This window comes from Orcinus orca, chromosome 7 (genome assembly GCF_937001465.1).
Source record: "Orcinus orca chromosome 7, mOrcOrc1.1, whole genome shotgun sequence".
NCBI lineage: Eukaryota > Metazoa > Chordata > Mammalia > Artiodactyla > Delphinidae > Orcinus > Orcinus orca.
Window position 1 is genome coordinate 87210505 of NC_064565.1, and position 122476 is coordinate 87332980.

Sequence of the window (122476 nt, forward strand, 5' to 3'; positions counted from 1 at the left end):
GTAGGCTGCCCATGCAGGTGACTACAATTCCTAGACCACACTCTCACACTGCCCTTTAAAGGGAGATGAGGACCCTGGCACCATCCCACAGGCTACTTCCCCAACGTGGCATCCATTTACCCCAAAGCACTTTGGAGCAAGGGACAAATTCCTGGATGCTCTGGGGACACGGCCATTGAATAACGTATCTCTTCTTTGTTTCATGTGGTTTCTATTTACTTACAGAGCACCACGGTTATTCGTGATGCTTTACAAACCGTAAAAACAAGGTCTCCACCCTACAGAATTTACAGAGTAATTTAAACAGACATGCTGCATGGGCTGACAGGTCAGGCATGCCAGGAGATGGTGTTGGTGTTATATAACATGGGTGTGGAGGGTTTCTTCTTGAGTTATAAATACTTTCCAGTTACAAGGGCCTTTCATCTGCGATCCCCTACCACTTTAGAATAGCAATAACTTCGATTGCTTTCTAAATGCACTTTCCATAAACTGCTGTGGGGATGGAGTAAATGCTTTTAAATGTCTATTAATTGATCTGTACATCTGTTCATTGTCCATATTAAACAGCATGGATGTAAACACGACAGTTTAGGAGAGGCCCACTTCGGGCTCTGGTCTGGCTGCTCCCAGGCTCCAACCCCAGAGGGGCCTAGCAGCCTTGCTGTACAGCATTGAGAGGGCCAGATGGGCACCTGGCTATTTTCCCAGGTGAGATGCTCATTCAACCTAGACTCAGAAAGATCACTTCCTGGGGACCTACTTCACCATTTATAGATGAGTTAACATTTCCAAGTCAGGTGAGCTCAGAGGAAGAATTTCCGATGGAAAAACTTGGAGTTATTCCTTGGATGACAACAATGGCTCTCATTCCTGTCCCAGTCACTCCGTCACTTTTCTCTTATGCTACCTTACTTCTCTTCCCTGAGCAATGGCATTTTCAAAATGGCAACATTTATATTTCATTGCAGTTGGTATGGAGTTTCCCCTTCTGTGTCTCTCTCAAAGGCCATTTAGCAAGTGACTATTCCTGGCCTATTTGACAAATTCATTCACACCCAAGGGAAGGTTGGCCTGGGATGCAAGGTCCTAAAAGTTCACTTTTATGAACTAAGCTAACATCCCTCATTCTATCCATCCTTTATACTGTTCTCAGAGTTATCTTTCTAAAATCCAGGTAGGATCACATCGCCCCCCATTTTAAAAACCCTACCTGAAGAATACAGTCCAAGGTGCCTTCACAGGGACATGTGGCCTTCATGGCCTTGGCCAGCTGGCCTGTCTCTCCAGCTCCATCTCTGTCCACGGTACCCGAGGCTGTGGCTACACCAAAGAAGTTGTCCCTTCCCCAGAGATCTTAGACTTTCCTTTCCATGCCTCCTGCAATATGCTCTCTCATCTTCCCTCCTCACCATCCACTATTGTCCATTAAAGCCCACCTCTAATATCCCTCATCTTCGTGACCTTCTACAAGGCCCACCACCATGCATCATCCCACCACCACTCCCTCTTCTTTCCTAGGGCACCTACTCATTTCCACCTCCATATCACCTTGTCACGTCATCTTTCAGATACTGGCTCACACGCACCTGTCTTCTCACCCTGCTGGGAGTTTCTTGAGGGCAGAGACCACATCTCACATATAGTAATCTCCCAGTAGAGCTTTGTTGAAGGGTCCTTTTGGCACTTTGAAGGGATGGAGAAGGGGATGGGAGAGAGCAGCTGTAGCTTAAGACCCGGGAAACTATTTGGAACCCTCTGTTTGTAGAATTTTGTCTCATCTGTTGTGAGGAATTCACCCTACAATTATGCTGACCAATTGGCTTTCACATTATAAAGTGCTAAATTCAGTTTTCTGTTTTCTTTGCTCTACATTTGTTTTAGATTTTAACTCAAAATCTAAAATATGCATAACATAAAATTTATCATTTTAATAATTTTAAAATGTCCCATTCATTGGCATTAAGTACTTTTACATTGTTGTACAATTATCACTATCACCTATCTCCAGAAATTTTTCATCTTGCAAAACTGAAACTCTGTACCCATTCAACACTAACTTTCCATTCCCTTTCACCACATCCCCTGGGAAACACCACTCTACTTTGTCTCTATGAATTCAACTACTCAAAGTACCTCATATAACTGGAATCATACAATATCAATATTTGTCCCTTTGTGACTGGCTAATTTCATTCAGCATAATGTCTTCAAGGTTCAACCATATTGTAGCATGTATCCAAATTCTTTCCATTTCAAGGCTGAATAATATTCCATTGTATATGTTTGTTACATTTTGTTTTTCCATTCATCTATCATCTGTCAAGTGGACACCTGGGCACTTCCCTGAAGGTCCAGTGGTTAAGACTCCATGCTTCCACTGTGGGGGGCTCGGGTTGGATCCCTGGTTGGGGAACTAAGAGCCCACATGCCATGCGGCATGGCAAAAAAAAAAAAAGTGGACACCTGAATTTTTTCCACATTTTGGCTATTGTGAATAATGGTGCTATAAACATGGGTGCTCAAATATCTGCTTGAGTCCTTGCTTTCACCTCTTTGGGGTCATATACCCAAAAGTGGAATCGCTGGATCGTACGGTAATTCTATGTTTAATTTTTTGCGGATCTGCCATACTGGTTTTTGTTGTTCTTGTTGTTGTTGTTCTAGGCTGGGCCACGCAGCTTATGGGATGTTAGTTCCCCTACCAGGGATTGAACCAGGGCCCTTGGCAATGAAAGCTCAGAGTCCTAACCACTGGACCACCAGCGAATTCCTACCATACTATTTTCCATAGCTGTTGCACCACTTGATATTCCCACTAACAGTGCACAAGGATCCCAATTTCTCCACGTCTTCAGCAACAATTGTTATTTTCTGGGCTTTTTGTGCTTGTTTTTATTTTTTTTAACAGTCAATTCTAATGGGTGTTGAAGTGGTATCCACTGTGGTTTTGACTAAATTCTGTTTCGAGCCTCTGCATTCACTGACTTGATTCCCCATGATAAGCCCAATCTAATTATACACGATGACCTCTATTTCTTCCTCATGAGACTTGAGCCTGCCTCCGAGAAAAGTGACAGCCACAGAGGGAGATCTAAAGGTAAGTGGACCTGGGGCCAGCTGCACTTCTTCATCCAGGTCAGCAGGGGGTGCTCCCATGGGACTGCCCTGAAGGCTCTGATGACAGATGACAAGGCAGGTCGCTTTTCCAGACCAAAGCAGAGTCCTAGATAAGCAAAAATGTCTCTTTGTTTTCTGACCCTCTTCCCCCAGTTCTGTCCTCCTGACAGTGTCAGTATCAAGGAGAACCAAGCAGCCTAGGCCACAGCAGTGGTTCTCAAAGAGGATGCCATTGACATTCGGAGTGAGACTATTCTTCATTATGCAGGACAGCGGACAGTCATTGTGACAACAAAAATGTCCCCACCCGCATCTCCCAAGTACCCCCTCCCTCTAGAGATGGGAGGTGCCCAAGTGAGATCCAGGTATGCAAAGGAATCTGGAGATTCCCAGTGTCCTGCACTCACTCCTGCAAAGCAGCGACCACCAGAAAGAGGACTCCTGTCCAGCTGAGGAGACCCTGGAACTCAGCCAAGGAAAACATCACAGGTCGCCTTAGGTGACCTAGACGATTCCTCTGAGTCTGTTAATGATCACTTGACAGTGAAAGGCTCGCGTATCAGGAGAAGGGGGAGACGCTCTCTAAAAGCAAGACCAATACTATAATATAACAGAAAAAATATCCCAACATACCCACCCTCCCAATCCCGAAATCAGGACTTGAAATCTGAGCCTGGTCTCTTCGATGTCCATTTGACCCTCCCTCCCCGCAGGGTGTGAACCCTGTCCTCCGAAGTCCCTGACTTGCCTAGTCCGGCTTAAGGGACTTCACTTCCCTGTGCTGCCATAGCAACCAGGAAACAACCTCCGCTCACAAGGAGAAGGATGGTGCTGTGGCCCAGATCTGCCGAGGTGCACAGCCGGTAACAGAGCAACAGGACCAGGGGACAACAAGGGCACAGGCGAAGGGGAGAGAGAGGTTGCCCAGAGAGTAGACAATCCAGGGCTTGAGGAGTCTGGGTTTGCGGTTTATTTTTTCTCCCGACAAAGACACACACTGTCTAAACTGTGTGACTGGTTGTTATTAAGAAGCTGCTGTATGAGGGGAAAATGTATTTAATAAAAGGCCCAGTGTTTGTGGTCTTCTTGGGCTCACTGCTGAGCTCAGGAAATCTTGAGGTGTGACCAGTTTTCAGCCTTCAAAACCAAGATGAACTGCCCTTGAGAAGGGTGGTCAGAGGGAAAATATGTTCACCCTCTCTCTCCTGAGCCGGGGACACGGGAAGTTGGTCCAGAACAAACAGAAGTTAGAAGTCTATTTTGAACCAGAGGTGAGTCTTACAGCTGAATAAAAGCATATTTTGGGGGTGGAGGAGGAATGTTCTATTTTTTCATTTGGGGCTGAGCCCTGTGTGTTTTGGTTTGTTTTGTTGGTCCAGTGGTGGGGGTCACTGGAAGATTGTCCCTCCTTTTCTTAAATTCGAGAAAATAAGATAGTTTGCTTGACACACAGAGATTGCCACTGGGGCCCTCGTCCTCCCCCTCACACACTGACTTACAGCCTCATTTGCTTTAGACTGCAGGAGATTCCAGATTGTCTAGAAATTGGGTGGTTTGGTACAAGACCAGAATTTCCACCTGTGTTCTAGGCAAGCTGATGGCTGTTTGGTTTTTAGACATCATGCTCTGTGGTTGAAATGCTGAAATATTCGTGCCAATTCAATGGCTTCCTTGAACCTTCTGGAATTCAACCCCCAGGACTCACATGTAATATAGGCAAAAAATTTTTTCAGTTTAGAACATTTTAAAGAGGTAGCAAAAGTCCCTTGTTGTACTGGAATTTTATTTCATTGAATCCTGCCAGGAATAAGAAATCCACTGGGGGTACTTTGAAAAATTTTGGATCACACAGAGATTTCCTCTGTTTTTGTAGTTTGTCATGATATTTCACTTTCACTGTATTAAAAGACATATAAATTTTCAAAGGACCTCTGTGGCCAATGGCATTTACTTACTTACAAGATATGTAACTACTTTATAGGCTCTTAAACAGCCAAATTAGGTAACGTTACACAGCATCTAGAATGTATGGAAATTCTCCCTGTGTACAGCTGAAGTGATGGGCTGGAATGGTTTTCTCCTATTTAAACTGCCAGCCGGTCCAGGTCTAATTTCAAAGTTATCTGCTGCCCTTGGTAATTCTGACGACTTACTTGCATACCAGGAAATTTTAACTGGCCTGGAAGCTACACTCTACCCTATTTAAGCCTCCAGGCATAAATGGCTCTCCTGAAAGTTATATAGGGTAAAATAGAATCGTGCCCTAGGTTCTGCTAACTCTGAGAGGCAGAGAACAAAAACAGTTGCTAAGAAGCGTGAATGTATTCTGTGACACCATGTGAGCAATTCAGAGAAAACCAGTCACTAAAAACATGCCAAACACCTACCCAAGCAGTATTTCCTATAAAAGGGCCTTCCACTGTGGACCAATCAAGGAGGTTTCTTTCCATTGCAGGATTACTTGAACTGGAAGTCCCCAGAAGATTATATCCTGGTTAGCAAACCGCAGGATGAGGGCAATGCTGACCAGCACATGTGGAGCCTCTTTCTTCCTAAAACATTCAGCACTAGAAAGGGCGCCCTGATCCTCTACTCGGAAGGCTTAGCCATATCAGCACTGACCCCCAAAGAGAGGAGTAAAGGCCCCTACTGCCCCAAAGGCCACAGGAAGAGGCTGGATCTTGAACTGCACACACTTCAGGACCTCAAAGAAGCCATCCTGGCGTACAGAAGGAGACAGGTAGGCAGAGCACTGTCCAGGGTTCAGGGAAGGCCCTGGTCTGTGTCTCTAGAAATCTAGTTGCAGCTTTGGATATAACTTCTTTGCAGACCCTAGGAAGGTATGAAACCCTCAGACTTCCATTTCTTCATCTCTAAAATGGGATTGTACTCACAGTACACAATTGTCATGAGGCTTAAATGAAATAATCTACGTGAAAGGGCTCTGAAAAGCATAAAGGGCTATATTATTATCATTTTGTGTTTTCCTTTCCATTAGAATGACACAAAGTCCTTTTCAGCATTCAGACAGATCTGGGCTAGCACACATTTCATCGGAATCCTTGAAGTTCTGTCTCATAGCCACAAGCATCATCATCACACCTCTGATGTTCTTGGCTTTGTGGAAATGAGGAGAACGTTTAAAATATTTACCTTGAGCCCTTCAGCATCTGCAGGATAAGTTAATGACTTTTTCCACTCTGAATTTAATATTAAGGGGAAACCCCTGTTCTCATTTCTCTGATTCATATGCTCTAATGTCTTATGAGATGTGTACATGGCCCCTGCTTTATATAATGACATGCATCAGCCCTATGGTTGAGGCCATGAGAGAGGCTGGGACAATGTGTCACTTCGTGAAATTCTAGCTTATAGATGGTGGGTGACTCCCTAGTTTAAAAGTCTCTGCTGGCTTCTCATTCCCCACAGGACAAAGTCGTTAACTTCTTGTACCAAGCGCCTCAAGCACTGGCTTTCTCTTCCATTTCTAGCCATATCTGCAACTTGTTCTAGCCACCGCCATGACTATGGACCCCTCAAGGCCCCATGTGAAGAGCTTACCGTTCCACTAACATCCCATGCCCTTTTGTGACTCTACACTTTTGCACATGCTTCTACATCTGGAAAACTCCTATTCATCCTTCAAAACACAACTCCAATGTCATCGCCCACTGAAGCTTCTCCCACTTCCCTAGACAGAGCTATCCCATCACTCCCTCCTCTGTGAGCATTCCCATACCATCATACATTGCAATTCATCTCTTTGTCAATGGTTACCATCTCCTTGAGGGCAGGAACCACATCTAAATCTTAGTTTCCAGAAAAAAGTGAGTACCCATAAATGTTTGTGAAATGAATGAATCGATCAGGCATGATACCGTCAATGTTTTTTAGATCATCCCCCAGTATCATTATTGAGCAATTTATCACCTACCCCACCAAGGCAGAGTTTCCAAAAGGAAAGTTCCTCTGCTCCTTTTCCTTCTTTCAAAATACAAAGAAGCTTAATGACCTTGACCAAATGCCCAATTGCTCTTTGTATTAAAAATCATAAATTCTTGGATGAAAGGAAACCAATTGTTGTTGAATGCTTAGCATTATATTACAGCTATTATTTCATTAAATCTTCACAATGACCTGTGAGATATAGTTTTTCTTGCCCCCTTTTGTAGATGAGGAAAATGAGGCTCGGAGGAGTTAAGTGGTTTGGCCAGGGTCTCAGAGCTAGTTAATGACAGAGCCAGGATTCAAACCCAAGACTGCCTACTCTCCAGGGCCAGCATGCTTTGCACTCCACCCTATTGTCCGTGGACTTGGAAGGCCTTGGCGTGTTTGCCCTCACATCCACTCCTCACCCTTACCTTACTCTACTCTGCATCACGGTGGGGTTGACCACAGGCTGCATGTAATTCCACAAACATCTGTGTCAACTGGCTTCTAATTGAATTTGCCATTGGAAGACACTGGAAGGAGATTGGAGAGGGAGAAGAAAAATGCCCGGGTATTTCTCCCCTCCCATTCTACCTGTAGTGGTGAGAAGCACCCGTATCACCTCTGTGGCCCAGCTCCCAACAGACAAGCAGGGCCGTTGTAGCTCTAGGTTCCTCCAGGTGACCCTGCCAGCTCCTCACTCTGCCCTTTCACCTAGGGGTCAGACTGGCTTCCTGATGTTACTAATCTCAGTGTTGCCTCAACATCTTTTTGGCTTCTGAGCTCTCTATTCACTTGTGTAACCGATTACCTGAATTAAATTCCTTCTATGCTTAAATATTTAGAGTGGTTTCTGTTTTCCGGTCTGGACGCTGATAATGTAGGCTGACTTACTGCCCAGAGCAAGAATACCCTCCACAGCTTTCAGATGCTTGTCTATAGGGCTTCAATATTCCAGGCAACAGTGATCTTATTACTTTATAAAGTAGATGAGTCTGTTTGGGGATGGCTTCAATTTTAGTTAGACTTGGGCTCCATGAAAAAAAAGTTCCTGTCTTCCTGAGGTATCTAGCTACCAGATTTACAACATGTAACTGTACAAACAGAACACTGTAGTCTCACTCCAAATGAGTAGAAGGGAAATGGTGTGAGGAAATCAGAAAGGAAAGAAAAAGTCTGGAATAGTAATAAGGCAGGACTTTAAGATTAGAGGATGTGGTACATTAAAATAGGAGGAAAAAAACTCAAGAGGGATTTGGAATTAAATACAATGAACACGGGCTTCCCTGGTGGCACAGTGGTTAAGAATCTGCCTACCAATGCAGGGGACATGGGTTCGAGCCCTGGTCTGGGAAGATCCCACATGCCGCGGAGCAGCTAAACCCGTGCGCCACAACTACTGAGCCTGCGCTCTAGAGCCTGCGAGCCACAACTACTGAGCCTGCGTGCCACAGCTACTGAAGCCCGCATGCCTAGAGCCCGTGCTCCACAACAAGAGAAGCCACCGCAGTGAGAAGCCCACGCACCACGACAGAGTAGACCCCACTCGCCACAACTAGAAAAAGCCCGCACGCAGCAACAAAGACCCAACACAGCCAAAAATAATAAATAAATAAATTTATAAAAAAAAGACAATGAACACCTCAGAAGAGGAGAGCTTTGGAAACTACAGAGCACCATCTGATTATGAAAACTATAGCCTGGCAAGAAACTTTTAAAATCATAATATCCAGTGCTGGGACGGCTATGGGGAAATGAGATGTCTCATACATTAGGAGTACAAATTCACATGACATTTCTGGAGGGCATTTTGGCAAAAACCTAAAAAGGGCTAATACTCTTTGATTTAGCATTCTACTTTTAGGAAGTTGCCTTAGGAAATAATCAGAGATGTGGCCAAAGATTTACACACAAGAATGTTTACTACAGGGTTATTTATTACCATACAAAACATTGAAAATAATAAATGTCCAACAATGGGACAGTGATTAAATAAAGTACAGTCATACAACGGATTTGGGGTCAGGCAATAAAATCATGTATTACTCATGAATTACATGAGAAAATATAGTGTATTTTTTTAAAGCAGGTTGTAAAATAGTATTCATATTAAAAATAGCAAAGTTCATTAACATTTTTTGAGTATTTACTATGTTCCTGCCACTGTTCTAAGTGCTTTCCATTGCATAACTCAATATGCTTTCTATCAATTGTAGGGGTAGGTACTATTATTATTCCATTTTAAAGGTAAGGAAATTAAAGCAGAGAGTTCAAGTAATTAAAGAGAGTTCAAGTAATTCACTCAAGATTTATACAGCAACATAGACAATTACACCAGCATTCGAAACTAGACAGTGTACAAAACATCACCTCTCGAATATAATCCCAAGTTTTAAAAATTAGTTATACAAGAAGGAGGATACACATCAAAATTTAACCATGGGTGATGGGACTATAAGTCATATTTTTATTCATACATATCTTTTCACCAAACATTATTTTTTTCAAGTCATGGAATTTTTAAAATAAAAAATTTGTCTAAGTGACATACCCACCAGCACCATGACAGTTCTGAGGCCGACCATCAAAGATCAAAGAGTGGGTGGTGGCCCCATTCCTAGAAATCTCCGCCCCTTCCCCAAAATATTGATAGTTGAAGAATCCTTCCCCTCATCAGCCTATGAAATTACCCAGCCCATAAAAACTAACCATGCCATATTTCCGTGCCTCTCGCCTTCTGAGATGGCCCACACTCTGTCTATGGAGTGTTTCTCTCTAAGTAAATCCACGTCTTACCTATCCAAAAAAACCAGAAAAACAAAACAGAACTATGACTTTGAAGGAGGTAGACAATGAAAGGGAAGGCCAGGTTAACCCTAGAGAGCCAGGTGGGAAACAGAATAGAGCTGTAAACTGAGCCCCGCAATAACCACACCATCTGTTCCTCGGGATCAGGATTTCTTCGTCCAAATAGTATAGTCCAAGAGTTAAAAACACCACACTCAAAGTAAAAGAGCCAAAGTGAGGAGGGGAATAAAAGGGAGGTTGGGTAACCAATAGAGTAGCGCTGCTCACAGAAGGATCTCTCCTGGCTAAACTATGAATCAGGAAACCTACACAACGCTGGCTCCACTCAGACCCGTGACAATCAAGGCTGTCGCAGGAAGGTGAATTAAATTTTTAAAACATCTCACACCATCTCCAGTTCTACATATGGATCTAATGACATGCATGTGGCAATCCATCTGGGTTTCATTTTATAGCTCAATACACACCTACTCTTTAACTTTCTTGATGGCCTAACTTCCTAATGAGCAAAGATAAATGCGCTAAATCGAGAGATTAGATGTCGGAGTTCTTACACTTCTAGATACACACAGATGTGTTGCTTGTTTGTTTTTTTTTAAAACAGAAGGAAATACGGTACAAACATTCCCAAAATTAAAACCATTCTTCTTGAGGCCTCTAATTCGTCCAGCTTCCCATCACATATTTAAAAATCAAATAGCTATGAAATCTAAATAACCATAATTTGGGGTAGTATCTAAATGATACTCATAATGATGCTTTTGAAGCATAGCAGAAACCTCAAGTACCTCTCAAATCATTGGAAATTTTAAACAATTCTCACATTGTTTTCGTATTCCTTATTCTTATATTTTTAAAATTTTGCAAATCCGGTGATATTTTTTACATGTCCAACATGGTACATTGATTAAGTAATGTATTCGAAATAATATGTTTTAAAAATTCAGTTCACAGAGCATCCCATTTCTTTATCCCATTGAAGCATGAACAGGATTCAGTTTACAATAGCTGGTTTCAACAGAGATTGTATTGCATCTGCCATCTCCCTTATAAGTGTGATTACATTTAAGAGTATTGCCAACCTTGTTCCACTGATTCCATACTGCCTAATCTCTCCCCACATCTCAGTACTCAAGGTGCTTAACTCTTTAGTTGGTGTTTTCAGTCAATATACAACCCATGAAGGCACTTTCAGACTACTATTTTATCAAGTAATATTGTGATAAGTTATGTTTTTAGAATAAAGTTTATTTTTCCACTCTAATCATAACATCAGCTCATTATACAAAATAGAAAGATATAGAAAAATAGGAAGAATAATAAATTATCCTTTCAGCCAAAGATCAGGAAGACAAAGTTCCCTTTGCAAGTCCTAATCAATTACCTGCTACTGGTTTGATGGTGTCCCTACGAAGTGCTCTGATGGCTGTCAGCAAGGTTCTAGGAGGTACCAAAGCAGCAAGGGGAGAAAGAGTGGCTTGACTGCACTCATTCTGCCAAGTGTGCTCCATTTGAGCAGCTCCTGAGCAGTTGTACTTAGAGCCTTTAATAAACCTAGAAGTAGGAAAGATCAGGAGAGAATCATGGTCATCCGTAATGATGAGGTCAAAGGTATTGTCAGTCATAGCTAACACTTGTGAGTGCTTGGTGTAGGCCAGGCATTTAATCTCTATAACCACACCCAATCTGCACAAGCTAATGAGCTGGGTGCCACCATTACTTCCATTTTGTAGTAGGAAAAATGGGGGTTTGAAGTTAATTAACTTCCCCCAAATTATACATCTAAGTGGTGGAGCTAGAATTGGAGCCTGGACAATTGAGTCCAAAGCCCCACTTTTAGTCCCTAGAGGGCCTAATTTTGAAGATTGCACATGCTCCAGGGAAAAGAAACATCTCTCCTGCTTTAACAGTATTTTTTTAAAGGGATCTTGGTCTTCCAACACATCCTTTAAAATCCTTTATTACACAAATCAGATTTTCATTAAAACCAATCTGGGTTGTTAGGTAACATGTTCAAGTAAGCCATATATATGATCCAGTAGGCTTGGCTTTATGTATTTCATCCATTGGTTCCCTTGTATAACCACTAGATACAGAATATTTATAATAACGGCTAACACTTAAGTAATAGTCTAACACTTAAGTAATAGTCTAACACTTAAGTAATACTATTGTACCCATCACCATTCTAAGCACTTTATACTTACTATCTCATTTAATCCTCACAACAACTTTATGTGTACTTTTTATTGTTGTAAAATATACATAAAATTTACCATTTTAATCAATTTTAAGTATACAGTTGAGTGGCAGTAAGTACATTCACATTGTTATACAACCATTACCACCATCCATCTCTAAAACTTTTTTATCTAGCAAAACTGAAACTCTCTACACATTAAACAGTAATTCCCTATTTTCCATCATTCTACTTTTTGTGTCTATGAATTTGACCACTGTAAGTACCTCATATGAGTGAAATAATAGTTATCCTTTCAGTATTTTGTAATCGGTTTATTTCATTTAGCATAATGTCTTCAAGGTTCGTTCATATTGTAGCATGTATCAGAATTTCCTTTCTTTTTAAAGCTGAATAATGATTCACTACGTATATATACCACATTTTGTTTATTCATTCATCAGTTGATGGACACAAATTGCTTCCACGTTTTGGCTATTGTGAATAATGCTGCTATAAACCTGGATGTACAAATACCTGTCAATGTCCCTGCTTTTAATTCTTTTGAGTATATACCCAAAGTAGAATTGCTGGATCATATGTAATTCTATTTTTTGTTTTTTGAGGAAGCGCCATACTGTTTTCCATAGTCGCTGCATCATTTTACATTCCCATTAGCAATGCCCAAGGGTTTCAATTTCTACAAATCTTCAACAACACTTGTATTTTCTGTGGTTTTTTTTTTAATAATAGCTATCTTAATGGGTGTGAAGCGGTATCTCATTGTGGTTTTGATTTGCATACCTTAGTAACAAGTAATATTTAGCATCTTTCCATGTGCTTATTGGCCATTTGTGTCTCTTCTTTGGAAAATTGTCTATCCGAGTCCTTTGCCCATTTTAAAATCAGGTTGTTTTTTTGTTTTTGAGTTGTAAGGGTTCTTTATACATTCTGCATATTAATCCCTTATCAGATATATATGATTTGCAAATAATTTCTCCCATTCTGTGGGTTGCCTTTTCACTCCTGCTAGCATCCTTTGATGCACAAAAGTTTTACATTTTCTTTCTTTCTTTTTTTTTTTTTTTTTGGCCACATGGCATGCAGGCAGGATCTTACTTCCCCCACCAGGGATTGAATCCGTGCCCCCTGCAGTGGAAGCACAGAGTCTTAACCACTGACTGCCAGGGAAGTCCCAAGCTTTACATTTTCATGAAGTCCAACTTATCTATTTTTTCTTCTGTTGCCTATTCTTTTGGTGTCATATCCAAGAAATCATCACCAAATCCAATGTTGTGAAGCTTTTCCCCTACGTTTTCTTCTAAGAGTTTTATAGTTTTAGCTCTTAAGTCTATTCTACTTTGAGTTAACTTTTGTCTATGATGCAAGGTAAGGATCCAACTTCATTTATTTTTGCAGGCAGGGTATGTACTTTTATCATCCTTATTTGACAGATAAAGAAACTGAGGCACATATGGGTCAAGTAATTTCCCCAAAGCCACACAGCTAGTAAGTAATGGAGCCAGGATTCAGACTGAAAAAGACTGAGCTCTTAAAGAAACTGAAGCTTAATTTTTTCTGTTTTCATTTCTAGTTGTTGTATCTTCTTTGCTTTTGTGACATATGGCTGGTCAAATCTTTGATGCTAAATGGTTTGGTTGAGAATCAAACCCTGTAACAACATTGCAACTATGGGAAAATTCAGACCACTTTATGATTCTCTTCTTAATGGCTTGATACTCAGGAACATATGGCCACCAAAGATATGTGGGAGAGATAGTATCATTTGTACAGACTCTCAGAAATTAAACCTGCAGAGAAAAGGGCTAGCTGAAAGCGGCAGTGTTTACACGAGGCTGATTAAAGTCAGGCTGGGGCTGAGAAGACTTTTCAGGCACAGCTGCAAGTGGACACACATCTCTCCCCTCCCACCTCACCCTCACCTCCACTCTGGTTGCACTCACCTGGCAGCCCCAAGTCTGGCTCCAGGCACACCTGCACAGGTGCAACAACAATGGTGGTTACCCTCTGTTCTAATAAGGCTTGGCCTTTGCCAGGGCACACTAACTCCGGCAAGCCTGACCAAGGGGCAAGAGACACCAGCTATGCTCCTCCGGAGAGAAGGACTTCTGACTGCAGTGGGCAGCTCAAGGTACAGGTGGTCAGCAGGAAAGTACAGACATTTGGGGGATTTCTATTCCATTAAGCTAACATCTTGAATAGTTATTAAATACTCAGTGCCTTGAACATTGCCTGACACATGGCAAATTCTCAACAGATGGTTGTTAGATGAACATATTAGTTGCCAGGGTGTGGCGGTGGGAGGTCATAACCTCTACCCAGTAGGGCTGGGTGTACAATGTGGTCAGGTAGGCAGATTTGTGCTCCTGTGATACCTGATACAAGGCAGCCCATGAGAGGAACTAGACTATAATTTATTAATATGCTGTCAAAGTATAAAGATGCTAGAGACTGAGATTGCTTCCTACTAGGAAAATCTAGAGTGGCATCGTGGAGGAGGTAGAATCTGAGCTGAGTCTTGTGGTAAAAAAATAAATGGAGCACAGCCCTCTAGGCATAGGTCAGTGAAAGCCCAGGGGGGAGAGTGGGCAAAGTCAGAGTAATTAGACAGGTGTGGCTCTTACCTGGAGAAGTGGGTGGGGTCAAACTACAGAGGGCTTTGCCTGCCAGCCCTGGGAGAGCTGGATTTCTCTCTTTACCTCTCTGTTGACTCCTGCACACAAAGGGTGCCCACCCTCTGTGGTACGATGACAGCTGGCGATCTGGGCATTTCTTGTCCTCCTGGGGACACTGGCATCCTGCCACCGCATATCTGCTGGGCAGGAGTACTGCACACATGGGCTCCTTCCACCTTCTGAAAACCCTTGCCTGCCAGGACCGAGGTGGGGTGGCCATGACAGCCAGTGTGGGGCTGCGGACAGATGCATGGGCGCCCCATTGCCCCTCTGCACATGGAGGCCGGGGGAGCACCAGGGAGCTGGCGGGCCAGAGCTAGTCCCTCGTTAGAGGAAGCATTCCCGGTGGAGTGTGGATAAGAGACCCCTCTGTGCACACTAATTACTCATTTCAGAAGAACCAAAAGCTGGGGTTGATTAGCAAAGCCAAGGCAGGCCTGAGAAGTCTGGAACCATCGGCAGCCAACCTCCTGCTATCGTTTATTTCCCTGTTCCAGAAACTCCCTTCCTGGCTCCCTTCTGCCTCCTTTTATGTTTTAGAGTAATTTTGGTGGTTAGAGGTTCAGGATAATGTTGGAGAAGGAATAGAAAAATATGGAGAATGTATGCAAGGGCGGTGGGTGCAATAAAATACATTAATTTTTAACGTGTTTTCCATTTATAATATAATCTATTTTACTGAAATTTTGATTCCATAAAAAAAGAGAGAAGAAAAAACTATCTGTAATCTTATGCCCAACACCCTAATACTGTTGTTACTAGAATTTTAATGTATTTTCTTCCAGTCTTTCCACCATGATTATACATTTATAAAATAAACTTTAATGGGATTGTAGTTGTACTATACATTCTTTCTAATACCTTGCTTTTTTCCACTTAACTTATTATTCTACATGTTGGAAATGAGTGAATAGATTTAACCCTGAGTGCGCTTTTTGGTAACCTAAGCAGGCCTGTGGCCTCCCGCAGTACTTCAGTTAATCCAATGAGATGTGAAATTTATGAACCAACTTCACAGGCATAATTTGAGAAATTACGAACAGGAACCAGAAAACTAGAAAAAAAACTTAAAGAAGCTGTGGTAGGCAGAATAATGGCCCCCCAAAGATGTCTACAACCTAATTGCTGGAACTTATGAATATACTAGGTTATATGGCAAAGGGAAATTAAGGTTGCAGGTGGAATTAAGATTACTAACCAGATGGCCTTAAAACAAGGCGGTTATCCTGGATTATCAGGGCAGGCCCAGTATAATCGCAGGGATCCTTAAAAGGGGAAGACGGAATCAAAAGAGAGAACCAGAGAGATGGCAGCATGAGAAGGACTCAGCCCAATGTTGCTGGCTTTCAAGATGGAGGAAGGGGTCACAGGCCAAGGAACGCAGGCAGCCTCTAGAAACTGGAAAAAGCAAAGGAACAGATTCTTCCCTAGAGCCTCCAGAAAGCCCTGTAACACCTTGATTTTAGCCCTGTGAGACCCATTTCAAACTTCTGACCTCCGGCACTGTAAAATAACACATTTGTATCATTTAAAGCCACTAAGGGCACTTCCCTGGTGGCGCAGTGGTTAAGAATCCACCTGCCAATGCAGGGGACATGGGTTCGACCCCAGTTTGGGAAGATCCCACATGCCACGGAGCAACAAAACTCGTGCACCACAACTAATGAGCCTGCACTCTAGAGCCCGCAAGCCACAACTACTGAAGCCTGCGTGCCTGGAGGCTGTGCTCCGCAAAAAGAGAAGCCACCGCAATGAGAAGCCCGCACACCAAAACAAAGAGTAGCCCCCCCTTGCTGCAACTAGAGAAAGCCCGTGCACAGCAACGAAGACCCAATGCAGCCATAAATAAATAAATAAATAAATGTATTTTTTTAAAAAAATCCACTAAGGGGGGAATTCTCTGGTGGCCCAGTGGTTAGGACACAGCACTTTCACTCCAGGGGCCCAGGTTCAATCCCTGGTCGGGGAACTAATATTGCGCAAGCCACGCAGCGCGGCCGAAAAAAATAATAATAATAAAAAGCCACTAAGTGTATGGTAATCTGTTAAACAGCAATAAGAAACTAATACAGAGGCCAAGATCAGCTTTCAAACTCAAGGCAAAAATGTATCTAGATGTGCCAAATTCCAGGATAAGGGATTCCCTAATTCTTCTCGGCAACTCCCTGCCACATTGAGCAAGTGGCCGAGCAAAGCTACAGAACCAAGCAGGTGCTTCAGAAATGCCCCCTACTGAAAACCAAGGGGCTCTTATCCAGATCAGACAGGGCGTCATGCCATCTGCACCAGGGCCACAGCATCTCAGAGGAGGCTTGGTTTTATCACATTTAGAGGGAAGTCATTGGAAGCAAAGATTTACAGGAGGAAATGAAGTTCCAGTTCATCCAGAAAAAGCCTTGGATCTAGTGGTTCCATAGACCAGGGCTTAACACAGTGCCTGGCACGTAGAAGGTGCTCAACAAATTTTTATTGCACAACCAAATGAAAAAATGGAGTGAATGAAAGAACTTAAGTCATTTTGTGTCCACTGCCCTCCCTACAACTCCCTCTCTCATGTCCTCTGGAAAAAGCCTCAAGATTTATGTGGGGCTGAGTTTTTCAGGCTCTTTTTGTACTTGAAGTACTTGCCACATAAACTGTCCAGACATCAAGGACCAGGTGATGCTCTGTGCTTGGATTCCAAGCATTCATTTAATTAACAAATTCTGAGACAATTGAATAATAAGCCATGCTTTTTTTTTTTACCTTTAGTCAATTTATATATTAGTTATCAATCTGCCTTATTTGTCGCTTTTTCTCCAGAGAAAAAGCAAAGACTCAGATCACAATCAGTTCTTCAGTCAAGAGTGCTGTGATTGATTGGTGATGTCTGCCATGGACAACAGGGATGAGGAGAGATGTCAACACAAGGACCACGTGTTTGCTATTCTTGTGCTTAACTGATTATCCTTAGAGAATTTCTACCTCATTTAAGTGGTTATGATATTAACTTGTCCACCTTAAAGGATTATAATGAGGTGAAAATTATTTGTATAAGATAAAGCCCTAGCCAAGTGTAAGATGTTATTATTCACATTTATTTCCCATGATGTCTTGCATAGTGACTTTGGCAGGTAGATTCCCAGAAACTTCTCCCTGGCTGAAATGAAATGCAGCAGAGCCAGATGTTTTCAAAATGCCATGCTCCTCGTGAACACGGACAGAGTTTGTCTGTCCCATTATTCATATTGCAAACATTGAATGCTGATGCTGATTTGTCGACCTGGCTTTCTCATACGGGGCCACTTTTTAAGATACTAAAATGATTTCCACAGGCTGACCTAAATGATGTGTTTTCTTTTGAGGCTCTTTATCCTTTTCTGGTGTTCTATCTCAAGATGGGATCTGGTATTTCTCATTTCTCCTTCTCCTTCCAACTGCAAATCCACAGGGGCCTTTCAGAGCTTTGCTTGGTGGGCTCTTGGTTTATGTCTGTTGGCCGAGGCATCCGTTTCTGGTGCCTTCCAGCACCTTCCGGGAGTCTCCCGGATTACTGATGAGGATTGTGCTAGCCAGCCTGTATCACTGGGAGGCTCCCAGCTCAGCAGCCATGCTGTTTCCTGACTGGTGTCCCCACAGAGAGAGCAGGACAGAGCATGGCAGCCATACCTCCACTTCCGAAGCCAACCAGAGAGCCAGGGCCTACGGCGGATCCAGCCTGGGTATTCAGCCAAGAGATACCTCCGCGGCCTCCTGCGGACGTGGCCCCCTGACACCATGTACAGGCTCCAATGTGCAGGTCAGTGGGGACGTGGGAGGAGGTGCACCTTGAGCCTCCCCGCCTCGCATTCTGGTGTGAGAGTGTGTTTTCCATCAAGGTCTGAAACAGCAGAATTTCAGGCCCAATTCTGTGTTAATTGTGCCGTCGCACCTTTCGCCCGTCAGCTTCCCCCACGTGTGCGGAGGGAGTGCAGCCTGAAGTCTTGCCTTCCCTCTACTGCCTCTCAACAGTCTCACGCTCTGCATCCCAAGCAGAACGTGCATCCCAAGCTTCCCCATGCAGAGACTCCAGATCCTCCAGTGCAATCCCAATCTTTTACAAGGGAAGGAGAAAGAGGCCCAGAGGGGCAAAGTCATTTGTCCAAGGTCATTCAGCCAAAAGCAAAGCTGAAACCAGAAGCCAGATCCTCCCCACACCCCAGGTGCCACCCTCTTCCCAATATCCCCTACTTCCCCTTCAGAGGGACCTCAGATCCCCCAGGACGTAGAAATGTTAGGCCTCCTCCTCAAAGAAGGTGGCTCTCCAGCACAACCCACCCAGGAGTGAGACGGACACCCTACTGCTGAACAGAGACCCCAAACACACTCTGTAATGGCTTAAAAATAAAAACAGGCAATGGCTGGGAATTAGAGTTGCCAGATTTAGCGCCTACACACGTGCACATACACACAGAGGCACGCACAAAAAAGTTACACTTGTAATATTTGGTACATATTCCTACTAAAAAAGTATTCATTGTTTATCTGAAATTCAATTTTAACTGGACATCCCATAGTTTATTTGGCAAACCTACTGGGGAAGAGAGGGGAGAGCAGTAGGATTTGCCAGTGGCTACTCAGCTAGCTGCCACCTCTTCAGCACCAACGAACAGACGGGACCAGAGGAAAACTGCCTTTCTTCTTGCTTCACAGGTTTACTTCGGGAAAGGAGAGAAAACAGCTCTCTCCTCAGTAAGTGATGACTTGAAGGAAAATGAGAGATGTGGGTTTGTCCAGTAACTGGTTTGCCCCTCACGGCGGACCCATGGTTCCAGGCAGTTCCATTTATCTAACACTTGTGAGAAAGAGCCTCTTAACCAGAGATATGTTTATTGTTGGGTGGGGCGGAGGGCAGAGCAGGCCACTGCCCCATGGCCCAAGCCCAACGTCTTCAAGGAGGAGAGCCCCTCTTAACATCAAAAAATGTCTCAGACCCTTCTGTGAAAGTCATGTAGCTACAATGTGTGGTTTAAGGAAAGGTCCATGTGTACGTGCATTCTTGGGCCTCTTGCCATAATTCCTCATCAAAGGCCTTCTTGAGGGTGAGACTCTCAAGCTGGAGGAGCAAAGACAATACTGGGATTTGAGATCATTGGCCCAGTGGACTCTGCCACCCCCTTCCTTCACATCTCAGAGCTCACCACCTTTGTGATGCTGGTATGTTCCCATCTTTCCACTCCTATGATAAATCCTCGCCACCCTTTAGGCACACATCTTCTACAAAGGCTTCTCTGACAAATCCAGCCAATGTTGAGCTCCTCATTTTCTGGCCTTATATAACACTGACACTCGGGACCACACACACAGAGCAGAGGAGAGCTTTGTCTCTCCAACAGACTATTAGTGCCTTTAAAAAGGACCCATGTCTGGTTTCTCTGTATCCACCCTACTGCCCAGTAGAGGTGGGACCATTGATAAGCCCTCAATAAATACTTATAAAATGGATTGAAAATCATGGGGGTTGCAGAAGCAAGCAGGATATATCCAGGAGAAACCTTTAGATTTCCTCCCGAGGCAGGAGGTGCCTTTTAGCCAACCCCAAAGAAGCAGCCATGTTTCTTCCACGAGGGGGACCCAATTCCTGGGAATGGTGGAGCGGAAGAAGTACATATGTGGCACAGGACCAGAGGCACCCAAGACACTAGACAGAGAACGCTCTACGGCTTCTATCTGACTTTTTAATCTCTCGCATCTTCTAATTGTCTTCCTTAATGGACAATGTCCAAAACTAAGACTAATGCAAGTGGGGAACCCTGTAGTTATCACCAAGACGTCTAGACTGGCAACCATTACTTCTACCAATAACTCCTGACCTACCTTCAGGATACATCAAGGATTCTGTCCTGCTCCAGGAAAGTCAACTTAATGTACCAAAGAATCTCAGGCCACAACAGGATCTTTCAGGTGTACCCCCCAAATACCATCTCCTGCCTGTCTTCCCTCCATTTTGGATTCAACCAGGAAAATCTTTGGAACAAGGTATATGTTGATTTTATCAAACCAGACCTCAAATACTTGGATTTTTAACAGCTTAAAATGAAGTTTTCCAAAGTAAGGTCTAGGGATTCTGGGTTTCATTGTCCTCATCTGTAAAATGAGGGAGTTAGTCTAGACCAGCACCATCCAATAGTACCTTCTGCAATGATGGAATGTTTTATACATATATATATATTTTTATACATATACGTGTGTATATATATACATGTATGTATATGTATGTATACATGCATATATGTATATATGTGTGTGTGTGTGTGTATATATATATATATATATGCTGTCCAATTCCAATATAGTAGCCATCAGCCACATGTGGCTATTGAGCTCTTGAAATGTAGGTAGTGTGACTGTGAAAATGAGTTTTTAAATTTTATTTACTTTAATTAATTTACATCTAAGTAGCCACATGTGGCTAATGGCTACTGTATTGGACAGTGCATATCTAGAGTCTAGATTTTAGACGATTTCTTATGTCTTTTTCACTCTAACACTCTTTAACCTGTGGCTTTGTGGCAATATCATAAGAAAAAATACAGGCTTTGGAGCCAGAAATCTGGCTGTTCTGCAATGGCTGTTCTGTCTCTTACTAGATGTCAGATCTTGAGCCAATCACTCAACCTCTTTGAGCTTGTTTGCTTATCTCTGTAATGGACATAACAAGGCCTACCTCGTTACTGCACAGAAAATTATTGTGAGCTGTCTGTAAGCTGTTCAGTACTATGGAGGTTCTACCTGTCAATATTATTCTTGGGAACTTGAAGCATTAAAAGAGCCAGATTTGCTTTGCTAAGGGAGATGGGGAAAGATGACTGGATAAAGATGACTGGGCAAAGAATAGGGTCTTGACTACTACCAGAGTTTTTGAGAAACGAGAAGGAAAGGACAAGAGCCTAACATAATATAAAGTTAATTTTTCTGAAATGAAAAAGGAATTTTCCAGAAACAATAGTCCAGAAACAAACCAAGCCCTGTACTTGCAAAAGGATCTAGTCAGGATAAGTAGAGAATCTGATCTATCAAGTGGAGTGGAGAACATGGCAGGTTCTCAGAGCCTGGTGCCATAAACATGCCTACCATATACCTCCCTTGAGTCTAGATTCCATTATCAAGGAATTTTGGTCATAACCTTGTCCAGTAGTTCATCTATGGGAAACATGCTGGTCAGGCAATTGTATTTCTCTTTGTAATTATACCCCGGTCTATACATCAGTCTCTATGCACTTTGCTAATGTGGGTCAACATCCCTGAGACCAGTGATTCTGAGGCACTGATGAGATCAAGTTTCTGGGCCATCCATGTCCTAAGAGTAGTGAACTCACCCAGTAATCCTCCTGTGCTGGAACCTTCTGCCCTTCCCCAGGTGGTACCCCACCACGCCATTGCCTAATGCCTTCTTGCTTCAAAAATTCTACTGTCTCCAGTTAATATCCTTAGACTTTGATGCCCTAAGATCTAAAAATACTGGACTGTGGACTATAGTACTTCCATTGGAGGGTGGATCAACACTGCACACCTAAGGAATCAAGTGACTTCCCTAATTGATGCCATATACGGAGGAGCTGTCACAATCAGGCAGAAACAGAGAGGCAATATTAAATAGTGATTAAACACGTGCCCATTAGCACCAGATTCTAAGCCATGTGACCTCTCTGGGCCTCAGTTTCCTCATTTATAAAATGAAGGTGACCCTACCCACCTATACCTCACAGGATTGGATGTGGGACTTAAACGGGATAATGCAGTATCTGGCTCATAGCAAGTGCTCAGTAAATGTTAGTTATAGACCTCCCTACCTTGTGTTTTTTAAGCATAATTGTAATGCCCAATTGCCCATGATCACAGGGACCAAAAATCAACTTGTAAGGAAGGAAAAATAGCTCAGAGACTATAGCCTGAACCCTGACTGATGGTTTATTTGTTTTAACTTTATCTCCCCTTGGTCTCCCTCTCCTTGCCAGACACTGTATTGGAGAAAGTAGCAAAAGTCCTGGCTGCAAATCTCAGATCCCCCAACAATGTGATGTTGGCTAAGTCACTTATGCTTTGTGCATCCTTAGTTTGCTCATCTGTAAAATGGTAGTAGTGGTGTCTGCGTTCCACTCTCTCTGGGTTGTTGTAAAAAAACATAGGAGAAGACACAGGTAAAAAAGCTCTCTAAGAGCTCTAAATTACTACCCCCATGCACACTATTTGGGTAATCTGAACCCATATTTGAGTTAGAGAGAGACCAAGTTGTGTGGTCTCCTTTCAACAACTGAAACTTCCAATACCTTGCTTGCAAACCTGTTTCTGTTAAGCATAGATAAATGAGCCAGAGATGATGTTTACTGAGAAGGATCTTGGTTTCCCTCACATAGATTGAGTCATATATTCAATATCACCTGGGATACAGCCAAAGGGAAGAATGCCCCTCTATATCCTCCCGCCCCAGAGCACCCTGCCCCAACTTAGCCAGTCTGCCATATAATACCGTTCAGCAGGTGAGTGGCCATTTGGCCAGAGTTTCACTTCCTCTACCCTCAGAAATGTACTCGGCTCCCTGGTGAATCTGACCAGAAAGGATGGCCCTGAAGGCCAGCTTGACCCCAAAGGATCATTCTAGAACACACAGAAAGGTCTTTAGTGCTCCATCCTATATGAAGTTGAGGCTTTCTTGGGAGCAGGCCTAACGTGGCCCTGGGCCACCCCAGATTCAGGGATTCCCTGGGTCACTAAAACCTGAGCAGTCCCCCTGAACCTACACCTGAGTCTGCATCTGCCCCACCAACACTCTCAGCATCGGCTCAGACCCAAAGTAGCCTTCAGGAGCCAATGGGCAGAGGAAGGGGAGCTGCAGGGAGGGAGTGGTCCCACAGATAAGCACTTGGCTCTTGACCCAATGACACCAAGGATGAGAATGATGTAAGGAATGACAAGGGCTGGGGAGTATGGGGGACAGTGAGGCTGGCTGGGAGCCTCCAGAAGCCCAGCGCTCCAACATACACAGAGCCCCTGAGGGCTTCCAGCGCCTCTGGTTGAAAGACAGCCCCATTGTTCCAGGGAGCTGCAAGCAGAGAGTGGAGGTGTTGCTAAAGCGGCTCCAAACAAGGAAAGTTTGCCAGACTGTTTCAGCAATAAATCTACCTTGAGTAAGTGATGAAAATAGCTGCAGGACCCTTTAAACCATCGATGAAAGATTTGTTAACTATGCTGGAGTCATCTGTTGACTCAGATCCTTCCTGAGGGTTACACAGACAGGGTAAGTGCAGATTGCTAAGCAGTGCACTTGCCTGAGTTTTTCTACAAGTAAATGAACAGCAGACATCCCAGGAAATCAAATGCTTCAGACTGAGCATCTCAGTGACAATAGAGCGGGGCTGCAGGTCACCCCACCATCATCACACCTCTGTTATCCCCTAGTCCCTCACAGTTTACAAAGGGGTGTCATATTCATGATCTTATTTGAGCCCCAGACAACTCTGCAAGGAAGCGAGAGCAAGAAATCAGTATCCCCATTTTACAGATGAGGAAACTGAGTCCATGAAACAAAGACTCAACCTTGAGCCTCCTGACTCTTAAAGCAGTTCTGTTCCACTGACCTGGCTGCCACTTCTGTGGAGGCACTAGCAGAAATACAGTAATAAGGAGGGACGAGGAACAAGGGCCTTGATCGACACTTTTGCTCAGAAAAGCAAGAAGGAAGGCAGTTTGGAAGCAGCTAACAGCATCATACCTATCTCTGGGCTTGTGAAGTTGACACACTGTTCACCTTTGCAGGTCAGCAGGGCCTGCATGAAGGGGAAGCTGGGGTTGGTGGACACATGGACCTGGGCTCTGTAGCCAAGAACCATGGCAGCCAGGGGACTTGCTTGCCACCACTCAGGAAGCAGCCCTGGCAGGAAGATGAAACACAGGCAGAGGTACCATTTCTAATGGGGTCCCCTCTGTCACTCTTCTTCTAACTTTAGAGATAATGCTCCCTCCCTTCACCATTTCTTGGGGTCCTCCAGAGAAGAGAAGAGTACTTTGAGCCTACTGACCCCTGTTTCCCAAAGTGTCACCTGTGGAACCCTAGCATTGCCAGATGCTCCATGCAAAAAAAGGGTTTCTTGGCCAAATACATTTGGGAAATGTCCTCCTCCCAGAGAGTCACAGTGCACATTTGACCATGGACCATAGGTAGTTCTATAGGTAAAGTGGCTGGTTTAGCTTTAACTCATGGTTTTCCAATCTTACTTAACCACAGATCCTCCCTACACTCTTCACCCCATCTAGGCAGCTCTAGTCTTCTCTAGAAAAAAGAGCTTTTTGGCCTTAGAGTTGGAAAAGCCTTGTTTTGAGTTCTGCATCTTGCTAGCTGTGGTGACTAACTTAACTAACTTTGAACCTGAATTACCTCTCTTGTAAAATGGAGCTGTTATCATACATACCTCCCAAGGTTGCTATAAGGATTAAATAAGTTAAAATGTAAAAATGCTTTCTAAACTCTAAGGCCTGTGTGTGTGTGTGTGTGTGTGTGTGTGTGTGTGTGTGTGTACAAGGTGACAGTGGTTCAGAGAAACGTAGACAACACGTGCTCCTATCTTGAATAAACATGTATGACTTACAAGCAGGTCACAGGCCAATGAAACAGGAAAGGGGGAGAAGAGAAGTACCACCTAGTGGGAGAGAAGAGACATTTTATGATGGATAAAGACAATGATACTAGCGTGAATATACTTAATGCAGAACTATACACTTAAAAATGGTTAAAATGATAAATTTTATGTTATGTATATTTTACTACAATAAAAAAAAGTTTGCCAAAAAGAAAAGACAGTGATACTAATGCTTGATTTTTAAATTTTTCATTTTGATTTTTAAATTTTTTGCAAGAAAGCACTATATGTCAGGCATGGTTAAATGTCATTCTCTCTATCACCAATAATAAAATGTTTTATTATAATAAACATCATGAAATATCTTGCCATTATAACCATGTTTTTCTTCCCAGGCTGCTAAGGAGATTTCATCCTTGGAACCACCAGTCTAGCCACAAGGTCTGACTGTTATAGGAACCTGCTCTGTTCCTTTACAAAACCTGTTTTCAGGAATGCGTATCTGTCCTTCCCTAGGACACGTCAAAAGGGAATCACCGTTGCATCCACGCTTCAAAGGAAAGCCACCATGAAAAAACACAGCAAACCTCCAGGAGGGCCCTTGGGCATGCCCGCATCGATCATTCTTGGCTCCTGCGTGACAAATCCCACACGACATTCTATGGATACGCCTTCCCCAACAGGAAGGCAGATCTCAGCGGTAAGAAGCCAAATATCTTGCTTGTTGATCTCGGTAAACCTGATCCTGCAGAGAGCACCGAGGCAGGCTGAGTGTCACTTCCTCATGCCAGTCACCTTAGAAAATAACTGCCAAAGTCCAGCTGGAGGTAGGAATGAGACCAGTCCTCAACCGCACACATTCCGCAGTCAGACTGCCTGCGCTCCAATTACCCCCACTTACTAACGGTGACCTTGGGCAAGTTATTTAATCTTACCGAGGCTTCGTTTCCTCATCTGTAGAATGGGAATAATAATAATACCTCCATAAGGCTATTATGGGGATTCAGTTAATGCATATAAAATTCTTTGCATGATTCTTGTCCCATAGTTAACACTTAATACATAGTAACTATTATGATGATCATTATTATTCTCCCTATCACCTGACTCAACCAACAAGAACCCAACCAGATAACGAGATTAGGGCTCCCTGAAGCTACCTCAGCCAAAGCCATGGCTGTCTGAGTGCCTCGGCACTCTGTTTGCCTCTCTTCCCATTAACACAAAAGCGATAAAAGTTGAAAGTCAACTGTCCATCCCCACCCCGGCAACTAATAAGTTCTTGTTCCCATCCTGTTTCTACAGACAAACAAGAGAATGTGAAACTCCACCAGGGCAGAAGCAGCCACTTGTTCCAGGAGCCTCCTGCTGAAAGATGTCTTTTCCCTCCTGTAGCATCTGCCACGGGCTCAGGAAAAAACACATCTGGAGAAGCGAGAAGGAAAAAGGTTGTGTGTGTGTGTGTGTGTGTGTGTGTGTGTGTGTGTGCTTTTAAGCATGCGCGCGCTTAAAAGATTAATCTCAATCTAGGAATGAGGTGACTCAAAGGGATGTCTCAGAGAACAGGCCTTACTTGCTTCTGAGCTCACCGGGTGGAGCTGGACTAAAGCGGTAATAATTTACTAAATGTTGAAAATAGTGAAGTACAGGAAATTTCAGCTGCCCCCGATTAAAGCGTTATGGTGTCAACCAAACTTTCTGGTGCCAACAGAATCCCTTTTCCTGTTAAGGGGCTGAGGTTTATCTGTAAGCGTGTAAGGACAGAATTTGAGTTTGTAAGCAGCTGACCCACTTCAACCTCAAAATGCTGGAACCCAGAAATGGTTTTGCTTAATTTGAGGGTCTGTCACCTTTGAAAATGTAGGATAAATTTTGCAGGTTTATCAACCCCCTTCAGAAGTCAGGTACACCTTCCTTAAAGACGTCCTTCGCCGTCTCTGGCCTGGTCCTGCCTTGAAATTCTGTGTGGGTCTTCAGTTTGGTTGGGGGGCACCTGTGCTGAGTGGGAATGAGCAGCGACTCTGGAATGTTCTGCCCGTGGCAGCTGTGTTACTTGAGCCAGTGGCTCACCACTCTGAGCTATAGTGACCTCCTCTGTGCACACAGATAATAATGCCAGCCTCACAGGGCTGATGGAAGGATGAAAGGAGATGAAGCATTTATGTGAAAGTATCTTGTGTCCAACTGGAAACAACAGCAGTGTTAGTTCATGGTGGGGATTCGTACCATCTGAAGTGGTCCTGAGGAGCCATGGGCACACCAGGTGGTCCTGGTGCCAGTGAGGGAGGTCGTTTTCAGTCTATTCAGGATTTTCTCAGATTTTCCATGTCTAAGCTGATCTAAACCTTTCCATTCATACCAGAAGGGCATCTGTCTTCCAGGTTCCTTTGAACCAGGAGTAAACAGCAGGCCTGACCTGCCAGGGTCACTCAGGCCTAAGGAAAGCCCTCAATCTCACACCCAGTTCAGCCCAGAACCGAGCCAGGCTCAGAGGACAGGAGTCCCTTCCCTCAACCCATGTATATGATTTAGCAGAGGAAAGCAATATTTTCCACTATATTAAAACTCTGTAAATTTTTAATTACAATAGAGAAATTAAGGCTTGGCTTATCAGCCATACCTCACACAAACCATTTGAGTTTCCACATAGATTTCCCAATGCAAACCTTGTCAAACAAAATACACAAGGTCAGTATTCAGAAGAGGGCAGTTGGTGGGCAGCCGGCACCTGGACAGTGGAGGTCTCCAGGGACATAAATACACTATGTGCATGTGTTGGGTTAATCATTTTCTTAACGTCTCATAATTATACATATTACCCTGAATATATTTGGGTGAATTTCCTTCCTCATTCAACTCTAAACACGTTAGGATACTTGTGTGTGTTTCGGATCTTTTTTCTTTTTGAACACTAAAAAAGTGAGAGACGTTTTTATTCTTCCTCCTGTGAAACTGAAGTCCCTGAAACCCAGCACACGTATACATTTCATAGAACCAAGTTCGTATGTTAAAAGCTGCAAACTAAAAGGAGAAATTTTCAGCAACTTCTGAATAATTGGAAACAGGAGACTAAGTACTACCCATAGCTCCTTTCTCTCTCTCTCTCTCTCTCTCTCTCTCACTCTCTCCCCATATACATATACACTTACACCACACACACACATATGTTTTGGGGTTTTTTGGACATAAAAAAACTGGGTTACAGTTGTGGCTGATCCTGACACACAGTGATTTTTTTTCTAGCTATGTTCCTATTACAGACGTGTGGAGACAGCTAGGTATTCTGCTAGTGGCAAGATTAGGTATTAAACCCTAATGAAAGAAGAGTCTTCTCTCAAAGAAATATCATAGAAAAAAGCCTAGCTCCAAACACTGTTGTAGCGACATATAATTAACTCATTTAATCCTCATGGCAATTTATGAGGTGGGAAGTATGATTGCCCCCATTTTACAGAGGAAGAAATTGAAGCTTAGAGAGATGACATGAGGAAAGCAAACACAAATGTGTATTCCTACTTTCTGCCCTTTCTTACCTACAGGTTTGCACAGTCCACAATCTGAGCCATATTTTTTTCTCTTAACGACACAAGCCAAGATTTCTCCTTCTCCGGACATGGAAGTCTCAGCTCTATCATTTTAATCTGGCTCAGTTTCCCGACTGCAAGAGAAAGACTGTATTTCCTCACAAAGGCTCTTGAATTTACCACATTTATACTTCTCAGAGCAATCAGAGGCTAGGTTAATGGGTGCATAACCACGTTCCCATGAAGCAAAGCAGCCCTACTCTAGTGGGTTGACCGGTTTCCAGGTCTGTCAGCTTTATCTCCCAGCCCTGGGTACAGAAGCGACATTACACTCAGCAGCTTCTGATGCTGGAGATTCAGTAAGATACAATGTCATTTATCCCTTGCAGGCAGCAGGATTTAGATACCTGCCAGATGGGGGTGTGTTTGTTTTTACATTTTCTCCAGGCACCAAAGGCTTTGAAATCACCTCCTATCTCAGAGGAATCATCCAGAGTCCTGGACCCCCTGAGGAGTCAACTTAAAGCCAATAAGCCCCCAGCAGAGCTCTTCATCTTCCCCATGAAGATTCATTTCCATACCCAACACCCCCCAAAAGGAAAGGCACGAAGAAGAGGTAGGTCCCTGTGACTCGGTCTCCTGAGGGAACCCGGCAGGCCAGGAAGGATTGGGGTGTGGGTCCCGCTAACGCAGCCCTCTCCTAAATCGTGGCTGACACTCTTCAGGGTCACCCCCTTGAGAGAACTTTTTTTTAAAGAAAGAAAAAGGATAAGTCTACAAGTAGCTCTCTTCTGGTCATACTCAACTCAATTTTTAAGATATTTATTGAGTCCTCGTCAAGCAGAGCATTTTGCTAAACTGTGGAAGAAAATGGAAGTCAGCCATACACATAAATTAAGTCCAATGCACCGTAGATGTTATAAAGGTGCAAGAATTTTCAGGCAGCTTACAACAAATAAATGCAATACATTAAGAAGGACAAATAAAATTGAAATTGAAAAAATAAAACACCTGGTTAAAAAGAGTAGAGAAATAGATGTTATCAGACACCTGGGATGAATTCATTGCTTTTGGTAAGCACTGGATTTAGATGAGTTACCTGGCAGCCAAGATAAAGAGGATATTTGGATCTTTGGACCTTTGCTTTATAAAAGAAAGATAAAGGTTTGTCTGAAGAGCCATTTTCCTGATTTTTTGTAATTTATTTTATTGAGGTATAGTTTATTTACATTGTTGTGTTAATTTCTACTGTACAGCAAAGTGATTCAGTTATACATATATATATACATTCCTTTTCATATTCTTTTCCATTACGGTTTATCACAGGATACTGACTATAGTTCCCTGTGCTGTATAGTAGGATCTTGTTGTTTAATCTGTATTATCATATAATATACAAACCTGTATATCATAGTTTACACCTGCTCATTCCAAACTCCCCGTCCTTCCTTTCCCCACTGCCCTCCCCCTTGGCAACCGCAAGTCTGTTCTCTATGTCTGTGAGTCTGTTCCATTTTCCTGATTTTGAATTAGGTACCATTATTATGTAATGTTAGATGATTTCTACAATCCTTATCAGGGAAGAGATTTTGAGCTTCTAAGCAAAGTGCTAAGAGAGTACAGGTAAGGGAGAGAGCAATTCCAACTGGGACTTAGAAAGGCTTTTTGAAAGAGGCTTCTGAATGACCGCTCAGCTCACCCTGCACCCTGCACAAGGAGAAATTCTTTCTGACCTTCCCAAGCCATTCCACATTCTTGCCCCTGGGACTTTTCTGGGCAAGCCGAGGCAAAAGGCAACTCTCTAAACAGCTGACTCCAATTTTGAAGAAGTCCTAGTTCTGAGCTTTCTAGAAACTTCAGCAAAAACGGCCACTGATTTCTCAGTTTTTGCTCTATGGCTGTTTGGAATTCTCACTATGAAGAAGAATGTCTGTTAATCTTAAAAGACCAGTCAATGGAAGGGGTCATAAGGGAACTTTCTGAAGTGATGAAAATGTTCGAAATCTTGGTTGGTTGCATGGATATATACATTTGTCAAAACTCATTGAACTGTACACTTAAGATCTGCACATTTCAGTCCGTAGATTTTAACTTTCAGAAAAAAATTACTTAGCTCCTTAAAAAAAACCACATAGTATTACAGTATTTTTAAATGTAGGTTTTTCTTATTATTCAGGTATGATGAGGCCAATAGAGATCAGGAGACAACTGCCAGTGAAAAGATAGTCTGTTACAGTTCGCAAGAGGAGAGAGCATGCCATGCCCCTCGAGGCCACATGGAGAAGAACCAGGGTCAGCTAGGAAGCAGAAGGGCTGGCTGAGTGGGGGTGGGGGGGCGTGTGGGATGGGCAAGAGTCTTTATTGCATTTTTGGCAGGAAGGAATGGGCAAGGCAGGGCAACCAGGCTAAGCCGGTTTGGCATTGGCTAGTTTGAAAAGTTTGGGCAGGCTCTGTGCATCAGGGCTGTCCCTGGTTGTCTGGTACCTGGCCCTGGGGTCATTAAGGCAGGGGGATAGTGGCCTGGAAGTGTTAAGGAGGTCATGGCTGGGGAGGGGGGGTGGGGCTCTAGATTGATTGGTTTCCATATGAAATGTACACTTGCAGGTGGTCCTTTACAGTCTCTAGGAACTGGCTAGCCCTGGGAGGGACAGCCTCCCCAGGGTGAGTAAGGTCCCAGATGTCAAAACACTAGAATAAAAAGATATGCTTACTGATTCACTTTGCTGTACACCTGAAACTAACACAACATTGTAAATCAACTATACTCCAATTAAAAAAAAAAAAAGACATGCTTAATATACACAAAGACAGGCCTATTTGCAGGATTTGGTTAAATCCTGATTATCTCCCATGATGACCCTGGAAGGAAGGTCACCAGGCCATCATGGACCAGATTCTTAAACCTATTAGATCCATTGAGCTTGCCAACACACTGACAAATGAAAAATAGGAATAAAATATACAGAAAGTGAATCCATTGAGTTCTTCCTTCTTTTGTATGTCAGTGAGGACTCCTTCAGTAACAGGTGTTAGAAGCCTAACTCAAACTCTCGTAAGCAAAAAAAGAAATGTATTCACTCATGTAATTGGATAGTGCAAGGACCAGCCAACTCCAGGCTCAGCTGGATCCAGGCCTCAGAAAATGTCCTCTGGGCACTATTTGTCTGAGTCTCTCAGCTCTGTTAGCCTTTCCTCTCAAGCACGTTGTCCCCATGTGGCGGTAAAGATGGCCTCCTGCAATTCCATGACAACTTGTTAACCCCGGTAGAAAGGATGTGCCTCTTGGACTTCCCTGGTGGCGCAGTGGTTAAGAATCCACCTGCCAGTGCAGGGGACACAGGTTCGAGTCCTGGTCTGGGAAGATCCCACATGCCGCGGAGCAACCAAGCCCGTGTGCCACAACTACTGAGCCTGCGCTCTAGAGCCCACTAGCCACAACTACTGAGCCCATGCACCACAACTACTGAAGCCCCCGCACCTAGAGCCCGTGCTCCACAACAAGAGAAGCCATGGTAATAAGAAGCCCATGCACCGCAAGGAAAGTAGCCCCCACTCACTGCAACTAGAGAAAGCCTGTGCTCAGCAACAAAGACCCAACGCAGCCAAAAATAAATAAATGAATAAATAAATTTATTTTTAAAAAGAGAGGATAATGCCTCTTAAAAGCTCTTGCAAAAAGTACCAAAATTGCCTGTGATTGGCCAGGCTTGGGCTATGTGCCCACCCCGGACCCAGTCACAGTGGCTAAAGCAATGAGGTGCTCTCGTTAGCCAGGCTTCAGTCACTTGCCCATCCCTGGAGTCAGGGAACGGACCACCCAAACCACATGGTTTGAGTGAGAGAAAGATGGGTCCCCAAAAAGAAGAGAGAGCTGGCAAAAACCACAGATGTCTACTACAACTTGGCTTTCTCTTTGTCTCCTAGGTGCTCCTGTTTCTGAGTCAGCACCAGAAACAGAAGAAGAGTCCAGGCCTTTATGGAGGCCTCCCCCGAAGCAGGTGCCCCTGAAAAGGCCAAGGGAATTAACAGTACATCTCCCAGTAGACACAGGGAGGGACACACTCTTGCCTCAAGGTAGCTATTCCTTCCCTCCAGCAACCCACAGGGATCTCAATCCAAAGGAGAGCCAGGCAAGACACATCAGGGTCCTCAGCCATAAAAAGGAGGCTAGAGGGACTTCCCTGGTGAAGCAGCGGTTAAGAATACGCCTCCCAATGCAGGGGACACGAGTTCGAGCCCTGATCTAGGAAGATCCCACATGCTGTGGAGCAACTAAGCCCGTGCACCACAACTACTGAGCCTGTGCAGTACAGCCCGCGAGCCACAACTGTGGAGCCCGTGCTCGTAGAGCCCGTGCTCTGCAACAAGAGAAGCCACTGCAATGAGAAGCCCACGCACCACAACTCATCACAACTAGAGAAAGCCCGCGCTCAGCAACGAAGACCCAACGCAGCCAAAAATAAATTAATTAATTTTTTTAATAAAAGAGGCTAGAAGGGAGGCCACTCCTCCCCGGCCACTTGAAGATGGCTTCTGCTCAGGCAGCAGCTGGTTTAACCAAAGTGCTGCAGTGAAACCAACTTCCTGTCTAGCTCACAAGTTACTTACTCACTAAATCAAACCCCCTACTAGTATTTCCTGGTTGCAGATGTAAAACAGCACCAAACTTACTACATATTTGCTGCACGCTCTATAGTTTCTCCCATGTTTTTAACCAATGGAATTTCATTTCTAATCTATTTGGGACTATTCATGAGAAGTTCATAATATCAACAAAAGGCATCACTCCAGTTTTTCAAAACATCTGAAATTATACATATGAGTGCATCAAAGTGTATATTTTTATGTGTTGATAGGTTGGAAACAATGGGCCATATTTAGAAAGCTCTATATTTTCACAAAACTGAAGCTCCTTCCCCAAGGGCAAGATGACGGTATCACAAATGCTAGGTGATCTCTGAGTGGTGGTAATCAGAAGAAGTAGAAGGATGAACATTCGTATTTAAGGAGTTCTTCCTCAGTGACAGGCACCGGCCTCAGGTTTTAACACATCTTATCTCATTTACTTCTCACAACAGTCCTACCCTCATTTCACAGATCAGAAATCTGAAGCCCTGGGAGATGAGTGACTTGTTTGAGGTCACACAATTATAAGTGGCCTCGCTGGGCTTGGAGCTGAGGCCTTCCAGTGTCAGAATCTGTGCTCTTATTCATTATACTGCACGGCCTCTCAGAATAAAAAAAATTAAAAAAAATGAACCCAGGTCAGGATGTTCTTGAGACATTTCCATTTTGAGAACGTCCTTTGATTATTGAGGCAGGGGCTTGATATCTCTTAAGTGAGAGTTAATCATCCTAAAGACTTTGAAGTTTTTTTTAAAAAAAAAAATCCACATATGGGGACTTCCCCAGTGGTCCATTGGTTAAGAATCCGCCTTCCAATGCAGGGGACGTGGGTTAGATCCCTGGTCAGGGGACTAAGATCCCACATGCCGCGGGGCAACTAAGCCTGCGCGCTCTAAAGCCCGCGTGGCACAACTAGAGAGAAGCCCATGTCGCAATGAAGATCCCGCGTGCTGCAACTAAGACCCGATGCAACCAAATAAATAATAAATAAATAAATAATATATATATTTTTTAATCCTCATATGGCAAGGGTCACTCTGCGTGCAGACAGGTAAGAAAGCAGCTTTGCCCCTGTGCACCACAACGTCAGGGGCACCGCCTGAGCCACCAGGAGGGATGGGCAACACCAGGGAATTTCATCTTTGGTGCTGCTCTCCTCACACTGTCCTCCACTTGTTTTGAGCTGCCATGTCCACTGGGGACCCAGTGTCTAGAGCCTGTCCATCCTCTGCTACCCTGCCAGGAGGAAGCTGGGCTAAGAAGTCCCTGGTAGCTTGGTTAGTTCAGTGTGTGATTCAACTGGGTAGTAGATTCATTTAAAAAAAAAAAGGTCTGAAGAGGCAAGATTTTCATGGCAATCTTTCTCACACAGGGGTCCCTGGAGCAAGGGTGTTTAGAACTAGCGAGTGGGACTCCCATCGCCCCAGAGGTTGCACAGACCCATTTACGTGCTTAGCTCTGGATTGTTTCACTTCTCATATCATAAAAATGAAGGCAGACTTTTTATACGCACATACACACATACATATTTTATTTTATTGCTGAACCATCCGAGACTAAACTGCAGACTTTGTACATTTCATCCCTTATCAGCACGTATCTCCCAAGAGCAAGGATATTCTCCTTGTAACCACAGTACAATTATCACATTCAAGAAAATTAACATTGATGTAATACTCTTTTCTAATATATAGTCCACATTCAAATTTCTCTAATTACACCAGTAATATTCCTTACAGTTGTTTTTTTTTCCCCCAATCAATCCAGGATTTCACTCAGAATCATACATTGTATTTAACTGTCACATCTCTTTAGAATCTTTTCATCTAGAACACTTCCCCAGTCTCATTTTTCATGACACTGACATTTTTTTTTTTTTTTTTTTTTTTTTTTTTCAGTATGCGGGCCTCTCACTGCTGTGGCCTCTCCCGCTGCGGAGCACAGGCTCAGCGGCCATGGCTCACGGGCCCAGCCGCTCCGCGGCATGTGGGATCCTCCCGGACCGGGGCACGAACCCGCGTCCCCTGCATCGGCAGGCGGACTCTCAACCTCTGCGCCACCAGGGAAGCCCGACACTGACATTTTTGAAGAGTTTAGGCTAGTTGCTTTACAGAATTATCCTCAATTTAGGTTTGTTTCCTCATGATTAGATTCAGATCAAACATTTGTGGCAAGAATGGCATGTCGGTGATGTTGCTTCTCCGTGCATTACATCAAGGGACACAAAATATCCCTTTATATTAATTCCCTTTGTTATAAGTTGTTCCATTATAAGTGATGTTAAATTTCATTATTTGGTTAAAGAGATGTCTTTCTCCATTGTTAAGACACCTCTTCCCTTTGTAAATAAGTAGCTTGTGATACTTGGAGACTGTGTGTGAAGCCAGCCTTTAAACACAAACACCAAGAGTGTGTTGAACATGAAATAAAGACCACTCTCTCTGAGATTAAGACAAGGCCCCAATCACTTTTAGATTACCCTCTAAAAATTAGGTTTTGCCCTCCCTAGAGCAGCTCCTAGAGCAGAGCCTGTTCTGGGAAAGAGTGAGAGAAAGAACAAAGATGGAGGTCAAGACATGCTTTGCGTTTATCATCCATCCTGTTACCCTCTAACTACCATCTAGAAGGGGCTACTTTGTACTTTATGACCTGGAGGAGCCCTGAGATCACTGGTTCTGCTTAGAAAAATTGCTTTGTGGTTGGAACTCTGTAGCCAATAGTCCCATGAGCTTTAACGCTGGGGTCTCCCCAGTTAGGGAAGGACCTTGCAGCCTCCCTAGTCTATCTCTTATCTCAGGAGCCCATCAATAGGATGAGGATAACAACAACCACTGTTCAGTTCCTCCCAGTTCTTGGAGGTTCCCCAACAGTAGGGCTGCTATTCTAGCCAAGATAATCCCACCTTGGCTGTGGGAGATACCCAGCCTCTGCTCCTTAGCAGGGCTGGAAAAGAGACAAACTTGAGAATGAGGGGAATAAGTGATCCTAGACACTAGGAGGCGCATCAACAGAATTAGAAAAGAGGGTCCTTCACTTTCTTACTGATCCAAATTCTCACTCGTACTTTTTCTCCTTTTGCTTTTGAAGAGGATGATGCTCCACCCCAGGCTGGCACTCCACCACTGTCCCTGACGGAAGGAAGAAAAGGTCCAGAGAGCCAGAGGGGCCTGGACAGCCCCAGGACACCAGGCCACAGCAGCCCCATGGGCCCCCTACACGTGAGACGGGCCGGCGGGGCACTCCCAGCAGTAGGACAAGGTAATCGCTCCCGGGGTGCACGGATGCACCCTCTTGGCTTGTCTGTGGCTCTGGGCTCATTTTAATCATCCTCCAGGGCCACACATAAGCTGTCTGAAAGCCACCCCATGGAAAAAAGGAAATCAGCAGTGTTTCCAATGCTGTCAGTGGGATTAACGGTCACCATGCATATTCCTCAAGAGTCAGTACATGTTTTAAGGGTTTTCTGCACCAACAGGCACTGCCAAGCTGTTCTGTGCTTTCCTCGCTCCCGGCAGCAGCGTGTGATGACACAGCTCCCTGCGCTCATCAGGGAGACTCGCTACTGGGTTTACCAGGCATTCTCAACACCGAGCCATAACCCTGCATGGGGCAAGGGAGCCTGGGGACGCTGCCAACAGGAAGAGTCCCCGGGGAGGAGTCACCCTCCGGCCCAGGGGCAGAGCCTGAGGCCTGTGCGCAGAGAGAAAAGGACTCTGGATTTCTACTGAAGGATGAGGCAGGCAGGGCCACACCCTCTATGACTTAGCCCCACTCAGAGTTCTTATCCTTAAGAGCCAACAGTCCAGGAGGAAACTAAGACAGTGCAATAACAGCTTCCATGGGGGCTTTGATCTAAATGCAGCACATAAAGCAAAAGTTGCTTAGGGTCCAAATTACCCCTGAAAATCCCTTAGGGAGGGGCCATGCTGGAGACCAACAAACCATTTTCTAGAAAGTGCAGCCCAATCAGCTGTTCCTCCCTCATCGGATGATGGGTGGCTTTCTCTGATTGAGCACCAGATGAAGGAGCTGGTGTGTGTTTGGGTGCCAGACAATGTGAACAAAGTATCTCTGTTAACAGCAGAATCACACTCAGGGCCTAGAGAAGCTCACACTCGAGAGGAATGTGGCAACTGAGAGCTACCAAGAAGACAACAGATACCACAGCTTTCGTCCCATCCCAGGCTCGCTCAGAGACAGATGCCTCACTATTTAAATCCTGCTCGCTTGCACTCCCCCTGCCTCGACCCAAGCATTTATTTATATTTGAAGCCTTGTAAGCATAAATTCAGTACATGGATCAATAATTCCATATGTGCTTGCAGCTCCTCTGTTTAAGGCTGGAATGGTCAAAGTCAAATTCTCTCTCTCTCTCTCTCTCTCTCTCTCTCTCTCTCTCCCCAAAGAAACTTACAAACTATTTCCAAATGGAACCTTTCTCTTACAACCTCCTCCCTTTTATATTTGCATGGCAATGATGCTCTCTTAATTTTGAGCTAATGAACTGAACTTTAGGTACAGTAGTGTCACCACCAAGGGTATTCCTAGGAGGTTGCATTGCCCAGAACAAATCACACCAAACACACACACACACACACACACACACACACACCCCAAATTAGACACCCTTACAAAAGGAGAACCTGATTAGAATGAATGCCAGGGCTGTGACTATGATGAATGCAGCCTGAAGCCTCAAGTGTGTAGGCTGAGTGTGTGTAAATGAATGTGTGTATGGGGGCACACGTGTGTCTTAGGGTATGTGTGTGCTTATATAGCTATGGGAGTACATGTGTATACTTGTGTGCTCGTGTATGTATGTGTGATTATGCAGGCATGCAGGTCTGCCTGCAAACAAGTACACATGTGTTGCTGTGTGTCCTTCCTCATGTGTGATACATGTGTGTCCTTGCAGGCACACCTGCATATATGTGCGTGCCTTGTGAGTGTGTATATATGTACGTGTGAGTGCACACCTTGGTGTAAGTATGTGTGTTTCCGTGTGTGTGTGATGCCTCTGCGTATATGTGTGTTTACACACTTGTAAGCATCCACTGTGGCTGATTGCCAGCTCTACTCCTGACCTTTTTGCCTTGGAAATGGGGAAGGTAAAGTTATAGAAACACCCTCCATATTTCTAAGCAACTGAGAGAAATAGAGCTTCCTTCTCCTCCTTGGCCTCAGCCCCTTGGAGTCACTAAGCAGTCCCAGCACTTGAACCACAGGGCACAGCTGTGCCGCTGAGTACTGCACAAAGGCGTGTGACAGAGCAGGAAGCAGAGGCTGGAACCACCGAGCCCTGAGCCCAGGAGCTGGGCTGCACACACTTGGAGGATGGGGCTCCCTTTCCTTCACACAAGGTGCCCCCTCCAGGTTCACCTTGTCCCTGGAGGGCTGCCTGAAACCAGAGGATTCCCCCTTTTCTAGACCTTCACAGAAGGCACGTCGTAGGCTGTGGCAGCCCCGCCCTGTTCATCCCACACTGACTCCAGATGATGGGGCGTGAACCCTGGCCCTGCTATGCCGAATCCCGGGAGTGGGGCTGGTCCTGCACCCTGGCAAGCACCTGAGCACACCGGCATCTGCCCGCTGGGGATTCAGGGAGCACAGTCCAGGTTCAGCCTCCCTCCCCTGCACTGGTGCTAACACTGCCTATGTTTGTGCTTATTTTCAAGAAAAGTCCAGAGACCCCACACTGGGACACTTCTTGCTGGGTCCAAATGGAGAAAACAGCTGCCTGTCCCTCCCAAGGCCTACCCAAACCGAGGAGCTTCTGTCGGGTGAAGGTAAGATGATACATCCCAGGTCAGCCTCGCTTTCTTGGGGGAAGATTTTACCTGCAGCTTCCAAAACTCCCCAGCAGCAGAGACATCATTAAAAACAGATGCAAGTCAACCAGTTTCTCCCCTCTCGCTGAACCCAGGGATGCTTCTGTAACTCAGACACAATAACCCAATGTCTGCATAGCAAGTTTGCTCTTGCTGGAGCATCTGGAGAGAGACGTTCCCATGGAATGGCTTGGAGGAGGCCTAATGTGCCGTGCTGATGTCTTGATGAGGATGATAAAGCCCTCTTGGTATTTGCCCAAACTAAACACTGCCTTTTCTCTTCTTTCCAACCACCCTCCAGAGGTGGAGGTGGCTAATTGGTAATCCAATCAGTTATCCTCGTTATGTGTATTGGTTCATTACTGCGAATCATCTGGCTCCTGACAGATAATCAAGGCAGTTTCCGAAAACCCTTCTGGCATGTTCACTTTTTGGAAAAGGGACGCTGGCTCTGGGCAATAACCATCTTGCAAAGGAAGAAAAAAATGAAGTCAGAGGGTGATGAGTGTCAACCACCCAGGAACCATCATGATGCGTATGCATGAGTCGTACAGCCAGCAGGCCTCTTAATGAGGGAGATTAAAATCTGCACTCGTTTGGTGGGTGATGTCATGACTGCCTCAACAAAAAGAACATGGAATCAGAGCCAGGAGATTTGAGTAGCCCTGGCTTGTCCTCTATGTTGTCAGATGACTTTGGGTCAACCCTTCATTGTGTCCAAGGTTCCTCCTCTCCTTCGAAATAAGGGGATCGACTCCACCACCAGCAGCTATGGACTATTGCTGCATTTTATGTGTTGTGTCTGTTGCTGTGGAAGTAGCCATTTAGTACATGGATTTCCAGAAACCAGAATGCATTCGGTTCCAAATCCAGCATTAAAGAACTTCCATCACCACTTGGGCTGTCCCATGATATGAGTATAAAAATAACTTGGTTCTGAACTGGCGGAAGCAGGAGTGAGACAGGTGGAGGCCACTGTCACTGTGACACAGCTGGTACAACAGCTGGAACGCAAACACGATTCTGTTCACCTGCTACACATTTGTCCACTCTCTTCCAAGAGAAATAGCTCCCCTTTGGGCAAAGCAAAAGCCAGAAGCAGAAGAGGAAATATTTAAGTTACATGTTTAAGTTTGTTGTCATCTCGTCAGCATCATGTTTCAGTCACTTCGGCATCCTCCGCACTTAGCACAGTTCCTGACACAAACAGAGCAGGATCACAGTAAATGTTCATTGAAAATCTTTCAATAATTTCCACACAAAAGAAAGAGAGAAATGAAATTTATGCTGAATAAATCGAGACTTGCCTGCCATCTTGTCTTAGTCCCATGAACAATGTATTTAATCCTACTTGCCTCTCAAACCTAAAGGCATTCACTGTGAGCTTGTTGAATAAATGAACAAATGAGTCATCCGTCAATCAGTCAATGGCCTCTCTCTAGCCTGTCCTCCATATACAGCTGCTGGACCTCCAGTCTCGACCATGATTGCATAGGGCCCTGGGAGGCAGGCAGAACCTTAACCCACATCTCCCTACAGGCCCAGCTTTCTAAGAGTCTCTGTTAATGGGAAAGCCCTGTTTTGTTTTGCTTTGGGAAGCAGGATACTGAAAAACATTTTCAACTCCTGCAAAGGATTTGCTCCACCCACACCAAATTCTTTGCAGCTGTTTGTTCAAATGTATCTTGATAAAAAAAAAAAAAAAAAAAAAAATGTATCTTGATCACCATCCCCACCCTACTCTTCCAGTCTCATCTCCCACTATATTCAGGCCCACCCTTTTCTCATCTGTCTGATGGCCCAAACATTCAGTCTTCCTTCTCTTATCTCCCAGCCTTTGCCCAAGCTGCCCTCAAATATTTAGAATCATTTTAAGTTCCAGGGGAAGGTTCATCTTTTCCGGGATATTTTCCTCAATAAATCCACTTCATCTCACTGAACTGCTACGATGTAGTTTTCATCCATTTCTCTCTCTCAATCCCACTTTTGTGATTACTGTATTTATATGCATCCGTTTGTTGTTTAGCTCCCAAATATATTAGAAGAGTCCTAGAGATCCTCTTATCTTTATAATATGTCCAAGAAATGCGTGGACAGAATACCCCAGGTGCCATAAAGGAAAGTTTGGGGGGGGGGGATCATAGTTGTTGTTTTTTAATTTAAAAAAATCTTGGGTTAAAGTGGAAATATGATCTGTCTGATCATTCTGAGACTTTCAGACTCTGCCAGCATCTACTTGGAAATAAATTCTTAAGCAATTAGATCATGATATCTTGCTTTCAGATAGCATAGAAGAATGAGTATAAACCTTCAGAAGAATAAAAAAAAGATGTGAAGACTTGAGCTGGAATTCGACCCTCTTGGTCACGTTGGGATATTGCAACACTTAGAAAATTCAAAGGCTTAAGAAAGGAAAATTTAACTTGGAAGGATACAAGTCAAAACATTGGAACATTGGAGTTGCTTATCCTTGATTCAAATCCTTCATCTATTCTCCTAGTCACAGTGGCAGCAACAGAAGTTTTCTTTCAGAAGTTCTTTTATTCAGAAGTTCTTTATTGCAAGAAGCTCAAGAATGTCTGTGCCAGTGGTTCGGTTTGGGACTCCAGGTCCCATGCAAATTTAAATTCTTCATCTCTTTCAGAGTTTCCAGTTGACACCTGCTCTTGTCCTAAAAGGATTTTTACCCCCAAAACTTGCCTTGTTTTTTGGTCATTTAATTAGCATCGTTCTCTCTTGCAACTCTTTCTTGGTATGGTGGTTTTAAAATATGTCTACAAATTCTTTGACACTTGTTCTTTCAAAAGGGGTAGCCCAATTCTCCTCCCCTTGAGTGTGTGCTGGACATAGTGGCTCACTTCTGATAAATATAGAATATGACAGAAGTGACAGTGTGTGACTTCTGAGATGGTCCAACCCCAGGGAAACCTCCAGATGACTGCATCCCTGATTGGCATTGTGACTGCAGCCTCACAAGAGACTGCACCGGAATCACAGGCCTAAGCCCCTCCCAGATTCCCATAGAAACTATGTGAGATATAGTAAAGGTTTATTGCTTTAAGTCACTAGATTTGGGCGTAATTTGTTTTCATAATAGATAATATACTGGTGTCATTTCCTGATGGTCTACACTTTGGTAAACAGAAAAATGAAGGGTCCAAGAATATCCCAGCTGATCTCAAAACACTGATTATTTGGGGGCAAACGTATGCTAAGTGGTTGACTTTCTCTGTGTTCTCCCCATTTTGTCATTTGTGATAATGTTGGTTGTGGGGACTCACGGGTAAAAGGATCCTTCCATGTTGGTGGGATATTTGACAAAGTATGATTTTCCTTGAGTAGCCTTTCTCTCAGCAGCTGTTGCTTTAGTGAAGATGCCTAGAGATTTAAAAGTGAAGAAGCCCAGGGCTTCCCTGGTGGCGCAGTGATTAAGAATCCGCCTGCCAATGCAGGGGACAGGGATTCGAGCCCTGGTCTGGGAAGATCCCACATGCAGTGGAGGAACTAAGCCCGTGAGCCACAACTACTGAGCCTGCGCTCTAGAGCCCGCGAGCCACAACTACTGAGCCCGTGTGCCACAACTACTGAAGCCCACGCACCTAGAGCCCATGCTCCCAACAAGAGAAGCCACCGCAATGAGAAGCATGTGCAGCGCAACGAAGAGTAGCCCCTGCTCATCGCAACTAGAGAAAGCCTGCCTGCAGCAACAAAGACCCAACGCAGCCAAAAATAAAATAAATAAAATAAAATAAAATAATTTTTTTAAAAAATGAAGAAGTCCATTAGATGAGACAGCATGAAGAAGAAGAAAGAACTTTGGACTAAATATCCAAAGTCTTGGGTTTTATTCTCAGCTCTACCACCCTGATTTCTGTGATCATTGGCAAATAAATCTACTGCTTTGGAGCTCAGCTTCTCCATATGGAAAAAGAGGAACTGGGATTAGATCCAACCCTCCCAGTGTATATCCCATAGAACTCCAAGTCCTCAGAAGGTTACCAGGCGTTCTGTTAAAAAAAAAAAAAAAGTTCTGAGGCCAAATAAGTTGGAAACCAGTAAGCTAAAGCGAAGCACATTCCTTACTGCAGGAGCCTCTGCTGTGTTAACATGGATTATGGTTCCTCAAGATGAGGACATGCAATGTTTCCCAAACTTATTTGACCACTGAATTCTTTCTTGTTTTTAGTAAAGCATTATGTGCATCTAACTAGTTTTTGGAACACACTTTGGAAAATACTAAACATTACTTCTAAGGTTCTTTCCAGTTGTAATGCTGTATGTTACTAAATAACCCCCTTTCCCAAGGAGACTCTCTCCGTAGAGCAGTTCTGTTGTCTAAGTCCTGAAGCAGGATCTCAGTCATTCAATAATTCATGCCTGTTCTTGCTTTCATTTTCCAAACATCAGTTCTGAATCACTGAGTCCACAATCCCTCCATCTCCAGGTAAAAAGAAGTAGAGGAAGGTAGGAGGAAGCCTGGGTGGCAATAAGGCCCTTTGGCCCAATCAGTGTTTGTTAATGATCCATACGCAATCATGTTGGTGGATTTACCAGTTCTCAGATGTTGAAATAAAGAATAACACGGCTGGATATGGTCGCTTGGTACCCAGCATTTCCTTCCAGTGCCCTCCTGTACTGCAAAGGCTGGAAGGCTAAAAACTACATTTCCCAGATAACCTTTGCAGTTAGGGGGTGGGATGCAGATGCAGTTCTGCCAAATAGATGCATTTGCATGAGATTTGAAGGGCAGGAGTGAGGCAAAGGCACTTTGGCTACTTACCCTGGCAAGCGAGCTCGTGAAGACTGTCAAGAGGCAGTTGCTGCAGCAACTCTGTAAGCACCAAGTTCTCTATAGTAGCTCCATTTCTTCTTAAAATACCTTGGTGGTTTCTGTTCTCCACTGAGTCCTGACCCATATACTCTCCTCCCCTTGCAGAAGTTATGGGGGATTCCCACGAGGCTCGGCATGGGGCTAATTTGGGTCTGTCACATGGACCACAGGGCAGTGATAGCTCTGTTTGTCAGTACTTCAGAGGGAAGCGGGGTTCTTTCCCTCACCACAGTGAACCCAGCACCGCATCAGCAGCCCACATTGGAAGGTGTTCTGATGGCCACCTGCAGAGAGCCACTAAAAACCACTGGGGAGTCTTCTTTCCTTTGACAGAAACCTCTCATGATTCCTACAAGTACAAAGACTCCCCTCCCTCGTATTTGGCTGAAAATGTGATATTATCGCCACTTTATGCCTTCCAAAGAAGAAAAATGTCAAAAATAATAGTTCTCTTTGAATCCGCTGAAAATTCCTTTTTTTTAAGAAAAAAGTCAATATGAAGTGTTGAAGAATATTTAATTCCTCTTTATTTTTTGCACATGTACATATATTGTTTCTTACAGAGCCTGTAAAGCTGTAAATTCTACCTCCCTCGCATTTTTTCTGTTCCAGAGAACCTTAGAGTTGAGATGGAATGTAGGCAACACCTTCATCAGCATTTAAGCAGGGGAAGCATTTTATCAGACAGACTTTCTGAGGACACCTATAGATAAAATGGATAAAAGCAGAGCTGCCTGGTTAAAGTAGGGATGGTCTGACTGTGTCCCCCAACAACTTCTTCAGAGCCCAGCTAATTCTTTCCCTCCTGAAATGATTCCTGGCTGTGGGGTCTATGCAGTCACTAGAACTATGAGACCACAGTTTGAAAACTCTCCTTTTATGGATAAGGAAACTGAGGCCCAGAGAGGTACGGTGACTTGCTCAAAGTCACACAGCTTCTATGCGGCAAACCTAAGGCTCAAACCCAGATCTTCCTGCACCTACTTAGGCCAAAGCTCTTCTCACTAGAACTTACTGCCTCTAGGCCCTCTTGTCCAGGTTTCTAGGCTGCAGTCCCACCTTCATTGTACCATCTCACCTGACCACCTCAGCCCACATTGATTGCTACTATCTTAGGTCAGCAGTAATTCTTACTACCTGGGTCTCTCACCAGGCACTCCCTTACTTCCTCTACCTTTTTTACTCTTTTTCTTCATCCTCCTCCAAGATCTCCTATGGATAGATCCCCCTCCTCGACTTCTGAATATCCCAGAGAACATCATAGTTACTCCCAGAACGTTGCCCATAAATATTGATTGAAACTGTCAGTAGCAAAGACTTACTTGTTCCCCAATATCCATTTTTCCATTACTCCTGTTATTAGCAGAATCCCCTACCCTGAAGTTTAGTTGAACACACGGCTACTTGGCTAGAAATTATATTTCCCAGCCTTCCTTGCAGCCAGGTATGGTCATATAACTGATGTGGCTGATGAAATGTGAACAGAAGTAACTTGTGCGACTTCCAGGTCACTTCCTTAAAAGGAAATCACTGGGGACTTCCTTGGTGGTGCAGTGGATAAGAATCCACCTGCCCATGCAGGGGACACAGGTTCGATCCCTGGTCCGGGAAGACCCCTCATGCTGCGGAGCAACTAAGCCCGGGAAGATCCCACATGCCACAACTACTGAGCCTGCGTGCCAGGCTCTGCAACAAGAGAAGCCACCGCAATGAGAAGCCCGCGCACCACAACGAAGAGTAGCCCCCGCGCAGCAACGAAGACCCAAAACAGCCACAAAAAAAAAAAAATTTGTTTTAATTTTAAAAAAAGGAAACCATTGGACTTGGTTGTAGTGGTGAAGTAGCTTCAACCACGTGGAAGAGGGGAATACTCTAGGGGATGATGAAGCCATAAGATATAAGGAAGCACAGTGCCCAGATACCTTCAGGAAGCAGAGCTACCCTGGGCTACCCCCTTCCCTCTAGACTCTTACCTGAAACAGAAATACATGTTTATCTTTCTGAGTCTCTTTGTTACAGCATATAATGCAACTATATATTCTTTCTTAATCTGGACAAAGCAAACCTAACAGATTTTTCTGATGAGCATGTTTTTGAATCCTCCATTGTGCTCCATTCTATCACACGTGCATTTTTCATTTTAAACTGCAATTACTTAAACTCTTCCCCTATCCTTCTAAATTAATTTCCCAAAGTTGGAGTGTAGTCTTTTCCCCCTTAGGCTATGCATTAAGTGAGGCTTTCTTTTCACCATACTTTGTAATGTCTAGGGTACAGTATTTCTACTTCCCACATCTTTGCTCTGCACAGTCACCTTGCCCTTCCTCCTACCACCTAAGAAGAAAAGATGGTCAGACTAACAGGTGAAGTCTACAAGGTGTCTGTGTGTTCTGTGTAGCTTCAGAGTTAGATTGAAATTGCCAGGCACAGATTTAGTCTTGTCATTTTGTTTACACATTGGGGAAAAAGAATTCAGTTTATTAAATGTTTCATGTAACTGCACCCAAGTTTTGCCAAGCTGGGAACTTGGACCTTTTCTGTGTAGTGACATTTTAATTCTAGTTTTCATAACCTGGAGATCAGACTGTTGCTTTTGCATAATGTACATAGTGTCTCGTGACTAGAGTTTGCTTTGTTTTATAGTATCTGTACTCGTATTTTTCAAGAGCTATTTTGTAAATAGATGATATATTTCTCCCTTGAAAACACAATAAAAAGAAAAAAGCACCAAAATAAATGCATCTATAATAATACCTCCCATCCTAGATTGCATTGCTTTGTGACAACCAAACCAGATCATACGTGCAGTATATAATAAAGTATTAAGTAAAACTCCAATATAAAATATCATTGGACCTAAAAGAGAGAAGACCCATAATATCATGTCCGACTCTTTAGATCAAATGGACAGAACGCCTACCATGTTCAAGGGAAACAGAAAGATGTTGATATCAAGAGCAAACATGCTCAGGCACATATGTCATCTCATTCTATCATCCAATAATCCTTTGAAGGGAGTATTTTCATTCACATACCACAGGTGAGGAAACTGAAACACAGGAGGTTAACCCCCTTGTGCACATTGATCACACCTGGTGAGCAGCTGAGCTTATTCATTCCCAGGCCCGTCTGTCCCAGATACTGTGCTCTTTTCTTCCCACTTCCCAGGGCTCAACCCCGGGCCCTGTGGCTGCTGCCCCCAAGAACCTCACAGCCCCTGTGAGAAAAAATTCACAAGCAAGTGACCCTTCTGCAAGGCAGAATGAGATGAGTGCTGTAACAGAGATCTCAACAACACGATGCAGGGGCCTCCAAGGAAGGAGCGATGAATTCTAACCTGGGGGACGAGGATGGATTTTTGCAGAGGAATCTCTATTTGTACTGACTTTAAAGAAACTGGTAGGGAATTCCCTGGTGGTCCAGTGGTTAGGACTTGGTGCTTTCACTGCTGGGGCCTGGGTTCGATCCCTGGTTGGGGAACTACGATCCCAAAAGCCTCAAGGCGCAGCCAAAAATTTTTTTTAAATAAATATGAACAAAATTCTATTAAAAAAAAAAGAGGGACTTCCCTGGTGATCCAGTGGGTAAGACTCCGTGTTCCCAATGCAGGGGGCCTGGGTTCAATCCCTGGTTGGGGAACTAGATCCCGCATGCATGGTGCAACTAAGAAATCGCATGCTGCAACTAAAAGATCCCACATGCCGCAACTAAGACCCAGTGCAGCCAAAAGTAAAAAATAAATAAAAAATAAAACAAAGAAAGAAACCGGTAAAGTGGATAAACAGAGAAGAGAGAAAGACATGACCAGCTGAGGGACCAGCATGAACAAAGGCAAAGAGATAAGAAAGCAGAGTCCATGCGGGAAATGATGAGTAGCCTGTAAGAGTGCCCCGTGGAGGGGCTTCATGGGGGGAGATGGGGCTGAAAGGCAGGCCAGGACCAGGCCAGGGAAGGCCTTGTGTGCCAGGATAGAGCTGAAATGCCGTCTTTTAGGCAACAAGAAGTCACAGGTGCTTGAGGAAGGATGTCATGCAACCCACCCTGTGTGCCAGGAATAGGCAAGAGAAAAGGCCGAGTGCTCAGACTACTGTAGAATCATCCAGACAGCAGCTGACCAGGGCCTGGATGGAAGGCAGTGGGCAGACGCAGGAGATGCGGCAAAGGGATAATCCCCAGGGCCGCCGACTGGATGTGGGGAGCCCACCCAGCACTCTGAGCAACCAGTGACAAACCTGTTTATAGTGTCTCTTTACAAAATTGGCTACAATTCTCATCTCCAATTTTCTACTCAAACTACCATTTTTCTGTTTTCACTTTCAGCTAAGAGGATGACTTTCAGGGTCTCTTGTGTACAATAATTAAGATAAAACAACAGTCAAGGCCTTGGAGCCCGAGTCACCCCACGGCGGCACACACAGGACCACAGCCCTCTCCCGTGTGGCACTCAGCTCCAGTACTCCTTTTACTTAAAGTCAAACTCCCACCGACACACATAAAACATAAATTCCAGTGCTGAGTGCCTCTCAGCTTGTCATGCACTGTGGCTGTTTTCAGGCTTATGTGCTCTTGGGGAAGTGGCTGAGCTCCCCAGCAGTATTTACCCACAACTGTGGTAAATAATACGAGTTCTAAGGAAAACCCTGATAGCAAATACTTGGGAGCTGTAAGGAAGAGGCAAAGCAGTAAGCAGTGATGGAGAGTGCTTGTATAACCCTCCTGCACCCTCTCACCCCGACACACATTGAGCTTTCTCTTTCATGATTGTTTTAGCCTCTTTTTCCCTTCCAACCACCGACCACTCAATTCTTTGAGGGAAAATTAACATTCATTATGCAATTTATCTCTCTCTTTTTAATCCAGAGTGTCTGTCTCCAAGGTTCCTACTCAATAATTAATGTTTGTTCTCCTTTCCCATTCTCCAGAGCATCTATTCTTGAACTGTAAGGTCAACAATTAACACTAATTATGGCTTTTTCTCTCTCCAGTGTTGGTTCTCAGAATCCCAAGTTGCCCTGCTCAGCCTAAGTTACATGTGTGCACGTGGCTGCTTGTGTGCACACGAAGGTGGAAAAGCACCAAGGAGCAGGCTTCTCCAAGCCCCCCACTTTAGCAAATCAGTAAAACCAAACATTCTTCTTTGGCAATGTCTCTAGTATATGTATTATCATTAATGAGATGATGAAGCATAAATATATACACATACATACATACATGTACTTGGAAATGAGCTGGGGGGGTAGTTAGATCTCAAAGTCTTTTTCAGATATATTTGATTCCCTCTGACCTTTTTCCTCCCTATTTCTATCTCCTTGATCTCTCATACCTCTGTCTCTCTGACATACACACGCAAACACACACACACACACACACACACACACACACACACACCAAATTTCTCATTAAAAGCCATACCTCTTGGGCTTCCATGGTGGCGCAGTGGTTGAGAGTCTGCCTGCCGATGCAGGGGACACGGGTTCGTGCCCTGGTCCGGGAAGATCCCACATGCCGCGGAGCGGCTGGGCCCGTGAGCCATGGCCGCTGAGCCTGCGCGTCCGGAGCCTGTGCTCCACAACGGGAGAGGCCGTAACGGTGAGAGGCCCGCGTACTGCAAAAAAAAAAAAAAAAAAAAAGCCATTCCTCCATTTCAGATTCACTCAGCTGATCTCCTTGCTATCTATTACCTCTCCCCTAACTATCTTTCTCTGGTCTGTCATCCTAATTCTCCTCAGCCATTAAAACAGCATTATTTTAACTAGTGTTCCTTTTGACGGACAAGGACAGCTAGGAGAACGATTCTCATCAAAAGTGACTCTAAGAGATTGCAAAAAAAATTCATCAGGGCTGTGCAAAAGCCTATCTTTCTGGCTAGAATCAGATGGGCTAGAATCCCTCCTGTCTCCCTGGTCCAACCCTTGAATTTGCGCTACAGCTGGAAGCAGGGGCTCCTCACGTTTGTCTGTCATACCCCCCATCGCTGCACGCACTGGGGTCCCGCAGCACATCTCCTGTTCAAATCTGGACATCTCCTCACAGCAGGTGTCAGGCATTAACTCTTTCATGCTCTTGTTCTGTCAAAAGTTCTCCTCTCAGAACTTAAGCATCACAGTACCTGCAGGGTTTCACCCTTAAACATCTTATAATAAATAAAAATATTATTTTCTTCAATGTTTTTTAAATCCTAGATCAACCTTCCCTCCATGATAGCATCTAAGCGTTTTCAAAACTATCTAATTCATTATGAGGCTTAGGCATCAAGCCATCCACTTTGTTTTCCCCTGTCTTGGGGTAAGGAATAGCTCTTTTTCAAGACTTTTCCACACTTTCAGGTAAAACCCTTATTGTTTTTCAGCCTGTGAATCTGTCAATTCAAATACCAGCCGTGGAGAGGAGGAGTCTAGTATTCAACATCTTCTGAAAGGTAAGATTCTCCCCAACAGAGTCACCTCTACTTCTCCTCTATGTTATTTGACTCACATACATATTATTTCATACCCAGACCTCCAGAAACACACAATTTCTCCCCAAATATACTAATAAGTAGGAAAGAAGATTCATTTCTTGGAGAGCCTGAGAAATGGAGTATCCTCAAGAGTTACTCATGGGCAGCCCTGTGTGCTGTGGTCTGAGAAAGAAGAAAAGTCGACCCAAATGCCTGTGCTGAGCTGGCCCCAGAAGGAGAACTTGCAGAGATGTCCTGTGGCTTTCGCAGATCATACCGTGCATAACTCACATTGTAATGAAGTGAGCATTGTCTCCCAGAGTTGTGTACAGTTCAAACTGCACATCCACAAACTAGAAAGCTATCTGGAAAAGACTCTCGGGCTTGTATTCTAAATGGAGGACTGAGGCCAGTTCTGCCTCATCCAAGGTTCCTTTGCTATTTCATTTCCCCCGTGGAGAAATAAGCACAAGCTGAGAGTGTAGCTTATCCTCCACCCACTGCCACTGCTGCTTCTGCTTCAAACCAGGGGTAAATATGTAAAGACTTTCTCTCACTCCTAAAAATAGTCTTTCATTAATAGAGAAATGTGTGTGGTCTTCCTCACTGCTTATTTTGGGGCAGGCAATGATGAATCCTGCATGAGAGACCTGCTATAGCAACAGGAAACAAGGTCACAGATCGAGGGCTGGAGCCAGAGCTGGGTGGAGGGCACTGGTTTTGCTAGAGACTGCAAAACTAGAAGGAGAGAGGGCACCATCAAATGCTTGCCAATCTCAAAATCTGTAAGCAGAGAAATACTTGGGAGCCCAGCATTCTGCGTTACCCCTCTCATCATTCTCCTTGGGTGGACATCCTGACCATGGTGCGAAGAGTTTCAGGGTCATTTCTGTTCATTCTCACTTGTTGGCTAGAACTGGGCCAGAGCAGCTCTTAATAGGAGCCCACCAGCGAAGGATATGATGATGATGATGATAACTATCATTGCTATCTATCTCCATGCCAAACATTGTGCTGAGTGTTTTACATTCATTAATTCACTTCATCCTCATTGCAATGATATGAGGTAAATTCTATTATTATCCTCACTTTTCATCTAGGACAGTGTGGCTCAGAGAGGTTAAGGAACTAGCCCAAGGTCACACAACTAAGTGGTGAAGCTGGGATTTGAACCGTAGAAACCTACATTTTTACCACTATGCATGGTGACATCAATCTAAACAGGGACGTTTCCCAGACTCACAGTTACAGAGAACAGACCTGTGGTTGCCAAGGGACGGCGGGGTTGGGGGTGGAGGATTGGGGGTTTGAGATTAGCAGATGCAAACTATTATATATAGGATGGATAAACAACAAGGTCCTACTGTACAGCACAGAGAACTGTATTCGATATCCTGTGATGAACCATAATGGAAAAGAATATGAAAAAGAATATATATATATATATATATACACAAAAAACCAAATCACTTTCCTATACAGCAGAAATTAACATAACATTGTAAATCAACTATACTTCAATAAAATTTAAAAATAATAAACAGGCACATTTCCATCTGACAATATGTGAGACTTTAGGAAGTTCCTGATTTCATAATAACTCATACTCATAAATGACTTCTGTTGCACATCCTTTTGTCCCTCCAATTCCCCTTACTTAGCATCAGACACCCTTTTGTGGGTAACACTGAAAATGATTTGCAACTTCTAGAGATATGCGGAGAAGCTGAAACCCAGTAGAAACAGTTTGGAAGAACCAAACTCCTAAGACAGATTATCAAGCCAGATAGGCCTGTTTACAGGGTAGCTCTCCAGACCAAAAATATCCTTCCTAATATGGCTGAAAATGTTACAATTTCACTTCATTCTCTTATTAAAGTCTCACTAATAATAGATTCACTTTGAATTCTGAAGTAGTCTCTTAAAAAGCTGATACTTCTGAGAAGCTACCAATCATTCACACTTCAGTAAAAATGTATTGAATCAGATGGCTGTCCTCTTGCAACCTAGCTGAGAAGAGCTGTTCTGAGGGACTAAAAATTCTAATGGGATGGGAACAGAAGTGGATAATTTGGGAGTAAGTAGAGTCTTAAGGGTTGAAACATACCTGCCTGTTGGGGTACCCTGGAGGGCTTGTATGAACAGAAGAATATTAGCTATATGGAAAAAGAGGCACACAGAGCAAAGAACATAAAGGGAAATGGTAAAGTGACAAAGACAAACTTGAGCTATTTCAGAATTGCCCCATGGCAAGCTTTATATCCAGGAAAGGGAAATAAAACTTTTATTCCTTGTCTTCTCTACTCCTAGTAACTAAACGACCTTAGGCTAATGCAAATCTCTTTCTCATTTCCAAGCTTTTGAACACACAGTTCCCTTTGCCTGGAGCATAATTCCTCATCTCCTCCTATCCCCTAACATCTTTTTTTTAATTGTGGTAAAATACACATAACATAAAATTTGCCATCTTAACAATTTTTAAGTGTATGGTTCAGTAGTGTTCAGTAGATTCATGTTGCTGTGTAACCAGTCTCCAGAACTCTTTCATCTTGCAAAACTGAAAATCTATATCTATTAAATAACTCCCCATTGCAATGGGACTACCCATATAAGCACAGAATACCTGCTGCAGGGCTTAGAATAGAGGAAATTTATCTGTTCCCTTGATTTGCTCAAAGACCTTAACAAAAAATTCTTACATTTCTTTGAGCTTAACACTCCCTATTTGTTTGTAAGAAAATGGATATAACACTACTCTGAAAATACCAGATACCCCCTGGAACTGAGTTCAAAGAGCAATTTATTTATTTATTTATTTTTAAATTTAGCTATTTAGAAGACCCTCAAACAAGCACATACACACAAACACATACACACACACACACACACACACACACACACACGACAGAGAGAATAGGAGACAGAGAATCTTCCAACAGTCTTCCGGGGATCACAACTCAACACCTCTCTACACTTCAATTTCCCCTTGGATTTTTTTTTTAATTTTACTTTATTTGTTTTTTTTTATACAGCAGGTTCTTATTAGTCATCAGTTTTATACACATCAGTGTATACATGTCAATCCCAATCGCCAAATTCATCACACCACCACCACCGCCCCCCCAACACTTTCCCCCCTTGGTGTCCATACATTTGTTTTCTACATCTGTGTCTCAATTTCTGCCCTGCAAACCAGTTCATCTGTACCATTTTTCTAGGTTCCACATATATGTGTTAATATACGATATTTGTTTTTCTCTTTCTGACTTACTTCACTCTGTATGACAGTCTCTAGATCCATCCACGTCTCAACAAATGACCCAATTTTGTTCCTTTTTATGGCTGAGTAATATTCCATTGTATATATGTACCACTTCTTCTTTATCTGTTCATCTGTCGATGAGGATTTAGGTTGCTTCCATGACCTGGCTATTGTAAATAGTGCTGCAATGAACATTGGGGTGCATGTCTTTTTGAATTATGGTTTGCTCTGGGTATATGCCCAGGAGTGGGATTGCTGGGTCACATGGTAATTCTATTTTTAGTTTTCTAAGGAACCTCCATGCTGTTCTCCATAGTGGCTGTTATCAATTTGCATTCCCACCAACAGTGCAAGAGGGTTCCCTTTTCTCCACACCCTCTCCAGCATTTGTTGTTTGTAGATTTTCTGATGATGCCCATTCTAACTGGTGTGAGGTGATACCTCATTGTAGTTTCCATTTGCATTTCTCTAATAATAAGTGATGCTGAACAGCTTTTCATGTGCTTCTTGGCCACCTGTATGTCTTCTTTGGAGAAATGTCTATTTAGGTCTTCTGCCCATTTTTGGATTGGGTTGTTTGTTTTTTTAATATTGAGCTCCATGAGCTGTTTATATATTTTGGAGATTAATCTTCTGTCCATTGATTCATTTGCAAATATTTTCTCCCATTCTGAGGGTTTTCTTTTCATCTTGTTTATGGTTTCCTTTACTGTGCAGAAGCTTTTTTTTGTGTGTGTGTGTGTGTGGTACGCGGGCCTCTCACCGTTGTGGCCTCTTCCGTTGTGCAGCACAGGCTCCGGACGCGCAGGCTCAGCGGCCATGGCTCACGAGCCTAGCTGCTCCGCAGCATGTGGGATCTTCCCAGACCAGGGCATGAACCCGTGTCCCCTGCATCGGCAGGCGGACTCTCAACCACTGCGCCACCAGGGAAGCCCCTGCAAAAGCTTTTAAGTTTCATTAGGTCCTCCTTGTCTCGTTCCTGATCTTTGAGGAAATGCTTTCAGTTTTTCAGCATTCAAAATGATGTTTGCTGTGGGTTTGTTGTATATGGCCTTTATCATGTTGAGGTAGGTTCCCTCTATGCCCACTTTCTGGAAAGTTTTTATCATAAATGGGTGTTGAATTTTGTCAAAAGCTTTTTCTGCATCTATTGAGATGATTAAATGGTTTTTCTTCTTCAATTTGTTAATATGGTGTATCACGTTGATTGATTTGCATATACTGAAGAATCCTTGCATCCCTGGGATAAATCCCACTTGATCATGGTGTATGATCCTTTTAATGTGTTGTTGGATTCTGTTTGCTAGTATTTTGTTGAGGATTTTTGCATCTATATTCCTCAGTGATATTGGTCTGTAATTTTCTTTTTTTTGTAGTATCTTTGTCTGGTTTTTGGATCAGGGTGATGGTGGCCTCATAGAATGAGTTTGGGAGTGTTCCTTCCTCTGCAATTTTTTGGAAGAGTTTGAGAAGTATGGGTGTTAGCTCTTCTCTAAATGTTTGATAGAATTCACCTGTGAAGCCATCTGGTGCTGGACTTTTATTTGTTGGAAGATTTTTAATGACAGTTTCAATTTCATTACTTGTGATTGGTCTGTTCATATTTTCTATTTCTTCCTGGTTCAGTCTTGGAATGTTATACCTTTCTAAGAATTTGTCCATTTCTTCCAGGCTGTCCATTTTATTGGCATAGAGTTGCTTGTAGTAGTCTCTTAGGATGCTTTGTATTTCTGCAGTGTCTGTTGTAACTTCTCCTTTTTCATTTCTAATTTTATTGATTTGAGTACTCTTCCTCCTTTTCTTGATGAGTCTGGCTAATGATATATCAATTTTGTTTATCTTCTCAAAGAACCAGCTTTTAGTTTTATTGATCTTTGCTATTGTTTTCTTTGTTTCTATTTCATTTATTTCTGCTCTGATCTTTATTTCTTTCCTTCTGCTAACTTTGGGTTTTGTTTGTTCTTCTTTCTCCAGTTCCTTTAGGTGTAAGGTTAGATTGTTTATCTGAGATTTTTCTTATTTCTTCAGGTTGGCTTGTATAGCTATAAACTTCCCTCTTAGAACTGCTTTTGCTGCATCCCATAGGCTTTGGATCATCGTGTTTTCATTGTCATTTGTCTCTAGGTATTTTTTGATTTCCTCTTTGATTTCTTCAGTGATCTCTTGGTTATTTAGTAACGTATTGTTTAGCCTCCATGTGTTTGTGTTTTTACGTTTTTTTCCCTGTAATTGATTTCTAATCTCATAGCATTGTGGTCAGAAAAGATGCTTGATATGATTTCAATTTTCTTAAATTTATTGAGGCTTGATTTGTGACCCAAGACATGATCTATCCTGAAGAATGTTCTGTGCGCACTTGAGAAGAAAGTGTAATCTGCTGTTTTTGGATGGAATGTCCTATAATTATCAATTAAATCGATCTGGTCTATTGTCATTTAAAGCTTCTGTTTCCTTATTTATTTTCATTTTGGATGATGTGTCCATTGGTGTAAGTGAGGTGTTAATGTCCCCCACTATTATTGTGTTACTGTCGATTTCCTCTTGTATAGCTGTTAGCAGTTGCTTTATGTATTGAGGTGCTCCTATGTTGGGTGCATATATATTTATAATTGTTATATCTTCTTCTTGGATCGATCCCTTTATCATTATGTAGTGTCCTTCCTTGTCTCTTGTAACATTCTTTATTTTAAAGTCTATTTTATCTGATATGAGTATTGCTACTCCAGCTTTCTTTTGATTTCCATTTGCACAGAATATCTTTTTCCATCCTCTCACTTTCAGTCTGTATGTGTCCCTAGGTCTGAAGTGGGTCTCCTGGAGACACCATATATATGGGTCTTGCTTTTGTATCCATTCAGAAAGCCTGTGTCATTTGGTTGGAGCATTTAAGCCATTCACGTTTAAGGTAATTATCCCTATGTATGTTCCTATGACCATTTTCTTAATTGTTTTGGGTTTGCTTTTGTAGGTCCTTTTCTTCTCTTGTGTTTCCCACTTAGAGAAGTTCCTTTAGCATTTGTTGTAGAGCTGGTTTGGTGGTGCTGAATTCTCTTAGCTTTTGCTTGTCTGTAAAGCTTTTGATTTCTCCATCAAATCTGAATGAGATACTTGCCGGGTAGAGTAATCTTGGTTATAGGTTCTTCCCTTTCATCACTTTAAGTATATCATGCCACTCGCTTCTGGCTTATAGAATTTCTGCTGAGAAATCAGCTGTTAACCTTATGGGAGTTCCCTTGTATGTTATTTGTTGTTTTTTCCTTGCTGCTTTCAATAATTTTTCTTTGTCTTTAATTTTTGCCAATTTGATTATGTGTCTCGGCGTGTTTCTCCTTGGGTTTATCCTGTATGGGACTCTCTACGCTTCCTGGACTTGGGTGGCTATTTCCTTTCCCATGTTAGGGAAGTTTTAGACTATAATCTCTTCAAATATTTTCTCGGGTCCTTTCTCTCTCTCTTCTCCTTCTGGGACCCCTATAATGCAAATGTTGTTGTGTTTAGTGTTGTCCCAGAGCTCTCTTAGGCTGTCTTCATTTCTTTTCATTGTTTTTTCTTTATTCTGTGCTGCAGCAGTGAATTCCACCATTCTGTCTTCCAGGTCACTTATCCGTTCTTCTGCCTCAGTTATTCTGCTATTGATTCCTTCTAGTGTAGTTTTCATTTCAGTTATTGTATTGTTCATCTCTGTTTGTTTGTTCTTGAATTCTTCTAGGTCTTTGTTAAACATTTCTTGCATCTTCTCGATCTTTGCCTCCATTCTTTTTCCGAGGTCCTGGATCATCTTCACTATCATTATTCTGAATTCTTTTTCTGGAAGGTTGCCTATCTCCACTTCATTTAGTTGTTTTTCTGGGGTTTTATCTTGTTCCTTCATCTGGTACATAGCCCTCTGCTTTTTCATCTTGTCTATCTTTCTGTGAATATGGTTTTTGTTCTACAGGCTGCAGGATTGTAGTTCTTCTTCAAAGAGCAGTTTAAAACATCTCTTCATTGGAATCTATAGAGCTTTTACAACTTTTTGTTTTCTTTTTGGTCTTTTGTTCTTAAGGAATATTTTCAGTAGGTAGTCTGTGAGAATTGCTTCACATTACATGTATTTTTGATGTATTTGTGGGAGGAGGTAAGCTCCACGCCCTTCTATTCTGCAATCTTGATCTCCGCCCCAAGGAATATTTTCAGATAAAAATGATAGAATTTTAAAAAATTATATAGATGGCAGACTTGGGTATTTGTGGACTTGAAAGCCAGTTTTGACTATTTGCAAATGACTTCAGAAGTCAGAGACACATACAATGTGTCATTTTACAGAGGCAGGAAGGCGAGGCTGGGAGACAGAAGACCATCACTAAGCTAGTGAATACAGCCAGCCAACCTCAGCGTTGTGGTCTGTATTCACTGTAACATGTGCAAGAGCTCTTGTGAAGTTATTTTTTAAAAAGAAGAACATTGATTTTTTAAAAATTTTTTATTGGAGTATAGTTGATTTACAATGTTGTGTTAGTTTCGCGTATACAGCAAAGTGAATCAGTTATACATATACATATATCCGCTCTTTTTTTAGATTCTCTTCCCATGTAGGCCATTACAAAGTATTGAGTAGAATTCCCTATGCTATATAGTATGTTATTAGTTATCTATTTTACATATAGTAGTGTGTATATGTCAATCCCAACCTCCCAATTTATCTCCCCCCACCCCCATGTCCTGGTAACCATTACATTTGTTTCCACATCTATGACTCTACTTCTGTTTTTGTTTTTTGTTTTTTTTTAAGATTCTTTTCCCATGTAGGCCATTATAGAGTACTGAGTAGAGCTCCCTGTGCTGTAGAGCAGGTTATTGTTAGTTATCTATTTTATATATAGTAGTATGTATATGTCAGCCCCAATCTCACAATTTATCCCTCCTCCCCACCCCCATCCCCTGATTCTATTTTTAATGGCCCTATAACGTAGGCCAATTTCTGGGACTGGTGATGGAATTAAGAGAAAATGAAGTGGTCTAACAATTTGATGATTCTCTGCCAAAAAATAGTTTTATAAATCACTCTAATCCTTTATCTATCAACTCATTAAAAGTCTGAAGAACTCCCCCTCCTTTTTCATTTCTACTTTAGTTTTACTGGTCATATGAATACACGCTAGGGATATTCACAAATCTAAGGACTCTTGAAACTGTCAGGATGTGTCCCTCCTAAAGCCAGGATCCACTGTCCATTTAGTGTATGATATGCATGAGGGATCAGGACCTTGCTCAAGCAGTGAAGTCATGCTTAGCACAATGCATTTTTTTTTTTTTTTGGCGGTACGCGGGCCTCTCACTGTTGTGGCCTCTCCTGTTGCGGAGCACAGGCTCCAGACACCCAGGCTTAGTGGCCATGGCTCACGGGCCCAGCCGCTCCGCGGCATGTGGGATCTTCACGGACCGGGGCACGAACCCGTGTCCCCTGCATCGGCAGGGGGCCTCTCAACCACTGCGCCACCAGGGAAGCCAGCACAATGCATTTTAAAGCTGGTATGGATTTCAAGATGTCTGTGTGTGTATATATCAGCTATATTTCTCAACTATAATAAAGTTGAGAATATTAAGTTTTGTTCTGTCAGAGTGATCAAAAAATAACTTTTATTAACTAGTAATCCATAAATACTGTCTTCTGTTTCATCACTCTTCAGACATTTGTGTTATCTTCTCATCAAAAAGACCATAAAGAAGCATGAGGCTTTTCTTAAGGATATTTTTCCTCCTGCTTTCTCTCTTGCTTCTTTCACACATCTCCCTGTGGCCTAAGGATTTACATTTGCTGTTGTCTTCATTCCTAGCAATTACTCATTTGAAAATTAATGAAGACACCAGCATCAGAACATGTCCGATAGAAAGAATTAGTGTGTCTGTTTTACAGAGCACATAAAGATTGCTCATTCATTCACTCAGGAAACAGTAGTTGACCATCTACTAATGCCAAATAATGTGCTGGGCATAAGGATACAGTTGAGAGATAAAGTCCATGCCTTAAAGTCATCCACAGTAGTGGAGTGTGCTGAGAGCTATGGATGAGCACAGGCTAACTCAGCCTAGAGTTTAGGAAGGCTTTTGGAAGGAGAGGACACCTAAGCTGAGTTTCTAAGGATATATGTAGGAACTAGCCAAGTAGAAAAGAGGAAAGAATGCTCCAGGGAAAAGGACCATATCAAGGTTAGAGAACATGGTGGCATGGGAGAAATGTAAGCAGCCTGTAATGCCTGGACCCCAAGGTACATGTAGGGGAGGAAGTAGTGAGAAAGACAGCTGGTGGGGTAGGCAGTAGCCAGATCATGAAGGCCCATAAGCAGCAACTAAGGAATTTATCCTAAAGATTGTGAGATCCTGTTTACACAGAAACTGACATAACCAGATTTTTATTTTAGAGAAATGACTCTCCCGGCTATGTAGAGAATGGATTGAAGGGGGTAAGACCAGAGGCTGGGAGACCAGATATCTGCATTTGTTTGAGAGCAAGTGACCAAGAACAATATTTTCTGCAGAATATTGAATTGAATTGGTTGGCTGCTTTGTATGTAGCTCTACCTTCAGCCTCTTTTTTGAATTCCCTTCTTCCATACCATCTTCCACTACAGGTATCCGTATTAATCCTATGATGTATATCGATTGGAGGGTTTCTCGTGTCGTTGATATTTTATTGCTACACAACTCGAATTTCAATTCCGTCATCTAGCTTTCCTTCTGTTTGGGGCTTGGTAAACTGCCATGTACCTTTGGACCTCTCCATAAAAAATAATTTATGAACTTTTGAGAGAAGCTGGTGTTCCCAAAGCTAGACTCTTGAGACTGAGCAAGCCTTGGTCTAAGAAGATATAAGTAAGTAAAAGAAGTTATCCCAAATTGGAAGAAAAATATTGTCCTTGTATTTACTAGGCATTTCCATATTTAAATTCAGACTGACTCATATCTTCTAGATCTACTTGGCTCCTTTAATAGAGCTCCCTGGGGTATGTCTTTAGGCTGGAGACTTTCTCAGGTCTTAAGCAACTGTTTGATATGCCCATCTCACCCTCCTCCTCAACCAGGAAGATTTAAAGTGAAAATGTGTAGCATAAACAAGGTCTTAAATCTTGTTCCAATAATTTGATGATGACAATACCAAAAGGCCATCTTGGGTCTTGATCTCCTGCATTAAACAAACAGACTCAAGATTTATTATAACATGATGAAAGCTCTACAGGTCATAGGCATCTTGAGTCTTATTATATAAAGTAAAGAAGGAAAGATCAGCAGGGCTATGTAAAGGGACCAGAATTATCCTTCCTTTTATGGTTATTTTCTACTAGGAAGAATTTTTTTTAACAACCTGGAATTTGCATTTTCCATTTTCGACCAAAAATACAAAACCATGAAGGTACAGAGGCTGACTTTTAGGCCTCCTCCCATTGGCTTCTGCTGCAAGTCCACATGCAAAGCTGTGAGAAGGCAAAGGTACTTTCTGAGATCTGTTTGGCAATGGATATATCCCCTCCTCAATGATGAACTACTGAAAGTTATGGGGGGGAGTTCCATGAGTGCACAGTATTGGTCAAAAGGTACTCATGGCTCAGAAATGGTATGTGTGGAAAAAGACCCTACACATAATTTAGAGGTTCCTGCCAGCACTTTCGATAGCTCCTGCCCTTGTACCTACCAAATGTTTGGCCACTTTGGCGCCTGCAGGTCTGATATTCTCTCACAAGCCCTGACATGCATCTACGAAGGAATCAGGTGGTCCACTGTGTCTGATAAGGTGACTTTCTGGAGTTCAGTCTCTATTTTGATATCAGATGAGCATCCTATACCAAGGGAAATAAATATTCTTTAACAATGGGAATAAATATGACTATGTTTCATTTTCTTTTAAAACAATAAACAACTTGGGAATTAAACATGGCCAACATAGGCTGAAATAGAAGTTTTAAGGCACCCATATTCCATGCTAGCATCAGATGCTCTTTCCTGCTTTTCAAGTTTTGAGTGTTTGCTGAAGGATCCCATGATTTGAAGAAGGCAGAAGAGGTTTGGGATGAGACCCCATCTAGTAAGGGTCATCTCTGAAACTGCCTGATTATCTGGTGGGAATGCTATCTCCTTGCTAAAAGCCTGTGGCTAGATTAATGCTAGCGTTTGAAAATCTACTCAGGCCTGATGGTGGGCGGCCAGGGAAAGAATGTGTTTTCTGTTTATCTCTTTCGTGGCAGAAATGTTCATCACAGAAGGACTCTGAGCTCCCAGTTTCAGGCAGGCCTGGAAGCTGTGTTGTCTGTAGTCTGTGAATGTACACACCAGCTCCGGAATAATGGGAAAGAACTAGGCCTGTGTTCACAGCCAGTTGCCTGAGTTGGTTGATGGGTCAGTTTCTTCAACTTGATAAGAGGGGTAGATTCTGCCACATGGTTCAGGGAGAAAGTTTTACCACCCCCATTGCTTTATCTCCCAGGAATGCAGTTTGAGTTGTGTCTCCTCCTTGACAGCTCGGACCTCAGTAAATTACCAGGGTCTTGACCCAAGAAATGGAGAAGTCTTAAGCAATTTTTCAGTCTCCTATCTAAAAATGTGTTTACATTTCTTGAACTCTGGCTGACTGATTCATTCTCCTGGTGTTGCAAGAACTTTCCTTATGCATTAGAATTTATAAGTTTCATTTCTAAGAGACCCATGGTTCCTTCCAAGCCACAGTGAAGTGAACCTCATCGCAACACAATTCTGTTGGGCTGGATTTGTGCAGAGGATGGATCCGGGCCAAGCAGCTGTGATGTGGCAAGACCAAGTGAGGTTAACAGGAGGCAGTGTGAGGTGGAGGGGAGAGTAGGAGAGGCTAAGTCAGGAGGTCTGGGTTCAGGTTCTGGGCTTGCGCTCTTTCAAGGTATGGCCTTGAGTCAGTCACATGAAGTCACTCTCTGGGCCTCAGTTTCCCCAGCTGTCTTAAATAAGAAATGTTTTAAATCTGTGCAGAAGCCATTTTCAAACAAGATAGATGAGAACAGCTGAGAAACAACAGAAAAGGGAAGGTCAGCCCACAAGGAATGAGTAGAGGCTTTAGGTCAAAGAGGCAAAGATGCAGAATCACATATGGCCAGACTCTTAACAGAGCTGCTTAGGAGTAGCAAGTATGTAAAGAACTTTTTGTTGGACACTGGTCCCACACAAGAGACTAAAATCCTTGTCAGGGGAGCCATGCACTTAGCTAAATCTGTCCCTCAAATAAACATTCCTTTATAAACATTAAATTTACTTTCTTAGGGGAAAAAAGGGAAAACAAAATCAATCCTATCCCTTTGCAGCATGAGGTTTGAGTGAGGCAGTCTTGGACTCAAATCCTTCCTCAAAACCTCACTAGCTGTACATCCTTGGGTGGGTTACTTTATCTTTCGAGCCTCAGCTTCCAGCCCTGTAGAGAGTATGATAACACAATAACACAACCATGGAGGAGAGTCGTGCAGATTACACGCCAACCACATATCGGTGTCTGTGTAGTGCCTGCTTCAGGGTGAGCGCCATGATTTCCATTAGTCCCCTCCCATCAGCCCCCTTTTGGCCTCTGCCTTTGTTTGCTTCATGTTTCACTTCTCCTGTTGCCCTTCCACAACATGAGGGAAAAGGGAAGTCTCTGATCTCTCTATCTGGAAGGTTGCAGAAGCATTTTCCTACCTCAGTGAAGTAGGATCATACAAATCTATATTCAACAGGATCAGCAGATTTTTTCCATCAATATTTCCTTCTTAATTTCAGCTTTATCTGAATTTTAGTAGCACAAAGAATATACTTTTGTTCTTTTAAAGAGCAACCAAAACAAGACAAGAGAAATTTGAATATAAAGTCTCAACACTATATTTAAGGTGGCATTTAGACTGTGCCTGTAGAGGTTACATGTGTTATTTGGTGAGTAAATATGAATGCCATAGGCATGTGTGTGTTTCCAATCTTACACATACGAGCTAGGTGTGTACGGGTATGGTATATATAAAAATTCATGAGACCTAGGTCTGACAACCTTGACCCTTTTCTCTCTGATTTTCATCATAGCAAACACTGAATCCAGAACTGATCTTCGCATGAATCTTAATGAAACCTCACCTTTGACCCAAAAGCCAGAGAAGCAGGTACAGTACTGACTCTGCATGAGCATGATACTGGACTTTGGGGTTGTTGTCCCTACTTGCTGTGTGACCTTGGGTGAGATTCTTCACCTCTCTGGGCCTCATTTGCCTCATCAATTAAATGAGACAAGTAGACTATAAAATCACAAATGTTCCTTAACTCATAGACTTGGAATGTCTTAACTCAACTTGGACTGTTTTGTCTGGCTCTTTGCATGTGCAAATAAGCTGAATAGGCCTTTCCCTGACTTCTGCAAAGTCAAAAAGGGAACAAGGAAACACAGAAAGGCATCCTCCATCGAGGCAGTAGGCACTAAGACTTTGTGCCAATGGGCCCATTTTTCTACTCCAATTCTCATTCCTAATAGGGAGGAAAAAATAGCAATCAAGAAAAAAATGCAAGGATACTGTGAAGAAAGGGAAAAAATGCTTTATCTGAATAGATTAAGAATACCGGGCTTCCCTGATGGCGCAGTGGTTGAGAATCTGCCTGCTAATACAGGGGTTCGAGCCCTGGTCTGGGAAGATCCCACGTGCCGCGGAGCAACTAGGCCCGTGAGCCACAACTACTGAGCCTGCACATCTGGAGCCTGTGCTCCGCAACGAGAGGCCGCGACAGTGAGAGGCCCGCGCACCGCGATGAAGAGCGGCCTCCGCTTGCCACAACTAGAGAAAGCCCTCGCACAGAAACAAAGACCCAACATAGCCATAAATGAATAAATTAATTTAAAAAAAAAGAATATGTAACAAAGTTGATTTAACATTTGCCCATGTCAGATACGTAAAAGGAGCCCAATTTAAATATATATATATATATATATATATATATTAGTGGTTCAAGGACGTATGTTCGCAAATATTTATAAATTTGTTCCTTCAGTTTAAGCTTTGAGGCTGGCACTGTCTTCAGATTCACTCTAGAGAGACAACTCAGGGGAATTCCTAGAGCTTCCCGGGTCTCAGAGAAGCTGGGGCAGAAGCCCCACAGCCCAGGGCTCTCTCAGGTCTCCCCCTGCTGGGCGACAGCAGGATGGCGGGACTGGGGGTGGCACCGGCATGGTCTCTGTTTCTCCCTTATCTCCAACTTCCTGCCTTTCTCCTCTTCCCTCACACTCATTAAAAAAACAGTAATAATAAAGGTAGCTTTGTTTTCCTGTGTGTGCCTAGCCGCTTCTGAGGAAGAACCTGAGCTCTCCCTGTTAGGACCCTGGGCCCGGGTCAGGCCTCCCCTGCGCTGAAACACAGCCCAGTCGACCCTTACTGCTACTGAGGAACCACAGAACCAACATTTGCATGTTTTTGTTTTTGTTTTACGTGCCTGCTTTGAAGACACCCTTTATAAGGGATCTAGAAGGCTTTCTTTTTCAAGAGAGTCTGTGACTGAGGAAAATGTGCTGTCATTCGATAATTCCACAACTGCAAAGGCCTTGCAAATACCTCATATAACCCTAAACTCTCCAAATTCACACAGCCCCGTGGTTGTATTCCAGGAGACCTCATATCACCTGCAATAAAAGAGTGGCTCAGGGCTTCCCTGGTGGCGCAGTGGTTGAGAGTCCGCCTGCCGATGCAGGGGACGAGGGTTCGTGCCCCAGTCTGGGAAGCTCCCACATGCCACGGAGTGGCTGGGCCCGTGAGCCATGGCTGCTGGGCCTGCGCGTCCGGAGCCTGTGCTCCGCAACGGGAGACGCCACAACAGTGAGAGGCCCGCGTACCGCAAAAAAAAAAAGAGTGGCTCAGTCATGTCAAATTAAGTCCTAAACTTAATTATGAACCTTGCAGTCAGAAAGAGGAACAGCAGACTGAGGGTCTTCAGCTCTAATCCTGGCTTTCCCCTGGGCAGCCGTGGCAAACCAGCTCCCTCGGGGCATTGCCTGTGCCTCCCTCGTGAAAGGAGGGGGGCTGTTCCCACCAGTTGGTTTATTCAAGTCGCAGTAGTCTTATTTCCTTTAGTAGTAGCCCCCAAAGCAAAACCATGTGAGGAAAAGTATAGGAAGCCCCACCAGCCCCCCAAACACAGAGAAAGGGGGGTGGGGTCCGGGAGGGGGCGGTGTCCCCCCTGCCTCCCCTCCCCCTTACTTCTTGAGGCTAACGACTCTTCATTAGATTAATCACTGACTTCAGTTTTCCCTACTTTCTCAACCTATTCCATGGAAATGACTAATTTCATGTTTACTGTAAATCATCTGGAAGGATTGAGAAACAAATTCTGCCCAGCAGATTTCGGTTATGTACCCTGACGGGCCACTGGCATACTCAGTGGATTCCTTCCACTGTCGCCGTCCCACTCTGAAGCAGGCTAGGACATCACACAAAATTGATCTTTATCAGCATCAGCAGTTTCTGCTCTTTTTTCCTTTCCATTAATGCCGCCCCCCACCACGCCCGACTCACCCCCTCCCTCCCTTCACTGGGGTCTGACCATATTAGGAGTTCGGTCACACAAAATACCTTTACTTTTTTATCAGTATGCTAGCTGCGAGGGAAAAAACAAAAACAAAAAACCCAAAGGTGGGATATGTTGTTATCACCATGCTTTATCGAGAAGTCACATACCTCGATTTGGAAACCCATTTCTGACGGGCGGGTGAGAAAGCCAGACAGCGCTTTGCAGACGTGACTGGCTTCCGGGATTTACCGGGTTCTGGAGGCCGCCTCTGGTGCCCCCTACTGGTTGGATTTTAAAACCTCCGCTGTGCGTTTCCGAAGCGGAGGTCTGCGCTGCGGGCGTGAGCAGGAAGGAGGAGGGTTCCCGCCCCCCCACCCACACCCCCCGACACAGGATGGCAGACCGTGGGACTCGCGCCTCACTGAGGCACCTCTTCCGCACCTGGCCGAGAATCAGGGCCTCGGCGGTAAATCCATAAATAGAAATGCGTAGTCACTGACATCAACAACTTCCTAGGAGTTGGAGGAGGGGGAAGAAACCTACAAGGGGAAATGTGGAGATGAAAAGAGAAATAAAAAAAGAAAAAGGAGACAAGCAGACATGTCTCAACTCCAAGCTCCCATTTCCTCTTTCAAATGAACTGCCTCCCCACTGTGAACAGAATCAAGTATTTATGAAGGCATTTTTTGCATATTAATAGCAGCATGTGGAGCACTGCCAGTTCTGAACTCCTAAAGGTATGGTGCCCTTTTTTTTAATGCAGGTCCTACAAACCCCTCACAGAATTTGGTATTCTCCTTCACATATATTTTCTTTTCTGCCTTGTGGCTCCTCTTAAGGAGTTTCATTTGATTAAGGGAAATTAGTTCCGGGGGTACAGTCAGAGACCGAGCCCTGCTCTTAACCTCGGTGGCTGACATCAATCGCTAGAGAAGCTTTTCCTTTTCCCCAGGGCCTCTCTATGTAGATAGAGGTGAAAGGTTGGGTGAAGTGACCAGCACCTTAAAAGAGTATTAAAATTGTAAATGAAAATTCTAGCAGGAAGTGTTAACATATCTATCCTGATCGGGGGAGGGGAGAGGTAAAACTTTTTTTTAAAAAAAGTAAGAAAAATAATTATAATTGAATTAACTACAGCAGCATTACTATCTATACTTGGTAAAGATCCCATTCAATTTTGAAAGAAAAACATTGAAACCCGTTAGAAAAATAAGCAAAAGACATAAACAATTCATATCAAAAAGAATAGCAATAGAAAACAAATGTGGAAACAATATTCATCCTGAGTAGCAATTTAAATTCAAACTGAGGCAAACTGGAGGTACCATTTTATATTTGAGATGTGTGCCTCCTCTCACCTGTTTTTCATGGTAACACCCACAACTGATGAGTTTTTGGTAAAACTGGTACACTTATACACTTCTGGTGGGTTGTAATTTGGTTCAATCCACTTGTAAAGCAAAATGGCAATGTGACTTGCAAAACATGAAAAAATATTCATACCCATTGATTCAGTATTTCTGACTTCTGGGAATTTATCCTAAGGAAATAATTCAGCAGAAAAAAAGTGAGTGAAGATGTCCATTGCAGCAGCATCTATAATAGAGAAAAATTGGAAACAGCCAGAGAAATGACTAAATTGTGAGGGGTTTAATTCAGGCATTAAAGTGATGCTTGTTCATCATAGATACTGTGATTTAATACAAAAGGTTTAACACATGGTTTCTCACCTTCAGCACCATTGCAGTCTTGAGCCAGATCGTCTTTGTTGTGGGGAGCTTTCCTGTGCATTGTATCAATAGGATGTTGAGCAGCATCTCTAGCCTCTACCCACTAGATGCCAGTAGCACAACCCCCTGATTGGTGACAGTCAGAAAACGTCTCCAGGGCTTCCCTGGTGGCGCCGTGGTTGAGAGTCCTACTGCCGATGCAGGGGACGCGGGTTCGTGCCCCGGTCCGGGAAGATCCCACATGCCGTGGAGCGGCTGGGCCCGTGAGCCATGGCCGCTGAGCCTGCGCGTCCGGAGCCTGTGCTCCGCAACGGGAGAGGCCACAACAGTGAGAGGCCCGCGTACAGCAAAAAAAAAAAAAGTCTCCAGTCCTTGCCAAACGTCCCCTGGAAGGCAAAAATCACACACACCCCAGCCCAACCCCACATTGCAAACTACCGATTTCATTTTAAAAGTAGAAATCAAAGTGATGTCAATTATGACTGCAACTATGTACAAAAAATACTGTATCTATAAAGACTTGCAAATAATGCTTGCAAAAAAGTGCAGTCATGCTCGTTTGAAATTGTCATGCTCGTTTGAAATTATGACTATGTTGGGTTGAGTCTTTTGTTTTTATTTTGTCTTCCTGGTTTGTCATTGTTTTTCTTTTTTTTTTTTCAAAATTCTCCCTGTAAGGAGGAAAAATGAATCATGAGGAGAGCTGGTTTTATTCAAGTCTAGCTTAAAATGATGAGGAGTCACAGTAAACAGCAAGCGAAACAAGGGTCAACACCATAGTGCCATTATTTTTTAACTACTGTTAGTTGAAATTATTTAACATTAATTAGGTTTTTATTAGATTATTGGGTAAGACCATCAGAATGCTCCTTCTGAGGATCTCAGCCCCTTTTCAGCATTTTATCCCTCTGATCCTAGACTTTGGTGGGGGTGGGAGGCAACAAATTCACCTGTTTTTCTGAAAAGTCTGGATCTCAAAGTATGAAACTCTCTAATCCATTCAGATCCATCTATGTAAGCTTGGGACAAGACTGGCCCTGAGCCCGCTGGTTTATGGAGTTGTCAGGGCAGAGAGGTTGTCAGTAAAGAGTATCAAAGTAGAAGCTCACACTTCAATTAGATTCCCCAAGAATCATTGCATCTCTTTGTTTAAAATAAGAAACCGTCTCACGAGTTTTGACATTGTCGGTTTTCTCCCTTTGTTAGAGAAAGCAAACATCCTTTCTCACTTGCTTTATCTTGGGTTTTGTTTTTTTGCTTTGTGGGGATTAGAACTTTGGTAGCGTCCTAAAAATCCTGTTAAACAAAAATTATGTCCCCTTTTCCCATTTCACAAAGCCACTTCTCTTTCGACCTATACTGTCTCTTGAGTTCAGGTTTCATGAGTTTACAACAGTATAAACTCATATTTGATCTTATGTGTCCTAAATTTACCTCTTTTGGATTTCAAAGAGTAGCCTGTAATTCTAGCGCACTAAGGATTTAGGTTGAATGAACCTGTGTTTACCCCATCTGTTTCTTTGGTGGTTTCACAGATGGTGTTCATCTCCCCTTTCAGCCTTCTTCTTTCAGGAGAAAAATAGAACACCTGTAGACACACTAAGTTTTTGTGCAAGGTACAAAGGTAGCCTTTTGTTTCAGTGTCCTTCTGAACCATACCCTGCCTTTTGTTGAACTTTTTTGCTGTTTTCTAAGAGAGCAAGCTACTACTCTTTAAAGACAGACTTTTTTTTCTTATTCTGCTTTATTCACCCTAGCATCTCACATGTTTAGGACAGTTCTTGGCACACGGTAGCTCCTCAAAGAAAGAAAAATTGACAAATAAATCTCTTATTGACATTAAGGTCCATGTCCTGGTTGGAAAAAAGCCTCTAAGTAGGATTTGGAGATTACACTTCTTTTCTTTCCAGTGAAATGATACAGAAGTTCAGCTGCCGTTTCTCTAACACCTCACACCATCTCAGAATACTTCCTACTGTTGGTTGCCATGATTTGGTGTTTCAGTCTCTGAGAAGCTTTGGGTCTTGTGCAGATTGGATGTGTCACTAGGCATCCTGCTTGGAGATCTTTTTGGAGGCTGATAAGTGAGACTGGGCCTAGCAGGGATGCCTGGGAGAATTAACCATCTGCATCTCCTCACCTGGAGAAGTTCCCTTTCCTCCCCACCTTCTATCCTCCTGTTTCTCATTTCTAAAGGCATGGCACAGCATTTCCCCAGCTCCATGCTCTTCCCCCCTCAGCCTGCCCCCTCCATCGCCCCGCCCCGCTGCTCTCCTTGGTTTTGTAAATAGCTTTGGTTGGGGAACTTGATTCAAAGGTTTTTTTGAAGATCTAAGCAAACTTCATCTTCTGGCTCAATCTTACCCACAGGATTACTTTGTCAAACCCAAAACTCCATTGACAATTTAAGGATAATTTACTGAGAGGGACTTGTTTTTAATTACAAAGTCGAGACTTTTATTTGTTGAATTTTCACTGCAACTATTATTTATTCCAGTAAGTCTGTATTTATTGATCTGTTGGCTACTGGATCCAACCAGACACATGATATGTGCCTGATTTTCTTTTTTCTTTTTATTATGGAAAATTTCAAATACATGCAAAAGTAGAGAGAATAGTATAATGAACCTCCATGTACCTATCATAAGCTTCAATAATTATCCCTCCATTATCAAGAGGGTCTTTTTAAATGGTCATAACAGCCAATGTATTTGAGGTTTCCTATGTGCAGGATTTAGAATTATCTCCCTTAATCCTTAAAACAGCCGTATGAGGTAGGTACAGTTATTGTCATTTACAGATGAGGAAACAGATGTCATGACAGACGGGGCCCCATTTAACATGCTACCTGCACTTGCCAAAAGGCCTACTGGTTTGGGAATCCCACAAAGTTGCTTTTAGATCCCAGCTTCTTCCACACTGACTGTGTGGTTTCAGGCAGGTTATTTAACCTCTCTGAGGCTCAATTTCCTCACCTACAAAGGACAATGATATTTTCCTCATGGGGTCGTGACAATGATTAGATGAAACAACATATGGAAAAGGATTAGCACAATGTTGTCACTAGGCAATCCTGATAAATTACAATAGGAATTATTATTCTATTCCCTCGCCCTCTGCTTGAAAGCTATTATAAAACAGAACTCGGAGCTTGTGTACAATCTAAGGGTGCAGATGTAGAAGAGGAGAAGCTTGAATGGCAGGAATAACTTAAAGGGCTATAAGTCAATCTACCTACCGTTTCGCCCCTCCTCCACTCCACCCACCCTCAACACCCAAGCCCAGACACCTCAAATATCCTCCATGCTGTCTGGAATTTTGTTTCACTACTTTATGTAATTCTACCTATTGCAGATTCCTTTGGGTTTCTCATATCTCATTGTGGATTGTTTTTTAATTGTTCTCCCTACCCCTTACGGGAGCACAGCTGAAGGCCGAGGGGAGGGGGAGGGGCGGGGGATGAAGCAGAGAATTTTGTAGTGAGGACCCCGTATCCAGCAGCGCCCCAACTCCCCCAGCACATGGCTGCCCAGGAACAGTGAGAGGTCAGAGGACAGGCGGGCAATGGAAGGGAAGGGGGCAGAAAAGAAAAGGATATCTTTCTTTCTCTTCTTCCAGCCCTCTGCTATTCCAGCATTACCAGGACTAGTTCAGCTCCTTAGCCAAGCTAAATTATGGGTTAGATAAGTTTTTATGGGCCCATGTGGGAATCAAAGCACCACAGGTAACATTTCTTTTTCTAGTGAAAATTTCATTTTTTTTACAATGAAATCAGTTTGCAAGTTGAGATTCCCTGTCTCTCAGTTGTCACATTGGAAAAGTCACACTGGAGCCAACATAACAAGGAAGTCACACAGTTTGGGGTTAAAGTTTGGGGTTAGAAGGAGCTGGGGACTTGTTCAGATTTCCCACCCTGCACCCCACCACCTCCCATCTCCCCATCTAAGTCTAAAACAGGATGTATCATCTCTCAAATACAGGCAGAGTTCCAGCCTGAATGTAGCCAGACACCCCCTCACAGAAAAAGCTCTATCTTCTATCTCCCCTGGGGCAGAAGAGGTCACTATTTTGGCTTACATTTTTTCTCCTCCAGCTTCTGCTAAGCCAGATAAACAATGATTCTGTTGTGTCAACAAAGCACTTAATTAAACTGAGGACAATGTCAGTTAGAACAATGTCAATTAGATAAGATTTACTTCCAGATAGTTGAAGCCTTGGAATTAAAGTCTCCTGGGTTTCATTATTCAAAAGTTCCTTGAGGAGAACACTGAGGTAGAGAAACTCAGGCACAGAAAGCTTAACGAGTTGACAAAAGTCACCACATGAGTCTCTCATAGAAGTTAAGACTAGAGATTGCTGTGTTTCTCTTCCCGGTCCACTGTTTGCTAGCTCTTGGGCTAATTTGTAAATGCTTAGAAGGATGTAAAAATCTCCTTCCATAGAGTTGAGGATGAAGTGGATGAAGACTAAAATTCGCGACAGGAGGGGAACAAGAAAGCTCTTCTCTGGTTTCCAACAAAACTGTACCTCCACCCACGCCTCCTTGTGGAGCCCTCCTAAAACTGTCCACTCGACCCATTTCACCAGCACCAAATTGCCTTGAGAACATAAAAAGTGGGCCAGGATGTCAGGTGGCCAAGATGAACGCAGGAGACAGGCACATGGACCACTGGGCAGACTTGCGGTGGATGGAACCACGCTGCGGTTTGGGGTCCCGTCTGCTCCTCAGAAGGAGGCCATGCAGCAGCCCAGGTTGTTGAATTGAGATCCTGATGTTCCGTCTGGCCTTCTGAAGACTAAAGTCCTCCTGCTCCTCCAGGCCAGGGAAACCTAAACAGAGAGAAGTTCTCAGAGTGGGACTCAGGGTGGCCAGGTGGCTGGCCTTGCACGGGCTGGGTCCCCTCCATGTCAACCTGAGCTGAGAGTGTATACAGAGCCCCTGGCCTACTCAGATCCCTCCCCAGGAAGCCCAGCCGTAGGGAGTCCAGCAGAGTTCCATGCCCCACTCAGCCCCACCTATGTCCCCATTCCTACTGGCCACTTTTAGTTCCACAGAATGACAAGAGCAAGAAATAACAGGGCCTGGGAAGGCCAAGCACAGGGGAACTTGCCAGACCCCTGAGCTCCTAGCGCCAGGCAGGAGTGACCTTCTCCAGGATTTGGTCCCCACCCTCAGTGACTTCTCCATCCCCACCGGGATTCAGAGCCACCCGGACCCTCACCTTCCGGGAAAGTGGAAGGACAGACTGTCAGCCAAGGAGGGGGGGCCCGGTGGTCCAAAGAAGCGTCTGACTCTTTTCCTTTTGTTTGCTCACAGGAGGGGACAAACGCCCTGTGTGCATAGAGGTTTGATGTGACAACTTGATGGACCACATGAGGGTTTCAGCAAAGGCCTCCCAACCCCACTCTCCATGCATTAAGATAATGGTGGGGTGTGTAGCGTATTTCAGGTCTTGGCTACAGAGGCCCTCCTTCCTTCTGTTTTCCTCCTCCAGCTCAAGCTTGCCCACAGGTTCCCAGAGACTCCTGGCAGCTTGCTCTCAGGCAGAAGGAGGCTGTGAGCTGTGTGGGAGACAGACAACGAGAGTGTTGCAGCCTCCTTAATGAGGGACCATAGCTCTTCTTGGAACCACGAAGCCGCAGCTACCGGGATGGGGAACCCCAATTAGAAAGGAGTGGGAGAAGTAAAGAGCTGCCTGTGACAGATCTGTGTCTGTGGTGGCTCTGTGGGACCCGTAGGTGGAGATCTAGCTGGTTGGGTTTAGAATCTCCTTTTCCTTCTTAAGGTAAGACGTTCCAGTGACTTCAGAGCCAACCCATGCTGGTGACCCTTCAAAATACACAACTTGAAAGGCGGAGGAAAAATTATTGGAGAGAGGGTTTCTCCTTGAGTTTGTAGCTCAGATAGTGTAACCCAAGAATAAGAAAAGAAATGATATGTATTTTGTTTAATGGACGTCCTCTGTTAGTTTTACTACATTATATATGTGTGCAAATGGATATTAGTAAACAGCCGATAGCTCTCTTTTGTTCTGGCTTTCAAGTGAATCACATTATGTTTACAGCAAGATAGTAAACCTGGATTTCCCATGGCTCAGTCTGTCGGAGCATAAGATTAGCTCTTGGATTCATTAACAGTCATCTCCTTTTAAATGTCAGATAACTTTTTAAATGCCAAGCACTTACACAACGGCTTCTGTGCAATTCAAATCAGATTTACCAAATTAACTCATTAATCTTTATTGTTTCATTTCCTGAAGAGAAAGGCTTCCAGGTGTTTTTAGCAGAACATAATAATATTAAAGTATTTACAATACAATATAGGTGAAGGAATGGGTTTTGATTTTCTGCTAAGCATCTCACCCTGCCATCAGTTTTGTAATCATTCCCACTGAAGCGTACACAGAAAAAAACGAAAAAGCTTCAGGCATCTCCACTTTCTTCTACTTGCCCTGTTTTCCTTCCCTTTCTTTGTGTTTTCTTCTCCCCTCTACTCCCTGAGGCCTTAACTCCCTTTTACTATTTATTCTGCCATCTTTAAGAGCTACAAGCGTCGATTATGATGGCTCTACCACCTAGAAAACAGAGGGGTACCTCACAGGGTCCGGGATGGAGTCAGAAGGCTGGGGCAGAACAGGTCTAGATATCAGGAATTCTACTTTCCTTTTCAAAGAACCCCTCTGAATAATCAGATACAGGCTACACTGACTGCTAAAGATAGATCCTTCCAGGACTGGCCCCTTCTTGTCACCCAGCTCTCTGCTCAAATGTCACTTCCCTAGCGAGGTCTTCCCTGATCACCCAAGGGCAAACCCCATCCCCTCCCCCACCAAAGTCCATCCTGTCACCATTTCATTGTCTTCATAGATTTATCACCATCTAAAATCATTCTGCTTCTTCATGTGTTTGTTTGTATGACACACACAGTAGCACTCAATAAATATCAGTTAAATGAATAAAGTGAAATGAAAAACCACCCCAATGCATAGCTTTCTTTCCTGCTTTCAACTGTCTTTCTCTCCTCTTACCACTACCTCCCAGAAACCTCTTTAAGGATTTAATTTTCTTTCCTCCCATCTCCCAAACCCCCTTTCACTATCATTTGTTTGTTAGAATACTTGATCATAATAAGCAAAAACAGTACTGCACATTCCAGTGACTATAGAGCCTTCACTGGAAACATTCCATCAAGCCAGGATTGATGGCCCCTAAACGTTAGGGAGATGAGCCACATAGTCAAGAGAATTGTTTTATCAAACGATTTACAGGTCAAGCGATTTGGAGAGACTTTTCTCAAAGCCTCTCAACTCCCCACTCTTTAATCTGAGCCCCACATAAGGAGTTAAAGTAACTCCAGCCATTGGAACTAGTCTCGGCTGTGCCTTTTGTCCTCCGACCTAACACAAAATCTTCTCTTAGAGATAATAGAGAAATTTCCCTCAAATCAGTATTGTCTGATTTCTGTTACTCCACCCAGTGATTCATGCATGGTTTCGGAAGCTAGAAAGCTTGAAATACTTCGTCTGATTCTTGATTGGACCAAACGCTTTCATTTGATCTGGAAACAGGGAGGGGAGGTCTCACTCTGAGAAGTGAATCAGATATATAGCTGAGATGACAAAAAATTGGATATGTATTTGTCCAGAAGAATCTTTCTCTCTAGCCACATTTCAAAACAAAGGAAAAGGGTGTGGGTGTTCGTCGGAATGATGGCTGCTTGTGGGGCCCCACGAACTGTTAATTCATCATTAACACTTAAAAGTAATATAAATGTGATGGGAAGGAGAGTTACGCCCAGAGGGACAGCCATCCGTGAGTTAGTCTCTTAGAAAATATGGAAATTATCAAATCCACACCCAGGGTGATCTCATGGCACACTAATGTATGTGACCCCAGGAAATCAGCCCTGAAAAATAACAAGTAACTTTCCTCTTTGGGAATGAGGAGCCAGTGCTACGCAGAGGACAGGCCTCTGGAGGTCAGCACATGCTTCCTGGAAAGCTGTCTTTCTTGCCCTCCTTATTCTTTTTTAAATTTTTTCTTCTATTTCTTTCTTTCTTTTTCTTTCTTTCTTTCTTTCTTTCTCTCTCTCTCTCCCTCCCTCCCTCCCTCCCTCCCTCTCTCCCTCTCTCTCTCTCTCTCTCTTTCTTTCTTTCGCTGTGCCGGGTCTTAGTTGCAGCACATGGGATCTTCCTTGCTGCCTTCGGAATCTTGCCCTCCCTATTTTAACTAAGTTGGGCCATAACATGTAGCTTGCCAGTAATGTTATCATTCCTCTTGTTCTGAAAGTATGTATCAAGTATATGTATCAAGTGTGTGTTCTGAAAGTATGTATCAAGTGTGTATTCATTTCCAGACTCTGTGCCTGGCACTGCAGCTACTTGGAAACAGGATAGCTGTGGTTCCTGCCCTCATGGAGCTTACAGTCTAGTGCGGAGGAGAGGTGGCTGTACAAGCATGAGTGTCACTCTGGGCAACGGTGGGAAGGGCTCAGTTCTCTGGGTTGTCATGGGAAGCACAGATGAGCCAGACCTGAAGGATGCAGAGGAGTTGGAAGGGAGGGGTGTGTTTCCCGGGGAGGGAAGGGCATGCGGGCAGCCTTGCTCCAGGAACTGAAGCAAGGGTCAGTGCTGATGGCAGCCCTCTGAACTTGCTATTCCCACAGCGAGGTCAAAACTTCCTGCAGAGAGCCCCACAGAAACTTCCCTCGCCTTCTTGCGGGCTTTGCGCTAACACTGCTCTCTTGCCAGGGCAGGTGGGAAGAGGGGCCCTTGACTGCTTAAAATTGCCGCCTCCACCCACCCTCACCAGCTACTCCTCACTCCCCTCTCTGCTTTATTTTTCTCTACATCACGAATCACCTTCAGACATTACTTGTGTTCCACCCGTTCGCTTATTATCTCTTCCCCCTCAGTAGGATGTATGTGCAGTTTTCCTGAGAGTGAAGACTTCTGTCTGCTTCTTACACTGCCATATCCTCTCTCCTCGGCATAGAACAAGCATTCAATAAATATTTGTTGAATGACGGAATGAGATAGGAGAGACAGTCCAGGGCCAGGCAGGAAGGGTCTTATAAGCCTTTTAAGAAGGTTGGCCTTCATCTTGAGGGTAAGGGCCTTTGAAGAATGATGTGGTCCAGTCTGCATCCAGAAAGATCACCTAGGTTGCAGTATGGGGCATGGGCTGGAAAGCAAGTTCAGATTATACTTTGTCGTGCTCTGAGGCATGACACCATTTGCATGTTGTGGCGACAGGAGATGGGAGAGCCCCCAGGGCCTCCCAGACTCCTCCCACGGCCCATTCTTCCTTCCCTCTCTGCTAGATTTGTTCAAATCACTCTTTCTAACACATCAACTATATTTTAAATTTGGGAATAAACTGGAATCTTGATATAACTTTATTTGCTGCAAGGCAGGTTTGATACCTGTTCATAGAAGCTGTAGATGTATCAAAAAAGACCTCATTAAAAAAGGAGTTTTAGGCAGTCCATGATTTCGGCTCTACCGTTTAACAGCTGTGTGGCTTTGGGCAAGTGACTTAACCTCCCAGAGCCTCCAGTTCCTCATCTGCAAAATGGGGATAACAATACGTGGCTCGCAGGGTTGTTGAGAGGATTAAATAAAATGAGTACTACCCTCGAACATAAGGTCCCTTTTCCCACTTTCCCATTATGCCAACCCCAGGTATGAATTATTAACCAAACTCGGGTTATTCTCTATACATATGGATCCCCTGTGTCTTCCATGGTAAAAATAGGTGTTACAATTAGTGTTCCAAAGATGAAGAATTGCTTTCTATAAATATTTGGGGATCCGGACTAGCTCTTGTCACACTGTGTATCATTCCTATGAAAGTGGGACTTTCTGCTTCTCTTCACAGGGAGCCCAGCAGTCCTTGGAGGCAGCAGCTCAGAAGACAGGAGAGCCTCAAAGTTGTATAAATAAAGGGCTGATATGTTCAAACAGAAAAGAATTTTACACGCGTAAGCTGCACATCGACATGACGCCATTCCTGAAGGTGCTCTCACACTGAGAAGACTAGGGGTTTTATAGACACACACACAGGAATTCCAGTTAATGCACTTCTGCATGGTACAAAAACAGCTTCAGAAGTCCCTCAGAGATCTTGCTTTATCAGAAGGGACAGAAAATAGGCAGTTTGTAGCACATGGAGAGAGAACAAATTAGGACAGTAATCGCAGGCAGCCATCGGGGACAAATCAGTTGGGTGTCTGGTTCGGTTGAGGGAGGACAGGGAACAGAAAGGAGAAAGGATAACCTTGAACCACTCATAAAACAGGCATATATAATTCATTTTATCTTGACAGTAGCTAAAATAATAGTTACTGTTTTACCACCGTCACTTGGTAGAGCTGATATTCCTACTGCAGGGAAGACTAATTCTTGAGTTAACCATTTAGAAGGCAGCTGCCAATCCTCTTCTGGATGTCTGACCCTGTTTTCTGCTCTCTAGGAGTTCATTACTCTCCCAAGCTCAGCTTTGTATCCAGCTTAGGGTACTGAGAGTTCCTGTGGTGGGGATGGCATTTGTCCATCTTTGCAATATGCCTTCCTGCCCCAGCATCTAACAGCGCCTGGCACATGGAAGACGCTTCCTAAATGATCCATGAATTGACCCCCTTTTCATCCCACAGCCCTCTGGCTTAAAACCTTCTTCCTCCCCATTCTTTGCCCCCTCAGAGGTGAATAAACAGGAAATATATGACCTTGGAATATATGAAATTGATCAGGAACAAAGCAAGTCTTGGCATGGAAGGATCTCAGATCCTTCATCCTACCCTCGAGGACAACATCCCAGGCCCTTGATGAGAAGTGACTAAGAAAGACAAAAACAGAGGAGAAGAAACCAAATACTCATGGGATTCTTGATGGTGGTACTATCCCATGCTATAGACTGGCAGGGACGTCCAAGGTTGTGAGGGTCACCCTCCTAAACTCACTGATCCAAAGTTCTTAGGTTACATCTTCTTTGGACGACCCCAATCCCAGCTCTGCAAGGTGGGGCTTTGTTTAAGAGTCATGTATTTGCCCCACATCTGTCTCTCTCCATGGCTGGGCTCTGCTTTCCTGTTTCCTCTTAGATAGGCTCTTTCCCCATGGTTGCAAGATAGCCATGAGCTTCTGTTTTCTAAATCGTTGGCCCAACTTGGGTCACATGCCTGTATGCAAATGAATCGCCATGGCCAGGGGGATGGAATACTCTGATTTTCCCAGCCTGGAGCCACAAGAACTCATAGGAGGGAGGGGAGGAGTGTCTCAAAAAGGAAAAAAAGAAAACCTAAAAGTTGAATAAGAATGATTCTGGGGAGCAAAACAAAAGATTTTTGCTACAAGTATTCAAAATAATTACCTTGATTCATTACTCATTGTATTAGCTTGCTAGGGTCACCACAACAATGTACCACAGACTGGATGGCTTAAACAACAGAAATTTATTTTCTCACAATTCTGGAGGCTAGAAGTCCAGGCTGAAGGTGTCAGCAGAGTTGAATTCTTCCGAGGCCTTTCTCATTGCTTGTGTCAATAGATAGCCATCTTCTCTATGTGTCTTCACATGGTCCTCCCTCTACATGCAGTCTGTGTCCTAATCTCCTCTCCTTATAAGGACACCAGTCATATTGGATTACAGCCCACCCTAACGACCTCATTTTACCTCTTTAAAGATCCTGTCTCCAAACACTGTCACATTCTGGGGTACTGAGGGTAGACTTCAACATATGAATTTTGGAGGAACACGGTTCATCCCAAAACACTTATATTAATGAAACTACCCTTTTCGTTTACTCAGCAACAGATTAGTCATTCCCTCAGGGCTTGAAGAATTATGGTTGGTACTTCCTGGGATGAGATACCATCGTTACCACTATTCATTCATTCAACCCATAATGAGCATCTGCTACCTAATATGTGTCGGGCACTTTCTGGGCATTTGAGATACAACAGCAAACGAAACAGATAAATCCTTGTCCTGCTCCAGGCAACATATATAGTAAATTGATAACTGCTATGGAAATAAGAAGATATTTATGGAGCCTCTAGAAGCTGCAAGTGAGGAATTTTACAATAATTTTTTGTGTATTTAGTGTCCACAATGCTTTTGTATTACACTTTTTTGTCCAGCAATTTTGGCGTCCTTTTCCTTATAGAAGGAAAGGCACTGTTATCCCTAAGGCCCGCTTTCCAGTCCACCCTTTTCAAGACTCACAGAAATTGTAACTTAGCCTGCTTCTACATGAGACTCACGGGGACACGCTAGAATTTCTGACTCCCAGACCAGTCCTTGCCCCAAAGACTATATCTTTTCTTGCAAATGTTCAGTGTTAACAGCTCCCCCTAGATAGACCTTCTCCTTGTTGACACGGTAGCTCCCAGATTCTTAGGGAGTGCCTTGTAGAAAGACACAAATCTCAGGATTATATAGCAAAGGATGGAGAGTTCAAATCAAGAAAGGCATACAGGCTGTCCAATTCAGTCTACACATTTCATTTGTGTATTTCCTGCCTAGTCACAGGACATTTCATTCATTTTTTCCTGGTGCATGTTGGAAGCAGTACACATTTCAGGGGATGAGGGTAAGAAATAAAAATATTGAGACAGAAAAGGAAAATGGAAAGAGATGTAAATAATCACAATTGCTAACATAAATGAACACTTACTCCATGCCAGGCTTTGTTCTAAGTTTTACATGCAAGAACTCATTTAACTCAAAAAACGAATCTAAGAAGTAGGTAGCGTTATCCCATTTTACAGATGACAAAATAAGGTCTTGAGAGCTGAAGTACCTTCTCACATGACATACAGTTGGAATATGACAGAAACAAGATTCAAAGTCAGGCAGCCCTGCTCCGGGTCCCATGTTTTCAACCCTGCAGACCCCAACTGAGTCCTATCCAATCAAAAGCACTGCCTACCACATTAGCTAAGCATCCAGCACAGCTCCTTCTAGAAGATTCCATCCCTGTGCACTCATCCAGTCTGCTGCAGGAATATTTTCTGACTCTCCAGTACTCTGCCCTTCCCCTCACTCCCACCTGCATTCTGTGGACTCAACATAAAGCTTTCTCTCCCAATGATCATCCACTTTCCTTCAGACAACATATATTGAGCATCCATTGTATATCGGACACTGTGCTAGGCACTGAGAACACAGAGATGAATCATCTCCATCCCTGGCCTTCCAAGGAGCCTATAATCTAAGAGGAAGATAAACAAAGAAGCAGATAATATCAGCACAGTGTTGTGGCAGAGGCAGGCGCAGGTTGCTATAGGAGAGACTCATTCATTTCTCAGTTATTACACGTGGAACCTTCCTCAAATTTAAAAACCTATTGATAACACTGAAGGCAATGCTATTAGCCCATTTTATAGGATAATCCGTATCACGCTTAGACGTGGGGAAACACGATTGATCCAGAGTACATCTGGGTTCACGTAAAAATTGAACCATGTTTTTTAAAATTTTTTTTTTTTTTTTTGCGGTACGCGGGCCTCTCACTGTTGTGGCCTCTCCCACTGCGGAGCACAGGCTCTGGAAGCACAGGCTCAGCGGCCATGGCTCACGGGCCCAGCCGCTCCGCGGCATGTGGGATCCTCCGGGGCACGAACCCGCGTCCCCTGCATCGGCAGACGGACTCTCAACCACTGCACCACCAGGGAAGCCCTAAAAATCTGTTTTTGAAAAAGAAATGGTAATTGATGAATAAATTAAGGTAGAGATTTTTTTTCCCCAGGAATTTTAATAAATTATCAGGGTTAGTTCGTGGTAGTGGGGAAGAAAATAGCAATAATGCCAATTAATGCTAGATACAGAATTGAATATGCTTATACTCAACATTGACATCAAAGAGTATGTATGTTATGCCCAGAAGATGTGAAGAATGAGAAATAAGTTCCACCTCACAGCATTCACACAGGCAGTTATCACTTGGTACCTTCAAATCAAGGCAGAGGAACCTGCCTGAAATCTGGTACTTTGAACAGTCCCCTGCCCCTGGTTTGGGGCCAGCCCTGCGTTTTACTTATGCAGGCAGGTGTGGGCACATGCCACCAAGCAGAGGATGGCTGTCACCGCCACTGAATCATGTGGTCATGTGGGGAAAAGACAGCATGGATTTCAGTGAGAAGAAGTAACGGCAAAACAATGTTGGGCTCAAGATGTTGTCCTAAGATGGAGCAGGCCCCTCAGGAGGCAAGTTCTAGTGCCTAGAGTCCTTGAAACCAGCTTCGTTGACCACCAGCAGGAGAGCTGCAAAGGGATCACAAGCTGGTTTTGAGATGCAATGATTCAAGGACACTTGAATAATAATTTCACCAGGAAAACTTTTCAGGGCATTGAGTCTGTTACAGCTCCCAAAGAAAGAAGCCCAGGATTAAGTAGACTATTATCAGTATTAAAGTATCTGACCAGCAGTTGGGAAGCCCTGGGTTTTCCCTGACTCTGAGTAACCTTGTAATGCATCTGGGATTCCGCTGCCTCTTTACTAAAATGGAGATAATAATGCTGGGACCTCCATACCTGCCTCTCAGCAGTGAGGTGAGAATTACATGAAATAATAATTTTCAAAGTATGTTCATATCTATAAAGGGTTCAGTTCACAGAGAGAAAGAAAGAAACATTCACTGGTCCCTGCCGAGAGCCAGGCCTCTCACATATTAAACATTATTTAATTTCCCCAACCCCCTTCCTGTTAAGTGTGCAGTTCGCCACCGTGCAAATGAGGAAACTGAGGATTGGCGAGATGAGAGGACCAAGGGTGACGTGGCTGGCAGCAGACGGAACTAGGATTCAAAGCCACCAAACCCACAATTCCTGATATTGATGAGGCCTATCCTGTTCCTGAGAAGAATTTAATTGTACTTCTTTGTTCTGGCTTCAGAACCTGGGAGAGGAGAAGAGACAATATTTTAATAACACAAGATACCTTATGACTTTCATAAATCCGTTTTCTTTATTAAAGAATAGGTGTGAGGGCTTCCCTGGTGGCGCAGTGGTTGAGAGTCCACCTGCCGATGCAGGGGACACGGGTTCGTGCCCCGGTCCGGGAAGATCCCACATGCCGCGGAGCGGCTGGGCCCGTGAACCATGGCCGCTGAGCCTGCGCGTCCGGAGCCTGTGCTCCGCAACGGGAGAGGCCACAACAGTGAGAGGCCCGCGTACCGAAAAAAAAAAAAAAGAATAGGTGTGGGATCTTTTTAATACACAAGAAAATTTGTACGACCTTAAAGTTGACACTCACAAATGAGATACTGATTTCCTTCCAGCATTAAGAAGGCATTGAAATTAGTCATTTAGATGTATGTGTTACATATGTTACACAGAATGTCCAAATGTATTTTCCTAATTTAGCTTTTCAAGAACTCGTACAAAATTTATCATTATCCCCATTTCACAGATGGAGAGGCTGAGGTTCAATGATAGGTCATACAGCACATACAGCCCCCTGGAGCTCCACCTCTGGCTCCTGCATTCCCCATCCTCCCAGCAGTTCCTTCCCGAAGCCTGCGGTAAACCTAGAAGTACCATGCTCAGATAGGGCGCTGTGTGTGAGGGGAGAGGGCAGGACCAGTGGAAGGTTCTCCAGGGACAGATGAGAACTTCAGGCCACCTGGCCCAGCCCCTGTCAGTTGAAGAGACTGAGGTTCAGGGATTAAGTACCTCGCGTGAACTGTAAGGCATGAAGTACAGGATCAGGGCTTCAGGGCAGGCAGTCTGACTCCAGGATCTGCACCACAACCATTCAGGCAACTGTCTCTCTTGTCTGGTTTCAGTGCTACAGTTTGTGTTTACAAAGTGTTTGTTACTATCCCCACGCACCCCACCCCGCCCCAGACCTATAACACCACCCTGTTGCCAGCGCTCTTTCTAAATACAGCTCAGTCATACCACTGGTTTGCTTGAAATTCCCTACCACGTCCCCGTTGGCCTTCCGGTTAATTCTGGCATCAAAAATGTATTTCTTTTATAAATAGAAAAATAGAACAAATGAATATCTTTTTTAAAACTCCAGACTGCGACTTGGAAGATCTGGCCCGTGTCTGATTCCCACAGTCCGGGCCCTGCAGCCACACCAGAATGAGCCCCCAAGCCAGTACATGCTCCTTCCTCTGCGGGAACTGCCCTAACCTCCCCTTCTCTGCAAGACTTAGCACCATGTCCACTGGTAAACCTCACCTCCCGTGAGGTCCTGCAGAAACCTGTCACAATCTGTCCCAGCATTTATCACACTGCATGGCGACAGTGAGATTTCCTGTTTCTCTACAAGTCACTGAGCTTCTTACAAATAGATCTTTCAGCTTTGTGCCCCCAGCGCCCGGCACAGTACCTGGCACACAACAGACACCCAATAAATATTCATAAGCCAAATGTAGAGATGAAGAGCAAATGACTTGGCCAGAATAACAGAGCTGGGATTTGAATTTTCAGTCCTTCAGCTTGTTTTGCTCACTCACCAAGTATTATTGCCTGTGTTTCAGTCATTACCTCTATAACTCATTAAAAGTGACAGACTGCTGTCACTTTTTAGTTTTAGTTTTTTCAATTCAAATCTTGAATCCGAAATATACTCAGGAAGTTTAAACAATTTAAGTATAAAAGGGTATGTCTCCCAGCTGGGTTCCCTCCCCCTTGGACACCACTGATGCTAGTTTCCTGTGTACCCTTCCTGAGTTGTAGTATGCATATACAGTCCAATACAGGTAGAAAAATAGAGACATTTTATACATGTTTTTATATATTATACACATTGCTCACAGTCTTACTTTTTTTTACTTACTATATCTTGGAGTTCTGTTAATTCATTAAGAGATGCTTCTTAATGGTTGCATTGTATTCCATTGTGTAAATTACCATAATTTATTTAACACATCCCCCATTGATGGGATACGTAGGTTGTTTCCAATCTGTTGCAACGAATGACCTTAGGTATAAGTCTTTTCACATGTGTGCTTGTACATGTAAAAAATGATAGCTTTTTGACACTTTTCTAAGCAATAGGCAGATGTGGTTTTTTTTAAGACCTCACAGCAGTGTGGTTTGTGGGAGCTTAGTTCCCTGACCAGGGATTGAACCCAGGTCCCTGGCAGTGGAAGCGCAGAGCCCTAACAACTGGACCACCAGGGAATTCCCCAGACTTTCAAATTAAGACTACTGTATTTCTTTTTCTAACAGGGACTCATCAAAAGATTCTTTCCAAATCCCCAACTCTCTCTGCCTCCATCTCCCCATCTGTGAAATGAGAAGAATATTTCTTGTCCCTGAAGGCTCATAGCTGCATGTTGTGAAGACTCAAGTTTTATTCTTCTGAGCTTTGAATTATTCTTCTGAGCTTTGAAATTCTTCCAAAAGAGGAAGCTTGTTTCTCCCTTTTAATCCAATTTCCTGTTAGGCTAAAAGGATTTATAAACAGAATTTTAAAAAATTTATCTCTTTTCTAGTCTTCTAACTTGGCAGTTTACTGGACTGAGGCAGGTTTTTCTTGCAATCATTTTTTTAAAACCTTTCCATTTATTCAGACATGATTTTTTTTTTTATTGCATCAGGCCAAATGTGCTTTGTCTCCAAAGAGATAAATGCAAAAGAAAGAAAATTGCTTAGCTGTTTTAGGTTTTTTTACGTCAGAATATCTCATCAGCTGCAAACACTAAGCTAACAAGTGAGAAACACGCGGGGTAAAAAGCCATCAAACAAGAAGAGAATGTCAAACAAATTAGCAGATAACTGTGTCTTTCCAAAGCAGCTGGGGTATTTGATAATAAAGAGGAAAACTGTCAACTAAAGGGTGAGGAACTTTAGTCCCAGGAGAGGCTTCTAGGGCCCTCAGATTCCTTCTCCACAGCTGAAATGAAGCTGTGGATTAAGCAGAGATCCAGGTGACAAAGGCCAAGAGCTGGCCTCATCAAACACTGAGGGCTTTACTTGAGTCACTGACTCTACCTGCCACGTTTCCTTGGCAACTGAAGAGCTGTTCTTCCAATCCTCTAGAGAAGACCCATGGTTCTCAATCCTGGCTGCATGACGGAATCACCCAAGAAGCCTTAAAAATGCCCCAGCTCCAGAAAGTCTGATTTTAACATTTGGGGTTAGGTCCTAGGAATCTTTTTTTTTTTAAGCTTCACAAATAATTCTAAGACACAGCCAGGGTTGAAGACCATCGTTATAGAGATTTCTGGGTGGTGGGATTGCAAGCAGCTTGTGTGACTCAGAGAAAGAAGGAAGAGGGGATTCCATGTGATAAGAAACCTAATCTGGGGACTTCCCTGGTTGGCACAGTGGTTTAGAATCTGCCTGCCAATGCAGGGGACACGGGTTCGACCCCTGCTCTGGGAAGATCCCACATGCCACGGAGCAACTAAGCCCCTGCACCACAACTACTGACCCCATGTGCCACAACTACCGAAGCCTGCACACAGCAACGAAGACACACCGCAGCCTAAAGTAAATAAATAAATTTATTTAAATAAAAACAAAAAAGGAACCTTATCCATGGTAATCCTGGAAACCCTACAAAAGGCCAGTCTGATCCTTCTGCTGCCCTGCTTTAAACCCTCAGTGCCTTCCATTTGTTTTCAAGGTAAAGGCCAAAATCCTTAAACTACCTCCAAGGCCCTGAGAGTCTGAGTCCTCCCCACCCTTCCCACTTCACCCCATCTCTGCTCAGGTCACACTGGACCTCCCTCAAGTCCCTAGAGGTACCCTGTTGCCTTCTGCCAGTCGGCCTTTGCCTGTGACATTCTTTTTCCCACATATGCCAGCATGGAGCACGGCTCTGATGGATGGGACAAGCCTCCCGCAGAGGAGGACAGATAAGGACGATGCTCAAGGCCACTGCTAAGCCCACCTGGCTCTTCAGGGCCCTTCACGCTGGCAGCAGAATTCTTGGACACAAGTTAAAACAGATAGACAAGAAGAAGAGACAACTAAGAAGACTGGACCCCCTTTTACCGAAGGGCATGGACCTAGGAGTGCTGGTACTTATTCTGTCTCATGTGTTTATTGTTGTTGTTAACCTAACAGGAAAGTGGAGATGAACTGGACTATCATGAAGAACCTGGAGGACCCCTCAGAGAAAATCACCCAGGCCCTCAAGGTAGAAACACCTGGGTTGGGTTTTATAGTCTGATTGCAATAATTGTGGGATGAACTTTGCACTGTTCAAAGATGTTAATGAGGAATGACCCTTCCATTTCCTCTCAGGTCATGGGTTGGAAGTCAGAATACAGACTCTGATGTGCTCTTACTGTATCACAAGCCAGCTGATGATAACATGCTTGTATGTCCTTGGACTTATTGAAAGATTTATTTCCTGCCAGCAGCTGCAGATTGATAGAAGAGAGTGGAGACTTTGGGGCATTACAAAAAGATCCCACAGGCACCTCTACCTCTGGCTTCTGCTTTCATAGGCTCTTGGATATGCAAGTGAGGGAGCTGAGGTTCTCTGCCTAGAGGGTTAACATTCCACAGAGGGGGGACCAGCATCTTTAGAGACCCAGCCCATGTCGCCCACAGCTCTGGATGGCCAGAGCTCCTTGAGTGTGACTTCCTCAAAAAATGATGCTGCGTTTGATAATGAGGATGATTCTTGGAAAGACTGGGCCCACAACTGGGCTTTTTGGCATAGTTCATATTTTGATACCCTGAACTGGACTCTAAGCTCTTCCCTGGGGTCACCTGGGCATGCTACGTGATGCTGCAGTTAGCTAGTCCCAGGTAGCAGAGCTGGTCTTTATCCTCATTGCTTCTTGCAGGAGTGGAAACAGATGTGTGACAGATGTATTCTCAAGGAGTGGATGCAGGGCCTGCCAGCCAGAGTTGCGCTTGTCGTTCACTGTACAAAGGCGTCCAGCAGAGGGAGCGAGAGGGGCTGAAATCCAGCCTGTGCTGCGCACCCTGAGCCACGCACTCCAGCACTGGGTGCATCCACCCAAAGGAGGCTCCTTTTCCTACTTGGCCCTTCTACTGGAATGCCTTTCTCTAAATCATATAAGGTGCTCTATATAGGCTAGCAGCAGCAGATCTGGGCAGCTGAGTAGAGAGCATGGGCTCTGGAATAGGACTACCTCTGCCTTCACATCCCCGCTTCAGAGTCCTCAACTGAGGTTGAAAACAATACTGCCCTGGCTTCCCTGGTGGCGCAGTGGTTGAGAGTCCGCCTGCCGATGTAGGAGATGCGGGTTCGTGCCCCGGTCCGGGAAGATCCCACACGCCGCGGAGCGGCTGGGCCCGTGCGCCATGGCCGCTGAGCCTGCGCGTCCAGAGCCTGTGCTCCGCAACGGGAGAGGCCACAACAGTGAGAGGCCCGCGTACCACAAAAAAAATTTCACTGTTTCTGGATATCAGACAAAATATTATGGTAGCCTGATCCCTGTGTTCGGTCAAACTTTTAAGCAAGGTTTCTGCTGACATAGGTCTCTCACCACCTCCATTTCCAAAGCTGAGTGACAATAGCCAGGGAAATGTGTTCCAGTCTTCAGATCTTCCATATCGTAAATCACATGTCTAGATTGTGAGCACCGAAGAGGCCCCAAGGTCTTGGCCAAGTGCAGTGGAGGTTTTAGGCAGCGTAGAACACGGCCAAATCTAAGCAATGACCAAGTCAGTCAGAACAGATTTCCTGTCTCCTGACAGAGAGAGAGAGGCCCAGCTGAGTTCCATAAAGGTTATTCAGACAGACTTTAACGCAGTGAAATATCACCACAGAAAATTAAAGAAGGCATTTGCCTGTCCCGAATGACAAATGCTAATGTTTAAAAAGAATTTCAAATCTTTGAAGGGAAAAAAAGGCGGGAGTGCCGAGGAATTTTTTTTTTAACTATTTAAGGATCAATTTTCCCTTCATAGATCTTACGACTAATTGTCAGGATTGTTTTCCTACTCTAAATTAAGTAGTGATCTATAAGATTAATTATAAGCAGTGAGCCGGGGCCACATCCAATGAGAAAAGCATGAGTCTTGGACTTGGTGAGAACACAGCATGCAAGTTTTCACAAGATAGGTCAAATCAGCAAACTCCAGAGAGGGTTTGGGAAATTGCTCGTTTTAAATACAAAACTTTTCTTTCTGCCTCTCTTTCCCACCCCCAAAGTCCAAGGAGAGAACATAATTTCCATTCTTGTTTCAGTTCTTGTTTATTTACTAGGCCAACGGTTCTCAGACTTCGGTGTGCCTCAGAACCACCTGGAAGGCTTATAAAAATAAAGATGTCTGGGCCCTGCCTCCAGAGTTTCTGATTCACTAGATCTGGGCTGAGGTCATAGAATTTGCAATTTTATTAAGTTCCTCAGTGATTCTGAGGCTAGTGGTCCAAGGACCACACTGAGAACCACTGCCCTGGGCATTACTTCCAGAATTTAGTTCTCTGAATTTGGCAGTGACTCAATTTAATCCGTTCTTTTAAATATAATGGGAGTAGGAGGATTGGAGGACACTGTTTAGGCAGCATCACAGTGATCAAGAGCATCTATTATCAAGTCTGAGTCCCGGGGTTCAAATCCTGGTTCTACCACTTGCTAACTGTGTGGCCTTGAGTAAGTTACCAAACTTCTCTGGGCATCTTTTTTCTACACCTGTAAAATGGAGATACTAATAGTATTCATCTTGTGGGGTGGTTGTGACATAAAGGAGTTAATACATGTAATGTGCTTATAAGAATGCCTGGCACACAGGAAGTGCTCACTAAAGGTTAGGTATTAGTCTGTTTCTTAAAAACCTTAATTTTAGTAGCCTTATCAGGAGAGACTTGTTCTAAGTTGATAACAGGATGTAACATGGTGCTTTATTTACTTTCCAAATCAGTCTCAATTGCAGGGAGTGGGGGTGGGATTGCTTGCTCTTGGGGAACTGGCTGAGTCCTCTGCGTAAGTCCTCCTCTTACTTAAGTCCAGGGGTGGGCAACAGACCCAATCTGAATGAGGTTATGTTGCGGTAGTGACATAACCCCTTGGAATGTGGCAGAACTTAAGATATTATCAATAGCCTTGAGAGATTTGGGGAGCCCTGCATGAGTGCAGAGGATCCCTAGTGGGTAGCCTGAAACAATGGGGGGTGGGGGACAAAAGGCAAGTCTCACAGAAAGCCTTAGAAACCAATGAGCCATTTCTATTCTACCAGGAAAAAAAAGGCTCAGAGCATCATTGCTTCATTCAAGAGACAGATATGTAGTAGTTAGGACGTTGGTTCTAACAAAGACCAAAATAAAGTGACTTCAAACAAGATGGAAGTTTTACTTCTGTCTCATGGAAGAGTCCAAGCTGGCAGGCAGGCGGTAGGACAGCTCCGCTCCACAGGGCTGTCCAGGGACCCAGGCTCCTTCTCTCTTATCATCTCTCTGGCACCCCCTTTGCTATCACTCTTGTCTCCATGGTCAAAGCTGGCTCAGCTTTTCCCTCACCCTGCAGGGCAGGAGAGGAAAAGGCACAGCTGCCTTTTAAGGGCCTAATTCTGGACTTACACCTCTTCCACCTCTGCTCATATCTGCTGGCCTCCTACGCGCGAGGCTGGGGAATAAAGTCTCTTGCTGGGTGTTCACGTGCCAAGCTAAGACTTGAGGGGAATGGACATTAGGTGGCAGTTAGCATCTCTGCCACGTGTGGGTAGATGGCTCTGTCTTGCAGATGCTACCACTTTCCTACCTCGTGGACTCAGAGTCACCATGGTGGGTCATTTCTCTGTTTGCTGCAGACACCATGCGTGTTTTAGGCACCCCCTCTGTGACTTGCCTGAGAAGAGGAGCTAGAGCATCCCTGTTTCCTCCATCGGTCTTTACAGCGTCAAAGGGAGGCTAAAAATTATAATGTATTTGTGAATTTGCCTGATAACTTTGAAAAGTGCAGAGACTCCTGTGAGGCTTTGGTGCTGTCATTTCCACTGACCCCAATGGGAACTGCCTAAGGAACCAGACACCCTTCTTTGAAAACAAGCCCCTTATTAGGTAGTGGCCAACACCAGCTGCTCTCCATTGCCCTCTCTATCACTTGACGACACTGCCACTTCCCCCAGAGCACCAAAGCGTAATTCAATTTCACACATGCTTATTGGGCAACCACTAAGTACCACTTTATAGCCCATGTGTTATGTATGTTTCTTGAGGACAAGGACTGTGCCTTAGTAAGCCAGGCCTAGCAACGTTCCATAGACGAATGAATCCAATGGATGGAGGAATGAATGAGTATTCAAGAGATTCAGAGATGACAAAACCAAGGTTCCTACCTTCAAGAGCTTGCAGTGAAGACTCAACTTTGGGCCTGGCACACACCCTGTGAAGAAACAGTGCCTGCGAGTGTTAGTAAGGTCCAAGTCCTCCAAAAGGGGTGCACTCACAGACTGAGAGCCACCAGCCAGGACCTGCATCTCCACCAAAGACACAGAAGCAGCCAACAGGGGTCGTGAATAACGCTGTTGGGGAAGGACGAGCAGGTGAGGAGTGTGCTGGCCCCACTGGCTTCTAGTTGAAGGGCCCACTGGCTGCCATGCCTTCATTAACCCGACAAGACTGGTCTAATCAGTGGCTAGTGCACTAAGTAGTTACATCATAGTAGAGCTAGAAGGTGAGACTCACTGGTCTAGACCCTTTCTAGCTAGAACCTGGGGCCTTGTTAGAAATGTAGAATCTGGGGTCTCACCCAGACCTACCTGTGCTTTAACAAGACCTTCAAGTGACTCGTGTGTCCATTATTATTTGGGAAACCCTGGAATAGACTCACTGAGGACCCTGGGTTTCAGATTCGACAGATATCAGTTCAGTTACCAGCTCTGCCTTTGATTAGGCCCATAGTCTAGGACACATAACTTCTCTGAGCTGTGGATTCCTTTTCCATAAACCATGGCGGTGGGTTGGATAATCTCTCAGTCCCCATCCCACCCTCATGCTCTTTGCATCTGTGACTCACCAGGGTAGCACAGTGATAAGCAATAAGCAGCAGAGCCAGGACTGGGGCTGGGCCTCCTTCCCAAGCGCCTTCCACTACACCTGCTCCCAGGGAAAGCCAGCCACCATTTCAGTGTGTCGCACATAAAGCTCGGCCACCCCAGTCACCCTTGGGTGGGCCCTGACCAAGAGAGTCTCGAAAGAGACCAGCAGTCCCCATGCTGCACGGGGGCCCAGGCTCAGCCACAGTGGCCAGTGAGTAACAGCCCAGTGGGTCAAGAATGAGAACACAGTCTTCACCACGGTCCTCCTGTACGGGCGTGAGGCCGCAAGAGACCTGCTGGCCTCTCTAGGCTTCCACTTCCTCATCAGAAAATAACAAAACTGATCTTCCAATCTCTTCCTCTCATTTCCTATGACTCAGTGACCTTGGGATTATTTCTGTTAAGGGGAAGAGTGGAAGTCTCAGTGTTAGCGCTGAGACAGCTCCAGGGTTCAGACCCCAGGTTCGGGCCTTAGGTCTTTAACCACTCGCTGCATGAATGGAAATTGCCTTCATTTACTTAGGGACCGTTTGCTGATCCCCTACTGAGTGCCAGGCCCTCTGTGGTTGGATGAGACACACTCCTTATGAAGCTCCCACTCTAATAGAGGAGCCAGACCTGGGCAGGCATGGTTAGAACCACCTCTGTGTTCAATGTGTTTAGTGTTCCCAGAGAACACAGGAAGGACAACTGATCCAGACCAGCATGGGAGAGACAAGGAAAAGTCAGGGAGAGCTCCCTGGAAGAGGTGATGCTGGACATGATGGAAGGAGTTTCGTGAACCCAGAGTGCATTTGCAGTAAAGCCATTAAGACAGGGGTAGCAGTTCACACTCACTGTGTGCCAGGCATCAGGCTAAGCATTTTCTGTAAATTGTTTCATTTAACTTTTATAACAATCCTGTAAAGAAGGAGCTCTTATTATCTCCATTTGCCAGATGAGAACACTGAGGCACAGTGAGGTTAAGGATCATGTCCTTGGTCACAGAGCTGGGCAGAGGCGAGGCTCCAGACCTGACTGACCTCCCAGACTCCATCTGTAGAGATCAAGTCTAGTTGTTAACAGTTACCAAAAGGAGCGTTTGCGGATCCTGGAGTTCTGGTAGGTAAAGGGCAAGAAAGCAAAACGGTCAAGGGGAAATAGAGAAGAAATGCTTCACACACATATAAAGTGGAGAAATCGAAATGAAGAGAATCTTCAGGCAAGTTTTTCAAAAAGAAAAAAAAAAGTGTGGCAAATCGGGGGAGCGAGGAGAGGACGAAAGGTCCCAGCAGGCAGCGGCGGGGCGCGCCTTCCATCGTCTCCCGCCCCCCACCGGCGGCTCCAGGGGCCGGCGGCGCCCGCTCTCCCGCCGGTGCCCGCCCGGCGCCGCCGCTCCGCCAGCGCGAGGCCGTCTCCACCTGTCGCCTCTGACCTCCTTGCAAACGGAGCTCCTTGCAGCGAGCTCGGGACTCCAGGCTCGGCTTGCCCCAAAGGGTCGGCTCTCCGGGCCGCATCTGTTAGTCTTTTCTTCTCCTCTCTGCGGTAGCTTGTGATGTCGCTACCCGCTGGCACCTCCTGCGGATCCCAGGCCTGGGTGGAGACTCACAGAGCTAGACAGTCTCAAAATCTACCAAACAGACCGACTTAGACTCTAGGGAAGAGGTGGGAGGCAGGCAAACGGGAAACACCTTGAAGTGCCAGACAATTTAAACTTTTAAATTTATAAAGCTTATCTTTTGGCTAGTTTTCCACACATCGTCACTTGGGTGGAGAAAAGGGAAGGAATTTTTGGCACTTACTCTGCAGAAAGACACTTTGCTAGGTACTTTCTTTTTTGTACTTTTATCTTATTTTATCCTCACCACAACCTTATGAGATAAAGTACATTATCCATATTTCACGGATGAGGCAAATGAGGCTCAGAGAGGTTAGGTAAATAGCCCAAGGTCACACAGCCAGTAAGTGAAGGAGCTGAGATATGAACCCAGGTTTCTATGACTCCAAGCCCCTGGCTCTTTAAGAGAGCCATCCATGTGTTTCTGATTAGGAAATAGTTACAAGGTTGAAGAAATACCACAAAATAATGGCAGCATTTTTTGAAAGCCAGCATGAAACTTGGAGATTATTTAGAATCTCTAGAAGTTCTTTTATATTGTAGATAAAGGAAACTGAGGTCTAGAAGCCAGGAGAATTATGGAAAATCGTGGCTAATTATTAAAACCAAGGTAACCCAAGTCTCTCTCAACTCAGTGTCTGTAGGTGTTTAGTTTAGTTCAATTTAGTTTGGTTTTGAAAGCGTTTCCTCAGGGGCAGTTCCTGACTCCAGGAATAAACAGCTCCAAACGGAGCAAGTGGGGACTTCCCTGGTGGTCCAGTGGTTAAGAATCCACCTTCCAGGGGACACGGGTTCTATCCCTGGTCGGGGAACTAAGATCCCACATGCTGATGAGCAACTAAGCCCACTCACCACAACTACTGAGCACACGAGCCACAACTAGAGAGGCCCAAGTGCCGCAACTACTGAGCCTGCATGCCACAACTAGAGAGAAGCCTGCACACCACAATGAAGAGCCCACAGGCCACAACGAAAGATCCCGCATGCCACAACAAAGATCCCACAGGCCGCAACAAAGACCCAACGCAGTCAAAAATAAAATAAATAAATATTAAAAAAAGAAAAAAAGGAGCAAGTATAATGACTGCCCAATCTGTGCCAAGAAGTGCAGCAGCCAGTGATGCAAAAATTTATCTTAACGCTGGGGAGAAAATAAGGAGACAAGAAATATGTGCCCAGGAGTTGAGGCACTGCCATTACGTCAGAATCCACAGCCTGGAAGATGGCGCTACTGCAAAGGGCCACCTCACAACATGGGTTGGGGCTCCTCACTTCCTCTCTGCGTGAGGCCTGCACAGTCACCCTACACTGCCAGGCTCTGCTATCTGGAGCCCTGGTACTGGCTTCAGCATAGTCCCCTAATTCTTATCAGCCTACATCAGGGGTCCCCAACCCCTGGGCCACGGATCAGTAGCGATCCGTGGCCTGTTAGGAACTGAGCGGCACAGCACGAGGTGAGCGGCAGGTGAGCGAGCGAAGCTTCATCTGTATTTACAGCCGCTCCCCATCACTCACATTACTGCCTGAGCTCCTCTTCCTGTCAGATCAGTGGCGGCATTAGATTCTCACAGGAGGGCAAACCCTACTGTGAACTGCGCATGTGAGGGATCTAGGTTGCGCGCTACTTATGAGAATCTAATGCCTGATGATCTGAGGCGGAGCTGAGGCGGTGATGCTAGCGCTGGGGAGCAGCTGCAAATACAGATTATCATTAGCAGAGAGGTTTGACTGCACAGAGACCTTAATAAATCAATTGCTTGCAGGCTTATATCAAAACCCTATCAGTGAGGGGCAAGTGAAAACAAGCTCAGGGCTCCCACTGATTCTGCATTATGGTGAGTTGTATAATTATTTCATTATATATTACAGTGTAATAATAATAGAAATAAAGTGCACAATAAATGTAATGAGCTTGAATCATCCCGAAACCATCCCTGTCCCCCATCCGTGGAAAAATTGTCTTCCACGAAACCGATCCCTGGTGCCAAAAAGTTTTGGGACCGCTGGCCTAGATGACCTACATCCTCTAGTATTACTCCTTTATTTCTCCTTCTGGAAAGTATTTTCAAAGTTCTCCTCTATAGTGGGAAGTGACACATCCTTAGGACTGTTTCTGGCTCACTCCACTCAGCCCAGGATGGAAACCCCAGGGAAGACCCCAGAATCCCAGAATACAGCTGTTGCCCTTTGACCCTGAAAATTCTCTTCACCTTGCAGGAAGTAAAGCTCATTTCTAACTTGAGACCTAGATTCATCAAAACCAAAAAGCAGTTGAAACTAGAGACAAGAACAGCATAAGAAGAAAATTTATAGACCAATCTCACTTACGATCAAAGATGCAAAACTCCTAAATGAAATATTAGCCAATCAAATCATTATACACACACACACACACACACACACACATACATATCTATATACCATGACTGAATTCAGTTTACCGCAGAATTAAAAATGGTCTAACATTTGAAAATCTGTTTCTGTACTTAGGGTCATCTCAATACATGCAAAAAGGAAAATCAAGTTATAAAATTCACCCATTCATGATTTAAAATTATCAAACTAGGAATAGAAGAGGACTTCCTGATTTTGATAAAGAGTACCTACCAAAGGACTTCCATCGTGGCGCAGTGGTTAAGAATCCGCCTGCCAGTGCAGGGGACACAGGTTTGAGCCCTGGTCTGGGAAGATCCCACATGCCGTGGAGCAACGAAGCCCATGCACCACAACTACTGAGCCTGCGCTCTAGAGCCCGTGCCACAACTACTGAAGCCCCCGCGCCTAGAGCCTGTGCTGCACAACAAGAGAAGCCACCGCAATGAAAAGCCTGTGTACCGCAACAAAGAGTAGCCCCTGCTCGCCGCAACTAGGGAAAGCCCGCGCACAGACACGAAGACCTAACGCAGCCAAAAATAAATAAATAAATAATTTTTTTAAAAAAAGAGTACCTACCAAAACCTGCAGTAAACATCACACTTTAATGGTAGAACTTCAGAAGCAGTCTCTTTAGAGGCAGGACTAGGATAAGGACGCCCTCTATCATTGCTTCTTATTCAACATTGTACCAGTACAGTAGGGAAGGCAAAATAAAGGAAAAGGAAGAGGATAGAAAGGAGGAAATGACACTGTCATTATTCTCAGACAATAGTATTACCTATGTGAAAAATCCGAGGGTCTCTATAGACAAGCTATTAAAAGACAAGCCATTAAAAGACAAACAAAAAAATTCAGCAAGATTACTAAATATACATCAATAACAAAAATCAATTGTGGAAAAAAACAGTATTTGCAAACATAAAGTACAATTTATAATGCAATTTTAAAATAATTCTTATTATGGAAAACCCCAAACATACACAAGGGTGGACAGAACAGCACCAATGAGTTTCACGTACCCATCTCCTGGCCAATATCGTTCACCTATATCCCCAATTCCTTCCTGCCTTCTATAGTATTTTGAAACAAATTCCAGGCTCATATCATTTTACCCATATACACTTGAGTATATATCTTTAAAAGACAAGAAAAGACTCTTTTGACATAACCGTAATACCACTATTGTACCTAAAAATTAGAACTATTCTTTAATATAATTGAATATCCAATCAGTGTTTTCAACATTCTAATTGTCTCAAAATTATTATAATTGTTTTAGAGTTTGTTTGCAATCGGTTGATACGGCTTTTTTTTTTTTTTTTTTTTTTTGGCTGCGTTGGGTATTCGTTGCTCAGCCCGGGTTTCCTCTCGTTGCGGCGAGCAGGGGCTACTCTTCATTGCGATGTGTGGGCTTCTCATTGCAACGGGCTCTAAGACCGCAGGCTCAGTAGTCGTGGTGCACAGGCTTAGTTACTCCGCGGCATGTGGACCAGGGCTCGAACCGGTGTCCCGTGTGTTGGCAGGCGGATTCTTAACCACTGCGCCACCAGGGAAGTCCCGACACATGGCTTTTAAGGGTCCTTTAATTTATCGAGTCTTCTCATTTCTCTTTTCTTTCCCCTCACTTAGTTTATTTTTAGGAAACTGGGTGACTTTTACTGTAGAGTTTCCCACAATCTACATTTCTCTGATTGAATCCTCAAGGTATAGTTTAACATGTTTCTCTGTCTTCTGTATTTTCTGTAAGTTAGTACTTGGATCTAGAGACTTGATCAGATTCAGGATTGCCTTTCACAAGACCACTTCATGGAGGGCATTGTGTTCTTCCATCAGGAGATGTAACGTTTGCCGGTCTCTTCACGATGCCACCAGCTACAGATCCATTCATTCATTAAAGGTTATAAATTACTTGGGAAACTCCTACCAAAAATTTTTTTTTTTCTCTTCTACTATTTAGTTATCTAGTGGTACATATTATATAGGAAGGCAGAATAAATGTAATTTTAAAATATATATATATCAATAAATTTAAAAAGCAATAAATCAAAAAAAAAAGATGTGTTAGACGTTCATGAAGAAATTATAAAATCTTATTAAATTAACTAAAAGTAGGCCTGAATAAATATAACATTCTATATAGTGCTATGTATAATGTTCAAAGATTTGAAGGTGACAGTTCTCCCTAAATTAATCTATAAATTCAATGCAACTCTATTTTTTAAAATCCCCAGTAGGGTCTTTGGTGGAACGTGATAAGTTGATCGCAAAATGCATAAAGAAGTGTCAAAAATAGCCAATACAATTTTTTTTAAAGTGTGGGGTCCCCACCAATGAATGGGTCACCCTGGAGTAGTTAGTTAGTTAGTTGTTTATTTATTTATTTATTTTGGCTGTGCCGGGTCTTAGTTGCAGCATGTGGACTTCTCAGTTGTGGCATGCAAACTCCTAGTTTCAGCCTGCATGTGGGATCTAGTTCCTCGACCAGGGATAGAACCCAGGACCCCTGCATTGGGGGGGACCACCCACTGGACCACCAGGAAAGTCCTGCCAATAAAATTTTGAAGAAAAACAAAGAGGAAGAGTTTACCCAGCCACATATCAAAAATTACTTTAAGGCTATGATATTGACCTAGGGACAGACAGAAGGGAGAATACAGAAATAAATGCACCCATATACAGAAATGAAATGTGACAAAAGTGGTATTAGAAAACAGTGGGGGAGAGAATGAGCTATTATTCCGTAAATAATTTTCAGATAACTGGTTGTCCAATTTTTAAATCCTTACGTCACAAAATAACGGATGTATTCAGGATCTAAATGTGAAAAAGCAAAATTCTTAATATTTTAGAAGAAAATATACAAGAATATCTTTATGAACTTGAGAAAGGGAAAATTTTCTTACCCATGATTCAAAACACAAACCATAAAGAAAATTATTGACAAACCCAACTATATTAGAATTAAAGTTTTTGATATGTTAAACAGAGTTAAAAGACAAATACAGATTAAAACACAATATCTGTAGTGCATATACCCAACAAAGAATTAGTACCCCAAATGCATCAAAAACTGCTACAAATAGAGAAGGCAAAAGACAATCAACCCCAGGCTTCCCTGGTGGCACAGTGGTTGGGAGTCTGCCTGCCCATGCAGGGGACACGGGTTCGAGCCCTAGTCGGGGAAGATTTCACATGACACGAAGCAACTAAACCCATGTGCCACAACTACTGAGCCTGTGCTCAGGAGCCCACGAGCCACAACTACTGAGCCTGCGTGCCACAACTACTGAAGCCCACACACCTAAAGCCTGTGCTCCACAACAAGAGAAGCCACTGCAATGAGAAGCTCGTGCACCGCAATGAAGAGTAGCCCCCACTTGACGCAACTAGAGAAAGCCCACGTGCAGCAACGAAGACCCAACACAGCCAAAAATAAATAAATAAATTTTTTAAAAAAAGACAATCAACCCAAATGAAATATGGGTGAAAGATGTTAATAGATAATTAACAGAAGAGGAAACCTAAATAAATGACCATTTATCTTAGTCAAACTTGCTAATCAGGAAAATTCAAAGAAAAAGAGATATTTCATATATACCAGATTAGCAAAAAATTTTGTCTGTAAATATTCATTATTAATGAGGATATGGAGTTTTAGAAACTCAGAGCAATTTGGAAATACCCAATAAATTGAAGATGCATATACCCTGCAACCCAACAAGTCCATTCCCAGGTATATATACGTTAGAGAAACTCTTTCATGTGTGAACAGTGACTCACTCAAGAAGGTTCATTGCAGCATTGTTTGTAATCACAAAAAACTGGAAATAAAAAAGCCATCAATAGCAAAATGGATAAATAAATTGTGGTAAGTTTATACAACGGTATAATAAGGTACAAGAGCTTAAAATAAGTGAATGGAAACTGTATGTATTAACAGGGGTTAATCTCAAAAACAAGATTTTAAGCAAAATAAAGCAAGTTGCAAAAGTGACATAAATGATATTACTGGTACGAAGTTTTAATATGTAAAATCATATTATATGTTGTTTAGAAGTGCTTTATATGTGGTAAAGATAAAAAATATACATGAGGACAGTGTAGGAGAGAAAAAACTTTTATCTACTCTCTTAGAGGCCCTGCCTGGGCTGGAAAATTAAACTGACAAAGACAAACTAACAGGAGAAAAGCACACAAATGTATTTAATGTAAGCTTTATGTGATGCAGGAGGATTCATAAGGAAGTAGTTAAGCCTGAGCATCTTTATACTTGGTTTGATGAACAGTGGACAATGTGATAGTACAAAAGGTAAGTGCAAAGGGTAATTAACTGGGGGAAACAGAGCAAGGCCTGTTTGTTTGGGTTCCTCTCAGAGTCTCTCTGTCTTCAGGGATAAGGGCGCCCCTTTCCTCCAAGTAGAACCTACCTCTCACATGAGTAGCCGTCTCATAACCTACACTGCCCTTTCTCAAATTCCTTCAGCTTAAAATACTCAGTATGCCAAGGTGCCATGTTTGGGGGTAGCATATTCTGAACCCAGTCAACTGATAAATACCAAATTTAAGAGAATGGTTACCTCTAGGGAGAGAGTGAGGGAAATAGGATTATATGTGATACAATAAAGTCTTAGACTATATCTTAAATGTTTTCTTTAGTAAAAAAATGTGAATCAAATATGGCAAAATGTTAAGATTTCACAAAGGTAGGTGGTAAGTTCATGGGTAATCATTATACGGTCGTTTTTCTATACTCTGCCTTCCTAAAATATTTTACAGATTTTTTTAAGGCAGTTAAAAGTTGTAGGTTATTATTCAAAGTACTGACTTAGTTTATTCCAATACTTCCTAAATATAAGGTTATTTTACTAGAGAAACAAAACAAAACACCCTGCTATGATCCACGTCCCAGCGACAGGATTTCAATTCTAATCAAAGTGGTGAAATCACACCAATTGTAGAACCCCATCTTTTGGTCAATACAAACGCGCCCTCTGCTGGTCATATGGTGCCCTGTCCCCAAGTTCAAAATAGTGTGGAAGAGCAGTGAAACTCGTTCAATGAGACAGCTTTTACCAAGCCAGCCAAGTTAGGGAAAGAAACTCTCACAGAATTCCTCTCAATCACAAAAATACTTAAATCAGCTCCCACTCTCTATTACTATTACATATGATCCAAGACAAAATAAATTCCAGGGTACCACCGCAATCAACCTTTCCAGTTCCCTCAACCACCATGTACATTAACAATTCTGTCCCTACTACAAAGTCTGGAGGTTGATGTATGAGATAGTAGATGCCACCCTTAACATTTGGGAATGGCAGAAGAGAACCCACGTTCCTCTGAGTGGTGGTGCGGACACCACTGAACACTGAAAAATGGATAAACTAGTATTAAGGGAATAATGCTGGTGGGATGACAGGTAAATTTTTTCTTTTGAAATCTTTCTTTAAAGTTATAATACCTTTAAACAAAACTGAGGAAAAATCAATTAATTCATGCAAGAATCTACTGCTCAAAGAGAGAGGGAAGTGAGGATTGAATATTAAGAGTCTTCCTTTCAAAAAACATTTTTTAAAATTATTTCATTTTGCTTTGTTTTGCTTTGTGCTAATATCCATCTTCCCCACTAAAATTTAAGCTTCCTGAGACCAATGTGTGAATCCGTCCTACTCACCACTATATTCCCAGCACCTAACACAATGACCATCAGGTAGTAGGTATCTAATAAACATGTGATAAATAAAGGAATGAATGACCATTTCCTTGGAGTGTAAATTGGTACAAATTTTCTGGGGAGCAATTCAGCAGCAGACATTGTGCCTTTAAGACTGTACATTCTTCAGTAATCATAGATGTGGACAACGAGAAGTCCTTTAATAATCAGAAACATTCCTTTCAGGGATATGCTATGCAAAGTTCATTTTAGTTATAAAAAAATTCAAAACAACCTGAATTTTAAAAGTTACATGTTTGGTTAAGTCTATTATGGTATATCCATATGATGAAATGCTATGCTGTTATTAAAATCATTTTTAAGAATATTTAATGATATGGGAAATTCTAATAACATAAAAATAGATTAAAATTATATATACATTATTTTATCAACTCTATTAAAATATGAGTATATATTTATTATATATGCATGAAAGTATACACACCAAAGTATTTTACTGTAGTTGTATGTGAATAGAGGGATCATGAGTCAGGGGTTTTTTGTTTGTTTGTTTGGTTTTGGTTCTTGTTTTTAACAGGTGCCAGCACTGTTTTAGACACTTTATTTGTATTAATATATCTTTAAGTTTTTAAGCAGCTTTATCAAGAGATAATTGCCTTATAATAAATTACACCTATTTAAATTGTACAATTAGGTAAGTTTTCTTTAAGTGTTAAATATTACTTCTTCTATAAAGATTTTAATGCAATCAACTTCACTTTTCCTTAGATTTTAATTATGTATAATTATTTGGTAGAATATAAAATTATTCAGCCAACAATTTTCTTCTATTGAGACATTAAATATTGTTATGATTTGTAGGGGGAGGTTCTAGTTTTCTTGAGATTAATTGATATATAACGTTGTATTAGTTTAAGGTGTACAACATAATGACTTTATATTGCAAAATGGTTACCACAATAAGCTTAGTTAATGTCAATCAGCAATAGTTACAATTTTTTTTCTTGTGATGAGAACTCTTAAAATCTACTAGGTAAGTTCTGATACTGTATATGTCGACACCCATGAAACTATCACCACAATCAAGATAAAACATTTCAGGGGACTTGCCTGTTGGTCCAGTGTCTAAGAAACAGCGCTCCCAATGCAGGGGGCCCGGGTTCGATCCGTGGTCAGGCAACTAGATCCCACATGCCACAGCTAAGACTTCCATGCCGCAACTAAGAGTTCACATGCTGCAACTAAAGATCCTTCATACCATAACTAAAAGGTCCCACATGCCGCAACAAAGATTGAAGATCCCTCGTGCTGCAACTAAGACCTGGTGCAGCCAAATAAATAATTTTTTTTTAAATTTCATCTTTCCCAAACGTTTCCTCATGCCTCCCCCAACTCCAGTCTCTATCATTTCCAGACAAACACCGATCTGCTTTCTGTCACTATAGACTGGTTTGCAGTTTCTAGAATTTTATATAAATGGAAGCATACCATGTATACCGTTTCTTTGTCTAGTTGCTTTTACTCCCCATAATTCTTTTGAGATTCATCCATGTTGTTGAGTGTATCAACACTTCATTTCTACTTACTACTGAATAGTATTGCATTGTATGTACATACTAGCCTGTTTATCCATTCACCTGTGGATGGGCATTTCGGCTGTTTCAAGTTTTTGACTATTGCAAATAAAGCTGCTATGACCATTTGCATATAAGTCCTCTTATGGACATATGCTTTCATTCCTCTTGTGTAAAACACCTAGGAGAATAATGGTTGGATGCTATGGTACATCCAATATTTAATTTTTTAAGAAATTGTCAAGCTATTTTCCTAAGTGGTTGTACCATTTTACATTCTAACCAGCAGTGATTGAGAGTCCCAGTTCCCCTGCATCTGTGTTAACTCTTGATATACTCAGTCTTTTTAGTCATTCTAATAATTATATGTTGATTGGCAGGGAGGGTTCTTCTTTATGCTTGTGTTTTCCAAATTTTCTGCAATGAAATATATGTTTCATAATTTAAAATTGCTTACAGTATCTACAATAAAAAGTAGCCTAGTCTAATATGAAGTCAGTCTGGAGACTTCTCATTCTGAAAACTACCCAATATGGTCTTCAGAGCACCCAGCAATAGCTGTGTAGCCTACATAAGCCTTCCTCAGAATATAACTTTTTTTTTTTAATCAGTTTTCTTGTCAATGATATAACCACACTGGGGTTTTCAGAAAAAATTTAAACACATACACCTCTTTATCTAGCATGTTATTTCCTTTTTCTGTTTTCTCTTCCAGCTTTTACAGTTTTAATACACAATTCTATAGTTTACTATTTTTACTTGTCATTATATCATATTTTCCATATCATATTTTCCATGCTGATTTATCTTTTCAACCATAATTCTAAATGTCAAATTAATGCATCATAAATTTCCCATTGTTTGGCTGTTTCTAATTTTTTATTATTAATGATAATGTTGTAATAAATAACTTTGTACAAAAAGCTTGTTTCTTCTTTTAAATTATTTCCTTATGAAAATACACAGGAGTGAGATTCCTGATCAAAGACAAGAACGTTTTTCTAGGTCTTGATATGTACTGTCACATCGCTTTCCCAAAGGGGCTTACTGATTTTAATGTCACTTGCCACGTGTCAGCACTAGTTTCTGCAGCACTTGCCAGTTTCCTAGGTATAACATACCTTGTTGTGCTAATTTGCACGCCGTTGACTGCTCACCAGAGTAGACGTTTTCTCATGTGTGGGATCACTGTCTGCTGTCCTTTGCTAATTAAGGATGCTTTGTCTTCACAGACCCAGAGAGAAGGAGTATGACCCTTGACACTCTTAGTGCTTCCCTGGCTGAGCACACCCAGACCCCTGAGGCAGATACTGTCCAAAAGGCGTAAGTATTCAAAGTCATAATGACATGGACTTCTCTACTTTTGTTTTTCTTTCTTTTTAATTAACTTCATTTCCGTTTTTTCCTAAGAGGCATGAAGATTCTCAGCTAACCAGCCCCATGCTCTACCAGCCAGAATTAAATTATTGTCTAAGAAACAAAGATTCTTGGGGTGGATTATACTGTGATGTGTTTCCTACTTAAACATATTCTTCGGCTGGGTGGGTGAAGAGTGAAATGGAACTCTAACTACGTGGAAGCAGCTTTCTCCATTTTTCCACATATCTGAGCTCTGCAGACATGCCTCGAAAGCAGAGGTCTCTCAGCTCAACCTTGGTTTCTCCTCTCAGCATTCACTCAGCTCTGGGTAAAATCAATAATACCAATAATACTAATACAAATTGCTAACGTGTATTAAGTGATTCCTGTGTGCTCACCATGTGCTTACTATGAGCTCATCAGCCAGCAGCTCGGCCGGTCAGGCCCAGTCATTTCACCCAAGCCCCAGTTGGCAGTGGCAAGCTGGACCGATAGCCTCTGTGACCTCCCATGAGCCTTGGTGACTTTAGAACCTGCTCTCACCTGCCTCATGGTATAAGGATTCCCTCCTGGGTCAGAAAGGCTGGGTGCTCTCTAGGAACAAAAAAGGGAACGGGGCACTTTGGTATTGAGGCAGCTATCTGGAGAACTCCACGTTTTAACTTTTGTATCTCATCTTCTCCAAAATGGATTTAAACTGCTTACAATAACAACCCCCTATGCACCAAAAAAGAAAGATGAGATAATCAAAAAAAATTATTTCTAATCTGGAGGTAAAGAAAAAAGAACACCAACACTCCCCAAAAGTCATTATAGTCATTGTGACTAAAGTTCAGCCTTTCAGACTGAATGTGAAAGCAAAAAAAAAAAAAAAAGAAAAGGGGCTTCCCTGGTGGCGCAGTGGTTGAGAGTGAGCCATGGCCGCTGAGCCTGCACATCCAGAGCCTGTGCCCAGCGACGGGAGAGGCCACAACAGTGAGAGGCCCGTGTACCGAAAAAAAAAAAAAGGAGGGGAGCAACATGATCAGGTTTTGTGGTTATCATTTGCAGCATGCCGGTTCCTCAGGGGAAATAAAGGTTTTCCTAGCACTAAATTCTAAAGTATTCTTCTATAGGTTTTATAGAGTGACATTGAATGATTTAAAGACTCATATATTTACAGGAAATTCCATTTACCTCATTTGATAAATATTTCTCAAGTTTCTATAGTAAGACCCTGTGCTAGCCCAACTCAGTAAATATAATACTGATTTAGCTAAAAAATAAAATATCCAAGACCAGGCCTGGCACACAGTAGCTGCTGCTTCAGCTGTTACTCAATCCATATGGCTCTTTCTTAGTGACCTTTTTACCCAGAGAACATAAGTCAATTATCCTCCAGACACATGGTCAGTGACAGCAGTTCTACAAGGGATCACACTAACACAGTACATGACATTTTGGTATCTGAATTTGATCAAGAATAGAATTCAGAGGGCATAAAGAAATGGATATATAGGCGCATGTTTCTGTGACAACCTTTCTTAAAGGTCACTTTTTTTTCAGCTAAGCCTTCGATAGAAGAAATTTCAGTTAGGTAATCCTATTTCATTTTGTTAAAGTCATAAATATGCAACCCCTGAGAGGCAAACTATTCCTTCCTTGGGGGTGTGGAGACAAGGGAACCCTCTTGCACTGTTGGTAGGAATGTAAACTGATACAGCCACTATGGAGAACAGTATGGAGGTTCCTTAAAAAACTAAAAATAGAATTACCATATGACCCAGCAATCCCACTATTGGGCATATACCCAGAGAAAACCATAATTCAAAAATACACATGTACCCCAGTATTCATTGCAGCACTATTTACAATAGCTAGGTCATGGAAGCAACCTAAATGCCCATCAACAGACAAATGGATAAAGAAGAAGTGGTACATATTTACAATGGAAAATTACTCAGCCATAAAAAGGAACGAAATTGGGTCATTTGTAGAGATGGGGATGGACCTAGAGACTGTCATACAGAGTGAAGTAAGTCAGAAAGAGAAAAACAAATATTGTATATTAACGTATATATGTGGAATCTAGAAAAATGGTACAGATGAACCAGTTTGCAAGGCAGAAGTAGAGACACAGATGTAGGGAACAAATGTATGGCCACCAAGGGGGGAAAGCGGGGGGTGGTGGTGGTGGGATGAACTGGGAGATTGGTATTGACATGTATACACTAATACGTATAAAATAGATAACTAATAAGAACCTGCTGTATAAAAAATTAATTTAATTTAATTAAAAAAAAACACAACTATTTCTCCTTCTCCCTAAGGTTTAGAACTTAGCCTGAGAGAACCCCAAAAGTGAAGACTAACTTTCTAATTTCCTTTATTCAGGGACGTGTTGAGAAAAAGAGGGCTGACCAAGTGTGTAAAATGCCCACCACAGTGAAGTTCCTGGCAGAAAACAGATGCTCAATTAATGTTTGTTCATTTTCCCTCTTCTGTGTCCACAAGTTTTTCTTTTTTCTTTTTCTTTTTATGTGAAGTATAGTTGATTTACAATATTGTGTTTCAGGTGTACTGCCACGTGATTCAGTTATACAATACGTATCTTTTTTTTTTCCAGTTCTTTTCCATTATAGGCTATTACAAGATACTGAATATAGTTCCCTGTGCTATACAGCAAATCCTTCTTGTTTATCTGTTTTACATATAGTGGTGTATACATCAGAGTTCTTCTTTAGCTTGGTCCTGTTGTTTTGCTTTTTTCAAAGGGGCAGAGATTATAATGTGCACCATCAACACAGAGGACTCCCAGGACATGGGCCTGACTCCCCAGAGGGGCTGGATCCTATAGATACATCTCTTCTTCCAAGAGGAAAAGAAGGGAAGACTGAACCAAGACTGTTCAACCAGCAGACACCAACCAACATCAGTCATGTGAGTGTAAACACTTAGGTAGGAGCTTGGTCCAGAACCCTACCTGGAAGGTGCTCCCATCAGGGCTGCCATGTACAGTTGTATAGATTGCTTACTATACAAGGGCACCTGCAAAGGGAAAAAGTGGGAGCTGAAATCCACTCTGTGGTCCACTCACCATGCCCTGCACCCCAGTATTGGGTTGCATTCTTCTGAAGGATGGGGTACCCATTTCTAATTTCTACTAAGGTACTAAAAGGAAACTCAGTTTTCCTATACTCACATCACTTCTGACACCACATGTATGAAGGATTTTCCCACATCAACCAATTCTCCAGCTCTCTAGACGCCAACCGGGTGTCCTACAATTCAACTCTGACACCAGCTACCCAGAGTTAGCACAGACCCCACAGGTTAAGGGCTCAGTCCCACATGCCTGCTCCACTTAAGACACCAATCACAAGTCCCAGGTTGTCACCTGTACTTCTGACCAACAATCTATAGAATAAGGGGTTCCTAAAACCCATCCTCATGTTCAATAATTTGCTAGAACAGCTCACAAAACTCAGGAAACATTCATTTACTAGTTTAGATTTATTACGAAGGATATTTTAAAGGATACATATGAACAGCCAGATGAAGAGATACACAGGGCAAGGCCCAGAAGGGTCCCAAGCACAGGAGTTCCTGTCCCCATGGAGTTGGGGGGGTGCCACCCTCCTACTACATAGATGTGTTCACCAACCCTGAAGCAATCTGAACTCCTTGGTTAGGGCTTTTATGGAGGCTTCATTACATAAGCATGATTGATTAAATCACTGGCAAATGGTGATTAATGCAACTTCTAGCCCTTCTCCCCTCCTCTGAGGTGGCAGGAAGGGCAGGGGGCTGAAAGGTCCAACCTTCTAATCCCGTGGTTGGTTCCCCCTCCTTAGGGGCTTTCCAAAATAACTCCACTAACGTAAGCTCGGGTGTGGCTGAAAGGGGCTTGTTAATGAATAACAAAAGACACTCCTTTCCTGTTTATGCTCCAGAAATTAGAGGCATACCTCTCATTTTATTATGTTTCATTTTATTGCACTTCACAGATAAATGTGTTTTTACAAATTGAAGGTCTGTGGCAGCCTGCTTCAAGCAAGTCTATCAGCACCACTTTTCCAACAGCATTGGCTCACTTTGTGCCTCTGTGTCACATTTGGGTAATTCTCACAACATTTCAAGTTTTTCCATTATTATTATATTTGTTATGGTGATCTGTGATCAGTGATCTTTGATGTTACCATTTTAATTGTTTTGGAGCACCATGAGCCATGCCCATATGAGATGGTGAACCTAATCAATAAATACGTGTTCTGACTGCTCCACGGATCAGCCATTCCCTCTCTTCCTTTCCTCAAGCCTCCCTATTCCCTGAGACACAACAATATTGAAATCAGTCCAGTTAGTAATCCTACAATGGCCTCGAAGTGTTCAAGTAAAAGGAAATGTTTCACGTCTCTCACTTTAAATCAGAAACTAGAAATGATTAAGCTTAGTGAGGAAGGCATGTGGAAAGCTGAGAGAGACCGAAAAGCTACGCCTTTTGCACCAAACCGTTAGCCAGGTTGTGAATGCAAAGGAAAGGTTTTTGAAGGAAGTTAAAACTGCTACTCCAGCGATCACATGAATGGTAAGAAAACAAAACAGCCTTATTGCTGATATGGAGAAAGTTGGAGTAGTGTTGATGTAAGATCAAACCAGCCACAACATTCCCTTAAGCCAAAACCTAATCCAGAGCAAGGTCCTAACTCTCTTCAATTCTGTGAAGGCTGAGAGAGGTGAGGAAGCTGCAGAAGAATTTGAAGCGAGCAAAGGTTAGTTCTTGAGGTTTAAGGCATGAAGCCGTCTCCATAACAAAAGCGCAAGGTGAAGCAGCAGGTGCTGAGGCAGAAGCCTGCAGCAAGTTATCCAGGAGATCTAGCTACGATAATTAACCAAGGTGGCCACACTAAACCACAGATTTTCAATGTAGATGAAACAGCCTTATGCTGAAAGAAGATGCCATCTAGGACTTTCAGAGCTAGAGAGAAGTCGGTGCCTGGCTTCAAAGCTTCAAAGGACAGGCTGAATGTCAGGGGCTAATGCAGCTGGTGACTTGAAGTTGAGGTCAATGCTCATTTACCATTCCAAAAATCCTAGGGCCCTTAAGAATGATGCTAAATCTATTCTGCCTGTGCTCTGTATATGGAACAACAAAGCCTGGATGACAGCATATCTGTTAGCAACACGGTTTACTGAGTATTTTAAGCCCACTGTTGAGATCTACTGCTCAGAAAAGAAGATTCCTTTCAAAATACTACCGCTCATTGACAATGCACCTGGTCACCCAAGAGCTCTGATGGAGATATACAAAATGTTGTTTTCATGTCTGCTAACACAACATTCTGCAGCCCACATGTCAAGGAGTCATTTCAACTGTCAAGTGTTATTTTTTTAAGAAATACATCTCGTAAGACTCTAGCTGCCATACCTAGTGATTCCTCTGATGGATCTGGGCAAAATCGAGAACCATCTGGAAAGGATTCACCATTCTAGATGCCATTAAGAACATTTGTGGGGAATTCTCTGATGGTCCAGTGGTTAGGACTCAGTGCTTTCACTGCTGTAGTCCGGGTTCAATCCCCGGTTGGGGAACTAAGATCCTGCAAGCTGCAAGGCACAGCCAAAAAACAAAGGAACATTTGTGAGTCATGGAAAGAAGTCAAAACATCAATATTAACAGGAGCTTGGAAGAAGCTGATTGCAACCCTCATAGGTGACTTTAAGGGGTTCAAGACTTCAGTGGAGGAAGTAACTGTAGATGTGGTCAAAATAGCAAGAGAACTAGAGGAGCAAAATAACTGGTTTCTTGAGTTGAAATCTACTCCTGGTGAAGATGCTGTGAAGATTGTTGAAATGACAAAGGATTTAGAATATTACATAAACTTAGTTGATAAAGCAGCAGCAGGGTTTGAGAGGATTGACTCCAATTTTGAAAGTTCTACTGTGGGTAAAATGCTACCAAACAGCATTGCATGCTACAGAGAAATCGTTCACGAAAGGAAATGTCAATCAATGCGGCAAACATCATTGTTGTCTTATTTTAAGAAATTTCTACAGCCACTGCAACCTTCAGCAACCAACATCGTGATCAGTCGGCGGCCATCAAGACAAGACCCTCCACCGTGAAAAGATTATGACCCATTGAAGGCTCAGATGATTTTTTTAACAGTAAAGTATTTTTTAATTCAGGTATGTACATTGTTTTTTTAGACGTAACACTATTGCACACTTAATAGACTACATAAGTAAACAAAACTTTCATAGGCCCTGGGAAACAAAAATATTCATGTGACTTGCTATATTCCAGTATTCACATTATTGGAGTTGTCTGCAACCAAACCTACAATATCTCTGAGGTATGCCTGTACAAGAATTTTAGGAGTTCTGTGTCAGAGGCTAGCGACGAAGACCAAATATATATTTCTTATTATGTCACAACGTCACAAGTACCGAGTGGGTAGTTGTGGCCATCCTCTCTTAGGAAGAAACTCTATATTGTTTCAGCCCATGGGGAAAGGTGAAGACTGACATGGCTGTGGTCATATGCTTGAAGTTTCCCAAAAGTTAGGAAATGATGCAGCAGTGAATAGAGCTGGCTTTGATTTGATTTAAACTAGTTAACCATTAATTGTGGCAACAGCAATCTATCAAAGGTGAAAAATGCTTCACTTTGGTCCAGCTCTGTAGATGATGGTTTAGCATCAGAAAAGGGAGCAGGGAATTCCCTGGTGGTCCAGTGGTTAAGACTCGGGCTTTCACTGCCATGGATCCGGGTTCAATCCCTGGTCAGGGAACTAAAATCCCACAAGCTGTGCGGTGCAGCCAAAAAAGGATAAAGAAAACAAAAAAGGGGGCAGATCATAAAGTATATTCTATTTCCCTTTCTTTTTATGAAATTATAACTGAAATTATATCAAAGGCTGAACCTTAGGATCTCCCTACAAGCTCCACATTCTCTAAATATCACTCTTGGGACTTCCCTGGTGGCACAGTGGTTAAGAATCCGCCTGCCAATGCAGGGGACACGGGTTCAAGCACTGGTCTAGGAAGATCCCACATGTTGTGGAGAAACTAAGCCCATGTGCCACAACTACTGAGCCTGCACGCCTAGAGCCCGTGCTGCACAACAAGAGAAACCACCACAATGAGAAGCCCATTCCCACTCGCCGCAACTAGAGAAAGCCCACATGCAGCAAAGAAGACCCAACACAGACAAAAATAAATACATAATAAATAAATAAATAAAATTTAAAATAAATAAATATCACTCTTCTTCTTCATATGGAACCCATATGAATTCCATTCTAAGCCATTCTGTCTTGTTCAACATAATCTCCATTTTCTTTTGTTTCTGTTTGTTTGTTTTATAAATTTATTTATTTATTTTTGGCTGCTTTGGGTCTTCATTGCTGCACGTGGACTTTTCTCTAGTTGTGGCAAGCGGGGGCTACTCTTTGTTGCAGTACGTGGGCTTCTCATTGCGGTGCCTTCTCTTGTTGTGGAGCACAGGCTCTAGGCACATGGGCTTCAGTAGTTGTGGCACATGGGCTCAGTAGTTGTGGTTTGCGGGCTCTAGAGTGCAGGTTCAGTAGTTGTGGCGCATGGGCTTAGTTGCTCCATGGCATGTGGGATCTTCCCAGACTGAGGATCGAACCCATGTCCCCTGCATTGGCAGGCGGATTCTTAACCACTGCGCCACCAGGGAAGTCCTGTTTGTTTTTTGTCCATGCCACAGGGCCTGAAGGATCTTAGTTCCCTGACCAGGGATTGAACCCAGGCCCCGGCAGTGAAAACGCCAAGCCCTAACCACTAGACTGCCAGGGAATTCCCAACATAATCTCCCTTTGATGGGTTTTTTTTTCTTTGCTTTCTACATATATCATGTTCCCTTTCCTTAATTTTTCACCTTTAGGAGATGGAGTTGATTGACAAAGCCAAGAGAAAGAGAAGAACCAAGACAGATAAGTCCAAGGCACCCAAGAGGGAGAGAGAAGGAAAGCTCCGTGGGGAAGCAGAGGCTGCTGTTGGTAAGGGACCATCCAGGAGAACACACCTAATGGTAGCCAGGAGGTGCCATGGAGAATCAGCATGGATCCTAACACAAACGATCTGTGTTGAGTCTCCTTGACTACCACAGCTGAGATGGTGTTGCAGCCTTACTTCATATCAGTATCTTGGGAGATAAGGATAGAGGAAACCAGGGGACTCTAGAGATCTATAATCACCAAGAGAGAAAATTACAATAATAACACTAACACCTATTAAATGAATACCCACTGAATTAGGAGCTCTGCATTTATGACGTCATGAAATCCCCACCACAGCTCCATAAAGTAAGCGCTATTATTATATCACGTGGAGAGGCTGGGTGACTTGCGTAACATCAAACAGATCAAACGGTAAAGTGGTGGACCCAGGGTCTGGACCTGTCATTTGATTCCAAACTCATAACTCTCAAACACTGCCTCTGTGAATAATAAATTGTCATAATCTGAGAATTGGTCCGTGAGAGCATTTGGGAAGGGGAAGGTTGCAACATGCTCTGAATGGTTACTCCAGCTGTCATTTTTCTTCTTGGTTCCTTGTGTTGCACCTCACAAGGAATTCAGGTTCCTATGCTTCTGGGGACTTTCTTTTCTTTGTTTCTTTTTAATTAATTTTTATTGGAGTAGAGTTGATTTACAATGTTGTGTTCTAAGGACCTTCTTTAACCTAAAACCTACACTCATTCTTTCCCGGCCATATGAAGACCCTCGAAATAAATCAAAGGCTGTCAAAAAGGATGACATTGGATAGTTACCTGGATCAGATCTTTTCTTTTTTTTTAAATCGAAGTGTAGTTGATTTACAATGCTGTGCCAATATCTGCTGTACAGCAAAGTGACTCAGTTCTGCACATACATTCTTTTTTTATATTCTTTTCCATTATGGTTTATCCCAGGACATTGAATATAGTTCCCTATGCTCTACAGTAGGACCTTGTTGTTCATCCAGATCTAGTTTTGAGGTTTGCTTTTTAAAGTCTTGCTGAATTTACATCATTGTCGCCCGTAACTTAGGTAGCATTGGCAGGACTGGGGAAGGAAATACTTGTGGCCCCAGAGGAGAATTGAGGAAAAGGCCTTAAGAGTATAGAAGGTTTAAACTTTACCAGGTTACAAAGCTGCAACCTCAAGCTAGACTCCTGAGGCATGACTTTCCAGCTGCACCTATAGGTCTTCCCTCCAGAGAGTCTTACCCCCACCATAGGTCAGGGTGTATCAGAAGTTCTTTAGTAGCAAGACTGCTGAATTACAGTTGATTCAAGTAGGATAAGGCAGTTTCTCAAAGGGTAGTCTATGGACTACCCTTCTCAAAACGCTTGGAGTGGTTGTTAAAATGCAGATTCCTACAGAATCAGACTCTGGGGTGTGGCTCAGGAACCTGCACCCAGGTGATTCCATTGCACACGGAAGTTTTAAAGTTACTGAAAAGGACGCAGAGATCACATTTATTAGCTATGTCTCTATCCTGCATTGTTCTCTCCCAGGAAAGTCAAAGGAATCAAAGGCTGAAAAGAAATCAGAGCTAATTCCCAAAGAAAAAAAACCTGGAGTCAAAAAGAAATTAGAGCTAATTCCCAAAGAAAAAAAACCTGGAGTCAAAAGGAAAAAGACACAGAAGGAATCTGGAAATAGTAGCAGAGCTGAGTGGGCCTGATGTCATTAACTTTAAGAAAACTAAAGACACCTCAGATGGAAGTTTCTTTCCTTCAGGCTCTGTTGTAGAGGACCCTTGGCTTTCTTCCAAATTTGATGCCCCTGAGAGCCAAGTTTCTATAGATGGAAGGTCATCGCCCACCCAGACTGCAACTGTCCCTGGAAACATGGAATCTGAAGAAGAGGGAAGCCATAAGGACCCTTCCAAGGTAGGGTCCAATATTCTCACCTTGGCCAGAGGGATTTCAGTCCTCACTGGTGCAACTACAGAGGTGGGAAAAACTGCCCTGAATTACATTGCAGTTACTGAAACAGCTCTACTACATAGTGGCTTTATTTGTTCTACTTTGGTACCTTCTGACCCTTTAAGAAGCCAGATCTGATCAAAGACACAGGGTGGCAAAGCCCCTCTGAAATGATGTATTCTGTGAGGCTCTCAAACTACTAGGGCAGGTACCCACCCTTAAAGAGCAGAAAGTTGGCACAGCACCCATTTGTGAGAGGTACAGGCCTCACAGTTACAAGGAAAGGTGAATTCAGGCCTCAGAGCCAAGCACATATTCTTTTTTTTTTTTTTTTTTTTTTTTTGCTGTACGCGGGCCTCTCACTGTTGTGGCCTCTCCCGCTGCGGAGCACAGGCTCTGGACGCGCAGGCTCAGCGGCCATAGCTCACGGACGCAGCCGCTCCGCGGCATGTGGGATCTTCCCGGACCGGGGCACGAACCCATGTCCCCTGCATCCACAGGTGGACTCTCAACCACTGCGCCACCAGGGAAGCCCCAAGCACATATTCTTGACTTGGCCTGGAGTTCAGGTATTGCTTGCCTCTCAAAAGCTGCAGAAATTCCTCCATTCCTAATCTGCTTTTCTGCGGCACACCTCTGGGCCATGGGTAACTTATACACACACATCTATCTCCCTTTTCTTTAAACACTGCAAACGTACCCACAGCTAAACCACTATGGTTAAACTCGCATAAGTTACATGCAAACATGGTACAACTCTGCTGAATTTCATTTAATCTTTACAGCCACACCTGTGACCCAGGTATGATTCGTCCCATTTTACAGACCTAGAAGCTGAGGCTTAAAAGAGTTGGATGTTTGTTGCCAGAAGTTACACAACCATCAAGTGGTAGAGCCAAGACTTAGATCTTTCGACTCCAAAATCAGAGCTCTTGTCACTATTTTCAATTATTGCGTATTTATTTATTTTACAGCCTGTGGTCTTCCAAAAAGGATTTCAGAAAGATTTTTCCTTACTAGTTCTCAATCTTCCCAGCTGCCTAGACTATAGGATTCTGCTTTATACACCAGATGAAAATTTTAAGCTGTGGGCAGAACTTTTCTGAGCCTGCTATAGACTCAGAATTTCTAGATTTATTGTCAATCCACAGTACCATGCTGCCTCAGTAAAGGCTAAAAAGCAAGGAAGTATCCACCCCAAGTTGGATACACAGAGTGCCCATGGAAGAGCTGCCATTCAAGGTTCCCCTCATGAGGATATTTCTGACTGAGGAGGAGGCATCAGGAAGAAAAAGAAAGCTAAGATGCTCTTCACAGAAACTAAGAGAACGTTTCATTGAAAAAGGGGATTTGCATAGGATTGAATATGAGTTTGACACATCTACACCTAAGTCTGCCCCTAAAACAGCCTTTATCTAGAACCTGTGGTTCTGAGCCCTGGCTTCACGTTAGAATCACTGGAATATGTTTTTTAAACCACCAAGAAAAAAGTATATTAAAAAAAAAAAAAAAAGGAGTTCCCTGGCAGTCCAGTGGTTAGGACTCCAAGCTTCTACTGCCGGGTCTGGGTTCGATCCCTGGTGGGTGAACTAAGATCCCACAAGCCCTGTGGCGTGGCCAAAACAATTAAATTAAATTTTTGAAAACCCACCAAGGCCTCCCACCTAGGTATTCTCATTTAATTGGTCTGGGTGGGGCTTTTGGCCTCAAGTACTTTTTAAAAGCTCCTTGGGTGATTATAACGTGCATCTAGACAAACGATGTACCAGACATTATGTTGTCTCTTTCACTATTTCAGTTAATTCTGGTAACAGCCAGCTAAACGGAAGACAATATCCGAGAAATTAAGTTATCCCCAAATTCTGAAGCAAGTAAGAGAGAGACTTAGATCCAGGTCGATCAGATCCCAGAGCCCAGGCCAGTGGTGGCAGAGTTTATACAGCTGTGGTCAGAGTGTGGAAACCACCTAATCTCTAATTAGAGGCAACATCCCGTGGGTGGAGGACGGCTCGCTGCCGATACAAGGTCCCTGTGATTAGCGTACGTCCCTTGCACTAAGAACACTCTGGTTCCTTAGGCCCTCCTCGCTAAGAGGGAGCCAGAGAAAGCTTCCTGGGCCAGGCTGCGAGCAGAGAGGGCCGAGATGAGATGGCTGGAGATGGAGAGGAAGAGAAGGCAGCAGGAGCAGCTGGAGCGGGCAGAGAAGATGAAGGAGGAGCTGGAGCCGCGGAACCGCGCGCAGGAGATCCGGTGGGTAGGGCAGCCACGGCGGCCACGGCGGCCACGGCCACGATAGGAAGCAGAAGATAAGGCAAGGGTTGACTTCCACTAGGGGTAAAGCTGGTTCTGAGGCTCATGCCCTGAAGTAAAACAGCACGTCTCGTTTTTCACTATCCTGGTTATCCCAGGGACAATCTGGACCAAAGATAAGATGTGGTGTCTTAAACCATTAGGGTTACTCCAGACAGATGTTCACAGGATCTTCCCAGGAGGGCTTTGAGATCCAGTCCAGCAAACATTTGTTGCGCCTCTTGCCACATGTGTCTGCATTGTGTTAGGCTCTTCCATAGGCCTCTGGGCTTATTTAATCTTCACAACAACACTGTGAGACAGGAATTTCAAAATCCATTTGATAAGAATGGAAAATGAGGCTCTGGGAACTTAGGCTCCCGCGCCAGAGCACAGAGCTGTGTTGAAACTTCCAGGCTTCTAGTTCCAGGCCTGTTGTGTTCTTGCTTCTGCTCTTCAGTTAGGCTTCCCTTAGAAAACGAGTCTCCTCTGAATGGGACGCTCCGTGTGGCCTGCAGCCTGCAAAGCCTCCATCAGAGACACGGCGTGTCCTAAAAGGACAGTGTTTTCTGCCATTTCCCTGACCAATTTGTGGGTTTTCTCAGCTTTAGGAAACAGACACTCGAGGAAGAACAGCAGAGGCAGGAGAAGGAGGAGAAAGAGCAGTGGCTCCAGTTGCAAATGGTCCAAGAGAGAGCTCGGCAGCAACAGGAGTTCTGGAGGAAGCTGCAGGAACTGCAGAGAAAGAAGCAGCGGGAGGAAGCCAAGAAGGCTGGTGAGGGGGACTCAGCTCTCTGCAACGCCCATCTATCTGAGACAGAAGTATATTTATCCCACTGTGGGTGTTCATTTGACTCTCCCCAGAGTTATTCCTATCCTAGGTCTCAGTGTGAAGCACTCTAAATGGATAAGCTGATTTTTTTCAAAGTGATTTAATATGTGTGACTCTAGTGAGTTATTAGATCAAAACAAGAAAGACTCACTTGTGGAAATGACTTTTGGGTCCCACTCCCAATTCAGTAATCTCCTGAAGTGGGACCCTGCCCCTCTCATTGCCCTTCCAGCATTGCTCAGAAGCTGCCTAAATTGGAGACATAGCCCTGGCTCCTTGCGTCCTTCCCTAGCAGATGGAAACAGTCAAACATCTGGATAGCTTCAGGGCAGCCTTTCAGGTGATGTGTGGAATCTCTACAGCCTCACGTTTGAGGAATAGGAAAGCACTTTAACAGATGACACTGTAGACTGGTCAGTCCAGCTGAGTAAGCACCAAGTTTCTCCAGACCCTGCTGTGACACCTGTCCCCAACCCATCTGCATACCACCCATGAACGTACCAGGCTCTGGAAACTTCTTCCCCAAGGTTTTGTATTCATTGCACACAGTGCACTGCACATAGTAGGTGCTTGATAAAGGGCTCTTAAGTTAGTTAACCCAAGGTAATCCCCACAGAGGATCTGGCAACCTGCTGTCAGGTAAGCTACAGAATATCTCATTGGGAGTCCCTGGGAATCACAGACTTGAGAGTCAGATCAGAGAGTTGTTTTCCCCAATAATGAGACCCCTGCTGAGCCTACCTGCCTTTCTGTTCTGCAGAGGCAGAGAAGCAAAGGCAGAAGGAATTGGAAATGCAGTTAGCAGAAGAACAAAAGCGCCTGATGGAAATGGCTGAAGAAGAACGGCTGGAGTATCAGCAGTGGAAACAGGAAGCAGAAGAGAAGGCTCGGCTGGAAGCAGAGGACAGACGGCGAAAGGAAGAGGAAGCAGCAAGGCTGGCTCTGGAGGAAGCCATGAAACAAGTCCAGGAACAAGCCAGGTATTTGCTATTTGGGCAACAGTTGCAGTAGTGGGATTGTTCAAAGGCTTGACTGCCTGCTACTAGTACTAGCTTTGCACTGCCTTTGGGCACGTGAAGCTTTCCCACTCCCCATAGCATGGTTTGGAAGAACTAAAAAATAGAGATTCTCCTGCTGCAAAGGTCACAGAATTTCTTGGTGGCTTAAAGAACTCATATGGAAGCTAGAAGGGAGTTTACAGATCATCTATCTCAGCCCTCTGGTTCACAGATGAGAAAACCAAGTCCCAGAGAGAAGGATCTTGATTAGGGCTAACAGTGACTTAGGGGCAGTACCAGGACGAGATCTAAGACTCCCTGGTCCTGAACCAGTACCTTTCTCAGTAAGTATTTATTGGGTAGCTATTATGTGCCAAACACTATTCTGGACACTGGGAATTCAGGAGTAAACAAGACAGATGTCTCTTCTCCCACGGCATTTACATTCTAGGGGTGGGGGTGGGGAGACAGACTCTAAACAAAGATTTTTTAAGCTGGCAATAAATGCTATTCAGAAATTCTTTAAAGATGTGATAGGATTGCAGGAGGTTTGGTTCAGACGGATCGGCCAGGGTAACACCTTAGAAGAGGTGATACATAAGGTGAAACCTGAATGACAACGAGTTAGCCACATAAACATCTGGAAGAAAAATATTCCAGTAGGTAAACAGCAAGTGCAAAAGTTCAAAGAAAGGAATGAGGCTGGCATGGTGGAAGAATAAAAGAAAGCAAGCATGGCTGGAATGAAGTGAACAAGGCACAAAGAATATTCCAGATGAAGTCAGAGAGGTAGGCCTTGTTAGGAGAAATAGCCCAGAATCAGCCATCAGGGGCCAACAGCATTTCCCCCTTTGTTCTCTTGCAATAGTTATGATCACTGCATCTTTCTGCTAATAGAATCTCTTGAGTAAAGTGGTTTCAATTGACTCTTTAAAAACCAGGTCCTCCGTAGTGGCTATATCATAAATTTCCCCTCTTAGTAAAGGCAAGAGTCATCCCCCTTTAGAACCATTAAAAGTGAAGGGTAAAGAAGCCCAACACAGAAAACCACAATTCCAATCTTAACTGTAAACAATTTACCCCTTGAAAGTAATTTTCTAAAACTTAAGCTTAATCTGAGCTAATAAATACTCTTTAGGGGACCAGAAAAAGAAGGAAGCCAGAACAACTCTATTTCAAGGTTTTCCACCTAACCTTGAGTTGTTCCTCTCCTGAAACATTCCTCAGCTGTTACGCGAATTACAAAACAGATTAAGGAAGTCTTGATTCCATTTCAAAATTATGTGTACCATGTATCATAGCAGTAGGGTTGGGTTCATAACTACTGAAACCAACAGCAAGCTACTGGAGTTGCAGCTTTCCACAAAAAGAAAACTGGCAAGTAGTACGAGGGCAAGTTGAGCAATTTTGCAACACTAATCCAAATAGGTGAAAGCAAAAAACCAAGTAATTGAAGGGGTACCTGAGGGGTGTGAAAGAGCCTCATTCCAGCAAGGGTTAGGAGAACTTGATGCCAAATAGCTTGATCTCGTCTTCACTTGTGTGACATTGGCCCAGGTACACTTAACTTCTCTGGCCTGTTTCTTCATCTCCAAAACAAGGAAGTCCCTTCCAGCAATACAAATTTAAGAACTGTTACACCTTTCCTTTTACTTTCCTAGTAGGAGGATCATGATACTCTAAACCTCATATGTAAAGTCACTAAATGAACAGAGTATGATCTTCCACTAAAATGCAAGATCAGTAGCCCCAAGTCTGATGATGACTGAAATCCAAAATTCTTCCACGAGCTTACAAGGACAATTTCTAGGATGCTTAATCAGTATTGTGATTGTGGGTGGGGTTGTTTCCTCAGGCAAAAAGCTGCTTTGAAGAAACATCTTCATTTCCACCAAGAACTCTGTAAGGAAGCCAATGGCCTACAGTGGACACAGAACATTTCCAGACCATGGGTCTACTCTTACTTCCAGTTCCTACAAATACCAAGACCTTAAGACTAGAAGAAAACTAAAAAGTTAGGAGGTGGTGACAGAAGATGAGTAACTTGCTTCTGTAATGAAGTTCCCTCCTGAGCTCAGTTAGCTCCGTTTCATCTGGTTCACCTCACCTCACCCCACCCTTCACTTCACTCTAGGCCCTCCCTCCCCACCACCCAAACCTTACTCAACCCAGTCAAACTTGTCACACACCTAAATCCTTTATGTTCTCTGGAACCACGTAAATCCAGAAGCTTTGGTGCCTAAAATTAGCCAATAATTTCATAATTTGTTTGAATTTCAGTAAATTTCAGCTTAATTTCAGTGAGTAAGACATTAACATAATCTTAGGGTAGCTGAAGTATTTCATTTCAGTGTCTCTGAAAGTGCTGTAGGTAAATGGAAATTCTATAATGCAATAGTTCTGAATTAGCAAAGAGGAGCCACAGGTAGCTATTTAAATGTAAGTTAAAACATTCAGTTCTCCAGTCACACTAGCCACATTTCAGGTGCTCAATAGCCAGATGTGGCTACTGGTTACTGTAGGAGAACATTTTCATCCTCACAGAAAGTTCTGTTGGACAACACTGTATTCTAGAGCCCAGAAAATTAACCGATCTTGAGGTTTTGCTCCTGTGTCTTGAAAAACCAGCCACTCACATAATTTCCCCATTTTTTAAATCACACTGATCCTATAAGCGTCTTGATTAGATAATGTCTTTAACATCTCCTTAATATCAGTAAGTATCTGATTAAGTATCTATCATAGATTGATCATTAAAGGGGATGAAGGACCTTTAGCAAATAATATATGTAAAAAGATGTTAAAGCAAGCAGTATCTGAACCTGAACTTTCCCACGAATTTCCTTTGGCCCTATTCTATACTTCACTGTCTACAGCTAAAAAAACTTAGTATTTGCAGATGATACCCTCAAATCTCCCACTAATGCTTGTAAGGTGCTTTCTACAGGAAATGCGCTTCCACAATCCAAAAGTGAAGCTTAATTTTGAGTCTGTATTGCTGTGTTACTGGACTTGCTTAGATTTGATGCTTATTTTCAAACACTTGCTTTAAATAGAAATAAAATGGACAAAACACTGGCTATCAGTGAATTTAAATATGCCACTTAAAACTTTTTCTCAAACTTGTCGATCCTACTTGCACATTCATTCATTCATTCAATAATACTTAGGTGAGAAAGGAGCACCTCAAATAATTCAACCGAGAAGAAAGAACACTCAAGGAAAACATCCTTGCGGGGGAAATTACCATTACTGATTTTATTTTCTCCCTTCTTTTACAAATTTAGGATGTTGCAGTCAAGCACCAGGTAGAGAGGCTACACTAAATGGTATTCGAGGTCCCTTCCAAATCTGATATTCTATTAAATTGTTGCTGTGAAAAGCCTGTTTTATCAGCACTACTAACCAGATAAGCACATTTTTCAGTTAACCATAGCAGACTGCAAAGCATTTAGAAGAATCCAATAAACTAAAATCAAGAAAATTATATCCCCCAAATTATATTATAGTTAAGCTCCACCACCTAAATGCTGAGAGCCCTCAGAAAGAGATGCAAACAAAGCTAAGATACCAAACTACATATTCACGCATTCTGGATAGTTCAAATAGCCTATGAGGTTTGTGACTCAGGCCTGACAGAAATATGCAACTCAATGAGGACTTTCTAGAAATGGGTCTGACTCCAAGTTACTATTTAAATATAATGATAAATGCCAGGTAATGGTCTAAAAGCTCTAATTTACCTAGACTATATATGTACAATACAAATAATTTTTCAGTTAGGGTCAAATATAAGAATTTATAAGGCAAGCCAATTATTCTTCAATAGAGGACTTGAGAAGGGATTCAAAC

The 122476-nt window shown here is 43.3% G+C and overlaps 1 protein-coding gene across 2 annotated transcripts; it reads left to right on the forward strand.

The window, feature by feature from the left end:
- The first annotated feature begins 4307 nt into the window (after positions 1-4307).
- Positions 4308-120618, forward strand: KIAA2012 (KIAA2012 ortholog). Of its 2 annotated transcripts, XM_033429870.2 has the most exons (25): positions 4308-4391; positions 5576-5860; positions 18352-18511; positions 20575-20730; positions 24508-24650; positions 25845-26028; positions 26634-26776; positions 29300-29468; positions 32777-32926; positions 36566-36726; positions 38919-38922; positions 39154-39264; positions 50487-50555; positions 63883-63959; positions 77955-78092; positions 87108-87180; positions 104457-104547; positions 107337-107502; positions 112475-112589; positions 114092-114156; positions 114203-114469; positions 116583-116755; positions 117400-117569; positions 118387-118606; positions 120480-120618. In XM_033429870.2, exons 1-25 carry the CDS (start codon positions 4308-4310, stop codon positions 120616-120618), a joined length of 3513 nt encoding a protein of 1170 aa, XP_033285761.2. The 2 variants fall into 2 exon arrangements, with proteins under 2 accessions (XP_033285761.2, XP_033285753.2); XM_033429862.2 differs by lacking the exon at positions 38919-38922 and having other exon boundaries at positions 36566-36736.
- Positions 120619-122476: the final 1858 nt, after the last annotated feature.

What these genes read in the sequence shown, in the direction of transcription:
- KIAA2012 (XM_033429862.2), top strand. Translation starts at nt 4,308, where the DNA reads ATGTTCACCCTCTCTCTCCTGAGCCGGGGACACGGGAAGTTGGTCCAG. An exon ending in GGAGCTTCTGTCGGGTGAAG is followed by an intron (nt 39,265 to 50,486) that starts GTAAGATGATAC and finishes ATTGTTTTTCAG; the next exon opens with CCTGTGAATCTGTCAATTCA. An exon ending in GGAGGAAGCCAAGAAGGCTG is followed by an intron (nt 117,570 to 118,386) that starts GTGAGGGGGACT and finishes TCTGTTCTGCAG; the next exon opens with AGGCAGAGAAGCAAAGGCAG.